This window comes from Sceloporus occidentalis, unplaced genomic scaffold, assembly GCF_023333645.1.
Source record: "Sceloporus occidentalis isolate IW3139 unplaced genomic scaffold, rSceOcc1.0.p SCAF_271, whole genome shotgun sequence".
Taxonomy (NCBI): Eukaryota; Metazoa; Chordata; class Lepidosauria; order Squamata; family Phrynosomatidae; genus Sceloporus; species Sceloporus occidentalis.
This window is the reverse complement of record NW_028317251.1, coordinates 443,088-587,266: the sequence shown is the minus strand read 5'-3', so window position 1 is coordinate 587,266 and position 144,179 is coordinate 443,088. Positions and strand designations below refer to the sequence as shown.

Sequence of the window (144,179 nt, the reverse complement as noted above, 5' to 3'; positions counted from 1 at the left end):
CAACATTATCAAAAAACAAGAAGAGAAATGTCAGTCGCTGCAGCCCGGCGCCCGCTGAACGCCAACGCCCTGTGAGATGCATAGATTAGAAGGCACAATGGGCGGCGGGGGATGGCGGCCGGAGGCTCGGAGACCGGTGACCGGCGTCTGCCCAGCCTTTCAATGTCCTCGATACACCCAGCTCCTAACGAGTGACTTGGGGCACCAGATAGTGGCCCAGGGGGCTCGCTGTATGCTGTCCACCTTCTAGAACACCGGCTACTAAGTATCAACCGCGACGTTATCTCGTTTGCTCCATCGTATTCTATAGCGTTGGATTAGAGGAACGGTCTGCTGTGTATAGGGCTCTGGACTTGGTTCCTCAGGACTTTATTCTTGGTAAAACACTAAATATTATCTATATAAACCAAATAAAAACATGAAATAATAAATACCTCCGAATAAACATTAGGAAGGTTCCGAGATGTCACTCCAACACCCAAGCCTCGTCCATCAAAAAGAAACAAGATGGTGGAATAAGCCGAGCACCGACTCCATGCCAACAAACTCCTTATGCATTTGTAGGCTGATAAAATAATATCATTCAGTGAATTCAGTGATTTATCCGTTATTAGGAATTGGCCTCAAAACGATGGCGGCTCCAGACATCTCTAAACGAATAAACCGAGCGTTCTGGGATTCCGGCCTCGAAAGACTTATTGACGTCTGGTTTGCCGTTTTAAGATGCAGAGGATTCAGTGCAATAAGTTCTGTTAACGAGAACGAGGCGGTAACTTCTCGGTGACCCGGTCTGAAGCCGTCACCTCGCGTCTCCGGGAAGCCAGCGGCGGAGCACAATGTGTCGCCAGGAACGCGTTCAGCCATTGTTGTAATTAATAGAGGCCGCTAATGGTGTTTGTTTGCGTTCCTGCGTTTCCAATCAGAAGCAGCTCTGTCCCGCTGGGGCCGACGAGGGCTTTATTGCTGCCTGCTAATTATTCGAGGGAGCAGGAGAAAGCGTGAGATGTTTCTTTACAGCCACTTCTCACCAGGTGTGAGGGAGCGTGGCGCTGAATAGTGAAACAAGTAATGGGCTCCCGGGCTGGGGCGGAAATAGGTGCGAAGGCATCGAGCCTTTCATTCACAAACACTGAACAAAGTAGCTGCACTTAAGTCTAGTATCGACATTTTACCCGGGATTCTCAGAGCGACCGCGGAGCGAGTCTTCGTGACCTTTCATTTTTAAAAGCAGATTGCCTGGAGGAAATTGAATTCAGTTTGCGCGACTCAGTATACATTTCATTAAAGCTGCCGGCTTCCGAAGAGCAGGAGAACAACAAAAAATAACTTAACCTTTAATGTTTTCAGAGCGCGGCTGGACGTTGACCAAAACGCCGCCATCTGCACCGGAGTCACAAGTTTTTTGCTTAGAGGTACGGTTTGGCTGCCAACTTCCGCGACGAGCCGGCCTGACTGCCCAAAACAGAGCGTTATCTACGTTATAATGCCTCGGACTGAGTCTTATCAGAGACTGAGCAGAGACTTATCCAGGAGGGCCACCAAGAGGGCCAAAGTCAGGGGGATTACTTCTCGTACATCCATAGTGTCCCTGTCCATTCCCTCTTTGGATCCCAAACCTCTGATGCCCCTCTCTCCTCCCCCGATGCCCCTCTCTCTCCTCCCCCGATGCCCCTCTTTTCTAGGAGGTCAGAATGTTTGCTGGGTATGAGGGGATCGCAGGGTTCTACAGCCCTAAAAGCCCCGATAATGTGTATAGAAACAGCAGGGAACGGCTTTATAAATTAAACGGGGTAAATCCCCCATTATTATTATTAACCCTTGTTCTACGTGAACTGCCGTGCTTCTGAGATTGCGTGTGTTAAGCGTGTAGGCCGTGTAGCACCGCTCTCGGCTCGGTGTCTGCGTTGGCGCCGTCGTATATAATATACGTAGATCTTCCCGCGCGAGGCGTGCATCGATCCGTGGCCCGAGGGCGTCTCTCTCCCCCGTCTCTGTGACTGCAGCGGATCCTGAGTACGTTTCCATAATCCGCACGCTGCCGGTGACCTACTTCCCGGCGGATGGCAAGGACCGCACTTAAAATAACTGCTGCTCAAGAGGCTGCGCTAAAACGGTTTTGACATCTTTCACCAGAACAGGGAAGAGAGATGGGCTCTTCAGATACAACGGAAACCATGTGAGAGCGACAGATATTATGTCTTCCCGCAGCAAAACACAAAGCTGCTCAAAATCAGATCTTTTCCCCCATTTTCTCTTTCCAATTAAAAAGACGGCTCTTTTGTGTGTGGGGGGGGGGTTGGCTGGCTGAGGGTCCTGCGAGTAGTAGTCCTTTAACATATTGTGCGTTTAGCCTTCTTGCAGCTCCCTTATAATTTTTGGCTCAGTTGCCCTTTAAGGCTACGTTTAACCCTCGAGTGGCCGCACATTGGGACACACGTCTCTTGCATATAGGATATTTCAGATAATTAGGACGATCATTTTTCCCCCTAATAGCTTCTTTTAATTGCTGGCAATTCGCACTTCATAAATCTCAGCGGGAGAGAAGGGCTTTCATCAAGTAACCTTGTGATATCTGCTAATTTATATGTGATATTTCTGTCTGACGCGGATTCATGATATGCGAATACATTTCATCCAGGGAAATAGGGGTTAACAGAATAGTTAATTCGTGGCCTCTGAAAGTGTGTTACTCGGCTAATTGTCATTTCATTAATATAAATGGAGCTAATCTGTTCTCCCTTTTCCCGACGCCTTGAATGGAGAGAGCGGCGTCTTGATACTCGTTCCAATGATTATTGTATTATTATCTCGCCAATTATTATTATTTTACTGAGAGGGGGGTAGAAGAGGAGAACAGCCTCCCAGCAGAAGTGGTAGAGTAGAATCTAAGACGAGACCGACGACTGATTAAGGTTTGAGTCTTTACAGCAGGAGAAACGGGCGACTAGACGGGGGCCAGATGGGGCCGATCTGCTGGCAGATTCTGGGTTTCTATTGCATGATATATATATAAATATATATGCACAGCATGTACCCCAGACACCAAGTACTTTATCGAAGCGCCTGATGGCTTTATGTTTTATACGGGAAGAACGTCAGGGAAGGCGGCAAACCGTCTGACCAAAAGAGTCCACTGACCTCGCCACAGAAAAGATGAAAGTCTCCTTAAGACTTACTGGAGGATCTACAGCTTCCAAAATAATATGGATTACAAAGCCTGTAACCTGTAATGTATGGATATGGACTAGTACAAAGAGCTTGCAATCCATTATGTATAGAGGCTCCAGCAGCCCTGACTTTAGCATTGAACGTCTTTTTATAAAGATGGGTAATTTAAGAATAGGATGTAAATTTCCTAAAATGGTTAAAAAAAAAAAAAAAGGGGGGGGTAGAAGCGCGACCCCCCGTTTCCTCCGCTGTGGTTTAACGTCTGATCAGCTAGTCCTTCCCGCATGGATTCCGTGTTTATAATCGCTTCCCGCAGCCCCCAGACGCCTTTTACTCCTAGAAATGCTAAATGAACAGCCTCGGCCCTCGTATTTAAATACTAAAAGGACTGAAGCATTTAAACATCCGCGGAGCGCAGACAGTATTTGGTATGTATCACAGCGACACAGCTCCGTCTCCACATTAACGCCACGGCGTGCCGGGCTGGTGATAACGCGCTCCCTCTTTTAATGTCTGTATCGGAAACATCAGCAATTCTGTCGGAACATTTGTCTCCCCGAGTTCAGAGAGGAATGCTAATAGATTGGGGACCGCGCACGTATTATCTTCCCCTCGTCAGCAAAAGAAGTGGCTCATAGACTTCTTACTAAAATACATTTAATCATTTGATTGATTCGCTGAAGGCGTTCTGAACACAAAGCTCTGCCCGGGTATCGTGGAGTCGGCTCCGGGACGTGCGCATGTTCCAGTCTGAGTTTCTGGGGGTTGGATGGTACCCCCGGGAGCTTCACGGATTAGGATCGGCTCCGAGCTCCCGGGACACGCACTCAGCGGCTGCGAGTGAACTACAATGACCATCATCTCACCGAGAGAATGAGTGGAGTGCAGGAAGGTCCCCGGCACAGGAGCCATCTCTGGGGGGATGAGTCTGGCAGTCACTGGAGTGAGGGGTGGCTTCCAAATCTTGTGATAATGTTGGGGGGGAACATGCAGAATTTCTGCCACGCAGCCCATGGGTTAAATGATTCTCTGTATGACCCGCTGCAGATAATAGGAACTGCAGTGCAAGCCAGGCATTGGGGCATTTAGCGAGGGGACATTGTGCCAGCGGATAGACCTCCGCACCGGCCCCTCGATGAGTGGCCCAGCTGCTGAGTGCGCTTGCCAAGGCCCCCTCCTCCCGCGAGGCCGGTCGCTGCCTGGGCTGTTTGTCACATCACACAGCTGTGCTTCGCCAGAACAAACGAGACGGGAACGGCTCGGAGCCCTAAACATGTAATAACTACTCACACAATGACAGGGTTTTAAATATGTCTCCTGCCATAACTGCTGGTACCGACGTGCAGTGCGCGTTCTAGCGGTCCGCGTGCTGGTATCACATGCGTTTAACGTGTGCAGACGGCAGCAGGACCTGAAGATCGGAACCTTAAGTGACCCATCAGCCCAAATCACATGACTACTGCTTAGAATTAATCAGCCCCAGAAAAAATCCAAGGCACCCCCGTCCGTGTATCCCCGAGAGGTGTAATGGTGTGTGGGGGGTGATGTGATCTGCCGGCTGTACCGGGATGGGGGTCACCATGCTGGAAGCCCCCCGTAGAGGCGATGCCTTGGTGCTTTGCTTGCATGTTTTTTCCGGGAGCGGTGATATATTAGTAATGACTAATTATCCTCGGATTTCTGTGTGTGTTGATTATACAATCGGTTGTAAATTCTAGTTCTGTGCCAGCGTTTTGGCAAAAAGCGCGCCATCTGCTTGGCGGAGCGGCCCGTCTATAATTGATTACAGCGCGGCATCTGCGGCACGCCGTACGCCCGGTCACACGCCGAGCTCCTTCACCCGTTCCCCGGGCTGCTGACCTCTCACCCTCAAACCTCGACCCACCTGAGCGCAGGCAACCCAATCTTATTTCATTCACCGGTACTGTAAACCTCATTGTACAGCACCACAGAATATGCCGGCGCTACATGAACACTGATTTAGTTGCATGCCGCGTAAGGATACGCTTCTATCAACAGGGGGTTATGACCTGGCGGGTGGTAAATATTTCGGGGCCAAGGGTGATCCCCAAACGTTTTAACAGATAGACTGCAGACGATCTTCCCCTGAATCGTTAACGTGTCCGGGAACATGTAACAAACACGTAACGAAGTCGGTAATTATCTGCCGGGAGCTTCCTGCTTTTTACGGCTTTGGTTGGCTAATTATATTTTATGATATTTCTGAGGCTCCGTCTGCTTCCCCGTTCACGGCGTCGATACAAGCAATGATTCCGAGGGCCGTCTTCGATCGTATTCCTGCGCTGACATCTGCTGGCTTCCCCGATGATAACGCTTCGTACAGAAACCACGTTTCCTCCTCATCACAGAACACCATTTTTTGGTTTGTCACGCCGTTTCAGCCAAATCTCTTCTTTTTTCCCCCGTTTTCCATGTAAATAAAACGCTTGGAAAATGAATCAGTAAAAATGACTTCATCGGCCACAAACTGCGATGTCTTCGGCTTTGGATCCAGTCAGCCCCTAGGCATGGGAAATTTGGCACGGTCCCGGCCTGAACGTGGCGAAACGGAACAAATGTCAGCGTGTAATATTATCTGTAGAAACGCACGTTTTTAGCTTGGGGAAACTCCGAAAATAAATAAAACGGAACGCATTCTCAGAGAGTGAAGTCTTTCCGTATTTAGAGATGGCTGATGGCAGCCAGATGTGGTGTGACCGTATGGCGCCACTAGGCACTACAGCCTATCCGATGGCCCGAGTGAAAGGTAATATTACCCCATTCCAACAGAAAACACATTGTATATATAAGGCTTGTTGGGGGCTCTCAGGGTTTGCCCTTGGGTCTCACGGTTTTTGCCCCAGCCTCAGAGTGAAGGGGCAGATTCTCGGGGTCACACAGTATGAATCCTTCCTATTCTACCCTGCCGGGATCATACATAACACTCCAAACTGGTGCTTTTATCACCGACTGGTTGACATTCCTGCTTGAATACAGGGGACTCAATCAAGTGTATCTTTAGATAATGACAAGTCAAGGTCTCCATGAGGACAGCTATAAGAGGCGTTTGGGTAACACTACGAGTCACTATGTACAATCGTCAGGGTGGGCTATTAAAAGGTTATTATTTCCACATTCTCCAGGGTCTGCTCGTTAAGAAAGTTCTCAGGTATATATATTTATATAAAAGGTCATGCAGGGATACGGAGTAGGATTGACTTGGTAAAGTATAAGTAGTTCTTGTCTCACACCATTAAGTGGGATGCATGCGCTCAGGTAGGGTTCGTTCCGTAAGTCCCACCACCTACACGGATTCGCTCTTACGGGCCGTGAATTTCTGGGTCTCCAGTATCCTGAACATGAGATTTTATAAAATATATAATCATTTAATGTTTTATTTCTACAGATATTAACGGCTCTCCACTAATATATATATATAGTACTTTTCTGTGTTGGGTACAGCTGGCGTGGAGCTGGGTGGCATCGTGCGCCAGGCTTCATGATGGGAATACTGGTTTTTGCATCGTCGGGGACCCGGGCTGGGGGGGGGGGGCGGGATTCATATCCCGCCTGATGCCGATTAGACGCACGCAGCGCAGCCAAAACATTATAAACACGCGTGTAAAATGCTATAATTTACTGTCATTACGACACGTGAAAGAAGTCGGATATATGATTCTACTTGTAATTGTTTTTATTGTATTAGCCTTTTTAGTTAATGGAGGCGAGGAGTGTTATTGCTAATAGTGCTTTTTAGGCGTTTGAAACCCAAAACACTCTTTCGCACGAAGTAATATTTCAGGCACTTATGAGGCCTGACGATTATCCGGCAATTTGTGCATTACCTCTGAAAATCCAGCTTATAATAAGAGCGGTTTGTGCCGTGAGCAGACAATCGAGGCGGATGGTTTGGGTCGGGCGCTGGCGTGGGCACACAGCGTGGCGCGGATGGCAGGGGTCTGGAGGTTGGTGGTGGGTCCTGGGACCGGGATCGACCTTTCCGGTCATAACATTTAGCAGCTCGGGGTAATGTGATTAATAACGCGCGGAAACTCACAAATCATAAAGTAATTCATAAAGAACGTGCAACGGGCTTCAAATCCACATACAACGTATCTACTGCAGGCATTGCGGGGTCTTGGGTTAGGGCCCTATGTATCCAGGGGCCCCATCTGCAGGAATTATTGTGACTCCTGATTGGCTCTTCACTCTGTATATGTAAATCAGGTCGTTATGATGCGGGATTTGGAAGAGGCAGAGAGCTAAAGTTCAATCCAATGGAATTTCCCGTGATCTGTTTTGTGGGGCACCTGGGGGCCGATGGCTTCGCCGGTGTTGAGATGATAGATGAATTTAAATTTCAGTTCAGGACTCAGCTTTTGAGTCTTAAGTGAAAAGTTAACTTTTTGGGGGAAATTGTTTGAATTAGCCGACGTTTTGAACAACCTGCAAATTAATTTCTTTCTCCGTTAAACATCTGGGAAAACAAGTAAAAAGTAATCTCCAGAGCAAGCTGCCGGCTGTCACCGCGAGCCGCGCCAAATGAATTCTAGCGTCAAACAGTATTCTGTCACCGCACGGAGGCTAATCAAGTGTAAACAGAGGAGATGGATGAGATATTTGGAAAACTGGGTAATGACGGACACTGAAAAGTTCTCCTAAAAATGATTATACTTTAGCAGCGTCGTTCAATTTATTGGATGGAGAGGACTTCTGGAAGGCGAGCGGCATAGAAATCAGATGCCCTGCGCTGCCGCGTGGCAGGCCGGAAAGAAGCTGCTCTTGGCCTTACAACTAAATATTCCATCTGCTGGCCTGCCGCTCTCCATTAGCCGATCATGTGACATTTAGCCCCACCGGGCTTGACGGCTTCTGCCCCTCGTAACGCCTGACCCTATAAACCTTATTAGATGTTTCTACTGGAAGATTAATTTATAGCAAAGTTCCATTAGCTTTGAGGACCTAAGAGGTGTCTTCTTGCCATCTTAAGGAGAGACCTCTGAGGTCCCAAATGATTATGTAATTTTAATTATTGTTTATTCTTAGCTCCGTAAGTGCCTGAGCTGGCTGAGAACCTTCTTAGGGCCCGTGGTGTAACTCAAGGGGGCACAGGGCCAACAATTGCCACAAAAAGCAGATTCTTGGAGGGCAGTGGCTGTCCACCCACAGTGACTGCTGGACCTGGTTGTCTCATGCGGTGGGGGAACTCGAGGAGATCCATTCCACCCGTGGCATAAAGCTGCCTCCTCCCGCTCTGTGCCAAAGATCATCCAAACCTCATTCTGTCATAAATAAAAAGGACACTAAATGTCAAACTTCACAGCGAGCTGGAAAAAAGAACTCAAACCTACCGCGGCTCCACACAAAGCTTCAGCGTAAGAGGCTTTGGAGCAGCCACACGAGGGAGCCGTCATTACCGAAACTTTTATTCTTTGGAAAGATTTGTATACTCAGTAAAAAAACATCTGTTTGCCTCACACATTTCAGCAGGAAACAAATGGCGGCCCGTTTATCGAGTGTTATTATCCACGCATGTTGAAGGTACCCGGAAGGTCAGAGCAGAGGGGTAATAACTCTGATTTATGCGCCGGGATACCTGCCTATCCACATGTTGTGTGCAGCCTTGCGCTTCCAAATATCAATCAAATTCTCTCCTTTAATGACAGCGAATGGTCCCCATTACTCAAAGTGAGAGACGTGACTTCCACTTACAGCAGCGGAGATTCAACGTGTTATTTACAGCCCTGTTCATGGATGTGATATATATATCCCCGCTGCACCTAGTCTGGCGGCCCGGCGGTGAATGGCCGGGGAGCCAGTGCTGTGTATGGCCATCACGTGGCATGAGATCTGATAGACCTTTGAAGTTTCTCGATACGTTGTATGTTTTAACTTCTTGTTTCCTTCCTCCAAAATACAGTTTTCCAAAGAATTGTTCTAGGTATGTATCTAGAACGAGGGTCCTCTAATCACACGCAGGCCTACCAAGACCCCTCTACATTGCATAAAGTTGGTTTTGTGTGATAGAATATTCTATCCGTTGACTTTGTCACCCATAAGAGGCCGTAGCGATCAGATGAGGAGAAAGACCCGATTTGTTTCCCGTCACATGCCAGCTCCCAGCCAATCACGGCTTTCATTATATAAAACTGATTGTGAAAAGGCCCTTCGCTTCTTGACAACTCCTCGACTCCTCCGAGCTCCGGGGATCGGCATCCAGAGACGAGCCTCTGTTCTGAAATAAAGAATTCTTTGCTTGTTGTCTAAACTATCATGTTCTAATAGTGTCTGCGTGTAACAGCGCTATTGATTGGGAGCGGATCAATAAAGCTTTGTTAATTCAACTAATCCCTCATTATGTCCTCTTAGCGTAATTGGGTTTCAGTCGTTTAGCGGGTGTTACGGAGCGCCGCAGAAATCAGATGTCAAACTTTTCATAAAAAGAAGGTTCCCAATAACTGCCAAAGGTTTCCATCTTTTGGAATATTTGGAGGCGGCGTTTCATGAGTGCCCAAAGCATCTGCAGCATACCGTATTTTTCGCTCCATAAGACGCAGTTTTTTTCCTCCCAAAGTAGGATGAAAAATCAGCCGCGTCTTATGGAGCGAAGATGCATGCAGGCAGGCAGGCAGGCAGGGAGGGAGGGAGGGAGGGAGGGAGGGGGGGCAACGATATACCGTATTTATCGGCGTATAACACGCACTTTTTTAACTAAAATCCGGAGCTTAAACCCTACCTGCGTGTTATACGCCGATAAATCCGGGGTCGCAACTGAGGCAGGCGGCGGCGGCCGCCAGCAGAGGAGTCCTGGATTTCTGCCAGTCAGGGGGGCCCAAGGGGTGCCGAGCGGTTGCTGAAGACAACCGCTCGGCAACTCTCGGGCCCCTCTGCCTGACAGATATACAGGAATCCTTTGCTGGCGGCAGCCGCCGCCACCGCCGCCTGCCTCAGCGCTTCAACTCCTGTGTTGGAAGCGTTTGTCTCGGGTGCCGGCGCTTTACGCTGGGCGCCGGCATATGACGTCAGACGCCGGCGCTCAGCAGTGAAGCGCCGGCACCCGAGACAAACGCCTCACGCTTCCAACACAGGAGTTTAAGGTAAGTGACCGGGGCGGGGGGGGGCGGGAGAGATCCTGAGAAGGGGGGGTTAGGGAGTTAGAGGGGAGATCCTGAGAAGGGGGGGTTAGGGAGTTAGAGGGGAGATACTGAGAAGGGGGGTTAGGGAGGGAGGTCTTACTGTGTGTGTCTTACTGTGTTTGTGTGTGTGTGTCTTACTGTGTGTGTGTCTTACTGTGTGTGTGTGTGTCTTACTGTGTGTGTGTGTGTCTTACTGTGTGTGTGTGTGTGTGTGTCTCACTGTGTCTGTGTGTGTCTTACTGTGTGTGTCTTACTGTGTTCATAGCTTATTCAGTTATTGTAATAAATATTTTAGCCCATTTTTTAGCTCAAAATATTTTTTCCTTTTTTTTCTCCTCTAAAATCTAGGCGCGTCTTATCAGCAGGTGCGTCTTATAGAGCGAAAAATACGGTATATCTCAGATAGATGATTCAAACTATTACACGGGATTATACACCTGCAATCAAGCAGGGGTGTCAGTAGACCTTTACACGGGTTACTCGTTAGTCTTCTGAAGTAAAATGTTGGAATTGTCTGGAGCTTATGAGAGTTAAACGTTCCCTGCGACACGTAATCGAGATACCTGCAGGCGATCGGTGTCATTTCTGCTTCCACAATTAATTAAATCTGGAAACAAAAATAACATGTTGTTCCTCCGACTCGTTGATAGCGTTGGCTGAATTAATAAGTGATAACGAAGGTGCTCTGCAGACTCCTAACGTGATAAACGCAGCCGCTCTACGGGGCAATAGCGCCATCTAATGGCTAGACTTGGAATCACAGTCTCAGCCGCCTCCTCACATATCCTGGACCGGGAAGATCTGTCCACTAATCAACAGACCGTAACGCTTGGTGCGCGATAATTGTGTCAAAGCTTCAACGTACGTTCCCCGTCTCTTATAACAGGCACCGGGTACGGGAACATGGCAGCGGATGAGGACATAGATGCAGCATGTCCTTCAGAAGGCAAGCTCCGCAAATACTTCATGGCACCATCAGCCCCCCACTGGTTTAACTGGAACCATACCCCTAAAAATACACTTAAAACGGCTGAGATTGTTTAGAAGATCTGCCTTCGTAACACGTTTTTATGTTCAGCTGCTTGGTGAAACGAGGTTTGCTGACAGGAGGCGCTCTCGGAGTACGCTTCCAGTGTTTTAAAGGATGAGATGTCCTCGCTGTACGTTCTGCTGTAATTAGCACAGAGGCAAACCGTGTTCCTTTTATCATTTAATCAAGTTCTGGAAATGCGAAAAGAAAACTGGCAGACTTTCCATTACTAAAAACAGGGAGAAATGGTTAATTCCTGGGTTTAGCCCAAACTAATTCAGAGTTGGCCAAAAGTGTGCAGAAACTCAGACACAACCAAAGAGGTCCGTGTAGAATTCATGGTCCCCCAGAAACCTCCTGGCTCCCGCCAGCTGTCCTGAGTTCAGCCCTCTCTGATTGGCTGGGTGAAATGTTTCATGTTACGTTCCACGTTGGGAAGTGGGACTTCCGCTCGTCACATGACTTTTACATTGACTGACAGCAAGATTTATTGCACTGACCTCTGTGATTGACAAGTGACCTGTCATTAAAATATCACACCCTACGAAGCTTACACAATGGCGACTTCTTTCTGCTTTTGGCCTAAGGGTGGGTCCTGTTGGAATTTCGTTTTCGCCATAATTGGAATACTTCTGTCTGTAAAACATCACGCTTTATGACCAGTGTTGAAGGGTCACTTGGGTTAGCGCTGAAGCTCTGCCGTGTGCGGTGGCCAGCTCAGCCAGGTCTATTGGCAGTTGTGTTTGGGGAGAATCCCCATTCTTTTTATGATCTAGAACTTGTCTCGAGCCGCTAAATAACCTAATAGATGTTCTTCTGTCTTTCCTTATTATTGTGAGCTGCCTCTGAAACTGTGAATGTCTTCGTAACAATCACTAGAGCCGCACTGGTCCAATTAAGTGACATTTAGGATTTTCATGATTTGCAGAAGCGAACGTGGCAGGGTTTACGCTGTATATCTACAAGCTGAGTTATTTTATTTTAATTCATTTGCTGCACCCTGGGTTTTATAAATGAGTGTATTTGTAAATAAGTCAGATCTGTACTGCAGCCCAAACGTATCATTCATCTGTCTTTACCCCCATGATACTTTCCTTTCTGCATTTGTTTCCAGAGATCCTCCTGTTCCCTGTCCCCTAGAATTCTACTGTATCCAGCATCCTGTAAGGGTCCTTCTATTACCTGTTACCTGTGGTGCTCCTTCTGTTACCTTTTCCCAAGATCCTCCTGTTTCCTGTCCAATGGGATCTTCCTGTTCCCCAGAGGTCCTCCTGTTTCCTGTCCAATGGGATCTTCCTATTGCCCAGAGGTCCTCGTTTCCTGTCCAATGGGATCTTCCTATTCCCCAGTGGTCCTCCTGTTTCCTGTCCAATGGGATCTTCCTGTTCCCCAGAGATTCTCCAGTTTCCTTCCAATGGGGTCTTCCTGTTCCCCAGGGATCCTCCTGTTGTCTGCCCAATGGGATCTTCCTTTTTCCCAGAGATCCTCGGTTTTCCTGTCCAATAGGATCTTCCTGTTCCCTAGAGGTCTCCTGTTTCCACCCTGTCCATAGATGGCCCTCTTATTTTCTGCTCCTTTGATACTTTTGTTTTCTGTCCCTGGCCCAGTCGCATTATCTTTAATGATGAACGACCTATAACTTGCCACAAATGGTTCTTAACAGCATAACTAAAGGCAAAAGATGTAGGTAATCCGAAAGCCTTGCAGGGATCCAGCGAAGGTGAGAAGGGGCCCTTGTGTCTTAGCTCAATAAACTTAAAATGAATGAAGCCTGCGAGAAGTGCAATGTATTAAGATATTGGGGAGCCGGTTAGTCGCAAACGCTTGTCAAACAGGAAAGGATATAGTGAGAGAATTAGATAGGGAATGATGCATGTTGAAGGATGGATCCTCAGAGACTGGGGATCATGTACCCACATACTTTCCACCTCGGAGACGATCACCACACTCTTGTGGGATCGAAGACCCTGCAGCTTATTCTACGCTGATGCAATTAAACAGAGAGATAAATAACATGGCTGGGACCTTATCCTTCATTCACCAACACAGAGAAATAAAATGGCTAAAGGTGATCCTCGTTACTACGATGTATCTCTTTCTGTCTGAAAAGCAACCAAATAAAAGGAATATGTGTTTATCGTAGCCCTGAGCCAGTCAAGGCAAATAACACTTATCTGCAAACTGCTTCTTTCTTCACTGGCCGGCTATATGAATAAGAAGTTTATTAAGGAAATATGGCTGACAGAATTGATGACACGGAGGATGCCTTAAGCATCAGAAGACTCAAAGAGACTTTGTATCCCAGATGAAAGGGCGATTTAATCATTCATTTGCAGAGATAATGCAGCAATTCACAAAACATTTGAAGAGCTGAAATAAACACAACTGAAGACGGTGACATAGAGTTCTTGGCTCTTCACCTGATCTTTACAGTGCAAACCGCACGAAATTCACAAAATTAACTATTTTCTAGAAAAACAGATGCCAAGCGCAAAGTATCGACATATAACATGGGTGAGGGGCGACATATAACCCATGATTCTGATGTTTAGGTGGGAGCTGGCTTGATCAATTCCTCCACAATGGCGTTAGCGTCTGCTTCTGTGCATCAATTATTAGAGGCAGAAAAAAACGAGTCTGATAACTTTTGTTGGAATTTTGAATAAAAAATGTATAAATAATAGTCCAAAAATACAAAACTCTAAAGAGATCTTAACTAGAGTTAAAGAGGTGTTTTGTTTGTTCTTTTAATTACTATTTATGGAAGAAAATGTTAAGAAGCAAAAAAGAGATTTTTGTATAAATATTACATTCTAAAAAATAAAATCGGCCGAACTGGTATAAAAAAAATAATAAATAAGTGAGCAGTATTCACAGATAACTAATATTTTAGGTCTGCCATTTTTCCATTGCTCCTGAAATAAAGCATCAATCGGTATAACAAAGTGATTGATATTTTTTTTCTAGACTGAAAGAAGTCCCCTTGTGTGTTTTCTCCCAAGGAGTCCACATTTAATACGATGAAAGAAACATTGTCGCTCGCGCTGCAGAAGTACGAAGAGACGTGATTGATTTTTATTTCCCGGTGCGATTGTCGCGTTTGCTGCCTCCCATGCTTTATGTTTATTGCTCTAGCGCCGTGGTTAATGACACGGAGCGGGCCGATTCGTGGCCAGACTCCTGTTTGCTTTTGTTGAGTTGAGACTTTAAAGGGAAATGGTCACTCTCTTTGGTGTCTCTGTAAATCCAAACAAATTGCTGCAGGTGCTCGGGATCCTCTTCCTTCTGGAAGAAATATCCGTTTCTCCCGTTCCCTGTGCACTTAGTGTTCTTCGTGGACGACCAATAAAAGGAAAAGGTCCCCAAACACAACATCACAGTTACCCTTTAAATACTTTATTTTAATATTTGGATATTTATCATCTGACTCGTTCCCCTAGATTGTCAGCTCTGTGGGGCAGTGTGAGTGACGCTCAGAGGCTAGTTCTTCTGCTAATCTAGTGTATTTACGGCACCGTAATCTCATCCAGCACATTTCCCCTTGGTGCCGCAGACATAAATGTATTTATTCACGCATTCTACTGGAATTTCATTGTGTGCTTCCCTTTATTACACAATAAAGCACCCCCGATGCCTTGGAATAACATTATTAAGACAGATACTGCCATTAAATCTCAAATTAATAAATATCAATTATTTATTCTGCGTTCCGCGGGTAGGGTGCAGGTTGTGGGCATGTTCCCTGTCAGCGCGGGGGTCACATGCATGGAGACGTGGCGGGATGTAGCGTGCTCGCCGGGACGTCTGGAACTAATTATTCTCAGTGACCAACATTCAACATTTACACAACACTACGGTCTGTGCCATAAAACTGTTCTGTGCTTTTATAGAATAGGCCTGAAGGATATATAGAAGTATAAGTATATATATATATATACGGTATATATATACGTGTGTGTGTGTGTGTATGAAGGGGCATACTGCAGAGCGTGTTGGCACTTGCTGTAGGCTCATAACTTCTAAATAGCGCCGCAAACAAATCTAAAAAGTTTCTCTCCATACGTTGCCATAATCCTAATGTTCACGCTATTACACATCATCATGAAGCGTGCGTTGCGGGCTTGCGCATGTTGTAGGCACCTGATGATTACGGCTAGTCCTAGTTCCCTGCTTTGTAAAGTTTTATCGAGTTCTTGTGTCTGTGGGAAATTTGGGGCCATGTTGGCCAACGGACGCGTGACCCCCCCCCCCCCTCTACGAGATCACAATTGAAATATGAATATGACACCTTGAATTTTCCAATTCATTGTCCAACTCGGCCCCCGCTGAGAGCCTGATCAAAGTTTCAAAGTTCAATAATGAGACCACTTCATGACATCATCAGCCGCTGATTTATCATCACTTTAAGGATAATAATAATATCTCAGATTATACTCTTTGTCCTTAACACTCAAACCAAAACGTGTCAGACTATATATCATATATCATATACGTATTTTATATTTATTATATTTTTTTTACCCTCAGACAGTATTTAATTTAGAAATATTTGGAACTTTCTTGGCCTAGCCTCTCCTCGGCTGCCCCCTCTACCAATGGCCACGCTCCACAGTACGGCGGCGAAAGCCGGGCGTAAACCAACAGCTACAAGAATTCGCTTTTACTACGGAGAAAAAATGATTTAAGTCTCCCCGAGCCTTTTTACTTTGGCGATGAAAGACAACAAGACGTTATTTGTGTTCTATCAGTCCGTCCGTTGGCCCCGGGGCTGTAGAAGAACAGATAAATCGCCCCGTTATTTCCCTCCCCTGGGGAGCATGGTAATCAGTAGACAGACTATCCTTCCATGTTTTCCTTGTTTTTTTTAGCACTTTCCCCCCTTTGGCCTGAAAAACCTAATTTAACGCAGAACACCACAGAGTCCGGGCACACAAAGCATCTTTTTAAGAAGGCGGCTTTGATGGCGTCCACTGACATCTTTCTATCATGTGTCTCGTAAATATCAGTGATTAAGCTGTGACCAGGTCAGCACAATCAGGAGTTTATACAACTCTCGATGAGTCGGTCACATGTTCCAACGACGGGACCCGAATGTTCCAGGCTACAGTCTGCGCGGCCCGGTGCCCCAAACCAAGACAACAGGGCCCGCCGCACAACACACTCTGTTTTATGGCTAATAAGCAGAGAAAATGAATTACACCGAATGCCGCGCCAGACACGGACGCTGTAAAACCTCTACACTAAGAGAAGATGCACAAGCAGGACGTGGGGCTCGGTGTTTTACCGGCGAATGAATTATCAGGGGGTAGGACCCCAAAGACGGAGCAGTTTCGGGATCTCCTGGCGAGTACCCAGGGGATCGATTCATCTTCCTGCACTGACTGCACTGACTTTTCCTGCATTGTGACAGTAAAAGAAGACTGGTACCTGGGATATTTGGACCTGAGCTTCCTAGGGGTCTGTGAACTGACCCTCGCGATGTGTCGCTCAAGCCTAGCAAAGCCAGGACCCTGTTAGTGGATTTTGCGCATGAGCCAAGTTGGTCCTCGTTTGGAAATGCTGTCTGGCCACGCGTGAGACCCCAATGGCAGAAGGGGAAGAAATAACTGTTCTGAGGATATGACTCAAGCTCACGCCAGCTCACCCAGTACTAGATTTGCATTAATATAATGGGAATGGTAGTCCATAGAGGCCGAGTTGCCCCCCAGAGGCCACAGCCAGCCCAGCACCCAGGTGTCAGGCCAAGGCCATCTGAGCCCCCCGTCTGCAGGCTGATGATATAGGATGTTAGGGAGGTATCGGTATTTTAGGAAAGATAAGCAGGCTCACCCATTATTTGCGTCTTGCCCCTCTGTTGCTCAGACGTTTTAATCAAAACGGTAAATTGTCTCTTAAGCGGAAGCAAACCTGCCCGGGGCAAATTCTGAACAAATGGCATCCCCAGGAGAGGAGCCGTAGGGTTTGTTAATTTGATGGCACTCTAGCCGGTCTCTGCGGCGAGTCCTCCCTCCTCTTCCTTTTATGTGTAAATATTTAATACGCAGACTTTGTGAATTTAACAAGACGGATTAAAACTCAGATTGAGGTCGGCTGACATTCCTCGTCTGTGTTTTACATACGATGAGAATCCGGCTCGTTGCTCGGAGCGCAGTCTGCAGAGAGGATTGTAAGAATAAAAATGCTTCAGTGTCTGTCATTGTGTTTAGCTCTTGGCTGAGTCGCTGCGCATGGCCTCACGTGTTTCACTTACTGTCATTCAGGAGCACACAATACCCATCTGTTTCATAGCCAGCATGCTAATTAAAACTTCTGAACAAACCAAAGGCTAACTTGTGGTCATTTTAAACCCAAAAATACGATCACAATCTTCTCATTTGGGCCGGTCCTGACTGGGTCCGACAGAACTCCCCCGGTAATAATCCGGTTCCGCGTCGCTGGGATCGTTTGAAGCGATGGACGTTCCGGTTTCTTTTGTGGATTGACCATTCTTGGGAGACATTATTATTTTTAGTATCACATTCACCCGCGTTATCTGGTTTGGAGACACGCCGAGTACTAATCTCTCCGTACACAAGCGGACACGGGGCTTGTGGTCCGGCTCAGAGAGTAGCCAGTCCTGTTCATTAATGTTCATCATTAATGTGCTCGGAAACTGGCGTGGGAACGGGGATGAGCCGTTCCTCTATATACAAAAGGCACGTTGCCGAAAGGGCTACGGAGGGCTGTTTGAGATGGCTTTAACCCCCCGGGGGTAGGGTCGGTGTGCGTCTCACTCTGCCGTAGTTCCGGTAAAACACGTCCGTTTGCACATTAGGGTTAGGCCGTGCCATCGTACAGCGCCTTGATGCAGGGATGACAGATGGCCTGACAGGTACCGGGATTTTAAAAAGCTTTCCTATTCCAAAATGTCTCTGTTACAGATGGCTTCTGCCACCTCTTCCCTGTTAATCTGCCTCCAAGCAGGGTGCACAAGGTGGGTAAGAGGGTGCCGGCCTGTGGGCCACCAGATCATTGTTTTAATTCACAAGCAATTCCAAAGACAGCCACAAGGGGCAGCACTGTAAGCATCCCTTCTGCGCTCCCGCTCCTCCGCGGGTTCCTCTTTCAGTCGCATTACATGATTGGCTTACTTCAGCGCGCGCATGTGCTTTCCTACCGCTAGATTACCAGCCCTAGCAGCCCTTCATACAATCGTGTGGTCTTTTCTACTATTAGGTGATTCTGTTTTATGGGGCTTTGGGTTTAAGATGCGCTGGAACATAAAGCTTTGCGATGAATTAAAATCCCTCTTTAAACAGAACTCGGGTAACAGGTGAACTCTAAACAAGTTCCTTGCTTGGAAATAAAAATGAAACTTTGAACACTAAAAAAAAAAAGATTTTCTATTAAATATTCAAACTTGATTTCCAGCGACTGAGCGAGATACGAGGTTTATGGGTCTGCTGTAAGTTTTAAAATTGCTTTTCTTAAAAAAAAAAAAAAATATCGGAAAAACACATAATTAACAACAGCCGCAGTTTATTTCACGCCGGTAATTTCTCAAATACTCATCTTTTAAACTGATACTTTAAATTGGAGAAACACATAAATATTAGGAATTGGCCAATAAATTGTCACGTGAACGTGTCCCGACGAGCGGGGTCTTGTTAAGGGGGCCGTGTTTATGCTCCGGGACTTTAGCCAGAGAGCCGATCGAGCAACAAACACATGGTTCCATTTCCACAGTAAATTCCAATTTAAGCAGGTGTGAAAAACGGCAATAAATTGTTAAAACATAACGAGGTGCTAAACTACAATCAAATGAGTTCCTCCGAAATGTAACAGAGAATATTTATTGCGGTTCCTGCGAGAAGAACACGGTTTGGATGGAAAAACCTGACGCTAGAGAAAGAGGGGTGACTGGGACAGGAGGCGGCGATCCAAGTGATAAACGGATTTCACGGGACAGGTAGTCATTTCATGGAATAGCTTCCCAGCAGCGGTAGCGTAATGCAGATCCTTTCAATAAACACAGAGTTCTCATTTCCCAACTTAACTCGAGAGCCGTTGAGTAAGACGACCCAAAAAGAAAGTCATCTGTTCACAGACACTGTGAGTCTCCGGTTAAGCCGAGTTAATTTTCCATTGAGCGGATCGTAGAGGGTCCGTCAGTTGACCCCCTATTGAGCTTTAATGGGCCCACCTTGCTTCCAGATGGCTTTGTTGAGCCGGACCTCTTTTTCCTCAAGATTTTTCTTTGTGAATAGACAAGATCCGTGCTTTCCATTGGGCTTGAACTTGTTTGTTGGGTTTTCCGTTGGGTTCGATTTGGTAAAAAGATAAGACGGTTTAACCCAAAACTAGCGGCCACTTTACACGACTCAAACCATGGTCACCTCAATGAAATAACAGCATCTTCCCGACATCGATTAAAGCATGTCGGGTGCTTTGTGTATATATAGCGGGTGATAACCGGAGACATTTGCCTTTTGGATTTGGCGTATTCGTTATTTTTGTGATAAGTCCATCCATCCCTCTTATCGCCGGATAAGCCAGAGGTGGTAAAAGTCAATAAGAGGGAATAATTCCAACGGTGGCTGCGCCAGAGCTAACGGTTCCACCAGGACGACTCTTCATTAGCTGATATTGCGCAGGTAGGTAACGCGGTGTCCCCGGTTCCTCCCCGATCCCGTCGGAGATCTCACCCCAAGCACGGATCTGATGATGGATAGGGGAGTGTACAGTAACCGGCATCCCCATTTCACGCTCCTAACGCGACACACATGAAAGCTTTGAACGCGGCCCCGGCTGCAGCCCGGCGAGCCAAGCGGTTTAGTGCACCTGAGGGACCATATGGAGTTCGCTGCGTCTTATGATTAGGTATCCTGGGTGGGATTGAATGATGTGCTTTGACATTTCTCCGCTGAACCATGAAGACTGCTCAGGACAATGCTGCGCTCACATTTTTTTTAGTCTGAAGGGGAATTGAATCTTTAATCACAACCAAGACTTTCAGACGACGATACAGACTTTTTCCTTGAGTATGAAGACAATGAGAATACGAGAAATGCGAGATGAGCGGGACGGGGACGCCGCGTGCACCTGCTGAATTAATCAAGAAGAAAAAACAAACAGCCGCCCATGAGATCACGTCCGTGGTCAGCAACCTGGGGATCGTCAAATTCATCTTTTTCCAGTATTATTTGTTATAAAAGTCACAAAATGAATCATATCGGATTGTGCAGCTCCGAGCAGCTATACATGTCAGGCGCAAGCACACGCATGAGGGTCCGCAGGCACTTTTCTGGAGATATTGGCCCTAGGAGCTAGGGGTTGAGTACGCAGAATGGGGCGCCATTGTCAAGGAGGTTGGGGGGGCAAGTGCCCCCTCATGCCTCTTACGATCAACTTTCAGTAAACCCAAGGGGTTAACTATATATATTCACATCTACATGTATCTAGGGAATCATTTGCTAGCGATATGATCTTATGCACTATTGGGGTTGGGGGCTGAAAATGACTACCTAATCACCCCTCATAGCTCTCCTGATTTAGTGAGAAACCCCAAAGCGTTACAGAGAGCTCCCGAAGGCCGTGCTGTACACAGGACACGCTCTGCACGACCCTCCGGCACGGAACATGTTAAAACGTAACACCGTTTAGGTGACTTGGTGAAAACCCAGTGTTACTCTCCCTCTAGATCTTCATCGCAGTACCGGACGCTGAGGGGCCGTGTCATATGAACGGGCGGAACGCCGGCAAAGTCTTGTATATGAAAGCCGAGGAATAACGGGATGCAGGAAATGAGGGGAAATTACAATGAGAAGGACTGACGAGACCAGGCAGAGGTCAAGTGAGAGGGAAGGGCTTAATTAGATTAAAGTCTTGTGACCATTTAGCACTAATTGATCCAGAAAGCACGTTACTGTACAGGACGAGAGGAGACTCTGAACGTACCGCTCAACAAACACCCCCATGAAAGTGTCACGTATGTTATAGGAAACGCGAAGCGTGTTCACGTGTACGAAAAAGCAAATCAGTAAGCGCTATATATTATAATGCTTAGATGAAGACGTGCGACACACACTCATGGATCAGACACGTGGCAGGCGACTACTGGGGGCCCAGAACTGGACCTGGTGGAACACATGGCACACGGCTCAGATATCACAAAGCACACGGAGCGCTGTGCCGATGTCTGTTGAGTTATTCCGTGTCTGTGTTCAGGGGGCGTCCCCAGCTCCTGATAACCCCAGCGCCCCCGGAGGAGCTCCGTAACGCCAACGCGTTTTACCCTGCTGATACAAAGAGGATCTAGTCTTGGGAATGACGAAGTGCATCCATGTGTAATCTCTGTAATCACAGCATTAATGCTTTATTCGTGTTGATCCACACTGTGGCCCAGGGGTTCCATGCTGTAAAGGGCACTCCTTAAGCCGCAGATACAGAGGATGCGCCGAGCTCTGGAGCTAGATCTGTATAGGTAGATCCGAGGCTCGTTTAAAACTGTATTACAAGGAGTTCGACACAGTTTAAGGATTTGTAATATAGCCACATTGCTGTGGAACTCGCTGGGACCCCTGATGCCCCCATAAAGGTTTAAACGCAGGCAGTATACCCTCTGGTTTGGGATACATTGTAGTTTTGTTCTTTTTTTGTTTCCATGCATGCAGTTCATTAAATGTATATCTAGATGTTGGGTCACAAATCACTAAACGGTTCTAAAAAGCCCTGGATGTCGAACAGTTAATGCCAAAAGAGGTTATTCCGGTTAACTCTCTGTCAATGCCGCCGTTATCTTTAATTTGTGTTTCTCTCTCATTCACTCCCTATCTTTTGCCCAAACCAGTTCCCGTCTATACTGCGGCCAGTTGTAACTGGTTTCGGTCATGTCTTTTTTTTAATGAAGTTCCTGTGCTGCTGATAATTTTGGAAAGACAACGATCCCAAATACCGTGTACTGTGACAGGAGGACATATCCCGACTCCAGACACACTGGCACCGTCAGGGTTAAATACTAAAAGACCATATTCTCCCCCAGGCCTGTGTCACCGAACAGCACGTCACAAAGGGGTCTCCAATGCCTGGCTGAAGGTGGGAGACCCCACTCCTTTCCAGCACACAGTAAGTCCCATATCATGTATTAGTCCAACGAGAGTGGAGAGCGGCAGCGTGTTAGCCACGGAGATACCGGCGGTAAGTACAGCCGAGGAGATGTCTTTATTGTCCGAGTAGGATTAGAGGTTTTGGAGCAGCGCAGGTCTCTTCTTTGGGAATGTTAGGAAATAAACGCAGGGAGAAGATGTCTCGAACGCTCTCACTCTACTCCTTCTCAGCCAATACAGGCATCACCTCGATGGGACTTCCCATGTGTAACATAACATGGGTGAGTATGAGTGGGGATCTGCTGGAAGAGAGGATTTATTGGAAATGAGGATCCTTCGACAGCGAGAGGGTCCTGGAAGCGCGTCTGTCTCGGGACTGTAGACCAGCGCCGGGAGAGCGTCTGGTTGGAGATGTACTTGGTGCCATAGAGTCCCCACCAGTCCGAGGAGTTCTCTATTCGGCCTGGAGACTCGGTGCTGTCCCGATATTACTGAATAAGCTTTGGCAAAAACTGTCTGCCGGTCGGCAGGAACCCCGCGCGGATCTCGCCGCCGTGTCCCGGGAGCCCCTTTAAGACGAGGCTCCTGTAAACTTGCTGTCAGATTATACTGCGTTTCGCAGCGGTACTTTTTAACGCATCCCGAGAAGTAACAAAGAAAAATCACACGTTTACTGCCGCCTTTACGAGCCGTTTTATTTCATCCCCCTGAATTTTACTATCATATGAAGCGCATCGACAGGAAAAATATGGAAGCAGGTGTGGGGAGTTTAACTCGCGGGGGGGGCACGACGTGCAGAGTGAGACCGTGCGCTTCAGCTGTTCGATATGTCACCGGCGGCCTGTTACAGATCCCCTCTCCCCGGTCACGCTCGGCGGGATAAAGCCACGATAACACCCTGGGGACAGCGAGCTGTCGGGGAGCTGGACGCCGCTGATGTCACCCACCTATCCAACCTGTTGGCGCGGCCCCCCCAACCACATTAAGCTAGACTGTTTCCCACGCGTTTCACTCACACCTCCCCTTTTATTCCCGCCACCCTCTTGGGCTTTTATAAAACCCGACGTGCTTTCAGAGCGCTGGAATTCACATCGGCTCGATATTTACCATAAATTGTTTGTTTTCCTGGAAAGGCCGGAGGATTTACTTTAATTCTGATTAATTAGGGCTTTTTAGGACTACAATTACTATCAGGTATAGTGGAAGGGGTGTGGGTGGCCGTTAAATACCTGGAAGTTCCCGGAAATAACGGACCTTATATTTCACGTAAGTTCCAGGACAGTGCGGGGAACGCTGGAGTTTATGTCTGGAGGGACACGGTTCTTCTGTTCTCCCATATCGGAGAGGAAGGCTTCCAGTACTCTGATATTCCTCTGGCATCTGGTAGGCACTTCATACTAGCCACTACTCCTGGCACAGAATGCCCCGGTGTTATTTATTTCCCGCAGTTTGTAACCAAGTCTGTAAATTCTGATCCATTGTATGCCCGGTGTTGGCATAACGCTGCTCCCCACTAGGTGGCGGTAGTGATAACGATCCGGCATGTATTGTAACGTTAGTGCGCGGTACCAGCCTGTCCTGTTTATTACAATTAATTATATCTTACTTATATAATAACTCCAGTCCCAACACGCTTCTAGGGGACGAGCGAAGCGCACTATCCTGTCACAGGGAACCCGAGCGTGTTGCTGGAGGCACCTGGAGGCAAGAAATGCCAATCCCAGCTGGAGAGCCCGTCGGCTGAGCCATACCCGGGACTCTGCTGCCACGCGGGGCCGGTCGGTGATGGCTTGATCCCAATCTAAGGCCGGGCTCTGCTCATGTCCCTGACCGCATAGTGATCAAATTATACCCAGAACCAGGGCACAGCTTGGCAGCACCCACCGCCGACCCACCGCAGACCCACCGGGGCCCCTGCTCGAGAGACACGAGGGCTGTACGCACATTACATGTGAATTGCTGCGCATGGTTATTCCAAGATTGCCAGATTAGCAAGTAGCTCCGCATGTTGCACACATCTGCTCCGGCCAGCAGAGAGTTATGTGCGGACCCATAAATCTGACAGACGGTCAATGCACGTTAAACGGGCAGTATTTATTGCCTCTCAGGAGTAGAATCTGCCCCTCATTGGCTTAACTTTTACACTTTCTAGTAACTGATGTCCATTAAAAGATCACAGACAAGACTGATGTGCAGGAAGATAAAAAGCCAGCGCCCCAGCATAGATGGAGGGATGGGGAGAGTAGCCACGGAGGGGGCTAAAGCAACAGGGTCTATTCACTAAACTCCATAACGCCCCAAATCTGCCTGGAAGCTTAACTGTAAAACACATTTAATATGCAACATAGTGATATGGAGAGTAAGAAAGGGCCGCCTACTCGCATGGAAGGCCCCCGGCCCCCAGAGCTTACAATCTAACCCTACCATCGGGCTGTGAGCAGGAACGTGGCCCTGGCACTGTATCTCCGTGGTTATAACGGGAACTTCAACTTCCGACGTACAAAATCACGCAAGCGAAAAATATCTCCATCTCTATGCAAATTTAAAAACATTGATAATAACGTTCATGGGTCCTGAACAACGTTATTAACACACAGACAGTTATTGTCCATTAATCAATGAATGATTTTTCTCAGGTGGTTTTTAAGAGATTGGCAGAAAAAATATTGTGTTAACTGCGTGTCTGCCGAAACGCCGGCGGCTAAGTGAAAAGCGTCACTCCTCACGCGGATATTTAAATCAAAGGGTTAATATGGAAAACGGACGCACTGATCCAAGTGAACATGGTGTCTTTGGTCAAGAGTGATTATCTCCTATTGAGGCAACAGAGAGGAAAAAGAGCAGAGCCTTCCAGACCTCAGCCGTCTCTTCTTCAGATGATTAAGTAACTTCACATCTTTTCCTGCGTTGGCCGAATAAAAGGTGTCACCTCCGACTAAAGACGCCACGCTTCCAGAATGAATGAATTCTAATAAAACCTGGATTTACCTAGAAATGACCTAGTCCATTGTACAGCGCTGCGGAATATGACGGCGCTATATAAATCAGTAACCAGGTTATGTTGGTAAAGGAGTTGCCGCAGGTAGCGCCGCCGCCGTCCACCAGGTGACACTCTTAGTACAGAGCTAAGCCCCAGCTCACATTCATGATTCAGCGCATGGAGCGAGCGGCCCCCCAGCCCCGCCGTCAGCTCCCTGCGTTAACATGCCATGCGCGGGCTGTTGGGTCCGGGGCGGAGAAACGATATACATGCGCAGACGAATGATTACCGACCGGCGTACGGTAAAGCCGGGATGTCAGATGGTGTAAATACACAGCTATGTAATAACTGCCCTGTCACGTGGGGCGTTTGTGGGGGCAGCTGCCACCGGCTCTGTCTGAGACGGCTTTAGGTTCGATGAGTTTTTGGTGCAGAAGATGAATAAACGGTACATATTCGGCGTTATTTATTATTCACTAGAAGGGGTTCGCTTACCTCGCCCTGTGCTTGTCGGCAGGTAGCGCGTGACGTCCTGCGCGGCTCAGTGCGCCTTTTACTCTCGCATTGCCCATCTTGCGGCTTTTGGGGATTTTTGCTCCGCTTCCAGGGAATCTGGAACCCAAATTAAGTAAAATCGCATTTACATTCAAAATCTCCTTTCCGATACATTTTTGGTTCAGCTTTAATAATAAATGATAATGAAGCGGGTCGCGCGTCCATTATCATTATTATCTTTTATTCACATCGTCCGTCCGCCGGCTGCTGCGCTGACATGCGCACGACTCCTAGATACGGTTCTCTTTTTGAATATTGAAATTATTCTATGGGAACTGAAGATTTAATAAGTCCTGCTTATGTGATTCGCAGGTCGTGCTGCTTTAACCACCGGAGAGCGAGGGGGGGGCTGCGTTATAATCAGCACGTTTACCGAGTGCCCACTCACCACTAATCACACGGGCGATATATATTTAAGGTCAGCGCACGCTGCCGGGACGGGCGTTTTAATGAAGATTAAAGTTACAAATGTATTTGAGGTTAAGGGGAGGAATTACTATGGGAAGTGTCATTCTCTGGTCAATAGGTCGCCCTTTAATCCGTTTCAGCGTTAAAGGCGGGCTGTTGCCCCACCTGTTAGTAATTCATTAACCCCCCGGACACCTGTACCCCCGCTTTACCGTTTGTCAATCAGCATAAATGTTTCGGGGATATTTCCTTTAAAAGTTTGAGGTCGGTGGCAGCTTGTGGCAGAGCCAGGATTATCAATTATTACGACAACGAGGGGCAGTATTTGATCAGACTGGGCCCCTGGCCCGGGGGGCCAGAAATACCATTTTTTCTACATCTAGAATATAAAGAAAAAAACCTGCGCTCTGTCAATATGGAGCAGATTGTCCCATTTGATGTAGTTGGCTGAGGCCCCCAGGAGATGATTTGCGTGGCGCGAGATGCGGAGTCTCAGCGGAAGTGCCCCCACAGACCTGCTACTGGAAAGTGCCCCCCGTTAGTCTAAATCCGGGTGATTATATAGGAGATGTGGCAATTCCCGTGATTGAGGCCAGCTGACCCGGACTGCGGGGGGGGGGCAGTTTTAGCGTCTAGCTGCATAGACTTACGACGAGCGGCGCATGACCGGACACACAATGGCCGAAGCTCCCCGGAGCCCTATAAAGACTTTAGGAACAGGAACATCCTTAAACAAGACGCACCCCGGGGCATAAAGTACGAGGGGTAAGTACAGACGCGAGTCTAATAAAACGGACTAGAAAGCCCCTGTTACGCAATAATTACTTACTACGGCCTTAGAGACAGAAAACCGACAAATATCAAACAAAACGCAACAAGGAGACTCGCCCGGGTCTGCAGTGCACAACGTGCGCTTATTCCTCCCCAGCTCTCCTAATCACAAGGTTTATTTATATAAAAATAACACAACGCAAACAGGTAAAGTCATTTCCGTGAGTTCTAGCCCCATGGAGCATGTTCACCTTCTGTCTTTCATGATTATTACCAATAAAGTGATAATAATAACAATAATACCAATAATAGTAACAATTATAATAATAATAGTAACAATAATATATGGCACATTTGGTTTAAACACTAACGGGTATTTTCCTGTTTTGGTTGCGTAGTGAAGGTGTATTCAGTCTTTAAGTCTAAAGTATCAATAAAGAGATTAAGAAACAAACAACTAAATTACCTTTTGTAGAAGAAAACAGTTTTTTTTATCTTAGGTACCTATACACCGCATGTATGCATTTATATATAAATATATTCCATAGATAGTTTGTGGCATGGTTAATTATTTACGAAACACATTTCATTGCATTTTTTAACTAATGAAATGTATTTTTTACCATAAATATTAATATATGAAAGAAGATACTACAGCAAAAAAAAAAACATTACTTAGAATTATTAATAATAAGAAAGATAAATAATGAAACAGATAATAGATTGAGACATTACAATCATGTCACCTTCTTTATAACCAATTCACACAGAGCAAGAATATTCAAGCATTTCAGGAAAGCTAATCACTAATAATCTGCTCTAATAAATGAATAAAGTGAGTCCTGATTATCTATTCTTTTCGGGACTAAACTACCCACTATTAGTAAAGAAAGAAAAATAAGAAGAACAGAAGTTCCCTGGGAAACGCAGGGAATGATTCTCTACAATCCCCATTTAAAGGACACGGAGTGCGGTTATCATTACACAGTTTAGGGACCGGCTCCCCGACAGGGCTGGATGGAACATATTACATTTCAGGATAAATAGAAGGAATACAGCGCGCAGCGTATAGGTGACCCCAATTTATATTCAAAATATTTTCTCAGCGCCGGGAGATTTCATTCATGAAATAACCCCCAAAAGAAAATAATAACAACGGCGTTAACTTGGCAAAATATGCACACTAAGCCATACGGAAGAAGAATCTCACCCGCTTTATAATCATATTAAATATATTGAACATTTAATGTATATAGTATTAAACATATTGAACATGTAATGTATATAGTATTAAATATATTGAACATTTAATGTATATAGTATTAAATATATTTAACATTTAATGTATATAGTATTAAATATATTGAATATTTAATGTATATAGTATTAAATATATTTAACATTTAATGTATATAGTATTAAATATATTTAACATTTAATGTATATAGTATTAAATATATTTAACATTTAATGTATATAGTATTAAATATATTTAACATTTAATGTATATAGTATTAAATATATTGAACATTTAATGTATATAGTATTAAATATATTGAACATTTAATGTATATAGTATTAAATATATTGAATATTTAATGTATATAGTATTAAATATATTGAATATTTAATGTATATAGTATTAAATATATTTAACATTTAATGTATATAGTATTTAATATATTTACAATAATTTTATTTTTATAAGTAACTTATTTTTTGGCTACAAGACACAAACTGGTTATATTTATTATTATTTTGTACGCTTAGCCTAATTTGTGCTTCTTAACAAAAAGCGTGGCTGACTACGGCCCCCGAAACGATATCTGGAAGTATCCTACATTTTTATTTTCTGGAAGGCTATTATTGTGCCCCCCGCTTGATAATGTGATAAGGGACGGGACCTGCGGATATATTTCAGACGCCTTTACCGCTGATTTTTTGAATGGGAATTTGTCCGAAAACCTCCGAAAGGAAAAAAAATCTAAAGAAAAGAAAATGCTGATTTATTATTATTTTGCTCGATTAGAAACAGGTATTTGTGAGTGTTTTGCGTAAAATCTTTCATTGATATTAAAGTATTTAAAGCTCAGATTCCGCCTGCAGACTAAGTTTGGGCGGCCTGGGCTCGAGCCTGTAACCGTATCCGCGTGCACCTGGGTATTATCACAGCCAGACAATACTGATCTCATACCGCCACCTCCTCATTCTCTCTCTCGCCCGGCCCTCCTGCCCGCTGGCGTCCTGAATAGCGCACGCACGACATTTGTTTTAGGATAAACGGCGTTAGACGGATCCGGGAATCATTAATTAGCGGGTCACGGAAAGCAATTAGTGAAATACGTGAACAGTTCGTTTAAGAATAAAATGGAACTGAACCTGGCAGTGGCGAGCCGGAGATAAATGGCGCCTTCTTCGGTTGGGCATCACGCCAAGAGAGCCGCACCACAAGGATCCAGACTTATACGGATGATGGGAATGGACCCCACTAAAGACCCAACGCTGATTAATACATAGTTGGGATGACTTTAAATGCAGGAACAGCGCCCGCTGAGATGCAAAAGCAGAGGAAATTACAATTTGGTAAAAAGTACATTTTTTGGCGTTTTCTTCCTTTATATGTATTATCTTCCAAAACCAGGTGACGACATTTTAAGGTTAATATTCTGCATTTTACAAAAGTTTATTCCTTTGACATTCTGGATGCGGAAGAAGAACTGGGGTTGGCTTAGACTTTATTTATTTTTGTTTAAAAATGTACAGTTGCGTGAAAGTTTTTGCCGTTAGTGAATCATTTCATCAGAACGACCAAAAAACATCCGTTTTCATTCAATTCATTCATGAGACGCCTGCAGTCGCCTTCAGCAGATGAAGCTTCATTCAGCACAATAATTTGGGGAGATGAATCAGATGCAAGAGCCTTCATTTCCAATATTATTACTTATTAATTATATTACTATCAGTCATCTTATCGATATTATATTAATAGTTAAGGAAAGGTTATATTTTACGTGCCCAGAAGAAATGCTTTTGTAATCAGAATTCTATAGAATAAGACAAACCAAAGCATTATTATTTTCTCTTAAATATTTTTGTTGGGAATATATATTTTACCTGCTTTGTAAAATATGGTCAAGTTGATGATTTTCTCCACTTTTAATTGGAAAGAAGTAAAATAAAATGCATGCTGGTGTTTTTGTAAAATATCTAGTATGTATGCCCTGATATCACTGCTCACTACCCTGTGCCAGCGCCTAGCTGAGGATTATGGGAGTTGTAATGCCGAACAGATGCGTGCCCGAGGGGGTCTATGTCTCAGGAGAGGAGGTCAACGAGGGAGAGAGAAAAAAAAAACGTTGTAGCAATGAATTCTGGGAAAGGGCTAATTGGTCCGGAGTCTCCCGGCCCTTCGTGGAAAGAAAAGTAACTTCCGGAGAAGTCATTATTTGGCGGGCCGCACGTGTCTGTCGGGATGAACTCTGACAGCTTTTATTCTTTGCTGGGGATTCAATCTTTCAGGTTCATGGAAATTGTTTTAAAATTTAGATTTAAATGGATATGTCTCCTAAATGGCGTTCAGGCGGAATTCATCAAAGCTGCCTTTTTATTATAAAGATGTTTGGTTTGGAGGTAGATACGGTATCCTAGTTCAGTTTATTTGGGATAACGTATGGAGACATGCTCGGGATGCCTGTGAGGGCCAAACACGCTCCGGATGCATTTTACATCCTAAAATGTTTCTAATTGGTCTCGTTTCCTGCAAAGTTTGTGATAAATATTCGTTTTCCACTCAGGTACGGAATGGTTTAAACATTTTAGAAGCCCACAGCGGCTTCGAGTGGCACCGGAGTATGGGGGGCAATAGAAAAACACTCTGTAAATGTACCCACAGCGGCAAAGGGCATGTGAATCGGGGGGGGGGGGGGGCAATGAACTGAAATGAAGGGAGGAATGGATGAGATAGAAGTGAAAAGAACGAGGAATCCGATAATATTGATGAGCGCAACAGTCGGGGAAAGAAATGAGTGGAAAGGTTCAGATTACTTTGCTTTAAAGGGGGGGGGGTAGATGGTGGGCTTCCTACCCCTTGAATGGACCCTCAAGGCGAAGTTCATTTACAGTCTGGGGAGTTCTCTGGTACAGGGTCACGGATGTAGGTTTTTTCACGCGTGATTCAGGTCAGCCTGCCTCGTATGTTGTGATCCTGCCAAACATGTTTAGCGGAGGTATCCTTCTGCAAAGACGTGGCCGGGATACAAATGATATTTGATTTCTGTTGAATAAGTGAATGGATGCGTTTAGAGGAACGCGGCTCTCTCCAAAGCCATGTTTAATGCGGAGCTCTTTCTGCCGCGTGGAGCGGGAGGCACAAAAAGCAAAAAGAAGATTAGTGCAGAGAATACATATTATATTTCATGTTCAAAATGGCTCAGCGGTTTTTTCATGTATAGCTTAATAACAGATTTAGTCTTATTCCCATCATGCAGCTGGCCATTCCTTCCTAACTACTTGATTTTTTTGTTAGATCTTTATAATTTGAGCTCCGATAAGGGGGTGAGGGGGTAACAGAAACCTTTTCCGAGCCCCAATACAGGGGGCAGTTTTGCTGCAATACTTTATTTAAAATGTTTTAAAAACAAAATTATTTTACCCAAATAATCACCCGGATCATGGCGTGGATGTGCCAGTATCAGCATGTCGGTGTTCTGGATCAGGGCACGGCACAGCCAATGGGAGTTAAGCCGGGCAGAGATTCCTTCTCCCATTGGCTGCATCCATCGTGTTTGGCTGATGTCGGGATGAAGAGATGGAGTCAGTACCGTCCCCAGCTTTGTGTATCATGTATGTGTAAGGCTCTGGAATACTAAATGTTTAATGTATGTATTTCGTCTAAACGCCCCGATCCGGTGTAGTAATCCTAGATCCGCCGGCTCATTACATGGAGTGTGGGGACTCGATGCTGCACCCTGCGAAGGAGACATGTTGGGTCTCCCGACCCTTTGGTAATTGGGCTTGATGGGTATACAGCTCATCTGAGTAGAGAAAATAAGGTCAGATTGTTTTTCCATTTGCACATCTCCCAAACGTGAGGGCCGCGACACCCCTTGTACCATTACTCATTGGTTTCAATTGCGATGGGATATTCAGGGACAATGCACCGTAAAATGACTGCTTCGACTGCATAATCCTCGACAAAGATTGCAAAGTGAGAAGTGGAAACGTAGCCCACGCTGCGCACACTCTCAGGGCTTTATTTACTAAGGTAAAAGTGCTACATATATATACATATATATATATAATGAGCAGTAAAGTAAGGTTCCTCCACGTATCTCGGCATGAGGTTTTCCAATACCCGTCCGTACCGTCTTGCATTGAAATGCTTTGGACAGAATGTGGACGTCACTACTTTTAAATGTACCAACTTTTTGCATACTGCTGTACAGAGCAAGGTATACCGAAATATATCACAAATAATGATGAAAAATATTGCAAAATAAAACAAGACATACCCCCCCAGCTGCATTGTGCGGGGAGGCAGACACAATCACCCAGCGAGGATGCACGGAGGCTGCTGATCCTCTCCCTTGTTTCATGTGAGTGCCCGGTGCCAACATGTCCTGGCATGGATGCCACTCCCTCATCCAAACTTCACTCAAACAAGAAAGGTCCGATGGAAAAGTGGATCAGAGCAGGGAGGTGCCGCGGCTTAGAGCCCAAACCCTGGTCTTTATTCTGGGTTGGATCTCGCCCCTCTGCCCAGACTCTGAAAGGAGAGATTGTTACTACGTTTTTTAATACTTGTCAAGAAACCTTTGCAGGATGATTACCAGTTAATGAGCTGTCAGCGAGAGCGAGAGGCAGGCAGTGCCATTCAGAGCTTAGCCAAGGACGTCTTCTTAGCTCAATTCAAGCCTCTGTTCCATCTTAATTCACGTCTTCTCTACCAAAAAATCCAACATGGAGAAATAAATGGAGGCGGATTTTAATTTGGAGAAGATCTCTGAGTATTTGGGTGAATCCAGTCCCCCCCCCAGACCTGCAACAAACCTTATAGTCTGAAATTCAGTAAACTACATAAACCTGTGTGCCTGTGTTTATAGAGCGAAACCAGCAACATGTATGTATTAAAATCCCAGTCCATGTGTGTTGGGAGCAGCCGTACTAACTTCCTGTAAAATCGATTTTATTATTTCTGCTCTCACATAAGTGACCTCACATTGCATTCCATAATTACCTTATTTTCCCTTTTAACGTGCCTGAAATCGTGTTACTCTTCCCTGGTAGGTTATTGGGGGAAGATGTTTTCGGTTACAATCACCACTTCCTGTCTTCCCTTACAACAAGGAGAATACACAGGAAAAGCTCAGAGGTGCAAATAATATTTCTTCCCCCATGCGGCCAAAAAGCAAAAAAATACTTAAAGTTTTAAGGATTCTGTTAAGGAACATGTTAGTAAATGTTTAGTTAGTGTGAATCAACAGGTATTTTAGCTGTAGTTTATTGAAAAATTCCATCTCACTTCCGGAAACCTCATAAAAAACATAACTTTTCTCTTTGTCTCTGTGCTAAAAATGGACTGTGAGACATATACATATAATAAGTTTGATAATCAGTAAGAAGCTTTAAATAATATTTCAAGTGAAATATATGCACTAGCTGAATTCTATAGATGCCATTAAATAAATGTATAATGTAAGATCTGATGACGGACAAATATCTTTTTCACCACTTCTTAAAATGTCAGAAATGTGAATTTTGAAGTAGTCCTGCTATAAAGGGCATATAATCCACATCTCCTTGGTACTTTATAAGAGCTGCATGGAAATAAATGAACAATCTTGTTCAGTTCTAGTTCTGATCCCTTTTAACAGCTGTTATAAAGAAAGAACTCAGAGGATTTCCTTTTTATGGTGAGGGAATTAATAGAGGTTTGGAAAATTGGGTTCAGAGGGACTCCAAAATCCGCAGAATGGAATTATGTATTGACAGTCATTATATTATGATAAAAGGGAACTATTTTACACCTGTAAAATAAATGGTTTCTGCCAGCCCCTGTGGGAATGACGCATGCAGGAATCCGACAGGGCTCCTGAGGGCTGAGAAACGGCCTCTTGCACCCTGCTGAAGCCCCCTTGCTTTTGGTCCCCATCAGTAATAACCCCCAGGGGCAGAAACACAAAGAAATTCTGTTAAATCTAAAGTTTTACTTTTAGGCGTCCTATGTGTCATACTTATCAGAAAACAGTCCACGTAACACAGTAATTAAGGTTGAAAAGAGACAGGACAAGTCCATCAGGTTCTACCCTGTAGTTGGTCCAGAAGAAGGCAAAAATAGTGAATAAGAACTACAAGGAATGGTCCTGCTAATGGCTTAAAAAAACATTTTGGTCCCAGAATTCCTTAAATATATAACCTAGTATGAATTTTTATTTTTTTTTACTATGTGTTACATTTCTGTCTTTTTTTTACTGTTTCTTTTTCTATTTTGTTTTACTTAATATATAATTAATATGTGTTTACATTAAGATACACTTTTACATGATTGTAGATGGTTTCTATCTAGTATTTCTTATATGATAATAATAATAATAATAATAATAATAATAATAATAATAATAATAATAATAATAAATGTAATAATTTAAATACCCCCCCCCTCCCATTCTAATCTCACTCCCTGGAGAATACTTCATTTTTGCTCTTTTGTTGGTCAGAGGGTCCTGTCTGCACATCCCTGGGGTTTGGGGCTTTGTCAGGGGATATTCTGCTGCTCTCTGGTATGTTTTAAATACTTTTACAATCATTTGTAGCTGAAAATGAACGTTGTCTAATTCCAAATGCCACTGAATATTTAGAATAATTATGGAGCAGAGCTCACAGATCTTTTTATTTCAATCAGATTGAAGCTAATTAGACTGTGCTCCCTCAAACAGCTCGAACAGCCTCTTAGCAAGTGATTAATCTCCTTTACAAACCCCAACAAAGGCTGGAAAGGCTCGGTTGCTTGTGCACACTCAGTGGCCACATGGCTACCTTAATATTTCCGTTTGTTTAATGAAAACACTGTGGCCATTGCATGGATGTCTTGCTTTGCTGTGTGCTGCAGCTTGACATTCCCTGCATGGGGTTCTGGGAGGAGGGCAGGCAGGCAGGCAGACCGGGGCACTTGCTGGGGAGAGCTTTGCCCCTTTGTCCACCGTCTCTGGCAGGAGCACTTTATGATTGTGTTCTGCTTCCTGCCCCTGGAGAGGGTCCCTGTGAACAGAAATTAATTCTCATTACACAGAAATTAGCAGCATCCCTAACCAGAGGCTGGCAGCCGGAGACAGACAGGGGGCAGGCAGTGAGTGGAGTGAGTGTGGGGCAAGCTGAGTGGGCATGTGCAGGATCCCACTCACACCGATAGAATGCAGGAGCCCACCGCCCTCTCTGCACAGTGACAGGCTACAGGTGGAGTTTATTTGTAATTATTATTTTAATAAAATCCAGTTTCACAGCCGTTTCATTGCCCCCCCCCCCGTCCTTAGATAGATAGCAGGCAGGGTATATACAGGGCATGGACATACACAGGGATTGCACCAGGATCACAGGGGAAGCTTCTTTACTATTACACTGTAAGATACTGTTTTAATTGCATATAAATAAACTCTTTACATAAAAGTCTTTACAATAATAATAATAATAATAATAACAAATAATAATGTTCTGTAAATAACTTGGTGCACTATGAGTTTCTGAAATGTGTGTATCAAAGACCGTAAATTCATTATTTTTATTTTTGGATTGAGTGATAAGAAATATTGGGGCTCAATAAATAAATTGAGGGGTAAATTCTGCAGGATGGGAAGCTGTACACACAAGGCACTTCCAGCACTTACCCTCTGCCAGGGGTACCTATGGTTTGGGCTTATTCTTTACATCAGTATTAAAATAGTTTCATGGGGGGGGGGTTAAGAGACATTTGGGTCTGCCAGTAACCCCTCAGACCCCCAGCTAAATTCTCCGTTTCCCTGCACACTCCTTAATTGTTGGAAAAATGATTTGTGAAATTGCCTTTCACCAGGAGAGCCCTGCACGCTTGTTCTCAATGCAAAGAGTTCCCAGGGAGCTGACAAGCCTCTGATCCCACCATACAATCCCAAAATTACAGGGGAAAAATTAAAAGGCTCATTAAAATGCCAGCACATGGCAGGGGCAGGGAGATTAATGGGGAGTTAAACATGGGGCAAGATATCAGGGGCACATTCATTTATGTCAATAGTTTATTGATATTGTGGGATAATAAAAAAAATAATAAATGCTACAATTCGAAAATAATTATTTATTGTGCATTATTTTGGGTGGAAACCAATAATCGTGTTTCTGGAAATTATAAAATAAATATATATAGTTTTGAAAAGTTAGCAAATTAAAAAACAAACAAAACAGTTTTATTTATGGCATGAAGATGAATTGTCCATTTTTGTGTTTAGGTGTCAAATATTTGGACACATTTTTTACATATTCTTTTGGTCATGGTAAAAAAGCTAATCCTGCTTTTGATCCCGGGGTAACCCAATAGCACCTTAACAGAGAGAGCTTTCCCAAAGATCAGATTCTAGGGGCAGGTTGGGGAAGAGAAGCAAATCAAACAGATCCAACAGCAATATCGTGCAAACTACCCCATCAGGGGCTGTTATTCTGTAATTCTGCACACAGAGATACATTGCGCTAAATGAAACATAAATCCATAAATCACTTACATGGAAATGGAAATGAATGTGTGCTGAAGCTTCAGTAAAAACAGGAAATATTCCATCATATAATGTGTTCTCACCTTGTTACTTTGTTACATTTGGTGAACTAAAACATGCAGGGAAAATTGTGGCAATAGTTATAAGATTCTAAATCCTTCGTAAATTATAACACATTAAGTGTTCTGAGAATTTTGCCAAAGCGGGAAATAGAAAATCAATCCTAGCACTCTTAGCCATCAACATGGGGCACTGGTTTGTTGGGTCTGGGTAATTCTTAATGCTGAGTATTCAGATTTTTTTTCCCCTTTCAACCAAAAATAAAATATATGGAAATTGTATGGAAGGGGAAAGAAAAAGTGTCCTTTTTGATGATTTCCCCGAAAAGCCCATTTTACATATGAAAACGGTGCCTAAGCGTTTGGCGTCACCCCCTGCTGAGAACGGGTTCTGTGTGAAGCCCCCAGACACTGCACTGTGCCCTGTCATTGTTTAAACCCCTCCAATGCCAGCTCCAGGGGCAAAATCCGTACAACCACTTACCGATGGGTATTAAGATTTATTTCACCCCTTTCTGTGCCAATGGGGCAGACAATACATCGGACACCTCTCTGGCACTGACAGGGTCAATTCAACCGCACCTTACACCATTAAAAACATGTATAAATGGCCAAAATATAAGGCTCTATTGCCGCATTTGAATACATGCAATTCACGGCCAGGAAGGGGTTAAAACAATTATTAAAAAAATATTCCAAACTTTTAATGAAGCCGCATTCATATTTTTCTGAAGAAAATAAATTCCGTTTGGAGTTACGGACACTGAACATGGAATAAAGCGCATTACTTGTATATTATATTACATATAGTATATGTTATAGGGTATAGTGTGTGATTTTTACCCCCTGGGGGTGTTTATATGACTACGATGTCCCCACCACCTGAAACATCCTTGTGTTTTGGGGCAGTTTTAGGCACATGTGACTTGTCTCTATAAAAGCGTTTAAGGGAAGGGGTAATAGCGCACAGACTGGCTAAATTGCACCATTTTCACTTTACCTTGAGATCTTCTCTCTAGGAACGAGTAAAACAAAAAATAATTAGGAAATATTCGGGCAGACAAAGTGACATCACACCCGGGACATTTCTGCCGCAAAAAGAGGAAAAAACAGAGCATCTGCTGTGTACCCGGAGAGGGGTAAATGTGGCAGAGTGTGCAGAATGTGCCCAGGTACAGCCAGCAGCCCCTCCACGTCTCTTTTCCAGGATTTGGAAGATGAAATATATCTGTATGTTGAGTCCCCCAGTCTGGGCCCTAAGGAGTCTTTTTTTCCATTGGTCCCCCGTCTGTCAGCAAGTCCCTTCCTTCTTCATGAATAAAAGTCCAGCGCAGCCTCCCTGCCTCCACTCACTCCTCCTACCCCGAGCCAAACTTGGCCACTTTAACAAGTTGCAAACCTTCCAGCTGACACTAATTGCCCCAGCTAACACCCCCATCACATCCCAGGTACCCAGGGCAAACGGAGAGCCAGCAGCCTGTGCCCCTCAGTCCTTCCTGGAGCAGATTGTGTGTTGCCTGCGCCCCCAGGACCCGACTGCCAGCTTTCTGGAGGGTCCCTCACCCCAGAACCCGCATTCTCTGCCCAGCTGCGAATGGCAGGACTGCCAGGCAGTGTGCCCAGAATGATGCGCCCAGCTCCCGGACAGAACTACCCCCGCACCGGCTTCCCCCTGGAAGGTAGGTCTCCCCAGATACCAAGGGGACCCCCAGTACCCCTCACGTCGCTCTGCTTTTCTTTTACATTATTTACCAGAAGCGGCAATAGTTTCCGAAACTTATTCTTCTTTTATAATCTCTATACATTTTTTTCAAATATTAAGAAGAGACTATTAGAGAAGAAAACATTTTCTAATATATTAAATAAAACACGAATACAATTAAACAGTATTTTGTTATTTCGCTTGTGTACATATATATATATTATATCTTATATATATATATATCTTATATATATTATATGTGTGTTTTATATATATATATATATTATCTATGTGTGTTATATATAAATATATTATATATGTGTGTTGTATGTATATTATATAGGTGTCTGTGTGTATTTATATGTATGCACAATGTAACATAATACAATCGTAATTTTTATGATCGCTACACTATACATGAATAATAATATACATGAATTCGATTATTTTTAAATTATTATTTCGTATATTTTCTATTATTATTGTTTTTATATATTTTTTATTAATCTAAATCTATTAATAGAAATGTTTGTAGTATTTTTGCAGACACACACACAATTTTATTCTGATTTTTAGTGTGGCAGCTGTCACCCTGCGTGTTCGGATTTCACTTAAACCAATTATTTTACAAGTTTGGGAAAAAGCGTCCTTAGGAATTCTAGGATCTGGAGTGAGCGGAGAGCTGGGCATAGGATCTGCCAGCTGGGGGGCTTTAATGGGTGAGGGGGTATTTACTGGCCTTAATCGTGTTGTGACTTTCTCCACGTCGGTGCCACTTTGCTGAGCTGCTAATTAGGGCCCCTGCAGCTGAGGGCCTCTAGCTGGGTCCTGTCTGCTCTGGCCCATGATTTGGGGGCAGCAAGGAACAGATAATAGCCTGAGACAGCCTAAGAGAGCATGAGACAGCCCGAGACAGCATATGCATTTATTAAAACTCCGATTTATCCAATCCGTGATCAAGTGCGTGGAATAAAACTGCGAAAAGCCACGAAAACTGCAAAACCCACAGGCTGCGGGGATTTAGTCGAGTGCTTCTCTGTAGCAAATGAAAGTAAAACAGACAGCAAAGAGACGGATCAAAGGATTACGAGATATTTGCACAACATGAGCAGGAATATTAAAGAGCCCGGTACGTGCATTCGGGGAGCCTCTTGAGTGTGAGCTCTTAGGTCTAATGATACAGAGCGAATTAGCATGAAATCCCCAAATATCCCCATCCCCTGCCCTCTCCCCCTGCCTCCGCCATTACACATTCACTCTGCCAGCCTGGAAAATCGCTCTAATCTGTAAGATCTATATTACACGATATTAAACAAATTGCAGATTTCTGCCCGGATTAGACAGCCGCCGCCTCCCCACCGGCACGGGCAGAAAATCGGAGAGACGTTACTGAGATAACCGGGCTCCGGGTGATATGGGGGCATCGCTGCCACTCAGTCACTGTGTGGGGCAGGGGACAAGGGGGCCACAAAGTTACCATTTTCAGCCTAAATTGGCCCAGAAGCTCCCAAAAAATATGCAAAGAAAAGTAAAAGTTTTGTTGATACATTTAATATTTGTTATTCTAAATAATAATATAGTAATAATAAATAATGATGAAAATAATAATAATAATAATAATAATAATATAAATTATAATAAGCAATAATTCTATGAATGTGAATGTAAATTGGTTAATGGGTTAGAATATTCCTATAAATGTTCGCATATTTCTCTAAAAAATGTCTGCTTCCACAGTCTATTAATCCCCACCCGGGAATCGGTTTACTTGTAAACTACCCTTTCATTAACTGTGCTTTTTTCATAAAACTGTAATTTCCTGGGTGGGTTTCGTCCACTTTGCGTGTTTATATCAAACAGTCTGATTATTTGTCTGCTCTCGCGTTTATTCACACAGAGTGTCACATTTAAACTGCTTCGCATTTGTGTAAACTTTATTATTTTTGTGTACTTTTAGAAAACGAATATGTCGAAAGAGTTCCCCACTCGTGTATTTGTAGAGTATCTCAGCACGCTTGAATAGAGTGTGTTTTTTTCTTGCAGTATTTAACTGAATTTGATTATCGGTGCAAAAAGTTACCGATAATAATTTCCCCAATACTGAGCCTAAATAGAGTTCACGGGAAATAATATTTAACCCCCTTTTGGGTATCTGCTCTGTACCCGTGTTCAGTTTTAATATTAAACCACTTTCCTGTTATAATATATTTATAAATGTATTTATAATAATATAAATAATATACTTATTGATAAATGCCCCTCGGTGTGTATATATATATATATATATATATATATATATATATATATATATATACACATATATTAGAAGCATTATTAAACACCCATCTATATATATATAGTGTGTAGACTCCCCTTTGATCCCCTGTATTTGGGGTCTGGTGTATTTATGTCTCTGGGAAGACTTAACTGACTCTGTTTTGTGATCGCAGTGTCCACTCCCCTCGGCCAGGGAAGAGTTAACCAGCTCGGTGGGGTCTTCATCAATGGCAGACCCCTACCCAACCACATCCGCCATAAGATAGTAGAGATGGCCCACCACGGAATCCGCCCCTGTGTCATCTCCCGGCAGCTCAGGGTGTCCCACGGGTGCGTGTCCAAAATCCTGTGCAGGTACCAGGAGACCGGCTCCATCCGCCCAGGGGCCATTGGAGGCAGCAAGCCCAGGGTGAGTACCGGTTACACTGGCAGACACTAGCTGTAGGGCATTAGGGCAATAGAACTGGGCATGACAGGGGCAATAGCACACTGTTACCCACAGAGTAACTGGCATTGTGAAACCACACAGGGGCAGCCTAATGGGACAGGCAGCACAGAGACACAATGTGACAAATAACACACTGTGTGTACAGGGATAACACACTGTGTGTACAGGGACATAGTATATATCACATATAACACACTGTGTGTACAGGGACATATTATATATTACATATAACACACTGTGTGTAAAGGGATATATTATATATTACATATAACACACTGTGTGTACAGGGATATATTATATATTACTTATAACACACTGTGTGTACAGGGACATATTATATATTATAAATAACACACTGGGTGTACAGGGACACATTATATATTAAAATAACACACTGTGTGTATAGGGACACATTATTATATATTACAAATAACACACTGTATGTACATGGACACATTATTATATATTACATATAACACACTGCCCACGCCATGAGATGTGTTTGCCCATGACTTGTGCCGGTTTGTCTGTCTACGGCTGTATCTGTGTCTGCCCTTGGCTAAGCTGCCCACCTCTCTTGGCCATTAAAGCAGGTGGCCACTCCTGATGTGGAGAAGAAGATTGAGGAATACAAGAGGGAGAACCCGGGGATGTTCAGCTGGGAGATCCGGGACAGGCTGCTCAAAGATGGACACTGCGACCGCAGCTCTGTGCCCTCAGGTGAGCACAGGACAAGGGGCACAATGGGGCAGAGTGAGGAAGCTGGCCACAGGGTACAAGAGTTGGCAATAGACCCCATTATCCCTGCAGCTGTCTGTGCCATGGGCACCCTGTCCAAAACTGGACTTTACCACCTTAAAAACTTGTTACGAAATGGATGAGTACCCTACACTCACTCACACACTGCCGGTAATAACGGGCCCTCCCGAGGTATGCAGCTCCCGCAGGGTGTTATTCCTGGAAATTAAAAGACAATCAATTTGGGGACACACTCAGGAGCTGTCAATAGACCACTCTGGTGTTAAGGATCCTTAAAGCCATTTAAATTCGCGTCAATCTGCTGTCATTTTGACGCAATTCGCGTATTTGCAAAGGAATTCACCGCGCTGAATTCCTTAGGGTTAAAAGCCCAAGATACATCTGATAATATCACGATCTGGGACATTTTAGCTGCTGCATGAAGTCCCAAGGAGGGGGTCCACCTGCCCTTGTCAGTCCAATTTATACCCCCTCCTGTTCCTTTCATGTCCGAGGTTTAGTGAGTTCGATTAGCCGAGTCCTGCGAATCAAGTTCGGGAAGAAAGAGGATGATGAGGATTGTGACAAGAAGGAGGATGAAGGAGACAAGAAGACAAAACACAGCATTGATGGCATCCTCGGCGACAAAGGTAGGACGAAACGTGGGCAACACAACTGCGTCATTGCATTGGGGACAATAATGGAGGGAAGGGGGTTATGGGGACAATGTACTCCTCCTGCAAGGATGGGCGTCAATGAATTTGGCATTTAAATGTCTGCAGAGGCTTCACCCTGAATGGGAGCTGCAGTCAAACGTTGGTTGATTGTGAGGAGGAGCTGTGCTTGGGCTACTTGTTCTGGACGTGTACTGCCGGACTGGGCAGATATTGCCCTTGATGCACATTAAGGGGCAGTTAATTGCAGTTTTGTTAATATTAATGAAGTGTTTTTGATATATGGAAAGGGGCGTAGATTTTATGGTGGCAGGGGCTGGAAAAAATGGGAAGGGGTGACAGATCATGGAGGAGCTGCTTCTTTCCCGCAGGGTGTGAAATGTCTGCTGTCAGGGGCACTGGGGCCCCGCTGGCTAATTTAGCCCTTGATCAATTATTTATAGGAGGCTGGGGGCCCGAGATCTGCTGCTAAATTAATTTGTTAAACACATTCACTTGCCTTCTAAACGGTCCCTAGGAAGCACAGCTGACAGCAGCCCGAACTCAGCTATCAATACCAATTAGAGACTGTGATCTGCTGGGCCCTGTGACAGTCCCTGACAATGGCTGGGCCCCGGGTGACATTCCCTGACACTGGGAGGGCCCCGGGTGACAGTCCCTGACACTGGCAGGGCACCGGGTGACAGTCCCCGACACTGACAGGGCCCCGGGTGACAGTCCCTGACACTGGTAGGGCTCCGGGTGATAGTCCCTGACACTGGCAGGGCTCCGGGTGATAGTCGCTGACACTGGCAGGGCTCCGGGTGACAGTCCCGTACAATGGCAGGGTTCCTGGTGACAGTCGCGTACACTGGCAGGGTTCCTGGTGACAGTCGCGTACACTGGCAGGGCTCTTGGTGACAGTCCCGTACACTGACAGGGCTCCGAGTGACAGTCCCGTACATTGGCAGGGTTCCTGGGGACTGTCCCGTACACTGGGAGGGCACCGGGTCACAGACTCCTATAATCATGAGGAACTGGATAAGGGACTTACATTGAATGTATTTAAGCAGGCAGTGGGGAGCGACAGTCCCCCAGATTCCGTACAGGTGACGGTCCCTGAGACACATGATGCAGGTGACTGGCTCGTTATACAATGAATTGCCCCAAGCTGTGCTGCTCATTTAACTGCCCCAAAGGAAAATTATTAGATAAAAGTTAGGCGAACTTATCTCCGGTGCCGATCCCAATGTAAACGCGTTAAAGGGCATTTAATCAGAAAAATAATCAGATATTTGCAGAAGAAAAAAAATCTAAAAATTAAAATGTTAAGGATTTAATGGATATTTTACATCCTAATAGCCTTTATCTCAAAAAATATTTCTTAGAATTGTTGTTTCCTTGTATTTTTGCTAATTATTGGGATAATTAGGTTGCAAAAAATATACTATATAAAATACAAAATTGAGTATTTTCAGGTGCACAGGGACGAGCCTTTATTGGGCTTTTATTAGAGGGATAACAGGTTCAAACATTTTACCCCGGGGCACCGAACCTCTAATTTAAACCTCTGGACCAGAAAGGTGTTTCGTAAAATCCCTCGATGCCACTTCTAGGGGCAGATAAAAAGACCCCAATGACCTAATCAAACATTTCTCTGGGGACTGGGGGATTCTTTCCAAACCCCACTCCCCTCTTTTATCCCAAACTTGAAGATGAACTTGGCTCAACAAAAGCCTCCTGTCTATTGAGGGGCACAAAGCAAACTATTAAAGAGAAAGTCACCCCCCTAAAAAACACAGCACCAAAGGAGGGGGTATCTTTCCCATTCAAACCCCTGCCCCTGCACAAAGGCTTGAGAAGCAGGAAGAAAAGGGGTCGGCTGTGGGGAACCCCCCGCTGCTAGCCGGCCAGAATGTTTCACTATATACTGGGAATATTGGGAATTCGGATTGTTCATCCTCAAACCAGGTCTATTGTGTGACTATCTTCTTTTTTATATTTTATCCTCTTTTTAAGCGAACGAACACTTTTATTCCTTAAATACACCCACAATGTTTGGCATAAGCCCCCTCTCCGCCTAATCGCCCCCACTCCTGCATTTTGTTGAACGTTTAAAAACATTATGTCGGAGGGGAAATTTCAGTTTGAATAAAAAAGAGAAAATCTCTCTCTTTTGAGAAATGAATCTGAGCCCAATCCGAGCTTTTAATCAAAGCGGAGCCACCAAATGACTGCTGCCCCCCGCCGCGTGTCATTTATCCGTCAAGTGGAAAGTTCACGAGGGTTAATATTGGCGAGGGATAAATCACATAAAAAAAAGAATTATTATTCGTTTTATTTTATTGTCCTTTATTTACACTGTCTGCCTTTTAACAAACGGTAAAATAAAAATAAGGAGGCTGAAACTATGGAATGTGATCAAAAATAAAAATTGCTAATATATTCCCCATATTTTTAAATTCTATCCGAGTCTAAAATCTGTAAAATAAACACGAATTTTCTTTATCGTTTTGAATTTTTTGAGAAAAAGATTTATTTTTTTCTACCGAAGTGAGTTCCGAGCATGAGGGGTAAATAAGGGAAAAAAACTGTGTAATTATGTTAAAATTGTGTATTTTATAAAACTGCGCGTGTGTATGCGAAACCCGTAACATTATACGAGAGCATGTATATATATATATATATATATATATATATATATATATATATATATATATATATATCGCAAATAAAACGTGTAAGATATAGATTTGAAATGTTATTTTCCTGTGAAAAATTAAAGTGCGGTAAACTTCGCCGTTTATTTCGTACGATATCCCTCCAACGTCAACGAAAAAAGAGCCAAAGTTTGTTTTTAAGATAAATAAACTTTTTGGTGTTTTTGTGTGTGAAGCCCCAACCAAATCCCCCTTTATTGCAGCCGCGCAGAGCTCCCGTCTCCTCTCACTCCGTTATTAGCGCCGGTAATGAAAACGCCGAGCGCTGAATAGGCAGCGATGCCGCGGAGAGTGTTATAGCTTGTGGGCCCAGTAGGAGATGCATTTGCCGCAATCACGGGCATTTCTCCGGGGCCCCGAAGGGTTTTCCGACAGATTAAAGTCATCCTTTATTTCTCTCCTTTCATCTTTAAACGGCTATCTCCAGCTCGCCCGGGGACGGTTACTCCGTTAGAGAGCCGGGGCTGCTAAATATTAACCGATCTGTCGCTGTTAATTCGAGTTATTTAAACCGGTTTCCTTAGTGCTGGACTGGGGCGCAAAGTGTATTTGCGGCGCTAAATTTCACCAGCAAGTTACATATTTATCGGGAGTTGTATCGCTAAAATGGTTGTACATTTCGTTCCCCGTTATATAAATGTATATTGAGAAATTTCGTTATCCGTGTATACGGTGTTACATGTTTCTATTGGTCAAAGGTTATTGTAAAACAAAATGTTATTAATTATTATTACTAATATTATTACCATTATTATTACTATTGTTAATAATTATAGTATATTAATACTGATATTATTATAAATGATAACATTCTTTTATTATTCTAATAAATATTATTTATTTAATAAGGGGGGGCTATCTTTTAATATCCCCCAGGATCTGACGGACAGGGGCTTTTACACTACAAGCATTAACTCTTTGACGGCTTGGAAGCTATTGTTCTGACAGAGAAACAACCCCCCCCCCCCCCCTTCAAAACAAAATAAAAAAACAAAAAAACTGCTATGTTGGCTGGCCAGCTGATGCCTATGGTTTGGTTACCCCGACAGACGGGAAGGGGCCAGGGGTATTTACATGGGTGGCCTGGAGGCTGTTGGGAATGCTCATCGGCCGGTGACTACTAACTTTGGCCCCAAAAGCCACTTATGGGGTCTGCTGAGCTGGGGTAAGCTGTGAGTGTGTGGACAATGAGATGCCACATTTAATTGGACTCTGAGGGGTGATTGAAGGAGAAAGTTATGTCACTCTTACCCCCCCCATCCACCTGTAAGGGGTGAGGATCTGGCATACCTGCCCTGTGTCTGGATTAAACACACAAGTCCCTCTCCCTGAGAGAGACTGAGATGTTTACATAGCAGGCACCAGGCACTTCATTAAACCCACGGATTACCCACGACTCCCAGTATAATCAAACAGAAAGCTGCTGGGATTTAGTGGGATGGTTTTAAATATTTTGGGGGTGTCAGGCAATTCACTGGCTCTGGGGGTAAATACTGAGGGACAGGCCTCTCCCCAGCACTCTGTGGGCTTACACGCCACTAAAAATGAAGAGACAAATGAACACAACAATGAGCACAGATAACAATTACAAAGGCAGACACTGGCCTCTGGGAACCAGCACATGGCAGCAGATAAACCCTGCTGGAGAGGGAGGACACGGCACAGGGAGGGCAGCCAGGCACACAAGAGCAGAAAGCTGCACTGGCACAGCTCCCTGGCACACACTGGGTTAATGCATCTCACTCACCCCATTCTATATCTGTTTCTAAGGAAGTAATCCCATATACCTGCACACCCCCCCCCCTAAAAACTGGCTATTGAACCCTTGCAGCCCTCAAAGGGTTAAAGCAGTAGCTGCAAAGATTGTGCCAAATGCTAAAAACTAGGCACGTTGGCTGTTAAGGGGTTAATTTAATGATGGTAATGACAGAAAGATATTTGTAAAGGTTTGTAACGAAGTGATGCTGGATCTCTTCACAGCCTTTCGACCAGTCCTGTTATACCATTCCTCTGGGTAAATTATTTCCAGACGGGGAGTCCGTTATAAGAGGTTTTTCAAATGTTACTGTTTTTTTGTTTGTTGTTTTCTTTTACCGACAATAAATACGTTTAGACGGTGAATAAAGAGTGAGCGCTATACTCTTGAGAGTGCTTACAGTGAGGGTATCCAGGCATGAGACAGAGCCCGGGACCACCTAGGTTGGCTAACCTAGGCACACAGGCTAGATATAATTTATATAACTGGCAGAAGGGCATCTCAATGCATTGAACATATAATCAGTGCAGCCCAATGCCAAGAAAATAATTTGGGAAAGTTGCATTCCGAAATCAGCAGAGACCCTCCTTGTGTGTTTTAAATTGGGTACCATTGTAGATGAAAATGGGTCACCATATACATAATATGACTTTCCTAAGATGGTGGTAGATAAGTGGAACAGCCTCCCAGCAGAAGTGGTAGAGGGTAATACAGTGAGCGTATTAAACATGCATGGGGTAGACATACGGCTCCTGAATCTAAGACGAGACCAACGACTGATTAAGGTTTAAAAGACAGGTGACCAGACGGGCCGAAAGACTCTGTCGGATGATCAGGTCCGATGTTTCTGCACCTCCTCCCTTATTGCTCATCAATTCCCAACATGGATTTATTGAAACTTGGTCTGGGGATAATATCAGTAAAACACGCAGGATGCTATTAGCGTTATAACTGCAGGCGGCCCCCGTCTGGGTTTGGCGTGGCGTGTCTTCCGCGTCTTGGCCTGGTGTTTGGCTATTGGGTATAGCGAAATAAAGCGCTCTATAAATAAATAATAAAGCTATATATTTCACGTGCAATAAATGTTTCAATGTCCCCGGCACAGCCTTAGGACTAATGATCACACGAAGCCCTCTAGGTTTTACAGACCATGAATTCGATGGCCCTTTTGGGATTTGTTAACAAGCTACTTCGAGCTGATTTATCCCAAAGCATCCAACTCACTCCAAGTCACTCACATGTAACATGTTAATAGGTAATAATATTAGAACGGCACGCCATACGACCGCCACGGGAATAAATACATCTGCTAAAACTTTTTACTAAAGACATTTATCCGGACGGGACAGGAATCTGACCCAAGTACCATTCATTCATTAATTCCCGATTAATTATTCCATCCCAGCCCCAAAACGTCCCTATTTTATCTGTTATGATGCAATAAGGTGATGCGCATGGGATTTTCTTTGTAAACGTGTAATTTTAAGCGTTTAGTAATTAAAGATAAAGTCTAATCGGTCGCAGATCCTTCCGCTGCTCCTTCATAGAATAAATATTTGCAGCCCAGAAACTCATCCGTTCTTGAACCGGCCTCTCTGTTCAAAATTACTAGAAGGGTTTTGTGAATCAGGCTTGTGTGTGAGTGGGCTTTGGTTACAGAAATAAGATATTTACCAGTTCGAATTAAGCCCGGTTAAAAAAAAAAAAAAAGAAGAAGAAGAAAAAAAAAGGGAGAGACATTGAAGAGATGAGGCAGGGGAAAACTTCAAACGAATTCATCTGGAATGGTGAAGGGGAGATTTAGAGACAGTATTGGAAGTTATTTAGATATTAATAACACATTTTCCTGAGGCTCTCGGATTGCCTCAATCTGCACTTCTGTTCAGCACATTTGGCTGGGTGAAATATGGGAGACTCAAATGTTGGGGAGAGATAACAGAATCATCTAGCCCGGTCCTGTGACTGCAACATTGCATTAAACTGGGATTAACCTCAGTTGTCTCCTCACAGCGATCCAAATTTTCATAGGAATTTAAATGGTGTGGGTTTTAAATCGCACGCCAGCTGCCTTGAAGCCACCGATACCTGGTCAATGCAAAGATCCTTTAAAGTTAACTTTGTCATTCAAGAAATGCGCGTTAAATGGCAGCGGCTGCCTGGCGTTCTGTAGGCTGCGCTCGGCTCGTGTCTTCTTGCTGTGATGGGATTTTGCTCGTCGTCCCCACTGATCCTTATTATGAGTTGGACTCTTTATTGAATGTCTTCTAGAAGCAGGTCTGATAAGCGCTCTGCCTCCTCCGTGCCGGGGTTGGGGATGGCTGTGTAAGTGGGAACTGCTCCCGATCCATTAGCAGATTGCGGGGAGATGTACGTAAATCCACCCCATGTGAGTGGAGACGAGGGGCTTGCGTTAGGGTTCCTGGTCATTAAATGACTCCGTGGTGATGGGTCCTTGGATAGAAGTCAGTAGTGGTCTGGGTGCCGGTACATAGCATCTACTACAAGCCCTATAACGCACATCCAGCCATTACTGGGAACTGGGGCCATACTCCGAGCATGCACTCTACTTGGAGTGATCAAGGTGTGAATTGGTTGTAAAATGGGGAAAAGACCCAGGTACACAACACCTTTTGTTAAAGCGGTATTGTGTGCATCAGCCAATGTTAGTCTGAAATACACAAGCGAAGGGTCTTTGGGTGGAATTATTCTAGCAGTGGACACCGCGAGGAGCTCTGGAGATGAACCCTGACCCCAAATCACAGGCAGAGGGCTGTCTGGGTGAAAGGTTACTATCCAATTCTGACTTCCTTTTTTCTATCATGAAAAGATGAGAGGGAGCCGGACATTCCGTGGCCCGGACTCTGCGCTCGGGTCCGTGGCCCGGACTCTGCGCTCGGGTCCGTGGCCCGGACTCTGCGCTCGGGTCCGTGGCCCGGACTCTGCGCTCGGGTCCGTGGCCCGGACTCTGCGCTCGGGTCCGTGGCCCGGACTCTGCGCTCGGGTCCGTGGCCCGGACTCTGCGCTCGGGTCCGTGGCCCGGACTCTGCGCTCGGGTCCGTGGCCCGGACTCTGCGCTCGGGTCCGTGGCTCGGGGAAGCTTTATGGGTGCTCTGTAGGTCATACAGGGAGCTGCCTGGAGTTGAGCTGCGCATGCGGTGCGGCGTGCTCTGTTACGGGTGCCCTATTCGAACATAATACATACGAAATTTGCCCGGCAATTAGATGATGTCGCTTATATGACAAGTAGCCTGCGGAGACTGATAGATAACTCCTGAGTATACGTTTGTTGCCCTGCCTCCCTCGCCAATTCCCATTGGCTGATTAATCCCAGTGTCAAGCAGCGGTTAAAACAATCATTTATAGCCATATTTAAAAAAGGGCTGCCCTATCAGCAAAACATTGCACAGGTTTCCATGGTGACTGCTCCACTTTTAGAACATTTTCCCCAAAATGCATCCTAGTCTTATAAGTAGTAAAGTAATGGCATCTGTACCAATAAACCAGCCATGGTTGCCCTTGCAGAGCGCGGTGTCTGCTGTGGTCATGAGATGTGTCCTGTTACGTTCTTGTGATATAAATGGGCTAAATCCAGCGGGTTTTGTAGCAGAATAGGTCTGTATTGTAAACACAATTTACAAAAAAGCCCTGCATTGTTTTTGAATCTTTGTAAGTAAAGGGATCTCTCTATTTATCTATCTCTCTTTCTCTCTCCATCCATCTATCTGGCCTGAGACTAGTTGACCGCCTCTTCTCCACTTTAATAAACTCCTCTGGTCCCTGCCTTTTCTTTGAAGTGATGCCTTTACAGCTTGCTCCATATTCGAAAGCCTCAATAGGCACTTTAGGAATACAAACATCTTAAAGAGAGAGTAAGCAGACCAGAATGGGACTCTGAATGGGGACATAGCTGTCTTGCTTTTGCCATGGAGTGTGCAGCGGTCTCTGGCTAATCCGGCTTTCATTTCACCCGACAAATGCCAAGAATCTGTATCTGTCTCCAAGCCCATCAGGGGCCTGATTACACAACAAAAGACCCCCATTATTCCCAGAAGCCAAATGGGAGGGGAGCAGCGCATTGGGGTCTGTGTGCACGGAGCGTCTTCTAACCAGCGACTTGTGGTGTCAGAGCAAACATTAGTAACAGCCCCAAGTCATGTGGCAAAAAGAGCAACTTCCACCCGAAATGCCACAAACTCCGTGCACCTGTCAGGCCTGCGCAATTTCACATATATATATATATAGAGAGAGAGAGAGAGGGGAGAGAGGAGAGAGGGGAGAGAGGGGAGAGAGGAGAGAGGGGAGAGAGGGGAGAGAGAGTATTGGGAATTATGTGTCAGCTCTTTGTATCCATAACTGGTTGCAGTTTCGTATCTCATTGTAACATTGAAGTTGGGGCCAGTGAGTGTCGTATGAATAATACAGCTTCCTTACATCACAATAAACTCCCCATTATTCATGACACAATCACACGGGTTACCCCGAGCACAGACGGTAACGTTAGTAAAAGTCACCACAGCCCCCAATGCAAAGCTTCATTTGCACTTTATAAATTCATGCCATTTATGCTTCAATAATGCAGAGAACTCGGCTTAAAAATCACAAATGACCTTTATTTACTAGTCGTTTGATAACCGGCCGCATTGCGGTTAATTCAGTTTATTCACTTAGAAACAGACCTTTTTACTGCATTGATCTAAATTAAAGCACAGGGTGACGTGTTTGCCTTCCAAGGTGTGTACTCCAAATCCCATCACGCACAGCCTGCGGCATGGTGGGCCTTGTGGTGGACGTCTGCGAGTTGGTACGGGAAGCCGGGCCGGCAGCTTGGTGTACGATGCCCCTTGTTAGCGCTGCTAGCGGATCTGAGCTGCCTTCCTCTAACCAGGGAATTAATTCAATTAAGTGAAGCTTCCCAAACGTGTAAGGCTGGAATAATGCGGTCTCCCTGCACACACGGCCCGGCTGGTAAGATCATCGCGGTAAAGGAGCCGTCCTGCCCTCTCCCGCTGGGTCTCATCCAGTGAGAAGAATGCCTTTTACAATATGGCTGAATTGTCCCTTTGAAACTTAATGCGTCCCGAGCATTATAACCTGTATCAGATTTTTTCTCCCTTTTCTGCTTCCGTGAAGACCCCTCCTTTTTGGGGGACGACTGTTTAAACCAGATTAGTGTGTATCAGCCACAACATTCCTCCCCGAGATTAAACCCACAGAGAAAAACTCATTAGGGGATGAGACGTCCCGTACGCGGAGGGGTCTTCTTTACAGAGCTGAAAAGCTTTTTATCGAGGGTCAGCGAAGACTTCAAACTCCGCTCTCAATAACTATCATAGGAAGACGTGTCGTAAACAAACAACGGGGCGCGCTGTATCCGTCTCGGGGTCCGGGGCACAATGTGACCGTAAATGACAAATAAATCCGTACGGTGCTGGCACGGTATGAAACAAATACTAGCAAATGTATGGAGCAAACGAGATTGAGCTCCAAATGTATTAAACTCTGACAGGGAGAATTTGGGGGACTTTCTTTTATTTTACATTTTCTTCGTGTGCCCAGCGATCAAGATTTAGAATCTATTCTAAATGTGCAGTTAAATGGCACGGGGTGCCGGGGGATATTGTGATTAACCTCTATTTATGGAATTATATTTATTATATACATTACAATATAATAATGCTTCTTCCCATTTCGAGTCCCCAGCAGAAATATTTGCCCCGGATGCTTTTCAAATTTTAAGGGAATTCAGCAATTTTGAGATGTCTGATGCAGAAAGAGTTGACGCAGAGTCATAACGACTGCATTTTCTAGGAACTTCAGTATTGGTTATTTCACTATTAAGTTCGAATATCTCACATTTTAATGGGATTTATCCAGGTAATAAAAGCAGACGGCAATGTGTGGCCGGTTTAGCTAACGGAGGTTGATTCATTTGGCGAGTCAATAATCTGTAGCCGATCGGATCAGGTTTTCTTGTGACTCTCCGGCTACTCTTCACCGGACTATTTGTTCTGAGATTCATTAGTTTCCATTCCGTGCTTTACGGGCTGAAATATGCTTCTGTGCAGGTAAAACCTGCGCGGGTCCTACGAGAAGTCACAGAACCTATTATCTCAGAAACATCCACGAGAAAACGATGCAGGGAAATCTCCTTCATACTTTAACGTCCCTTCTATCTATTCTACTCTGGTCTCTGGTGGTCCGGCAGGTGGGATAAAGTCTATTTCTGCTTCCCATGGCAACCTGCGTCCGGGGCGGCCCCCGGGGGACATCCTGCTTCTTTTGCCTGTTGGTTACAGTTTCAATGTATTCTTTCATACGGAGTATTTCTTATCATTGTTTGGAGAAGTTATTTACTGTGTGGTCCAAGAAACACACGCATTTTTCTCAGGCTGATAAAACCCAGTCCAGAACTGGCAAATCCTGTACAACGAGCTCATGATAAGAGGGTTTGATGCCCTACTCCGCGGGCTGCCGTCTCGTAAAATACTACTGAACAGTATGGAAGCTCTCAATATCCGTTTGTTTTAAACACGCAATATTCAGTATACCAAAACCTTCCCTTTATAACCATTTCCGGTCCACGTGTCTCGGTGACAGTCTGATGCCAGGGGTGAAGTTGGGAAACATGAGCCGGCTCCCTGGTTGTTACACCTGACTCACCAAACAGCGGCCACCTGGACACAGCAGAGATTACAGGACACGACTCTGAAACACTTTAATTATCTTTGGCATGAGAGGGAGGACAGAGAAAGCTTCACAAGGCGAGGGATTTAACCTGTCTGCGGCTGCGGGGAATGAAATGAATGAAGTGAATGAGGGGAAGTGACATTTCAAAGTTCTAATTAGGTGTAAATAAGAGAAGGGAAGAGGCCCCAGCGCTCAGATAACTCGATTGTTAAAGGATTAACACCTAAGCAAAGACATAAAGGCCTCTGCGCGTCTGATAAGCACTTGTTGTTGGCTGGGGCTGGACTCACATAGCAGAGCTGGGAGCCGCTAATGTCCAGGAATCTCATGCTAAATATTTAGCATTTCCTGCTCCGGCCAAGCCACGGCACACAGGACAGGACTGATAGCTGCCACGGAGCTCCTATGGACAGACTGACTCATTTCTACTAATATCAAATATCAGCTCAATTTTACGAAAATTAAGACACTGAATTTATTTAGAAAATTTGAAAGGATATTACATACAAAATGATAATGGAAACCCCACTTGTTGTCATTATGATGCTAGATTTTCTCTGCTGGGTGGCTGATCCTTGCTTGATCTGCTTGGAGGCTATTACCTAGGTCCGTGCGGTTTTCCCTACACCCAGTTTAATGAGAGACTGCTTTGAGCCATTCAATTCAAGGAAAACACTAAAAAAAATTTCATTTTTTCCCAATTTCATTAAAATTCTAAGTTCTATTATTATCATTACTAGAAGTAATAGAGGTGGTTCAGCGCACTACGGGCTTCTCGAGCAGAGTTTGCTTTATAGTTTGAGAATTATAATTGGGATTCTGTGTTGTGTCAGGGGTCCTTCCGCAGGTTAAATGGACCCGAGCTATAAATCTGCCCCTTTGGATTATCGCTGCTATTAAACGCAGGGGTTGGGGTCAAATAGCAGTTTAACCTTTAGCCGAGGTGAGAGGCAGCGTGACCCGGCGGCGGGTACCTGTCACCTTGTTTTCTTTTTGATTTTCATAACTTAATGCATGTTAGGATTTGTGACTTGGATCTACCTGAGCGCACAGAGTCCAACTGAGTTCAATGAAGCGCTTTCCCAGTGTTTGTCGCCTGATCTCAGTGGTCACCTTACCCCACTGGCACTGCTAATATCCAGCACTCTGGGGTGTACATATTCCTTCATTCTGATTGAAAACAGCCAAAAGATTAGCACCGGCAGCTGCCTGGAAGGGGAACAATAGCCAGACCTAGGAAGTATAGAAATTGAAAATGGAGAACCCCTGATCACAGGCGTTCAAAGTTCATCCACAGAATCCCTGTCTCAGCCTGACCCCCGACTCTGCCCGCAAAGCTTCTTTACAAAGAGGGACATTTCGCAAAACTCTTTCGAGCCATAAAGGCTGTGAATTAACAACTGCCCTCCAAAAACTGACCCCGGCTAAATAAAGGCCAAAGCCGCACTATATACTTTTAATAAGAGATTAAACTGTATTACGGTCCTGTAGAAAAAGGTTGGAATGTGCCGGGTGAATCGCGTTCTTTCTATGCTAAGGGACGAAGCATATTTGGTAAAAATGATCCCTTTATAATGGATTGCAAGCTTTCAAGACTATCCAGGTCTCCTCTTGGGGTAGCGTCTTTACCAAATTCGCTTTCTCTCTTTCTATGGCTAGCTCCGTAGAGCTCTATACCTTTAAGGGACATAAAGCAGGGTACACAGCGGCCCGTGAGCGATCGTAACGTGGCACGGTGTACGGACGCCTAATATACACGAAGACGAAATCTCTGTGTCCCCAGCATGAAACGTTTCAGGGACACCACATACCACATTACCTCAGTCTATATATCACGGCGCAGTGCATTTTAGACCCTTATTCTTTCTACGCTCTTTTCTGGGGATCCTTCCTGTACCGTCTCGGTAATTATTTACTTATAAAATACTAAATTTAGGTAAAACCGAAAAGACCTCCCTGTTTGTTATGATGATTTTATTTGGTTTTAAGATAGCAGCGATTGTAACTCTTCATGTATCTTCACAGGAAACAAATACAATGTTTCAAAGGACAAATAAAAAATAAAGATAAAAACATACAAACGGTTGGAAGCATCTTTTTGGATAAACAGGCCATAAATTCCTATAAATAATTGAGGTCAGGCGAAGGTACAGGACTCTAAAGGGACTTGTTCCTTATCAGACCCTTCAGGTGAAGAGAACTTTCTCCTCTCACAAACATGTCAGCAGTGATTACAAGTTTAACCCTGACACGAGACCACTCGGGAGACGCATCAAGGCTTAGTGATCCCGCCAACTCCCGTCCGTCCGCTCGCGGGGGCCACAGATTCCCAGGGCCCACGGCAAATTATTATGAGGCCGTTACAAAAAACTCTCAGCCTCTTGCTAAAGATCAAGGAACCAACTATATTTTCACTATTTTTTTATTGCTTAATTTATTGATTGGAAAAATATCAGTGAATTTTTCTATGCTTTATTTTATTTAAAATGTAAGTAAAAAAAAAAAACAAAAAAAAAAACAGATGCTTAAAATTGGACCTCTGTACATTATAAAAACTATATTTATATATACACACACACACACACACACACACACACATATATTATATTTAAACACCCAGATTGAAACGTTTTGATATATTTAGATTTTAGAGTATTTTTCAGTTATTTTATTTTTCTTTTAAAACTTTGTAAACGTAAAATGCGTTTAATGGCGGAACGCGGCTCTCCCTCCCCCTGTCAGATTTTGTTTCCAGTCCTTACAAATGAGTCCATCAGCTATTCAAGCGAATTGATGAACTCGCCTAAAAAGTTTATTAAGAGGGAGAGAAAACAAAGGCTGTGAAAGGCTCGGGCAACTGGCCGGCCAGTATATAAAGTTGGATCTATTGTCCCCCCGAGGCAGATGCATGAATACCCCTCAATGGGCTCTTTCTGCCGACACGATCAAGCCAGACACCAGCACGTTAAAAGGAGAAGCGTTTTCTCCGTTGCCTGCATTAATGTACATCTGCAGTGGGAGGAATAAATATTTGGGGTCGGTGTGTTTACCCCCCCCCCCCAACACTTTGATTTTAACACCATATGCTGCAAACAAGAAAGTGTCTGTACAGAGAGACGAGTAATCTCTCTAAATGAAGCCTAAAGCTCGTGTTTGGTCAATAGGAGTGAGTAGCGCTCACCTTAATTCAAGCAGTTATTAACCCATTCAGCACTGGCCGCCCTAGAAGCGTGCGATGTACAGCCCACAGTACATGATAATTTTAGGACTGAGCCGGACTGATGCTGAGTATATAAGATATCATATACCGTATATAAGAGTTACCAGCCACGTGACTTAGAGGGAACCACGCGTTAACAAGTGCCATTTAATGACATTATCCTGTCTACATGTATTCATGATCTATTTTTATATAAAAGGAGAAAAATCCAAAAGAATAAGGAGGAATGATCTGTGCTCATCACATTATATATCTACTAAAGACACCGCAATCATTTTCAGACGGGGTGGATTACAGTTTATGTAGGACTCCCAGGCAAGCGGAATATCAGAGAATATCTGCCATAAAGGAAATATATATTTAAAAAAAAAACCTGAAAAAAAGAAAATCAACAGGTAGTTTATTTGCATTATTTCCCAACATGTTTTTTCTTTTTAAAGTGTTACACAATTTATTGTATTACGCGAATATGTATTGATTATCCGGTAACCAAGTCCCTGCCGTGTTAACTATATGGAACGGTGAAAGGGTTAATGCGATGCTTCTATGTCCATGATGTAAAGGCCAGATGCCCCGGTAGGAGTCAATATAAAGGGGTGGGGTGGGAGGTCAAGTGGTAATCAAAAAAGCAAAAACAACACAAAAAAGGAGCCCCTCTCCCCTCCCCCGCCCCATTTCACGAATGAGTAAAGTCAAACTTCCCTCAAGGGGTTTCTCTGACTTGTGACCCCTGTAGCCAGTACTTAGCACTTTTAAAAGATTCTGGAGCCCCAGAGAGATGACCTGGACAGGAACAGATCCGCAAACCCCACCATGTCCAGAAGAAAGGGGTGGGCAGAGTGAAAAAACAGGACAGGGAGCTTCTTCTATTATATAAAACGTTCTTGGTATACGTGAAAAAATGACACAAATATTTACACGGAGCTTTACGTTCCAGCTAATGGGAAGCTGGGATGAAAGTGGTGGATTCCCGAGTTATACAGCCCTGCAGTCTGGGGGTCGGAAAACGGTTTATTTCTGTTAATAGATTCAGAGAGAGGGTCCGTGAGAATAGAGGCAAATACCCAGCCCTGCCCTGCGGGGGAAATGCTGTACGTTACACGTTTATGTTACAAACGATTTTTTGTAGGGTGCAATTTGTTTCAGTCTCCCTGAACGATGTAGGCTCCCCTTACATAAAATTATACATTCAGCTACCCTCTGGAATTTTAATAGTTAAACCAAAAAGTGCTTGTTTCAGAAGACACATTTGTTTGCCCTGAATGAGAAGACGAGCGCTTGCATTTGAAATTTGTTCCTCGTGTTATTAGCACAGTTTCCTTGGGTCTCCAATCACAAAAACTTATTTATAGATACTAAAAATACAGATATTTATATATTTGGGCCATTGGGAATGCTGTACCCTCCCCCCCCCGTACCAGCGCTGCTGAATACGTCGACGCGTTATAAATAAAATGTAATAATAAGAAAAAAACGACACGGATGTGTCCGCCAGAAAGAACGGTTGCAGCTGAGGATGCCAGTTCAGTTTTTATTGTATAAAAAAAGTGTCTTTTTTTGGAGTATCTATTTTTAATGGCTATTTTGGAATGTGTCGCTTGTACAAGGAATGAATTATTCCCGGGGCAGGGACCCTGCTACCAGTTACCCTGACCTTAACTCTCTCAATGCCTCAGGGTCAGCAAGATATCTTCGCTCCCCTGCCCTTTAACATTCAAATCAAATCTCTTGTGAGATCTCAGGACCACGTGCTTCACAACATGTGCAGCCAACTAACGGCATTAGAGAATGAGAGCCTTCCCGGCTGCGGATGCTGGGAGTTATAAGTTCCCGAACTATAAGTGCGCCACTATATACGTTTTACTACGACGTTGCATGCGTATTTCTGCCGCTTCTCAATAACGCAAGGGGTAGTCGGACCGTTTGCTATGTTAGAAGACGGCTGTCTGCTATCGCTGCACAGTCTACATGGATGTTTCTAATCGTCGTACATCTGATGAAATCATTTCATGATGTGACCTTAGTAAATACACCAGATATTATGACACATTATGGCCATAGGACACAGGAAGCAGTCCTACGGATCACAGCGTCAGCAGGCGTCTGTACACAGGCGTCTGTACGGAAGGAACAGTGGAGAGGTAGAATACTGGCCATTTGTTTGCAATTTATACACTGAGCCTTAAACCATCCACTTTCCTCCCACAGAGAGACTGGAGCTGGTCCAGTTCTCTGAGGCATCGTATTTCTCACTCTTGGTCATGGTTCCAACGTCTGAGGATGGTTTTGGGGAGCAGCACCCTTCCCTCCACACACCTCCACTGGAACGCATGTTACTAGCTGCGGAATAAGTCTATTAAAACCAGGGATTTTCCACTGCACACCTAGATTTTGCCTTTAGTTTATATTCTGTCCAAATTCCCTTTTTCCTCCAACTGCAAATGTGTAATTCTCCAGCAAATAGTAACCCTAAACCAGGAATAACTGGTGGATTCCTTCATTCTTCTGGTGCTTGAGCTGTCTGATAGGTCTTATAGTTCTATCTTGGGCATGTAGTTCTGTGTTGGCCATGAGCTGGATGATGGGAGCTGTAGTTCTGTGTTGGCCATGAGCTGGATGATGGGAGCTGTAGTTCTGTGTTGGCCATGAGCTGGATGATGGGAGCTGTAGTTCTGTGTTGGCCATGAGCTGGATGATGGGAGCTGTAGTTCTGTGTTGGCCATGAGCTGGATGATGGGAGCTGTAGTTCTGTGTTGGCCATGAGCTGGCTGATGGGAGCTGTAGTTCTGTGTTGGCCATGAGCTGGATGATGGGAGCTGTAGTTCTGTGTTGGCCATGAGCTGGATGATGGGAGCTGTAGTTCTGTGTTGGCCATGAGCTGGCTGATGGGAGCTGTAGTTCTGTGTTGGCCATGAGCTGGATGATGGGAGCTGTAGTTCTGTGTTGGCCATGAGCTGGATGATGGGAGCTGTAGTTCTGTGTTGGCCATGAGCTGGATGATGGGAGCTGTAGTTCTGTGTTGGCCATGAGCTGGCTGATGGGAGCTGTAGTTCTGTGTTGGCCATGAGCTGGCTGATGGGAGCTGTAGTTCTGTGTTGGCCATGAGCTGGATGATGGGAGCTGTAGTTCTGTGTTGGCCATGAGCTGGATGATGGGATTGGCTGTAATCTGGACTCTGTGGCTGTGTTGTGACAATAGAAGAGAGCAAGTGGATTCTTGAAATGCTGCCGGGCCACTCATGGCACATCAGCCAGGTCCCTTTTATTTCTTGGCGAAGTCAGTAGCTGGGAGAGAGCCTGGGAGCATTAGGCTGACATAATGTGTAACAGTAATTAAGAAATAAGGCTCTTGCCCAGTTTCACAGTAATCACTGTGCTAAGTAACGTCCATGGTCCAATGCCTCAAAAATCACCATTAGCCTACGCCACTTACGGCCAGAAAATTTCTTATTTTCTGCTTTCCATCAGCCCCTGCCTGGAATCTTCACTTTGCCGTATTTATACATTTGCACTTAAACAATGACAATAAACATGTTCTCGGGGTGTTACGAATCAGAAATTTGTCCCATTCTCTCCACCACCTTCCAGTACTGTGCCGGCTGCCTGGCCTCGGGGCCGGGCCAAGCTCCGTGTGTATGAGACGGTGACGTACGAACTCCGGTGTGGGTCACATTGTGTCATTGATTGTGAATGAGTATCACTTTACTTTTTTACATTGGCTCAAGAAATGAAACTGAGCACTAAGAGAAAGTCACTCTTTGTATCTTATCTGCTGTATACAGTGTAACCGGTCATGCATCTTCATCATTATACCGACACGGGTATGAGCCTTCAATGTAAACCCGTTAGGAACAGCCATGGTCCTGGGGAAAGTTAGTAAAGGAAAAGTGGTTTTGGGACCCCTGTCCCTAAGTTGTGGTCGTGCGGTTGTAGCTCTGCTTAGGTCCAGCAGGTATATTGTGACTGCGATGTGTTAAACAAGAAGCCGGCTGGGCAGGCATGACATAGGACAGGGAGCAAGGGGAAATTTGCGGGAGCGTTCGGTTTGTACAATGCTTCAAAGCGCATGTTTCGATTCAAACCCGCAGATCATTCTCAGGCAGCTCTAGACGTCTTCCGTGTTTATAAACATATAGAACACGAGAAGCATGGGAAGGAATCACAGGCCCTGCTGATATGTTCCTCCTGGGGCAAGTTATCCCTCCCTGCAGGAGGCCGAGAAGTCTTGTAAAAATGACTAAAGAGTCCTGTGGAGTTTTACCTTCATTTAAGAATTCCTCCTGAAAATGCGAGAAAGAGGAGGTGATGCACGTGCAGGGGGTGAGCCAAGCATTGTTTTTACCATGCAGGGGTACTATTCTGAAATAACCAACACAGCGGCCCCCTGCGGTGTCAAGTCACCTCGGGACATCTCCTCCCCAAAACCTGCATGTCTGACCCATCTGTCCTCCATGGCAAGTCGGAAATCCTGTGAGGGGTCCATAAACTGAAAAGCCTTTCCCAGCTCAGGGTATAATTCCTAAAATCAAACGCTTCTCAAACTGCTCTTAAGTCCAAGACGCCAGCCCCTCTTCAGCACATCCATATACCGTGTCATTGTATGACTTGGCTGGAGGACAGCTTCTCAAAAGGAAAAGCGGATCGGTGGTGTAAAGGAGAATAAAGACAATGAAACAAACAGTAACTATTTAAAAACTTCTGTAAGAAGAAATTCAAACTGTAACAGCTGTTACGGATTTCAGTTTCTTTTGCGATTGTTCTTTACGGCATATTCTGATGACGTAAAAATTTAAAGTAAATGGAAAATGTAGCACCCCATTTTAAATATTTCATATAAAAAGCACAAAAAAAACATTTATTGCAAGCTTGACAACTGTCTCTCCGCACACGGCCTGACATACCCCCTGTGTTATTTGTGCTCCATGGTGGCTCATTTGGTCATTTCTATGCTATCCCTAGTGGCAAAAAATTTTAAATAAATAAAAATCCTAGCGTTTTCTCATAAGTCTCTGAAAATCGTGGTACAACGGCCCACCCTGCCAAAATGAGTCCTCTTGTCTGGTTCCCCCATTGATTGCCCGGGTTTTAATATTCAGGAGGCACCTTCTTTGCGAGCAGCGAGGCCGGGTTCACATGTCGGGGTTCATTGATATCATGGAGCTGTTCAGGGCTGTCACAGCGACATTGAGCGCGTAACGGCCCCCTAAGGTGCAGCCTTTGGCAGCTCCAAAAGATCTGCTACAAAAACCCCTCCGCGTTTTCTGCAAGGTGAGACAATGAAGAGTATCTCACAGCATCTGACATGCTTCAGAAAAGCCTAAACACACTTGCCGAGACTTTTTTTCCCCGTCCTTTCTCATTCTTCTTCCAAGTTCTTGTCATTCAGTTTTTCCCGTCTTTATTCCATCGCTCATTCATTATCCTCATGTGAAAAAGTAAACGACAATCGCTAGCAGGTACAGACCGGGCAGACTGCGCCAACGTCTGACCGGCGTTTTTTTTCGGGGCATTTTAATCTTCTTTACACTCTCTGCCATCCTTTGCAAAAGATAAAGCAAGTGGCTCAAAAAGAGCAAGCAAATTCTACTTAGTTTGTTTGCTGGATAAGCCCTTTAGCCCTGCGATCCCCCACCTTTCCAGTTTTATTATTTCGTGCGCGCCTCAAATATTTTCCAAAAGGTGACGGAATAATAATCCCGTCCGCAGAGAGCCGTTAAAATGAAGATCAAACTCATGGATTGAACATTTTGTTGATGTATTCAGGGTTGGGTTAAATGTCAACGTACCGGCTCCATTGGTTCTCAATCGCAGAACTTTCATGGCTGCAGGGACGGGGTAACAATAATCACGAATGATTTGGGTTTATTCACTGATGTTTCTTTTATTTCTACTGGATATAAAGTTGCACCTGCTGCTGTACAAATCAGAAACATCAGATGCTTTATGTCAGGTTTCCTGAATAGTTTCCTTGGCCTGACAGTTTTAACGGGAACCTCAGGGGTGCCTTTCCCTTTCCATATGTATGAATTAGCCGCTGATTTTGAAGTCTTGTCCGCATTGTATAGAGCAGCGAGATGCGCGTAATGATAGGAATGGATGGCTGCACCTCTTATGATCATTTACAAAAAGACTCTATGAAGGAAATGCTTTGAGTTTCGTTATCAAAAATGTTACAATTAATCATAATTACGGCCAGACAAATATAGGTAGAAATAACATTTTTAGCGTTGGTTTGATTTTTTTTGATGGAATCAGAAAGGGAAAGCGTTCCCAGATCCCGTGTAACAAGAAGCCATGGCTACATGTTTTTTCTTTTTATTTGCGAGCCTTATAGAAAAAAATAATTTGTTTCTAGACTGTGAAGTGAACAAACTACACAAAATTATGGGGGGGGGGGGTAAATACACTCAAATGCTTGTGTTTTTCCTCCTTCACAGTGGGTTGAAAATAAGTGAATGATTCAAAGAGAATGTGACTCAACTGGAAAAAAACTAGTAGACAAATGATTAATTGGGGGTCAGGGGTCAGCGTGTTTTTGGGAGATAATACAGTATGCAGAGCCCAAGGGAGAAATAGTCCAAAGATGAGAAGTTTATTCAGTGAAATGAACCATTTCAGAACCCTGCCCAAAACACGGGTTCTTGGAGCTACCTTGTAAAGGAAGGTAAAGGGATGGACGTGCTCTCCATCAGATCCATCGTTACATGGAGAAGATCCTGGGTACAGACTGGGAAAGCGATGTGGTCGAGTGATGATTGATTTAGGGTCACAATCTCCAGCAGCTGTGGAAACAGAGCCGGGCAGATAGAGAGAGCATTACTACCCAGAGACCAAAGAAGCCAAGAACTCGAGCAAAAAGACCAACAAAAAACATTACCGTTAATAAAACCTCAAAGGTTGGACATCCATCCTTAAACTAAAATACATACGTCCCAGACTATTTTACTAATGTGAAGTCACGTCACGGCGGGATATCCCCGGTGTATCAAACCGTGGAAATTCTCAGCATAAACAGCGTGCGTTTCTAAAGGCTAAAAGGGGCCGCAAAGCAGCTGCTGCCCACGTCTTGGTACTAAATTCTCAATAACCCGTATATTACGGTCAATTCGTAGATACGTTTGTGCCGCAAATGTTTATTTTAAAGAAATTACCAGCATTTCAACAATATAATGAGACGTCTAAACCCATCATATAGCGCACTGATCATGCTATATTCTTCTAGGTCGTGCTGTTTGTCTCCAGATATCGATCCAGTTTGTTTAGGTGATAGCTCTCAGACTGACAGACGTGTCCAAGTTCTTGAACAGAGATTGAGAGTAACCAGTAGGGTCTGCACTGAATCATACAGCAGCCTCTCACAGCGACTCAATACTGCCCCTTGGTGTCAGGCCACGGAAATGCTTCTGCAGAGTGGTAGCATCACATCGAAGCAGGCACACACACCATTCTAACATTATCTGCCCCTCATTTTTATAAAAAAGACATATTTAGCAGGAAATAAAACGGCCTGTGAATGAATCATTGGATCAGCGATACATGGAACATCTCACAGCTGTATCTCAATCTTGGGAATTACGAAGTCCCCGTCAGGCCTGGATGATTTGGGGATAATGCAGTTGTGTTGACGTGCGTGTCAGTGGCTCCCAACGAGCGGTGTCTCTGATGGTCCTGTTATTCTGACAAAAGAATCTCCCTCCCTCGGTTTCGACAGTCAACATATAGTTAAACACATTTTATCACACAAATTGTATTTTGCCTTTTTGAGCCCTAAACCAAATCAATCACCGTGGGCGATGCAATGTAACAAACACACGCCAAGTCTCCCCAAAGGGATCCAGTAAACCCAGTAAAAGTACTGGGGGAAGGAAAAAAACACTTAGAATACTTTCAATCAGACCGAGCCGCACACGAAGGGGAATTGCAGTCCAGCAAATAGCTTGGAACACCACTGTTGCAGACACCTGCTTTATATAGTTTGAGAAAGGCCATTTTGGTGGATGGGAGTCCGACTGAATTCAATATATACTCATATTTCACCCCTCGCTAGGGGCTGATCGGCTTCTTTATGGAGCTGCGGCCGCCCTGAGCGCTGGATGAGATTCGAGGCGGCTCAGAATAGCAAAGCTTATACCCAAAGCTTGAAATGTGTGTCTTCCATGTTTCTTGTGTCACACTTGGCTAGTTCAGCGTCGGTTAAAGAGAAAAGCCAGCCTCATACAGCCCCCTCCGATTGCAGCCCCACAGCCTGCCGGCCTCCAGCTGAGCAGCGAATGACTTTCTCATTTTTCGAACTCAGCTGCCCAGCCTGTTTGGTATTCAAGGGCACCTCGCCGACCCAGAGTATCATTCTGCTTTGGCCGAATTACTTGATTAAAACGCATATAAACTATTACTGGAATCATTTTCCTTCTATTGCTGCACGCTATGGATTCTAAGCTACGTTAAATTGTAATAAAACTGGGGGAGAGGAGCAGGAGAACTCCGATTACTTCATCCTCTGGATTTTCTTTAAGGGGGATGGCGGAGGAGTTTTTTTTTTTTTATTGAACTTCTGTTTTTATCAAGCTGCACGCTTAGGACTCCACAGAAATCCTATTTATTACCTACAAAGCTCGAGTGTCTTGGCCTCCACCTCATGCAATCTGTTCCCAGCTGTTTGTGAATTTGGGGTGTCCGTGATCTGGATCCTAATTCCTTGTGGCCGTGCACCAGCCCCCTCTCCATCAGATCTGTCATAACTCTTCAAGGAAAGAGCAGCTGAGAATCCCAATATTTAGACTTTTTTTTTTGTGCAATGTGAAGGAAAGGTCATTGGCAGCGGCGACCGCAAACCCTTACTGCGCTTTTTACTCAAATAAAGCATTGTTCCACGGCTGAGTACATAGCCACTTACTTAGGGTTCGCGGTACACAAGCTGGCCCCAGTTTTAGGCTTGGTATCATCATACGGCAGCCTGGCGCCGCTCGTTGTTGCCAGTGCCAAGCAAACCCGGTGTCCTAAAGTCCTCCGCATAATGCTGTGAGCTAGCTCTTCAGCTAAGAGTTATTTATACCAAAGCAGTGAAAAGCCTTAATAATTAAAATAAAAATATAAGATTTTCCTATGAAATTAATGTCACATGGCTTTTGTCATTTGTCTCCTAAATATACTGTCCGTCCTCCAGTCAAACGCTGAGATTTCCTTGGCAACCATAAGAAACGTTCCATTTTTATATAAAAGGTGAAGGTTAAGTATTTTCCACAGACAGATCAAAACTGGTTACCACTGTTTGTAACAATTCTCCCAAGACTGCGTTGTCAATTTCGATCTGCACCAATAAAACGGGTATTTTAATATTTGGGTGTCACCTGAGCGTGCTGCCCGGGGGCACCGGTTGTCCGATCGATGGGTACTCAGAAAAGGGAAACGGGGAATGAGACCATCCACTTGCAGTGACTGGGAGCCCTTGAGTCCGCTCTACAGGCTCGCTGGCAGACTCGAGCGCTCGCGGAGAATGGATGGATTCTCGCTTAATCCTATTGATTCATTTAATGAAAAAAATAAGAGGCTTCAGGCTGCTGCAGGGAGCAGATAGATTTAACTCTTTATCGGTCAATCATGCCCTATACAGAGCAGGCCTGTCCTAGTAAAGGGAATTTATAGTGAAATAGCCAACAGTAGTTAAGAAATACAATTTCTGGGTGTACTGCAGAAGCGCAGGTTTTTAGAACTTATAGTGCTTTGAGGTACCAAGGTTCCCTGGCATGTGAAGCTGGAAATTTGAGTATAAATAGGAAGGACAGAATCATAGCTCACTTGGCACCCCACTGTGATAGACTGTAGCCCACCGGGCAGTCAATCTTGTACATTCCTGCGGAAATCTTACCTGCTGTCCCCTTTGCCAGGGAATCGTCTGGACGATGGATCAGATGTTGAGTCGGAGCCGGATCTCCCTCTGAAGCGCAAGCAGCGTCGCAGCCGGACAACCTTTACTGCGGAGCAGCTGGAGGAACTCGAAAAGGCGTTTGAGAGGACTCATTATCCAGATATATACACCCGCGAGGAGCTGGCACAGAGAACGAAGCTTACCGAGGCCCGCGTCCAGGTAAGAGCTGTCTTTATAACACAATACTTCCCTTAGCTTTAGGTGGGCCGGTCACCTAAACATAATGTACGAGTGACCTTTGGGTCACAATAAGCAGCCTTGGGTCATTGGGAACTGGTTTTAACATGAAGTCCACTTCTTTTACCTATTGCCCTCATATACACACCTTCAGGCGGCTTGGGTAAGTGAAATGTATTCGGTACAAGTCTCCTCAGACTTTTGTTTATATGAAGGACATTTCATTCTTGTGAGGCATTGGATGGAGCTCAATTACAGGCACTCGGCTTAGATTCTGTTGGTGTCCATCTGAACAGCACTGGGATTAGGTTACAGGCCCAGGAGGGAGAATACGTGCCATTATCCTACTTTAGCCCAGCAAGATTCTGCCCTGTCTCCCCATTACTGGGGCGGTACAGTACAGTGAGCTTTATTCCAATCCCCAAGCTCTACAGTCCCCATTTAGTGTTATGGGCACAAACAGCTGGGGTGTTTGTTTCCCAAGAGCATCCACTGAATGTAGAAGCGATAGCCTGGGATCCAGGGATTGCATGACGTGCTAGCCATGTATTTCATGAAACACATGTTGCAGGATGATAATGAGATGCGTTAACCATGGAAATATTCTGATCTGCAGTCAGACTACCCCATGTAGCATGAGCTCACCACGAAACCTACACCTGGCTGGCACACAGGGGCAGACCACCAGTGAAATGATACAACAGCAGCTACATGGGCAGCCCCAGTGAGCTGGAATGTTCTCTGGAAACCAGTGGGTTGATGGGATACTGGACCTTTAACTTCAGTAGCTTCATGAGCAGATTAGTGAGGACTCTGGAATCTCGTGCAATGATCTCGCCAGTGTTCCTGCAGCAGCTGTTTGACACATTCCTGACCCGTTCCTCACACCAGCATCTTGGCAGCTGAAAGTTGTTCCCACCAGGTCTGAGCCGACCACCCCACTGACAATGAGTCACAGGCCGGCACTGGGCAGAGAGCGGGCACCTTACCAACAGCCCCCGGCTGCACAAAATATACTCCAGCGTCGCCACTATGTAACCAGCTACCCAGATAGGGAGGTTTAGGAAGGTGTCACATCGTTATTATTTACTGATTTATGCCTCGCCATCATATTCCACGATGCTGTACAATCCATTCAGATCACAGATGATGGTTCCATGTTTTTCATGTACCATGATACTTATTAATCTTCTTAAAAGTTACTAAATTATGATCGTATTTTCTTCCTGTCCAGGTCTGGTTTAGTAACCGCCGAGCCAGGTGGCGCAAACAGGCAGGAGCCAATCAGCTGGCGGCATTTAACCACCTTTTGCCAGGAGGATTCCCTCCCACTGGAATGCCAGCTTTGCCACCCTACCAGATCCCGGATACGTCCTACCAGGCAGCCAGCCTTGCACAAGGTGAGACCACGTGTTCCGTTTGCCTTGAACCTTCAACGGGGCAGCTCAGATTATTCTTACTTTAACATTAGTAATATTTCTAACCGAGATCCGGAAATTGTGCTCTTCTTGAGCGTCATGTGGCTAGATGCCCACAGAAGCTGGGTTCCATGCTGCAATCTTCTCCAGCTGGGTGCACCATAGTCACCCATTGAGCTGGAAATAGAGGATTGTTGTGTTTCGTAGGGCGGGATGTGACCTCTGTGCTGTTACTTTGCATCTTTGCAGATGGCGGGAGCACCGTTCACAGGCCCCAGCCTCTCCCTCCGTCCTCCATGCACCAGGGAGGTCTGTCGGCTGCCACAGCAGATACAGGGGCCGCCTATGGGGCCAGACACAGCTTCTCCAGCTACTCAGACAGCTTTATAAACCCAGGAGGGCCATCCAACCACATGAACACTGTCAGCAATGGCCTCTCCCCGCAGGTAAGCAGCCATTGTGTCCTGTGTACTCTAAATACTGAACATTCTCCAGTGATTGTGTTGTATGCCTATGGGAGGATATTAATGTAGAGTAGACCATACTCTGAAGGTGCAGTGTTTCAGATAATTATAGGAAAGATAAACCGCTCGCTTCAGTTGATGCTCTATGGTTTGTTCCAAGCCGGTAGATGTCTTAAATCAGGTGGTACTCTCAAGGTCATTCCTCTGTTTTAGGCTCTAGTACGTAATGAACAGTCTGAGACAATTTATAATTTGCCGTGCGTTGGATGAGATACTCTGTGCAGCATGATGGTCTGTAACGGAGGCAGTGGGGGATCTTTCATGGTTGGCATGGGGTGATGCTACATCGTGGAATCAGTGGGTCATGTGCCATGGTAAACACAATTGTTATGTCTGGGATTTAATGCTCCAGACCCTAGAGATAGGAATCTCCCTATTTCTGGATACGGACAGAGCCCATATGACATCTCGGATCAGGTTCATTTGCACGCCTGAAGAAACTGCAAATTATACTAGCTATTTGGGGAAAAAAACATGCCTTTACATTACATTTCTGAAATTGTGACTGTTAATCCTCTCATGGATTTGCAAAAGCGTGGGTCTGTGACCTGATCTGCAGACCTTGCCTAGGAAATGCATCTTGCATCTGCTTTATCTGAAATTGGATTTCCATACTACGCAGGTTGTATTAAACATGTATATATATTTCATTACGCACCTGCATTAAACCATAGAAACTGTGGAGGGCAATGCTGGAGATTGGCTGGGAATGTCTGACATATTATTTATAACACGGACGGTAATTTGTTTGTTCTGAGCCATGTTCTCGGTAGCAGCGATTACTTTCAATCACATGGATTCCCTGCCATGGCCTCCCTTGGCTTTCTGTTGCTCCTTCGTTCTTCCAATGCTCTGTGCTTCTAATAAGCATTTAAAATGAGACTTGCTGTGTGCGGGAGGAGAACTGCAAGGGATGTTAAATACTACAAAATTAGAAAAAAAAAAACTGATGCAAATCATCGGTAAAGAGAAAATTATGTGCAATTACCCAGCGATATTGGGCAGCTCGGCCCACCCTCGACCAACAAGATCTCATTAACAAGCAGAAAATAAGATTGAAATGGTGTGTAAAAGAGCTGAAAAATGAATTTCAATGCTGCATTTGTCCACAATTACCCCCTCGTTCACACATATTTTATTGCAATTTTTTTATTCTTCTTAATCTTTCCATCCCTCAAAGCAGATTGGCGACATCCTAGATTTACAGAGGCTGAGGGAGTGAGCATTAAGGATTTTCCCTCTCTGAATGTGAGCCTTGCTCTCTGCTTCTCACAGGCTGCCGCGCATGGATAACGCCGCGCGTCTCAGAGAGAGATCACAGGCCAGCTGGGTACTTGTGGGAATGAATGTTTGCCACTGTGAAGGGTTCTGATTGGTCAAAAGGATAATAACACAGTAATGAGTAACTGAAAATAACGAATACATAGAAACCATCATTCTGTAAAACGCGAGCCAAATAGTAGAAATAATACTTTGCAGGTCTTACCCCACTGGGGTATAATATTGCTTCTATCACTTAGAGAGTACTGGGATGAGGATGCATGAAGGTCTACATGTATCAAGTCTAGAATCAAGAGAATGTATCAAGATGGATGCAAGAATATAACACCAACATCACAAACTGTGAAACTGTGGTTTGTAATTAGAATTCTTCTTTAGACGACCCCCCCCCCCGTAAACCCCCCCCCCCACAAAAACTGAAAAGCTTGAAGTAAAAAAAAAAGAAAAAAACATAAAAATAATAATCCACAGGCAGATAGTATTCATTTAGAGAATGGGTTAACAATGCGAGAGGTCTGTACAAACACATATATATATATATATATATATATATATATATATATATACACACACAGAGACGCATAGAAACCAGGATAAAAATATAGCACATGTGAGATACAAAAATGTAACATTTTCAGCAAAGGAGAAAACGTTCAATATACAATGTCTGTGGATATACATTTCACAGATGTGTATTATATGCTGAAAGACATAACGGACATAGAAGCTGCTGAACTTTTCATATCTGATAGTACAGTTATAAATAATATATATATATGTGTGTAGATGTATGTATATATGTATATATATATGTGTGTATATATATATATATATATATATATTTATATAGCTGAGTGTGGATATGCACAATATACATGGCTGTGGCTGCATATTCCTATCTCAGGATTTGTTGGATTTGTGGCTACAGCCCCCCGCCTTTCTCAAAGTATTTTATAGACTATTTCCATCGCTGTAAATATTTGAACCAACGCACTTACATCACAGTGAGGAATACTGCATGCCGGCAGTGAGAAGCCACCTGCTGCCGTCACTCAGGGCTGTGGGAGAGTCGGGTATTAGGAACTTTGCATTCCATCACACGTGAGAAAAACAGAAATCCTCTCGCTGCTGAGGTCGGTGCTGAGATTTCCTCCTGTCCCCAGAGATGGCAGAAAACCAATGATTTGTAGCTTGCTGCTCGATCATTATAATCTGCATAGAGGAAAATATTAAATATTAGTTCAGATGAATAAAGTTTGCTTAACTGTTTACAGTTAGCGTTGCAGAAAATGCCCCGAAAAATAACATATTACAAACCTCACTAGAGGAACAGACAGAAAAAATACATTCAAACAAAAACAAATATCAAAACAAATATAGCAAAATCCGCTATGTTTTTGTAAGCATCACACGCATTTACAAACTAGTTAGTGAATAACAAACACAGAGAGCATATCGCATCTCAGCCGGGCATTTCTTGCATAAACTGTTCGTCATAATTTCATCGACAAAGCAGTAACTTTTTACAAACAAAATATAGAAATGATGCAAAGAATCTCTGTAAATACACAGGGAAGGACACAGGATCGCGTTATCACATTAGGAACCTTTATTCCTGTTTTTGTTTCTGAGTGTGGAGCGATGAATAACAATGCGGGAAAGTATGTAGAGTTTCATTAGGAAAAGCATTTAAATGAGGAGCCCTTTTTGCCATACGGTGGCCACGATGTCACGGTTACAAACACATCAAGGTTAGAACTATTTCCCAGTCCCAAGTCTCCCACGAGTCATGCCTGCTGCTTATATCGCTTCTCTGTATTATTGTCATTATATCAGGGGTTATAATATCTAGACAGACAGAAAAGTAAAAGCAGCATTTCTGATGACTGTGGAAATTATAAAATGGTAATAATTTTATACATTTTCTGTTAAATGAAGTAAACTTGGAATGGTAGGATGGAGATGGAATCGTGATTGGGGATTATGGATTATGGGTGCGTGAGATTTCCTAGCTTTATTTAATAGATACAGAACGTGCCAGGTGACTTAAAGCAGGGGAGAGCGGTCGTCTTAGATGTGCGCCGATACTGTAACTGTCGGTACCGACGTACGCACCCAGGAACGACGATGGCTCTAATGGATCTCCGGATCACATTATTCAATTATACATCACAGGCTGGGTATTTCTGGTAAACCAATTTGAATATAGTGTACCGGAGTAAAATATATTATTTTTTATTCTCTTCAAAGAATTTAGAGGGTTGAATGGTTCGTAAAATAGTTAATTAAAAGCTTTACAAATGCCTAGTTTTTTATAATTTAACAAAACCAGAAGCAAGTAGTATTTCCACTTGTCTAATGGCATAGAACAGGTTAAACACCCATGTAACGCTTCTGGATCCAGCTTTACTCACTCAATGAAGAGGGTGAGTGTCTCTTCATACTCAGTACTCATGAGTACTCGGTACTTCCTCCATCATTGTCTCCCGTGTAAATCCCCCGTTCCCTCCCTCCGTCCCTATCACTCTCCTCGCCTATCCTCCTGTTCCTATTTGAAGTGGAGAGGAGCCGTTCCATCGCTGGGTTTTTCTGAACCAAGGGGATGAGTAGCGTCAGCAGAGCTCGGCTCTCCTTTGATCCATGTCCTGAGGCCGGCTTGACAGCAAAGCAGCATGGAGACAAAACGACTGAGCCAAAGTGATTCCTGACAACTGTCTCCTAGAGATAAGGGAGCCTCTTTCTTCCTGGGATTTTTTTTTACTTAATACCTCCTCTCGGTTTCCATATGAAGGAGAGTCACTTTAAACAAGCAGCAGCCGCCAGGGCTTGTTGTGTGAGGATGATACACTAGAGCGGAGCTCAGTAAGCTCCATCTCGGCTCATCCTTGCAGGACACAGGCAGCATCGTAAATCGACAGAAGCCGTAGACAGGATCCCTGAGCGGGTCCTGCGCGGTCACTCACTCCAAGACATGATCGTGAGAACATGCTTCGCACGGGGATCTCTGGGTGCAGGGATAGACTCTCAAAGCTAACCTGCCGGTTGCATCTTCTTATCTTGGTTCTGTTTAGAAGAAGCTTGAGTGGGAACCCTGCTTAAACACAGGTGAAACCCTGACCAACCTTTAGGTGGCTTAAGCTTTAAACCTAGTACCTTAAAAACCTTGCGCAGACACATATGTATATTAACGCCCGCTGCTTGCCACAAACTGGGCTTCTCTCAGTTTCCCTTTTTGGTCACACGTACATCATGTCGCCACAGCTTCTGCTGGAAATGATGTCCACAACTCACAAGTCCATTGCAATATTAACATAGCATAATAACATGAGTCCGTCACGTTCAGCTACAGCTGTCTTAAATCTATTTGAAAGACAAAGGACTGGAAGACGGGTTTGCACATAAGCTGCGATCCGCTTTAAGGAGCTCATCAGCAATCAGTATGTATTGGTATATGAAATGCGTGTTTAAGTGTGGGTTCAGGAAGCCTGATCGTTCCCAGAGGTGAAAGGTTGCCTGGGATATGTTCCAGATGCCTCTTTGGACAGGTGCAAGCGGGTGACATAACCAGCTTCCCGGCGCTCTCGAATGAGACTATCCTCAGACAGGGACCAGCGCCTTACAGACTCTGCTCCCTAATGACCTATTAGGCGAACCTGCTACATTCTCATGGATTTCTTCAGATTCTCACTTGTCATCTCAGTAAAAAGTATGTGTCTCAGGCATGTGGTAACGTTCACCCCTCCTTGGTCACTCACGGCTTGGACCATAGTTACTTAGTTTGATTAACTCTTTTAAGCCAAACATTAGTAAAATTAGTATTTATATCATAACCGCTGGTTCAGGTTGAAATTAAGATTTTTTTTTTAAATTTATGAATGATTTGCTACATACGATAATCTTTAGAAATGGAGGTTTGACATTTTTCGTGATGTCGGTAGTGGGCAACAAGAAGACCACCATTAAATGTATCCGTGAGTCTGGGAGGCATCGGGATACTATAGAGAGGATGAAACGTGAAATTACAGAACATTTTCCACAAACTACTAAAAACTCCACCATTCTAATATATCTCAGCAGACAACCGAGTGTCCACAGAATCTGCATCCTAACTGCCCCTTCTATACGGTTTTATTACAGCAGGATAGGAAACAAGGTGCCGAGCTGGATTCAATTACCTGCGATACAATTTACCACTTGTGTATCTCAAGATTTCTCTCGCAGACTGTTAGAGAATTTGTATTCAATTACCAGATATAAATGTACCCCAGAAACGCTTATATCTGACACCTAAATGAGACATCTGTGTTCCATACTCAGAAATACTACAAGTGATCCCATTGTGGCCATTGCTCCCGATTGAAGCTTGACTGGGGAAGAAAGGGGACGCGGGGAGCTCTTTCTTGGTCTTTGTTCTGTGCATCAGCAGCGAACGAGTTTATCCTGAGCCTATCTCTATCAAACTCATCTGAAACCCTGGGTTTATTAACAGCTCCTTATCAACTCCCAGTATCTCCCGTCTTCTGTTGTTGGGTTAAAAAAATGAAATAGGAAGTCAATGAAAGAGTTTTTTCCCCGTTATCTGGTGCAGAGATCGGCGCTGAGCTCGGAGGAAGGCAAGCCTGTGCGCCAGCTGATGTGTTTACCCCGCGTGTTTGTTATGTGGCAGACGCCAGGGGCTGAATTCTGCTAATTTTGTATCTGCCTTTATCCAGCTATTTCTCACCGGCGGGTCTGTGCGCAGATAAGGGGATTAGTTACCGAGCTGAACAAGAAGGTGTTTGACAAGGAGGGAGCTGGAAGGAAGATATTTGTTTCCCAAATAAAGGAGCCATGTTTGTATGTGAATATACACCCAGGATCCTCTTGTTCAGAAGAAGAGGGTGCCTGCAGGTCTCATCCCTTTTGGAGAGGTATCCAAGCCAATAGGTCATTTCTTTCGAAACGTGCAGCGAGTGATACACAGAAGCCCACGTTCCTTTCTACAGACGAGGGTTTTTAAAACATAATGCCCCTCTTTTTCTTTTCCTTCTTAAACGATGCGCCACTGTGCTCTGCATATGGAAGGTTTTGAAGCAGCACTTTGAGGCACAATTGTAGACCCTGAACGTACAATTGTGCCTCAAAGAGTCTTTCCAGGAACCAGACCAATAGTTCACATGATGTTTGTCTCTGATAGACATGATATAATAATAATAATAATAATAAAAAAGATTCTGCCCAGAACGGATTTTAAAAATCACCACATACTCCCCCAAAATATATTCAGCTTCCCCCTATCTTCCCTTTTAGCTTCCAGATGGCTGCACAGAAGCCGGAAGATAACCTAACCTTCCGAGTCTTCCATACTTCCACAAATTCACTGCTGGACCTCGCCCTCGAAAGATAAATAGCTCCGGGGGGTCTAAGACTACATATACTGGAGTTTGGGTAAATAGATTGTTCGTGTTTGTCACAAAAATAAATAAAACAAATTCACGTAGCTTTTATGAGACACTTTGTTGCAGAGATTAGGGACAATCTGTGCTTATCTTTAGTTACATAAACCGAGACATTCAAAACAAAAACACAAAGTCTCTATTTTGTTAACGCAGCATCTGATGTAAGGCAGCATATTAGGGATGCTCAGATTTGTTTTTTTTTACTTTGCATTTTACGAGCAGGAGCAAACCATCTTATTTGCTGACACTGGCAGAGGTTTTTTTCCTGCTACATTCTGTTGTTTAGCAGTACATAAAATGTGTGGGTATTACCGCACCAACCTGTCCGTTACAGAGCGGAAGAGGTTAATGTGCTGCGCGTATCCCCGGCCATGGCAGGCACATCGCTCTCAGGGGGTGCAGGAAGGACTGTTAGCCCCATCTGGTTGCGGCAGTCAGGAGCTCAGCTCCAGCTGAGAGTCATCTCAGTGTTTATTTACAAGTAATTAGAGCGAGGAGGTGCAGATATTAACACTGTCAAGAGTAATTTGCCCTGACATTTCTCCGCTGCCCCCCTCCCTCTGACTATTTAACTGAGCTGCTCACATAAAAAGCCATTATGTCGGAATCAGAGGAGGCCCAACGTGCTGTGAATGGTTTGGTCGGCAGACACAGGGCACAATATTGGTTAACTTTGGGGACTTCAGTAAAACCAATCTTTAAAGCAGAAGTGTCTGCTTGGACAAAGACAAGCGGGTGAAAATCACCCATGCTGAGTGGGCTTCTCCAAATCCTGGGCTACTACATAGTAATTTGGAGGTCATGGCACACAGCGACTGATCATACAGAATCCCTTATTATTATATTATAGTAATAATAATAATATAATAGTTCTTTCAAGTTCAACTCCTGGATCATGAATCTATTTATATGTAGTTACGAGCAGTACCCCCCATGATGGGAGGCATCTCCTTGCTCCATCTACTTCTGCCTACATCTCACCTCATCTGTTCTGCTGAAGCCTTTGACATTGTTTCAAATATAGAAGCAATTTCCCTTTGGCCTTCTGGGAATCCCTAATGCCTAAGTGCATCGTGTACAGGTCACTGTGGGCCACGTTTGGGAGTAGAGGGGTCACCTCCTTTTGTGTCCTGCTCTTGCGTTTCTGAATGTTGTTACTATGTGGGGATTAACCAGTTGTGAAAGATGCGCTTTACGCCCTTTGAGAAGCCGAGTAGTGGTGGGAAATAAGCACCCAATTTGAGTGCTTATTTCCCACCACTACTCGGCTTCTCAAAGGGCAGCAGTTTTGCTCCACATCTTATAAAAGATGTACCGATATTTTGTCATCTTATACCAACTGAAAATTATCATGAATCAGCACCCTCTGCTCTTTTGTATATGAGGGTGAACTAAAGAGAATTCCCAAGCTATCTGTGTTCACCATCGCTGGCTAGAATTGAGGGATCTATTACTAGGAAGGGGTCTGGATCATAGAGAGGAGCTATCTGTGACAGACAGGCCCTGTTTACACCTCCTCCCAGCTCCCAGTCGGCCACAGAGAGGATACAGAATAGAATAAACGAACAAACCATATAAATTAAATTAGGATAAATCGAGATAGACGGACAGACCTGGCTAGGGGGGAGAGGTTAATGGAGCTGACGCATTTCAGGGCTGTGTGGATTTAACGTGTTGTGAGATGTGACAGCTTGTTTTCCCGGGTGTTAATCGGTCATTACTGTCCCTTCCTTGTCACTGCCCAGTTTCTGTCACTGCCAATCTGTATCCTAATCTGCCTCAATTAACCCACCACAGTTTGCTTCCCACCAATCCACCTTATCCTTCAGACACCAATACGGCAGAGAGCGTGAGGCACGGAGCGTAATGCTTCTAACTACCGAACAAGAACGTACAGAGAAGCGGGAAGTGCACAAAACCACATGCTGATACTAAACCCTTCCTAGAGCGTTTCTCAGGGACGGGCCGACCCAGTGGAACATGAGATTTTATCTGCAACATTCTAGAACATCAATGTGACCTTTGCGATCAGGTCAATGTCACACAACTTCATCTCCCTGTTCTGTAAACAAACAGCATGGGCGATTGTATACCACAAAATGTGGCTTCCATGCTGCCCTTTACGACTTAGTATGGCCTGTTTTTTGTCTTTTTGAAGCCATTTTATAAGTATAGTGAGAGGAGGCAAGAAATCTCGTGATCCTCATACAATTACCCAACATTCCCGAATCTGGACCCATTTTTGCCCCACTCTTTCCCCTCGCCCCCTGATTTCATCGCTCACAGAAACACCTGACACAAAGAGCCCGCTGAATGCCCCCATCATCTGCTGCCTGTCCTTCATTACAAAAAAGCAGCATCTTCCCTGCTAAGTGAGACTGGGAACATAATTACAATCAGCCATTTGCAGCGTGAAAACGCCGTAATTAAATTTATGCAGTCATTCTCTCTAAATAGTCATATCTTTCAGACAATCAGTAGGTCTCCTCTTGCTTGCTCCCTCCCACTCGCCTTTCCTCTTCGCAGATTACCTTCTTTTAGTCTTCTGATTGTTTCTGCCCTTAAACACATTCTTTTTCCAGTTGAAGTTGTATTAGTGAACAGTTGAAAGGGCAAAATAATAAGTGCTCTATGCAACTTTGTGGATAAACCGACGTGCGATTATGGGGTCCCATGTTTTAGAGTTGAATGTATTCTGTGATACATGGCAGGGCCCTACACCGCCAGCTGCCCCAGGACCGTGACTCAAGTCGCTCCTAATCTCCCTGGACAAAAAACCCATTGGGCAAATTGCTCAAACGACCCCTATGCTGACCGCCTGGATCAATCGCTGTGATGTACCTCTCTTTCAATTAAAATAACTTTACTGAAAATGACACATACAAAAAAAAAATGGACCACTATAAGATGGAAACAACGCATTTCGCTTATGGGTGGCTGGGTTCTATTGATGCCCTGGCTAATTGGGTGTCTGGTGGATTAGATCAACTGAAATCCTAATAGAAAATATGGACTTCTTATATGAAAAACGACCCGTTATCTCCAGATTCTTGCAATGCACGCTTGCCCGGCATTTTTGCTTTCCTATGACCTTCACCTTGTATAGATCCCAGAGAAGAGCTGCGCGGCCTGAGTATGGCTCCAAGCCTTGCTAACCACTAAGGGGTTTGAGATTGATTACAGAGGCGTTGAATTGCTGATATCGAGTCACAGAACAGCACACCCCAGGCCGGGACGTGTCATCTGAGGAAGTAGTCCGCCTCTCACGTTTATCGAACCGTCCACCAGAGAGGACGAGGGGGAGGCATTGCTGGGGCAGGCTCTAAAGATCTCAGGAAATCTTGTTTTGATGCACTAAGTCAGTGTGAACTCTCCATTACTAAAACCCCGGGGGGACAAGAGAAGGGGAGGAGAGCTAGCAGCTTAGCTAGGAGAGGGTGAGCGAAAGGTGAGTAGACGGCGTAGAAGGGGCGGCCCTTCCTAGTCCAAGCAATTACACCACTGTTTTCTCTGGCACACAAATACTTCAAATTAAAACTTGCTTGTTTGCAGTAAATGTCAAATATTTACGAGAATTTTATCATGCTTTTTATTTTCCGCCCCTGTAACAATAGACGTGTATCCTAAAACCTAGTGACATTTCATCCAAGTTTGGCTGTCTTTACCCCCTTGTTATGGAATCATTTATTATATATTGTAACCTTGTTGGATAGGAGATGGACAGTCATTAACACAACAAGGTGTTTTACAGGGCATTTTGCATGTCCAAGGTTGCTTTATGTCCTTATGGACAACGTCCACGCCGGCAGGTAAAATAAAACCAGAAAAACGAACAGAGGGGAGCCCTGGAGAGTTGAAAAAAGGAAGGTTGACAGAAAGACGACGAAGCTGATTCCAATTATACGTAGAAAAACATAAGGCTTTTTTATGCAAACAGGCTCAGTATGAAGCAACACGTCTTTCTCCAGCTAAAAACAAAGACTGCATTATCCAAACGCCAGTTAAACAGCACCAGACGTCCAGCACTAGATAGTAACAAGCACTGCTAGGGACTGGGGAAAGGACGGCCGATACCAAACCATCTTCTCACTGTCCATCTAGTGTGTCTATTGCTATGGCCTGCTAGCCCCTGTCCAGATGGCCAAAAGCAACGTTATCTGTTAACATACCTGATGAGAGCTACATATCGAGTACCAGTGTGAACACGGGTGCCCTAACCACCTTTAAAATATTAAGCCTTTAACAGCCAATCACAACGATTGCTCTGCAAATTCACAAAGAAGCTGAAACCTAAGTCTCTTCCTAAAAAGAAAAAAATATAGTATTAGGTTTGGCTCATACCTACAGGCATTTGTGCATAAAGCACACTTAATTAAAGCTAATTTTAATCTAATTTTTGTCCTGAAGCTACTCTTCTGCGTTCCCATTTAAATTCTCCTTTACAAAGCCACATGCACTTTTTTAGTAGAACATGAAAGCTCCTAATACACAGATAAGAATACAGAGACCTTCCTCTGAAAATAGCCCTTCTACCACCGCTCGATTTCTGATAGCAATGCCTTCTCATGGTAACAGATAAGCATGGTGGCATAAATCTGCATAAATTATCAATCACTGTGGATTGTAAGCTCATGTTAGCAGTCATCCTCGCCTCTTCTTTCAAGAAACCTATTTTTTTTTTGTTGGCAAACAATATTTTTGCTTTATGTCCTAGGACGCATTTTGTTTGAAAAGTTTGCGTGTCACAATGAGGCTGTCGCTGAGCCTGGCCTTTAATCTCCTTACGCCCCGGTATACAACAGATCCTATAACCCAAAGAGATAATACGGGATCCCCTTGCGCATTATGTAAGGGACACACTTTCATCCTATCTTTCACTTTCATGTAGTTCTCGTCTGCAGCTCAATTTCCTCCTGCGGCCCAAGAAGTTGGAAGAACTGATGGTCTCGAGATGGGGGATCCTAATTGCACTCGAACGTCTAAAGCCAGCGCGGTTTATCATAAAGGGTGCAGATTTCCCTGGCTGGAGCCTCTGCGGACATAGCCCCTCAGGCCCAGCTCAGAAATGTAGGGAATTAATTACATTTTTTTTTTTTAAACGTCCCCTTCTTTTAAAGTATGGTAGCGTGATGAAACCTCCTGAGGGGAGAAAGTGTGTCTGCGGAGAAAAGGAACGAGTGAGTGTGAAAAGAGATACAGAGGAAAGGGGCAGTAAAAGGACAAGTTTCAGTGCTGGGGGGAGGGAGAGCCCTCCATAGTAGATACTACTAGCAGAGTGACCTAGTGACCAAGCCTCTCATCAGGACCAGACTAGGGGTCAGAGGATCCGAGTGTATATCCTGTCAGCTGAATGGAAGTGAAACTTGTATCCGTATCACACAAATAAACATTTATATGTTTCAATGTATCATGCTGCACAGACACTTTAAAATCACACTACGTAAGCACACAAATATTACATGGACAAAAGCAAACATGGCAGCAAACTTGCTTCTTATCCAAAGCCTCGCTACTTATTAAAATGTCAACATACGCTGTGAATAGCTCAGCATTTATTTGATTTGTGCCAATTTTATTTTTTCTAACCAAACTCTTCAGTTTGTACGGAGTCACAAAACAGGTGGCAACAAGCAAAGAGACTTTCCCTGTAAAGAAATTGTGGAACCCGATAGTCTACAACAGCATTGCAATGGTGGTGGTGGTTGGGTGATTATGGCATTGAGAGGGTTACTGTGGATTAGCCATGACTGATTTGGGGAAGCAGTAGGAGGGGTGACTGTGGGGGGAGGGAATAGCAAGCTGCCACTCCTGGTGATCGACAGGCCTCAGATATCCCTGCAGATAAAGCATTGCAGATGTCGCCTTGAGATTGATTTTTAGTTAGTGATGGTAATATACCAAGAAGCGATGCATTATAGAGGATTATACTGCCCTTCCCTAAAACCCCAGCTTCAAATACTTGTAGAGGAACTGGCCCCCTTGCCCCGGTCTGCAGTGGAACTGCAAAGAAAAGTGGCAAACACAGGGAGAAGGTTCGAAAAGGTTAAAGGGCCAACAGGGTACAAGAGAGGTCAGACTCGGGACAAGCTTAGTTCCAATTTTAACAGATTTTTTTTGTTATATATTAATAAAAAACTTTTGTTTTCTATGATTTGCAGTTATGGTACAATCTAATTTTTGCTTAGCAATGCCACGTTTCTTTTGTTTTTAAAGAATGTAATGGTTATTTTGGACGACTGCAACTTCGATGATTCTCAGGATCCTGGGCACTGCAGTTTCTGCTTGCCTCCCATGATATAAAGTTGCTGATATAACATGTCACGCTGATCTCTGAATGCATCTCCCCCACAAGCACTTGCAGGAATTGCGCAGGATGCATCCGGCTCTGACAGACCCTCTTTCCTTACGTTGTGTTTTCCAGGTAATGAGTATCCTTAGCAGCCCCAACGGAGTTGGACCTCAGTCCCAATCAGACTTTTCCATCTCTCCTCTGCACGGTGGTTTGGAGACGAGCAACTCTCTCTCTGCAAGCTGCAGCCAGCGCAGTGACTCCATCAAGTCCGTGGACAGCCTCTCCACCTCCCAGTCCTACTGCGCACCTACGTACACCAGCACTGGCTACAGCATGGATCCTGTGGCCAGCTACCAGTATGGACAGTACGGACAAAGTAAGTTCCACTGTGTATGAATGATTATGCTGCTATGAGTCACTGACCTCACCAACTTCAACCTTTATCATGAACGGTTGCCATTAGCGAGCGCGGGTGATTTAAGAAATTAACCATTCATTATACATGGCCGGTTAAGTGCTTCATAGCACACGGTGAAGTGACCCAGAGCATCCTCCTGTCTGCTCAGCACATTATGGCAGAACTCTTTCCTGTCTATATAGCCTAGAGCTCCAGAGCGAGCCTGGGTCACTATCAGCACCGTGCACGGGTTTTCACCTCCGTCACACCCACTAATCTCTTTAACCTAAATTGAAAGCGTGTGTTTCAGCAGACGTTGTAAGGGTTCTGCTCCTGAGCCGACACCGACCTCTCTCCCACCTCGTGCATGTCACGGGCACACCTGCAATTCATAATCAGTCACAGCCTAACCCTCCAACTCAGCCCTCGGGCACCGCTGCCTATTTCCTCGCTCAATTGGGAGAGGCTCAGGGAAAAAAATTACTGAAAGGACTGTAAAGAAAATAGAAAGGAATTTAAAGAAATCAAAACCTTTCACTGAACACCATATGGTGAATAAAGTGTTAAAAGCCCCCATAGGTACAACTGAACAAGTCTGACATCTAGAAACAAAATCAAGTTCTGTGTCCAAAGTCACCCATATAATCTCCAAGCAATGCTTTCACGTGAGCTGCCTGATGGGAGCTGTGCCCCGGCTTCATGTAGCGTAGTTTAGGGTTAAAGAAGACTGAGAGACCTCCACGGACTTATGATTTACCCTTGTGGGGATTGGGTTTACTCTTCCTTCTTGAAACTGTCAGAAAGTGCCATTCCCTACTTGCTGCTGGCCCTTGGCACAGACGGGTCCATCTCTCGTGCCCACACTGATAGGACACAGAAGCGTGAAAAACATTCTAATGGATATGACAAGTCTAATAAGAGTCCTGTCTGGATGAGCCCTCCCCCCGGGGCACAGCTGACAGGGGGCTGACATTTCTTATTTGTTTACTTATTGGCACCAACTGTTGGATGTGTAATAATTTAATTTGGGGCATTAATCTGAGAGAAGAGGGAGTGCTGGTGTTTCTCTAAGTGTGACTAATAACAGGTGACCAGCAGCCAGTCCGGAGACATGCAGAGACCCCTGACAGGAGGGATGTAACCCAGGAATGGGACACACTATGTTAAGCTTTATGATAGACCGATGTGTCTTGATGAGTTAGAATGACGAGTCAGTACACGGTGAGAATGAAAGTGTTCTTTGGCACTGATGTCACAGTAGATTTGCTGATGGTGCTAACAGTTTGCTTTTGTTTCAGCTGCTGTTGACTACCTGGCAAAAAACGTCAGTCTGTCCACACAGCGTCGGATGAAACTCGGGGAGCACTCGGCTGTCTTGGGCCTCTTGCCCGTGGAGACTGGACAGGCTTACTAAGAGATTCCAAACTTGAGAATGTCAACGCTAACCAGCACTAGACTTCACCATGAAGTGGGACTAACATATGCATCTTCCAACATTCATCTGCCCCCCACTCCATCCACTTCTTTCATCCGCCGAGACAATGAAATAAGGATGATGTGCTGCCCTAATCCCTTATTCATTTAAGTAGCTGCGCCCGTGAGCTGCTCATGCACAGAACTGAAGAGGTGACAGCATGTACGAGGATCCTTTTCTTCCCAAATAATTAATATTAACAAAAGCCAGAGTACCACCATACTCAGCTCAGTGTGCTTTTGAGGGCCACATGAATTTTAAAAACTGACACATGGAGACACGATGGACTCCAAGCTGCCTCAGGTTGAGGAAATGCTAGATTCTAGGAAACAATGTTTGTGAAGTCTCCGTGGTTGATAAATAATTTGAGTTTTCTGTTTAATTTTTACTTTGTTTTGTAGCCAAGAAGCTGTTCACAACAATCAATGAATATCTCGAGCACAAAGCTAGGGAAATACTAGTGAGTGAACACTTACACTAGCAAATACATCTGTTCCTCCATCCCCACTCACCAGTCAAGCTTCTCAGACTGGTACAAGATATGACAACCTCTATAAACAGTTACAGACTGCAGCTAAAAGTGCATCGGTAAAATGGACAAAGAAGGTTTATCCAAAACTTTGCAAATTTTTTTAAATACTCACAATGAGGTGCGTGGCCCTGGACAGTTTTTAAAAAAAAAACCATAATCTGCTAAAGGTAAAGCCAAAATGACTGACAGTGGGGATTGCCAGCCGACGTCACGCAGCGACCACGGCTGATGCTGGGATCAGGATTGATTTTTGTGTGCGCCAGTACTGGACAATCTGGGATGTGAAAAATAATTTCTGGTGTTGGTGAGCTGTACTGAGAACGCTCATACTTCATACACCAACACAAAAGACTTCCCCCAACCATAACGGATGTGCCCATCCACCATGAAGTTGCTAACCTAGGGAATGACAAAAGGTTTCTGGCTGGTTGTTGAACAATGATCGGGACCAACAATTCTTTTTCACATGGCCAATAGCTTTTCCAGTTGTATGCATTCCAGATAAACGCTAGTTTTATTATGATTCCTTATATTTGGCAACTATAAAATAACTAATGGCCCTTGTGTATGGACTCTATGCAAATACGTTATAACAAATACTAGAGGGCGATAAACCCGGTCTTGATTATGCATGGAAATTCACATAGACAAAAGAATCAAATACACTGCAACATATCCAATGCCACAAGGGTGCATTCGAATGTTTGTCTGAAAACCAGAATTTATGCCCAGCACAGTTTGAAGCAAGCACGTTACAATCCAATACCCCTGCAAAGGGAATCCCTAAAATCTCACAACAGAGCACATCCTACTGTATAAATATGTAAATATAATTAGCCCATTCCATGTACAATTGGACCTTAAACTATTCCAATGAGAAGATTTTACTTTGTGTTTTCTGTGAGTAGTTAAACACAGACAGACGTATAGGAAGGTTGGTGTATATGAGTCGTGGTGTCTTAAGAAAAGTTATATATTATGTTCCAGATGAAATGATATTGTTTTGGTGGAATGGAAGGATTATAGGGGGGTTTCAGCGTGTACAGTATGTGTCAGTTTAAAATCACATAGGCTACAGGGACCATAACAGGACACATGGGCTCAGAGAATTTCAGGGTCCACGTCTCGTACGGGAGCTCTGAAAAACGGCTGAAAACAACGCACATATGGACACTTGATGTTTTATATATATATATATATATATATATATATATATATATATATTTCTACAAAAATATGAACTTTAGCGGGAGGCTAATTCCAGGTCACAGGTGGCAGAACCCCAATACGTATGTATATTAACTGCTAAAGCTATGACACTTCTTACCCAGTACTCAAGAACATTCCATTAATACCCCCTGTGTCTGATTCCTTGCCATGCCTTTTAAAGTGTGTGCTTGTGTAATGTATATATATATATGTATCCTACTATAATTTATTTAGCTATTTTAAGTCTTAGATTAGAAAGAAAGCTGGTACTTGCTTTATCACAGCTCTGCTGGCTGGTGTCTGCAGCACATAGAGGGTCTTCAGCATGGAACATGTTAGCTACCGCTGCCTCTGTGTGTTCTCGGTGTACGACAAGCATTGTTACACATTAAAGATGATATTGGAAACTTGGAGTCATGTCTTCTGTCAACGGTTCCCCCTACAGAAAAAAATACAATTTACATATTAGCACAAAAAATAATGAATGAGCTTCTAGAATTATTTGCAAAAATTAATATAATTTAATTGCCTTCAGTAAATTGCACCCATTCCTTTCTGATATATAGATATATATATTAATTATATACACATACATACACACACACACACACAGGGGTATACACTTCCAAAACTCAACCTGCCTATGACCAGTAGAAAGAAAAATGATTCCAATGTAACTTTATAAAGCACTAGGGGTATTTTCATGGGTGTCAATAAGGCAAGGAAGACTAAAAAGAAGTGATATGGGTGATATAAGAGGAACATTTAAATGTAAAGGGGGTGATGAAAACAACAGTACCTGGAGTACATGTATAGGTACATGGGATAAAGATGGAACTAGGAGGGTCGACTGGTGATATCTGAACATGCTCTTTTATAGGAAGAGTAGGTAATGGGTTATCTTAAAGCCAATAGAATACAAAGAAAGGAAACCCTGGGATATGCATGAGGAAATCCTAAAACAGTATACTATATAGTGTTTTTGGTTCTTAAAGTAGGTTACATGGACCAAAAACATGCTTTTCTGCTGTTTCAATTAATTTTTGAATATCAGGTGGTGACTTGTAACTGTTACAGATAAAACCGGTGCATTTGGGAGCATAGAACCCCTATACACAGACCGAGAGGGACAACTGGAAGCAGGGAGAGGGAAACCCAATCTTGGCGATATTTAAAGTTTCTTGTCAGTAATGCAGAGAACTTGCAATTGTGTCCACTTTTGCTCAGCTATATTGCATGTTAGGATTTGGATATCACAGAAACGCCCAAGGTAAAAAGTGAGGCTGAGATCCATTATTTAAACGTCCTCGCCGATTAGCCAAATTTAGTAGAATGAGAAAGGAAGCTGCCAAAGGCCAACATGTCTACTCTACACGCACAGGTCTAATTTAATAAAGTTTATTTGGAAAACGGTATTTGTATGCCTGGCAGCAGCTCTCCCTGTCTCATACATATAGGACTGTCTGACCGCCCCGAACACTATTCTATGGCCAGCCATCCCGCCATGGTCCCTCCTGGGTGTCCGGTCCACTCTCTCTGGTCTCCCCTCCACGTTGGATTCCCTCAGTCGAGCCCCCAATGACTATGTTGGTGCACCAAATGTTATTGTTCATCACAGTAACAATGTTTAAAAGTGTATAAGACTCGTGTTTTTGTTCAATAAATGTTATTCTGGTTTACCCTCTATGACTGCAGCTGTGATTGTATTATTTTGGGATAATATGTTGCTAGGGGTTGGCTCCATGGGCTGGGGAAGCTGTCATTGGGACTTCCGCCTGGCGGCTTCTGGGCAGCCGTCAGATCACAAGTTCCATCATAACTGGTTATTAAGACATATAGTATTACATAATGTAATTACATTTCACATGCATGCTGGTTCATTAAAGCACTAAAGTGTACATCCATATCGATCACCATGAGCTAATCTCCCAGCGCCTAAACCGTTACTCCTAACCGTTACATTTAATAACAAGACTCCTTAAACAGACACATTACACTAAAATGTATCACTTTTATAAACATCCATGTGCAGACCCTTACACAGTGCGTTATGTTTCACTTTAATGCCCCCTGGGAGTGCTTGCTGTTTTTTGGGATTGTGGATACATTTAATTACTTTTAATATTTACACCCATGACATTCCTGCCCTGACATGCTCCAGGCTGCCCCTGTAAATCAGTCCTTCCCTGCCCCAGAACATAACGGTATTCAAACCTCTATACCGGACTGCCACATATCCCTGGGGGTCCTAAACCCCGTACCGTGACAGCCCAACACCCAGACCGCCCTCATATCCCAAAATACTTCAGCTTCCACTCAGCAAACTGCCCCAAACCCTATGTGCCCCTGTACCCCAACTACCCCACACCATAAACCCCACTGTACCCAAGGATACCCCACACCATAAACCCCACTGTACCCAAGGATACCCCACACCATAGCCCCAATGCCCCCGCATTCCCAGGCCTTGCACCCCTCAGGTTACGCTTTATTCCCTGCACAATGCCTCACACATAACATTACAACGGAGACTTTGTCCAAAGCACATTCGGAGGCTCTGTGTTGTTACAGTCTCGGGGGTAGGTGGGTAATTAACCCCGTCCCGGGTGGGTAATTAGCCCCATACCTGGACAGTTCACCCTGCGCATACCTTTTCCACAAACTCTGTCACGGCGGGAACGTTCACCTCAGACTCCAGCCGGAACCGCCAGGGCGGACAGGGCTGCGCTGATTGGCTAACGCACCGCACGTGACTGAAGCCCTGCAATCCATCCTGGGACTGCAGTTCAAGAAACTGACTGACTACATGTCCCGGCATCCTCTGGGAGAAGCAGAGGTCCCGTCTGAGGTAACGTGCGGGCATTACAACGGAATTACCTCCGGGTGCGGGGTCACCGGCGGCTTTCATCGGCACAGAGCATCCCTCTTCACAAGGCGACGTCACCCAGTAATCCGGTGTCACAGAGGCCTGTGGAGAAGCCTCCATGACCCCGAAATGGGCAGCTGTCAGTTATCAGGTGGGGCATTAGATTTTACCTATACATTGTGCTGGGCAGGGTACCTGCCGCAAATGCCCTTTCGACGTGTGCGACCCCATTTGCTACAAAAACCTTTTGGTGTTCCGAGCTCTGTAACTATTTTAGAGATATTTCTGTTAAGGTTTTACCTCAGGAAGATGATATCTGCGTAATCTTTAGATGTGGCCCTGGTATTTTCTTTGTATCCCCCTATTTACAAAGGCTGCCTGAAATAATCAGCAACCTGCATGATGTATGTATTTGTGATGACCATGCCACTCGAATCACTTCCTGGTTTACACGGTCACGCGTGTCGTGTGATCAGACTCATTGCGTGTGGTGTGTCGCTGTGTATGGGCACACACTGGCAACAAGGCCTTTACACCTGTCACATAGCTTATATGTTATTAGCGTATGGGGGCGCTCTGTGACACTTAAAGGGACAGAGTCATAATTTCTCCAAAACTTGGCAGTATTTGCATTGCCCATTGTACAACGCTCTGGAATATGGTGTCACTATACCAAACAATAATAATTATGATGTTACATGTGAGTAGCGTATTTATTTTATATGGATGTATATATGTAATACAAATCTGTAACATTGACATTAAGGGTATCTGCTTATTGTTGTTGTTGTTGTTGTTGTTGTTTGTTGTTGTATTTTTTTTTTATATAGCGCCTTCATATTCCGCAGTTGCTAGGACTGTGCGTTTTTGGCTAGTTAGGAATATCTATCCAGTTACAGCCTTTTGAGGCTAAACCAACGTTTCTTCGTGTCTACTTTCTCTTTAAGTTTCAGAATTTTTTTTATTTATTTTTTTAAATTATTCTTTATTTGCGTTTCATAATACAAACATTTAAATTACATAAAAACATTATAACACATCAAAGGATAAATAGGTAAAACAACGAAAGTGGATTGTACAGTACAAAGAATACTCTGTTGCTTATATTACTTATTATCCTCATAGACAAACAAAGGAAAGGAAGAAAAACAAAAACAAAACAAAAAAAAAAAACATACTACAAAGAACATCAAACATCCGAGATGAAGCTGGGGAGAGGGGTATTATGAGGCAAGACCTGTTGAGTATTGCATGTTGAGTAGACTTATACTATTGACTTTTTGAAGACAAATATCCCATATTTGAGTTTTTTTAAAAGACATATGGTTTGTACACGACCTTTCCCTCTCCATTGTAAACTGAAACTTAATTTGGTTTATCACTTGGGACAGATTAAAATATTTCTTTTGTTTCCACTCTTTAGCTATTAATCTGTTAACAGCTATACAAGTATGTATAGTTATATTCAACTGAGTTTCAGATAAGGGGGGCCATCCTAAATGCAGTATTAAAGATGCCGGAGTATCTGGAATTGTGATATTATCGATTTTCTTTAAAAAAGAAAGAATTTCCTTCCAAAGAATATTTACTTTGGGGCAAGACCACCAAATATGGATATAGGTTCCAATAAATTGTTCACATCGCCAGCATATATTAGAATTCGATGGAAACATCCTAGAAATACGAGTTGGAACTAAATACCATTTATTTATGACCTTATACTGTGTCTCCAGGAGGGAGAGATCGTGTACCCTAGATAGACAGTTCTTAATCTCTTTTAGCCAATCTCCAATGGGTATCGAGATATTACGTTCTTTCTCCCAATCTGAGATTATTCTCATAATAGGGGTATTTCCTTCTTTTAGCCTTATTACTTCTGCACATTTGGAGAAAAGTTTCGTTTGTTTTATTGGACTGAAGATTTAAGAAAGTTTCTTAATGTGTATATCTTGTGAAATTAAAACATGTTTGTTAATACAATTCTTTACACGTAGATAGCTAAAGATAGTTGGTTTTATTAATTTAAATTTATTTAAGATAGAGGGAAAGGGAATTATCTCTCCATATGCCATTATGTCTGATATCATATTAACTCCTACTTGTTGCCAATGTTCTAATGAGATATTGTCAATAAATTCTTCCAGAATGGAAGGCTATCGAGGCTGTCCTCCCGCGTTTCACTGATTCTCCGACCCCTTTTCATCCTGCCAGTTATTTGCTCCATCATACCACCACGCCTGTTGCGGTGTATAAGAAGTCAGTGCTCCGTCACTTGCTGGGCGAGGCTAAAGCCTTGATTCCCTTCCATTGGGCTTCTGTCACCCCACCCTCATTTAGGGAATGGATTCTACGGGTGGAAAGGGTGCGCGCTTTGGAGGAGCTGGTGGCCCGTTCTGATGGACAGGGTGAGCGCCATAGTCGGACCTGGTTCTACTGGTCCCAGTTCTTTCTGGACCCCTCCACCAGACTTTTGCTGCCGTGATTAGGCTGGGGTCCTGGGATTCCTTTGTTGGAGTCTCTGTTTCCTGTCATGTTTCTACTGCTTGGGATGTGTCACTGTGTTTAGCCCTGCTGCGTCAGGGTGTCGTGATGTGCTCCTGCGGTCATGCGCTGTCCATATTTAATTTTGATTTTGTTTTGGTCTTCCTTCCCTTCCCCATTCCTTTTTTTTTTTTGTTGTTGTTTCCCCTTCTCACTTTGTGTATAAAATGTTTTCAAAACCAATAAACTTTTGATTTACAAAAAAAAAATTCTTCCAGAATATTAAACTTTAATGTATCAATTAGCTTATCTTTGATACCCAATTTTTTTTTAATTTTTAACCATTCCGGTATGATATTCTCTAATATCATATTTTTACTTTTAACCTTATTAACTAAATCTTTATCTTTCAAAGCCCAAATAAGTCTATTTAGACTATTTATCTCACACGTCTTACATTCTATCTTGTACCATACTTCTTGTCTGGAGGTTTCTTGGTAAGTTTTAACAATGTGATACAATGTACTGATTTCGTAATATTTTTTTATCTGTGGAAAACTCATACCTCCATCCCTGGCCCGTGCACTCACCCGGTTTGCATTAATCCTGGGGATCTTCCCCTTCCAAACAAAATTTAAAAAAGACGTATGTATTATGGCGAGCCAACATTGTGGAAATTTTAATGGTAGCATACGAAATAGGTAGCTCCATCTTGGCATTAAATAAGAATTCAAAGCGTTAACTCGGCCCCACCAAGACAATTCAATTTGTCTCCATTCTTTTATAAAAGTATTTGATATTCTTAAGAGACGGAGAAAGTTTGTTTCCACTATATTGTCAATCTTCTCGGGGATAACAATCCCTAGATGCTCAAAGTCCTTTATTTTTAAATTTAGAGAAAATTGTTTAGATAAAATATCTTTATCTTGAGCACTAATGTTCTTAGCTTGTACTATGGTTTTATCGAGATTGAGTTTGTAATTCGACACGGAACTATAGTTTTCCACTTCTCTTAAAAAGTATTGCATTGAAATTAATGGATTAGTTATCGTGATAATCACATCATCCGCATAAAGCGATATTTTAAATTCTTCATTGTCTATTTTGATGCCTGTTATATCTTGATTAGTGCGGATTTTATTAGCGAAAGATTCCAAAGTAAAAATATAAAGAATTGGTGAAAGAGGGCATCCCTGTCTGGTGCCATTTTTAAAATCAAACCAGGAAGAGCATAATCCCTGTCCAACTACTCGTGCGCTGGGGTTAGAATAAAGAGATATAATAGCATTATAGAACCAGCCCGAAATTCCAAATGCTCTAAGAGTGGCCCCAAGAAACCCCCAACTGACCCTATCAAAAGCCTTCTCGGCATCTAATGAGAGGGTCAGGAGGGGGTACCCATGTTTTTCTACGTAATCTAGTTCGTCAATCAGCCGTCTGATATTATTGGTGGAATCTCTGCTTGGGACAAACCCCACCTGGTCTGAGTGTATCAAATTATCCAATGTAGATTTTAATCTTTCTGCCAATAATGCAGAGAATAGCTTAACATCTACATTAATTAAGGAGATGGGACGATAGCTTTTTAATTCCTCTGGATTCTTATTCTTTTTTAGTATTGGGAGAATGTTGGCTTGCAAGATCTCTTTTGGAAGTATACCCGTATTTGCAATTTCTTCAAAAGTCAGAATAAGATGATCTAATAATTCTGATTTCATAGATTTATAGAATAGATTAGTGAAACCATCCGGACCTGGGGTTTTATATTTCTGAAGTTTGTCAATAATATCATTTAACTCCTTTTTCTCCATTGGCCTATACAAAATTTCCTTTTGTTCTTCAGACAGTGTTGGTAGTTTTATTGTTGCCAAATATTTTTCTATGTCAATATCATTCACTTCATTTGAACTACTATAAATGTTTTCGTAATATAACCTAAATCCCTCAGCTATATCCTCTGGAGACAATCTTGTACGGCCATCTGAAACTATTTTTGTTATTTTTTCATTTGCTCTTTTCTTTTTAAGTTGGTTACTCAAAATTTTGTCTGGTCTATTGCTTTTGTGATAGTATGTTGCTCTTAGTTTTTCCATGTAATATCTTGTTTTTTCTAATTCCCTTTGATTTATTTTATCTCTAATGATTTGTACTTGAAGTATAGAATCTTGTGTTGGATTAATCTTAGCTTTAATAGCTAAATTATAATATGTTATGTAAAGTTCATTTAATGGCTGCTCCCTATTTATTCTCATCCTTTTCTTTATTTTAATAAAGTGGCCTCTTATTACTGCCTTATAGGCACACCATCTAATGGCTTGTGTTGTTTGCCCTATTTTGTTCTCTAAAAAAAAGGCTTTAGTCATCTCTATAATATGCTTTCTATTTTCTTCAGAGTATAGAGTTTTATACAGAATTTTATTTTAATCTTTCTTTCTAACACATTTTTTGTATACGGGAATATATTTATATTTATATATTTATATTTTAATATAATATATACTGGAATATATTTATATTATTATATACGATATATACTGGAATATATTTATATTTATATATTTATATTTTAATATAATATATACTGGAATATATTTATATTTTAATTTATATATATATTATAAATATATTTATATATATATATATATATCATATATTTTATATATTATTGATATGTATAATATATATATATATGTATATATTATTGATATATATATTGCTTAACCATTTGAGTTCCATTGGGTTTTATAATTATCCACAACCATTCCAATCATTCATTATTCATAGCGGTTCTGTGTTATTCTTTTTCTTTTTCTATGTTTTGGAATAAATTGGTCCTCAGCAGAGCAAAACTAACATAGTCTTATACAGCGATAATAAATAATATTTACACATTCTGCTTTTTGATAAATCTACCCCCAAGTCTTCGGTTTCTGCAGGCGGCGTTGGAACGGACTCCCGCTGTTTAGTCGAAGCTACATATCTACTCGGCTGATGCAAAAATATGTTTTCTCTGCAAATATTTGTTTTGTTGGTTTTTTTTTTTACTCTCATTTTGGCTCCCGTACCTTGCTGTGCGACTCTCGAGTAAATTTCTCATTTTAATAAATGTTTCTGAAAACCTTGCAGTGGGCACAAAACACTGTATGACATCTCTGCATTGTATTTAACATAGTGTGACCATTGCGGTGCTAATACATGGGATAAATATATACATTAAGGACGCTTTGAAGTTTAAAAGCTCTTATCGCCGTGGAATGAAGTCCAATGGAAAGTGTGCAGATGCTATAATGTAAACCTCATCCGTACGACGAACGCAAGTTCAGATATTCTTATTGTAGCCCTTTAAACACTGTTGGGTTTATTTGTTTGTTTGATGAACTCTGTGATTGTGAGGAGTGAGGAACATAGTTTTGGATCCGTCCGCATCACGAGATGCCTGTGAGGGAAAGAGGCTTAATGTGGGCTCCTTTATTAGCAAGTCACGTGCATAAAGGTGTAGCTGTTAAGAACCTTGTCGCTCTCCGGGATACACGGATTGAGTGGTCGGTTTACCTGCGCCAACGTTACTTTATTTAATATTCTGCTCCTCTCACTGCGGTGATTTCAGGAGCATGGATTGGAGTGTCGGAAGTAAGGTGTGTTAATCGCCCGGCGGGTGTAGAGACGGAATTTCACCTTTACCTGCAGCCACGGGTTCGGGGACACTAGGCACTATAGGTGTTAGGGGAAAACACAGCATTGGCAAGCGGACGTTGAGCAGAAATTTGGGGTCTGATAAGGCGATTTGAGTCCTCGAAGCACCCTGGGTTTGCTTTGAAAAATCGGAGGGAGCTGTAGACTGTATCTGTTTTTAGCACGAAGTGTTATATATAAAAAATTATATAAAAATAAAGTCGCGACTAATAAATGCCAATACCCTATAGGTGAATATACACTAATTATTTCGGAAACAACGTATCCTTTTTTTCTTCTAAATCCGTAGTAATAGTTTGTTCGGCTCTGACTGTCGTTAATGAGACTCCGAGACCCTCGGATCACACCTTGGACAGTCACTTTGAGACAGTGTGGCACACTTGGGGTGCGTTACTGTTAAATACTGCTATACAAGGCTCCCTGCACCTCTAGCCTGGAAGGGTTAATTCATCTTGTGTTACTAGTGGGCTGTGGCCATCGGCTGTTTCCAGTAGCCACTTCCAAGTAATGAAACTTATTGAAGGCGTTGGGGGGGGGGGGCGCATCAGAAGCAAATGTGATTTTTGCAGATAAGGGCAATAATTGTGATAAATCTCCCAGCTTTGGAGACAAACACTTCTCGCTCTGAGGCCTTGTTTTCTTTATGTTCTCATTCATTCTCTCGCTTTGCTGTTCTTCCTTTTTTTTTTTTATTATAGCCCATTTTATCTCACTAGGCGGATAGAAGGAGGGAAAGTTTAATCTCTGGACAGTTTTTTTCTTTTCTTTTTTAATGTGTTTTTCTGTGGGAGGTGGGGGCCAACACAACACGTATCGCCTTCGCCTTGTGTATTTTAAGAGCAGCGGACAAAAATCAAAATATTTGAAACTGTATTTCACGGTAATTATGATAGATTTTATGGCTGGGTGGCAGTACTCAAAGGCAGACTGAATGCCTTAATTTGTATAGAAATTGTAATCATTTGTTCATTTCAAGGTGAAAATTGCATTTTTTAATTTAAATTGTATCCTGCCTGATAGTCTATTATGCAGTGAAATTGTCTGCATGTTTCAGTGGCTTCTATGTGGCTTCATGCTTGTTACAGACCCACTTATCCCCGATTCACTTTATACACAGTCCCTGCCTTTTTACAGGAACGGGGCTGGCTCTTTGGCCGTCCGCTTATATTTATTTGCCGTCTTCTAGTAAAATGGCCGGTGTAGTCTATAATATGTGGCAAAAGGGTATATTTCGTGGAAGTAATCAGTGCTGGTTTCCCTTAACCCTTCCTGGTAGGTTGTTGACCTGCGCGTTACTGGGTCACAATAGGCTAATGTGCCCACGTTTGGGTGACTCAAGGGGTGAAATGTGGAAATTTGTCTTGTTAAAACATACCGTACTTATTTACACTTCAATATTTGTGTTCTTGTTGAAAAACTAAGTGTACTATGTATGTACGGTATTAATAATAGAAATTCCATGTAAAGATTACAAACCCCGACGACTTGTATTCTTTTTACCTTGTACACTAGGAATAAGTCTGTCGAACTCCTTGCCAGCCGCTGAGGGCTTTACTTCCTTTTCTTCTCTAAGGACGTGACTTTTTAGTTGGTTTTCATCCAGCTAGTTTAGGAAACCACCATCTTATGGACACTATTATGCGTGTGTAATTAAGCATGCGAGTGGGTGTGTTAATGTGCGTGTGTGTGTATGTATGTTATAGTGTGTAAGCATGATAATGTTTTAGTGTGTGTGTTAGTATGTGTATGTTAGTATGTGTTAGAATATTAGTATGTGTGGGTGTGTGTATGCATGTGTTAGCATAATAATGTGTTAGTATGTGTATGGTGTGGGTGTGTGTATGTTAGTGTGTAAGCATGATGTGTTAGTGTGTGTGTTAGTATGCATGTGTAAGTATATTAGTATGTGTGGGTGTGTGTGTGTTCGTGTGTAAGCATGATGTGTTAGTGCATGTATGGTGTGTGTGTGTGTGTGTTAGTATGCATGTGTAAGTATATTAGTATGTGTGTATATGTTATAGTGTGTAAGCATGATACTGTGTTAGTGTGTGTTAGTATGCATGTGTAAGTATATTAGTATGTGTGGGTGTGTGTATGTTATAGTGTGTAAGCATGATAATGTGTATGTTGTGTGTTAGTATGCATGTGTAAGTATTAGTGTGTGTGTGTGTGTATGTTATAGTGTGTAAGCATGATATTGTGTTAGTGTGTGTATGTTGTGTGTTAGTATGCATGTGTAAGTATATTAGTATGTGTGGGTGTGTGGATGTTATAGTGTGTAAGCATGATAATGTGTATGTTGTGTGTTAGTATGCATGTGTAAGTATGATACTGTGTTAGTATGTGTGTGTGTGTGTGTGTGTTAGTATGCATGTGTAAGTATATTAGTATGTGTGTGTGTATGTTATAGTGTGTAAGCATGATACTGTGTTAGTGTGTGTTAGTATGCATGTGTAAGTATATTAGTATGTGTGTGTGTGTTATAGTGTGTAAGCATGATACTGTGTTAGTGTGTGTTAGTATGCATGTGTAAGTATATTAGTGTGTGTGTGTGTATGTTATAGTGTGTAAGCATGATACTGTGTTAGTGTGTGTTAGTATGCATGTGTAAGTATATTAGTGTGTGTGTGTGTATGTTATAGTGTGTAAGCATGATACTGTGTTAGTGTGTGTTAGTATGCATGTGTAAGTATATTAGTATGTGTGTGTGTTATAGTGTGTAAGCATGATACTGTGTTAGTGTGTGTTAGTATGCATGTGTAAGTATATTAGTATGTGTGTGTGTTATAGTGTGTAAGCATGATACTGTGTTAGTGTGTGTTAGTATGCATGTGTAAGTATATTAGTGTATGTGTGTGTGTGTTATAGTGTGTAAGCATGATACTGTGTTAGTGTGTGTTAGTATGCATGTGTAAGTATATTAGTGTGTGTGTGTGTATGTTATAGTGTGTAAGCATGATACTGTGTTAGTGTGTGTTAGTATGCATGTGTAAGTATATTAGTGTGTGTGTGTGTATGTTATAGTGTGTAAGCATGATACTGTGTTAGTGTGTGTTAGTATGCATGTGTAAGTATATTAGTATGTGTGTGTGTTATAGTGTGTAAGCATGATACTGTGTTAGTGTGTGTTAGTACGCATGTGTAAGTATATTAGTATGTGTGGGTGTGTGTATGTTATAGTGTGTAAGCATGACACTGTGTTAGTATGCATGTGTAATTATATTAGCATGTGTGCCGGCCAAGTTTGTTGACCCCCATATATAATAATCTGTAAACACATTAGATTTTCTAGCACATCACCCGATTCCACAGAGGGATTACGATAGTGGGAACAGTCAGAGGAACCCGCGTTAAAACGTACTGTACAGAAGGAGGAGACGGCCCTGCTCTGGAGAACCCCCTATAAATATATAAAAATCCTATTCGTCCCAAAGCAGCTAAAAGAATTCCATTGGCGATGGCGGATAACGTATATTTTTAAATCTAAACACTAGCGCTTGTGTGATGTGAGGGTCTCGGCGAGAATATTTTCCGTTGGGGTCTCTCTGGCCGGTGCTGGCCCCAGCTGTGCTCCGCGCGCAGGCTTTCCGAGAGCCTTTAAAATGAAGTTATGTGCGTCTCAGCAGCCGAAGCCAGATGCGCCAAGAGACCGTCTTGTTATGTATTCATGAGCTCGAAAGCAGATAAATAAAACTATTCATTACCGGGCAAAGTGTTACTAATGACAGATTCCTGGTGTGCTGCACCTCCGAAAATCTAATGCGACACACTCACAAAATAAATATATTCTCTTTATCCTGATTCCCGAGCTCGATGGGAAGTTTCCCCTCCCAGACCCGGTCTAATTCTGTATTCACTAACGGAGGCATTTACAATCCCGGCGCTATTATGTCCAACCAGGACCTCTGCCCCTTTTGCCGTGACCTTGCCGGTAGCTGGAATTGGGTCGTCGTTACAGAATGGAAATATCTGAACATCCCAACGTACGGCGGTTTCCGATCTCACGGCGTCGGGGGCTTCCACACCCAATGCCTTTTATTCCACTTATCATAAATGTTTAAAAGGATAGCGGCCCCTTTGTTACAAGTTCTATTAATTAAACGGGGCAGGGTGAGAGATTTACCATGTTGTGTTTCTGGGGTGGAAGCAAAGTGAATTTGCTTACTGTCAAAATAACCGACGACGAGAGATCGTCGGTCGCCTCCATACAACCTCCCTGTGGTCTTTGGCGTGAAGGAGCTGGGCCGCAAGGTGTATGGAATCGGATTTTTATCATGAAGTTGAGACCCTGTTTTGGGGGGGGGTTCCATTTGGGGGTCTATTGTTTAAAAATATTTTTTCATTTTTTTTAAATAATTTAATTTCTATTCCAGCTTTTGTATGAAGCCCATTGATTTTTCCGTGTAAAGGTTTCTGATACCTGTGCCAATGTCTGTTGGAATTTTCGATAGATCAAGGTTTCCACCAAATTGGCATTTTTTTTTAATCCCTCTTGCTCTATCCCCACCTTCTCCGGGAGCCGCTTCCATGCCTCCCCTTCGCAGATATTCTTCTCTCGATTTCGTCGCTCTTTAGAGTATTTCTGCAACTAGCCTCTGCACGCCACGGGGACAACCCCTTTTCTCCTTTCCTCCAATCGCATAGAGGAAAGAAATAAAATTAACGATATGAAGGGAGGGGATTGGAGCAATAATGTTTAATATTTTCTGTGCGTATGTGTGCGTGTATGTATATAATATGTGTATACATATAACGGGTTGCGCCATGTCCTGAAATTGTCAATTGATTATTGAACCCCCTTGCGGTCCATAGAGAACGTACGGAGCACTGGTGTGTGTATATAATATAATATATATAATATGTGTGTATTATATGATCCATTTCCCCGCTTGCAGTACTGCACCCTCGGAATTCATCAGCCACCGTCTCCAGGCTTTACCTCTTCATCTGCGCTTCCACCACTATCCGAGATGAATGAATGTGCTTCTCAGCCCTCTGTAATTGAATAATCTGCGGACACGGAGCGATATCCGGCGTCCCCACCGCGCGGCCCTCGATTGATTAATTCACACGATGTCAGACACACTGTCCGGGTTTATTTAGTACTTTAATATATAAGATAAATGCCTCATCTCCCATAGACAGAACATCGCGCGCAACTGCACTAATCACGCAGAGTGTCTGAATACTTTGGGGTGAAAACCCCAAAATAACACAACCAGGATAAAAAAAAAAAACCCAAGATATTTGAATGTACGCTGCGGTGGATGTAACCCCGAGCTTCTGCTAATATTAACGCGTTCATCAAAGTAATGTGCGGCTTCTGTTACCGTTCGGATATGGTTTCCAGCCGCTGTCGGGTTTCTGCGCAGGGGCTAATTGAGGGTGACTATACTCTGGTCATTACGGTAACGGAGAACGTAGCGTGTTTGTTTAATTGTAATGGATTAGGAAAGGTGTGTAATACGGTGGTTAGAAGCTGCTGGGGGAATATAATGAGTTCAGACTGTCATAAGTAGCTGGCCAGCTAGTCCCTGCGCTTCCATCTTTAATTTATAAGCAGATTTTCCTTTACAGACAGTTGCAGTTCTGTTAACCCCTTACAAACCGGGGCTTGCTGCCCCCCCGCCAGCTCTTGGTACTTGTGCATTCGGAATGGTTATAGAACCGGGGTGTTTGATTAACTCCCCAAAAACCTTACGAATGCATCGCGCCAGTCCGCCGCTCGGCTGCCCCAGAGGGACACAGTTGTCACGGCAAGGAGATATAGGGACTAGTAACGATATTTTATGTTACTCTACTAGAACAAATATGGATTCTGGCTGTTATTGGGCTGGAAGTCCGGGTCTGGGTGATGGGAATCATAGTCCGGGAAGCGCTGCTGGTTTGGGAGAAACCTGTGTAACGTCACATAGAACAATAGCCCAGTCTTAATTTATTAGATGGAGGTGCGAAGCATGTTTGTCAAAGCAAATTCTATAATAACATTTTGTATCAAACTTTTGTCATTGAATAGCTTTTATTTTTCTTTACTGTACAAATTATTTGTATAAATAAACTTCAAAATCCAAACGACAAGCACTCCACTATGAAGCAAATACGCTTATTGAGTGTCAACGGTGATCGTATATCATGATGTGAAATGTATAGGACAAAAGCGATTCACCGAATTAGTGAGCGGTCTCTCCCGTGGGGGTGCCGGGGCATTTCATTGTATGAATCCCACTTTTATAGCTCGGTATAAAATTGATGTCCTCCAAGCCTGTTTGATAAAGCACTCTGGAGTTTTACCATGAAAAGCGCTTTCTTGCCACAGTGGGAAGTGATACGACTCCTAGGTGTTAATTCCTGATTCGGTGGCCATGGGATATCACAATGTTTTTGGTTTATAAAATGCACACGTTTTACCGGAAAGGTAGGAAATGAGTAAAAATACAGTCTGTGTATGAAATAATAAGTGAATTGGGAACGCTCTCAAGGAGCCAAACATGATGACCCCGCAATGTCTGCAAGCCGCTGGTATTTTAATACCGTGTTTTATTAAGCTGTAATGTGTCAGAAATTAACCCTCGCGCTCTATTGAGTTAGTGGTGTCAGGTTATCGCCCGGGTGCCCTGAAAGCAGAGGTATCGGCTCTAATGGGATAAAGTGAGTCCAGATTCCAAACCTCACACGCTAAACAATTCTTCCCTTCATTAGACGGAAAGATGTAAGCAGCGCTTCGGAAATAGGCATTTAAGCATCGCTAACTGGTAAGCCTAGCCCTAAAGTAGCTTCCCAAGTCAGAATGTCTGCCCCCGGAGCCCTGTTTCCTAATAAGTAGCAGAACCCTCCAGCGGCCGCACATCAAAGCTTCCCACCGAAGACCCTATTATTTTTCTTGGTAATTTAGACATTTTTGGTGCTATTATTTCCCTTTCAGGCTATTTTTAAAGGAATCGAATTCTGACCCGTTTAGATGTCACTGTCAGGATTGGTTTGGGGCCACAAACACATTCTTTATCCTTCTTCTAAATAGATTTACTTGGTGTATTTATTCCAATGTCTTATATTTCGTGCGGTTTGCTTACCGGGGGTAACAAGAAAGGGAGGTCACGCCACAGATAAATTGTGTTTTTCTTCTACTATAAAGCAGCAGTTCTTAACCGTTTTGGCGTCATACCTCCCTTATGACATCACACCTCCCTTATGACCGGTGCCTCCCATGTTTTAACGGCCAAAACTTTATGCTTTAGGCAAGATGAGTTTGCATAAGACAATTTATATTTTAGAGGCTACTCACGCCTCCTCTGGGGTCAGTCCAAGCCACCCCTGGAGAGGCGACCCCCTCGGGTTAAGAACCCTGACTATTAAATGCCCCCTCGGTGTTATGGGTGGATTTATGACGATGTTACTGTTTCTTTTCTTGGCTGTGTCGGGCGGGATATCCTTAATTTGTGCTAAAAACTATTCATTATAGACCCGGCTTCCCTTCCTCTGGAATGATACAAAACCGCATAACACGCAGACTCGTTAGTCTCTGGTTGATGATTATCTATCGGTGTTGCGAGCCCAGTTTTTGCCGTAATGAAGGGGTTAACAGACAGGTGTCCGATGCCCTCTCCCCGCGCAGGGAAACCCGAGCTGTTTTGGTTGTAATCGCAGGTACACCTCGGCGGCAGGGCTGCAGGTAATTTACTAAATCCAATCAGTCCGGCCAGTAAATGGAACACATCCCCTCCCCGCCGGCTCAGCTTCCTGCTACCTTTGTTACCAGTAACTCCACCGATAACAGTCTGTCCTAATGAGCGGAACCAGGAGATGAAAACAGGTGGATGGGGAGGAAAAAACTGCTCATCATCACCTCCTAATCCACGTATCGAGGCTGTGCAAACGGCCCGTCTTCAGAGCGCTCCCAGAGTGAACCCGGGCTTCAGAGTCAAGCTGCTCACTGACCATTCTGGATCTGACTGTTTCAGAAGTGACCGCTTTGAGGACTATCGTGCCCTTGGACGCGGAGTCACGACCGGAGCCTGCCTCGTCAACTCCACGTGAATCTTTCTTTCCATTAAACACCCCGGACTTCCTACCAAGTCCCCTTTCCTTGTACTAAAACCACATCCCATTCTCCCCAGAATCTCATTTGGAACCAGAACCTTTGGGCTTTTTAACCCAAAAATCAATATCAATGCCTCTTCTGCCATTAAACGCAGCGCTTTGTAAACAACATATATTAACATTTCTTCTTCCAGTTGGAAAAAGTTGAATGTCGAACACATACGTAGCGGCGGTGCAATTCCACCTAGTAGAACACCAAGGAAACTTTTGCATTTGGTGCCGTTACCAAGCTTGTTTTATTATAGTAAATAAAGGCACATTGGTTATAGTTGTTGCTCCACCGTTCTGTCAACAGGGGCATTCTTGGCCTGGGAGCCTCGGTGGAATATCTCCATAGCCATTGACGTATGGAGCTGTAAAGCGTTGAGCTCCCTGCCCTGCTGGTCTCTGAACTCCTCGGCTGAATTTCATAGAAACCGCAGAGAAAACGTGAAAGCACGAGAGGATCGGGGAAGGACGGGGAAGATGCCTGCTCAGGTTTCATGAGTCCCAGGGTAAAGTTTACACATCAGAGTGTGCTGCAAAGAGGGGAGACATATTTTCCCAGGCTGTGGGAAGGCGTGCAGCTGGTCCGACTCCCACCACGGAAAGGCGAGAAAGTCTGAAGTCTTGCCAAAGTCTTAACGTGTGTAATGAAAGCCAGGGGTTGAAAGGTCACAGCGGGCCCTGCCAGACTTCACCACAGCTGTTGGACGCCCAATTCAAACCAACCTCGGAAAAGAAAAAGTTTGCACGCGAATAAAAAGATTTGTAAATAGAACACCAGACCTATCGACTGCAGCTCAGGAGGCCTCCATGGGCCAACTAACTGGAAATGCACTGGTCGCAGTTACTGGTTTCGACAAATAGCGTCATCACATAAACAAAATGATTGGGAAAGATGGCTTCCGTGCGTTTGCCCGGTGGGCCGGGCCGGAATGACTTGGGGGTTGATGGAGCTGCAGCTCCAGTCCCCTACCTTAAAATAGGCCCAGTCAGGACCGAACTGACTGGGCCTATGCGGCCTCTACGGCCAGGTTTAAATTAAAACATCGGGCGTTTTTTTTTTTACTTTATTTAACATCCTCCATGTTAAATAAAGTTTTTGTTAACTTTATTTAACATGGAGGATGTTAAATAAAGTAAAAAAAAAAAACCCCCGATATTTTAATGCAAGCCCTGTGCGGCCGCAGACCCCTAAGGCCAGCCCTGGTGGGGGCTTCCCGGCTCCTTAGAGTGGCGGACCCGGTCGCAGTTGCGGAGAGGGGATAGATAGTGAAAAGGGGGGACATAGTGAGAAGGGGCAGATAAGATGGGGAGAGGGGGGTAGTGTGAATGCGTATGAGAATGAATGAATAAATGTGTGGATGAATTGTGTGAATGCGTATGACAATTAATGAATTCATGTGTGGATGAATTGCTTGAATGATTTGTGAGACTGCATTAATGAATGTGGGCTTTAACAATAAATAAATAAATAAATAAATATGGGCTGCACGGGCTTAAATGCCCGGGCCTATTTTTTGTCCTAGTCCGGGCCTGCTTCCGTGTGCGATTTTGCGCAATGACTCGTTTCTACGTCTCGTTCGATGATAAAGTCCGAGTAATAAACATGAGAGCCGGATCGTGGCGACATCTTGGGTGTTGTTCACAACGGGTTTGGTCAAGAAGAGTCGAGAGTCAAAGAGCATGTGGCATTGTTAGTAACCGAATACCCCCGTACTAAATGATTTTGTTGGACAGGAAATGACACATTCTGACGTCAATTCCAGCTCATTCCGGTTATTGTGGTAATGGGCTAGATTCTTCATAAATCTGGCCAAATATTCAGTTTCTTAACTTCCTGCACCTGGGAATCTAGAAGAATCCCACTTTATTTACTAATCATTGACTAATCGGCTACACTACGCATATACTAATGGCTGTTCTCGGTATATACGGCATGTGCGCCTCCAAATTGCACAGTTCGTTATTTGCAAAGAAAAGCGTATTAGTGAATAGTATTTATCCCGCCATTATTACAGTTCATGGGATAGTTTGGGATGGGGTAGAGGCCATAATTCGGGACCTCGGTGCCATGTGTTCCAGCAACCTGCCTGTGTAAGGTGGGCACCGGGGGTATTGGAGGGGATCACCTTCTGTATGTATGCGGAGGATTCTTCATGTAATATACGGGGACGTTTTTTGTTTTTTTTGCATAAATTTGATGGAAAGTCTGATTTGCATTTACAGACACGGAATGAATGATTCATTTCAATTCATTCCCTTAATCTGCGTGACTAGGAGATAATATTCTGTGGCTGCGAGTGAGCGTTTGGCAGAATGAGATCTGTAATGCCGGGTGTATACTGACAAGTCCCGATCAATACCCCCCATCGATATCAGCTACTGTCCGGAAATCGAGACCCTAATGCTCGGGGGCACGGGGGCGCAGCTTTAAATTAACCTCCTTACTATAACTTTCTTACACTTGGGTTTCTATAGGAGGATAATATTAGCTCCCTGATTCCAGATCACAAAGTCCTGGTGTAGAGTAGAGTAACCGGTGACCCTTAATTGGGTGTCTCAAAATAAACGGACTTAACTGTGAAATTTATGACTGTTTTCCTATTAGATAAATAGGCATGAAATCTACACAAGGGCCTCCCTGGTCTGTGACATCGATGCCACGTCTATTAAAACCCTCCATTTCTGAGCGTTCGCATGTTAACCCCCCGTCCCCTTCCAAGCCAGAGCTAGGGGTAAGCGGCGGGCTTTAGCGTCTCTGTAATTCCCCCTCACTCGATGCTGGTTAATATACAGGTTAAGGGCACTGTCCTGGAGAAATGCCATTTTTATAACACAATTCCATAAATAACAAATCCACCTAAAGGATACCAGAAAACCAAATTTATCCGTATGATACATTGTTAGATGGGTTCATTTACCAAGAGAAATATATATCATTTTAGGTTGCCTCTCCGTATATCCGTGGCATTGCCTGCGGTTCAGCACTTCTGGTGTTTTGTCGAGTGTATATAAAATATCCCTTTTGAGAATAAAAAGTTTTGCTTTCTTTTGGTGTTGAATCCGGACAGCTGCGTACGTCGCTGCGGACACGAACTCCCATGATGGTGGGGCGCGTACATTCACAATACCTAGTTTTATTGTTATTATTATTATTTAACAATTAATGAAAAATATCCGATATTTCTGTTTTAGCAAACAACGCAAATTGTCATTAAACTGGTGGGTTTTAACCCCGGCCCCCTGTAAACACAGTACAATTACAGGAAAAGTTCACGGCAGGTGAGTGAAGTCTTGGGGGAGTAGATCGGAAAGAGCCCAGCTGTCTCTGTCCATCGGAGCAGCCTCTGGATTATTTACTGGGGGGCGGGGGTGACGGGGGGGGGGGGAGAACAGAGGTTTGGGGCCACATTCCTTTGGAACATACGTCAGTTTAGGTCTCTATATCATTCTTTTTTCCCTTTTAATGAGGATCTGGTCTTTGGGGTCGCCGCATGTGGTCCTGGAATATGTCGAGTTCTGATAGGGCGCGTTGGCCTGTGTTGTGTTGGTATCTGTGGGGCGTCTGGGTGTTAAGTGAGTGTGGCTCATTGAGTATCTGTGTGCGTGACTTGATAAAGGCCAGCTTGGCCCACACATTGCATGCAATTCTTGGAAGCTGATACAAGTTTCTTCCCTCTCTGTCTTTCATTATCTGGAGAAGAGCTCCCCAAAGTCTCGCTTGGACCCGGTAATAAAGGGCCAGCCTCATGGCCGGCGAGTCGCTCGTGATAGAGAGGCATGTTAATTCTGGGTGCAGGAGAACGAGATGTTCTGTCCATCCATACCTATAGACGAGGCTTACCGGGTCATCGTTGGGCACTGAGCTCTATATAGAATATTTTCTGATTCCATAATCCCAACGGCAAGAAGCTACAATGTGAGCGCTCTCTCTGCAGGGAGGAGAGGGCCGCGGCGCGACCCATCAAATCTCTCCAGCAATCTGCACAGCAGATGCCCTGGGGCCGTGTTTGTTCTGTTTTGCATATTTCCATTCTAGATAAACACTCGATAAGTATTTATTTATTTCAAGCCAGAAACGAAGTGGGTCTTTGCAAAGCCTTTAAGTGCAGTAATCCGTGCAGCCGGGTGAGATACGCGGTCCTTGCATTTGGAAGGGACGTCCTTGGCCCCACTGGGCTAATTTCCCCTACGCGGGCACTCGGATAACTCAGATTCTTACCAAGCAGACTATCTCGTCTATATGATTCGAAGAGGGAGCTCGCTATAAATAGACAATAACGTTCTAAAATAATTCTAGAGTCAGGCCATCTATCAGAGGTAAATGACAGCAACTCTCACCGACTCCATAGAGCTTCTGGCTCTTCTAAGAAGTTATCCGCAACACCCGGGCTGTGGTGGATCCCATAAACCAAATGGAAAGATTCAAATATATATTCACCAAATCTGTGCAAAAATTGTGTGTTCATTTCTAATTTTACAAACCCATGTAATGAACCGTAATATCCCAGAGTTGTTGGCTTTTTCAACTAGTGGTTGTTGCCGTTCCTCGTTTTTAAAGAAGTGTTTTCATATGTAATTGCATGAAATAAACATAAATAAAAAAGCATAGCATAGTCATGTTAAATATCAAAAGATTTAGAAAAATATCTGGAAAGCGCGTGTGGGGTGATGAGAGCCTGTTATGTCATTATTTAGACGGCTTATAGGGTTCTAGGCTGCGTTTGGACGTACGCGGAACTCGCTTCTGTTTCCATTCATCGGGTTCTATGGCATGGAGTATGTCCCCAAGCCTCGCTCATGAAGTATCTCCGGTTTAATGAAGGTTCACTCCTGTAACCTGATCCTCTGGAACGGACTGCAATTTTCCCTTTTTTTTTCTCTTTTTGTGGCGTAAAGGGCTGATCTTGCCTTGATTAAATGTTTTGGAAGTCAGAGATGGATTGGGCAAGGAGAATTGATTCTTCAAGCTCTGCCGCCCGGCTGGCATTGAGGAAATGTCAGGTTTCAGACGTGGAATCTGCGGCTACCACGTTGAGGGGATTGGCATGAAAGTGTGCGGGTGCAGAACTGGGAACGAGAGTCTCCCGCTCGGCATCCGTCAAAGGAGCGAACAGGAAAGAAGTCGTTTCAGAGCCTTATGGGAAAGCGCTGGGTTATTGAATGGAGAGCCAGTGAGATGAGCGTCCGCGTCTGAATAGTTTACGCAACCAACGCATGGCAAAGTAGTTTATGACCCTTCAAGAACAGATTTTTATTTGCCCCTTTGTATATAGGTGTGTGTATAGGTGCGTGCATGTGTATCGTGATATGTCTAAATGTACAACTTTAATGGAAAATTTGACTTCTACGAAGAGACAATGGCATGGATCTCGATTGTGCTCTTAAAGTGGTCATGGGATCGATCAAAGTACAGATCTACAAACTTTTGGGTCTTTCCATAAAAGTTGGTGGCCCTGGGTTCCTCGCTTTAGATTCCACAAATTAAATAAGAAAAGTACCAGTATTGTTGCATTCTATGCCCAAAAGTTTAGTGACAAAACTAGAAGCACAAAACAAACATGTATTTCAGACCAGAAATTCAGAGTGACCCTCTGCTGGAAGGCAGGAGCAGATCGCAGAATATGCACCCAAATAACTCATTATTTTCCACAGTGTATCGCCAGCCTCCGCCGCGGAGCAGCCGCTGGCATGCGGAATTGCTGCAAACCTTGTTTTGTGTAAATTTAGCCGGATTTTAGCAGAATTTGCCCGTTGCCTCCGTGATAAAGTGTCCTCGCGGATGTAAGACACACACATACAGGGACATACACATAAAACGTGCATCTGGCTCATAAACGGGTAACCTGAGACGTGTGACTGCAGAAATATTAATGGTGGGCAGATGCTTCGGCGTCCAGGGTAAAAATGACCTAATCAGACACTTTTTTGGCAAACTCTCAGTGCAGCTTCCCGTGAAGGGGGGGAAGAAGACCTCATACATGCAATCAATAATATAGTTTGGGAGACTCCGGGCAGGAATCCGGGGGACGTGTCTCATTCACCTGTTCTTCTGCTCTCCTCCAGACAGCTCGTCTTCATCAAGGCTTAAGAGATCCGTGACATGAAGGACCGTGTCCTCTGCCGAGCGCTCGCCCCGCAGTCAGCCACCTTCCTGCCTTAACGATTAATCTAAACTTCCTCCTCCTCCTTATTGCCTGTCTCCTCTATTTAATGGGAAGCTAAAAATGATATATTTCACATAAATGAAATCCAAGTAAAGTCCAGACTCTATAGACATGTTGGAGGGGTAGGGGGTGGTTTAAAAGTAGGCATTAATTAGTCCAGTGGCACTTTGGCTATTTGCCCAGGGTACCTTCACAATGTGCCCCATCTTTGCACCATGTCAGGCTATGGTTGACTGAGGACATTTAAATTAAGTCATTTGTTTTAGTTTGAATAACTGATTCCCTGTACCCCGTTATTGTAACGATTCACAATGTAGGGAAAAGTGGAATCTGTAGGGCGCTCGGCTCCCCGGACTGCCTCTGGAAGTATGTGACAGATGGCAGATATGCCTGTATAATGGCCACAGTAATGCTCAGCTGCCCAGCCCTCCTATGAAATGTAAGACATTGTAAGAGCGACCCAGGCTGGTGGCGCCACCTGGTGTGTGATCAGTGCAGACAACAGCAACGTTTTACCAAATACTATGTTTTTAGGAAATCAGAAACCTCTTAGGTTTGCGTTTTGGGGGAGTATTCACTAATCCAGAAGCCTTTCTTCTTCGATCTCCGGTATTGGAGAGCAGCGCACCGTTGGAGGCCTCGTGCGGCCCCGCCGATCCCAGTCCGTGTTCTCCTGGCGAAGTTCACTGTGGGGTCTCTGCCAAGTTGAAAGCGTCTGACACTTGTTACTTTGTATCCAGCTTGAGCCCAATCTGGTTCCTGTTAGCACCCTGACTTCGCTGCGGTCTGAGAGTGGAGACTTTGGGATCCATCCAAATGGTGTCGTACTTAATCGGTGCTCTCGTAGCTTCTTATCTAACGGGATACATCAAATGGCTTGATCTGCCAATTAGCTGTAGCCAGAGCCGCTAAACCAAAGCAGATGGGCTTCTGTATTATCATATGGAAAATCTGCCACTTCCCATTTCCCCGGAAAAGACCCAATTATCCTCGTATATTATTCCCGAATCCACATTCGCTGCTACCAGGCCACAGTCTCACTCCTAAAATCCCACATACCGAAGTGATGTGCAGGGCAACATGTGGGATCTAAAAGACCCCCAGGGTATAAGATTTAATGATATGTCTGTTATCAGTCAGCATGCAGATGTGTGTGTGATACCGGCTGGGTATCTGATCATACCGGAAATCGTTTGACTATAATATCCCTTTAAATATTCCGTTAAAGAACGTTAAACTCTTGTAACCATCTGCGGATCGGTGTTAATATGACCGACTTATGAACCACTTTGTGAAAACTCTGATAAAGCCAAGTCATACAGTATGTTCTGAGCTATAGCTTTTAGCAGCGAGGTCACCTGATTATCAACTTCTCCGAATGGCTGTGACTTAAACAAAATGAAAAATATGCATTTTCAGGTCACGCCACATAAAACCAGTTGATTTGGGATGGACTGTTACAAAATAAATGATCTTTATTATGTTAGAATATCGAGGAAAAATAAACAGTAAACATTGTTTTCCTCAAAAGAAACTTGCGGTACCGCCGATGACTTTCTGCCACCTGCTTTACTCTCACGGGCAGCGCCCGTTACCTGCCATATCGAGGATGTGGAGGGGTGTTATGAACGCTATCGGAGACAAAACGTGCTCAATTGTTTTCTTAAGCGTGAAAAATAAAATAAACTATGATGTCAGGCGGCCCGTGGACGCTCCGTGTCAATGACTGCCGAGCAGGCTGGGATTCTACAGAATTCCTCCCACAGGGAAAAAAGCTTCTTAGCCGTGAATTAGTTCAGATTTAGCCAATAATCTTCTTTTACGGAATATGTTGGATGGGGCAAGTTAAAGCCTGTTTAAATATCCATGTTCCAAGTTGTATTGTCTTTCTAGGGGCCGGAAGAGCTCTCCTTCCATTTCAACTTAAATGCTTCTAAGGAAAATGATTGTAATAATAATTTATGATACATTTCAGCGTTATTGTTTGATTATTGTAGCTCTTTAACCAATCTATACGTTCCTGTAGGAAATATATTGAAATGTTTCTTCGGAAAGTTTAATGAAAAGTTGTTGTGACTTTGTATGACATGGGACCATGACTCTGACTGAGGCCGTAATCGGCTCTACAGAGGTTGTTTGACTACAACTCCCACAATCCTTTAGTATCTCCTGGGTGGGCACAGCTTTCTGTGTCTGAACAATGAGTTCTGAAATCTGTTGGGGGGTCTTCTTCTAGTAATGAGTCTGTTATGCTTTCTTGCAGGTTCTTGAATAGCACGACCATGAGTCCTCCAGAAACCTGTTTGAGACCAAGATGTTCTAAACTTGGACCAGAGTATGGAAAAGATCCATGCTTGATCTGGATGCTTCTAATCTTAAGGAGTTCTTGTGACGTGACTAAGTCTTTGTTCGCAAGTTGAAAGGAAACTACGCAATGAAGCATACAGAAGGTGAGTGGACGCCAGCGTGACTCTTACTGCACGAATTTGATGTTTTTTTAGGGTGAGAGCTCGCGTCATCTCCTCTGCTCTGCCAGCCAAACCTTCTGGTGGATGTCCCATGCCTTAACGTCTTCTCTCTCACCGCATGAACACGTGGCAGGGTTACGGAGCATGGTCTTTAGCCGGTGAAATCCTCATCCTTTTCCCCTCCAGCTTCTCGTTGTGGTTTCTTTGCTCTGTGTATCAATTCATGGAAAGCTTTGTACCGTATTTTAGAAACGGTTACCAATTCTTTGTGTACCGACCAATCGTTACTAACCTGTTACTGTTGCGAAGCTTTAAAGCCTGAGCTAAAGAGTTTATCTTCTGTGAAGTTGCTTTTGGCTCCTATAGTGTTTCAAAAGAGCTGAATACGTTTGAGTCTAAGTGAGTGTCTCATTTATAATAACTTATATCGCACAGATGATGTAACCAGATTGTGCTGCTGTTATTCCAGTGACATTTATTGTGTGGTTTGGCCGGGATATGTTCAGAGGGGACGCAGCAGTAACGGGGAGCTCGGGGAGCAGGTTCTCCTTCGCACGACGTAAGGGAGCTACCAGCTACTCCAAGCCCAAAGAGTTTGTTTCAAGAAGCTTCCGTATATTATTTGGAATATGCTTCTTTGTACAAAAATAACATTTACATTTTCACTGGGCACCCTCATTAATCAGGGAAAACATATTCCTGGTGGCAAAGCGGCCCGCAAGGACAGCATCAGATACTCCGGATTCAAACCGCGCATCGCTGCAACATATGTCTGTTAGAGTAAGTGTAATAACATGGCTTTATATGTAAGTGTGTAGCCAAGATGATGCGGTGCTGTGAGGTAAGGCAGGTATTTATCTATTAAGGTTGAATTTTATGCTATCTGGTAACATAAAAAAAAGGCAGAAATTGGACAAGTTGAGAATTGACCAGATTTATTAGCAGCAAGTGATACATTTCCAGTGTTAACATTCAATACATTCTTTCTTCAACCCGTAATAAAGAAATCATAGAAATTGTCATAGTCGCAGGTAGGTTTACGCGCTAACGAGCGGACATGACATCATAACGCATCCGTCAGCCCCGAACCACCGAGACTTAACAAAAGAGCAGAGATGCTGCAAAGGTTACGGATGTAACCGAAACGCCCCCCAAATATCATGTATTGCTAATGTAACAGTGAAACCCCATGAATTCCGTTTAGCAGGAGTCCTTTGGATTCCCGTACTTTAGGTTTAGGCGTTAAGTGAATAGCGGCGCGCAGGACGGTGCCGGGGTGACTTTGCCGTGGCAGCATGCAGGTGGCACCCTCCTGAACGATGCATTCACCGCATTATCTGAAAGCCACGGCTTAAATCTGTTTCTAGAAGACGAGACATAACACGGTGTAACGCCGTTATAATTAAACCAGTGAAATGGGAACGGCTTCTAGTTAACTCTATAAAGTCTGCGGATCACCGCAGCGTAATACAGATGCTTTACACGGTGTCGTAACCTCGGGGGGGGGGGGGATTGCTACTCTGTGTCTAAACCCAGAATTCCCGATTCCACCGGCCGCGTTCAATTTCCAATCACATTATCGGAGAGACGCGTTTAATCCTCTAAACCAAACGGCGATCACAAAGGAACACAACACCCCGGCTAAAGACTGCTAATTGCCCCACAGCAGACGGCTTCCGGGGCTTTTTACACCGCGCAGGTTGAAGGCAGGTGTCGGCTTAATTCGATCTTTCTGGTAACTTTCCTCTCGGGTTACAAAGTGCACGCCGGACGTAAAAACTCAATTCCCTCCCTTCTAGAAGTAATTGCTTTTCCTTTAAAATAGAAACATTTCGTAAAATATCTTTGTATTAAAACAGCCCTCTAGTTTTTTACATGTAGACGTTCCCGAGGTGTAGCAGACGTGTGACGTGGGGACCGATATCCCACCCCCGATGGATACAGGGGTCCTCACTGCATGTAGGGGTACGTCCATTCAGTCAGAGGGACGTGCGTTTCTTTGACGGCTTGAGGTGACGTCCATCTCAGAACGTAATGGCGGCCTCCGGGTTTGTCGTTTGTGCCTGTTTTAAAGAGGAAACATTAATAAACCAGCGCTGGATTGTACGCCTGTAACCAGTCCACGCCCGGCCCTTACTGGGTTTGGCTCTCTCTGCTTATCTGTAAGATGAATACAGTACACCGCAATTGGGGGCCTCTCGCTGCCCCCATCCCAGTCTGCCCAGACGGGTTATATGTGGTCAGTGATAAAGATTTTTATAAATAAAGGCAGCGCTGCACGAGCTGCCCCCTCCAAGTGCAGTATTCCATCTAAAGAAGGGACCTCTGAGATCCTGAAAGCTCATATATCTTACACTGGTCATGGACCGACCCACAATATCCATTATTCCGAGGGACGGGATGTAGGGGAGATCCAGTTTATTAATCTGAGAATAAAAATGTCGTCCTGAACGCCCATCCAGTGACCGCACTCGGATATCTCGGTGTTGCTAGTTGTGCCAGGGCTCCCAAAACACGGGTCCTAACCTCTACCTGTAACATGGATCCAAGGCGATACCTCTCGCTTATTCAGTCTACACGCGTGTATTACTGATCACCTACCAGACGCTCGCGAGCCTCCAAACGGCTGTTGGGCGACTACCGCTCCTGTAGATTTGTCATTAATATAGAAATTCCCTGCCGCGTTTCGCAGAACCTGAGATGCCTCCTCGATGACGCTTCTAAATGCAAGCACAAAGAGTTAATAACCCAACCGCTTTCAAAGCAGGGAGACGCAACTGGAACGACCCAACGGGCCATGGACCTGGGAACAAAATTGTAGGTGCGCAAGAACAAAGTCAAAAGTGTGCAGACCACACGTAGTTTTTGGAAAGGTTGTTTTCTAAGAAAAAGGCTTTCTGTTTTTGTTATATTGATATATTCAGATTTAGGGTGAGTGATATTAAGGCCCGCTACGGTCTGCTAACATTCTTTTCTTTTAGCATATTTGATATAGTTCCATGTATCCCTGCTCTCCTCACCAGTGACCCCCGACGACAGCGTTCTCCCAAACCCACCCGGCTGGGGGGATACTCACTTGTCTTGTGCAAACACTGCCCCCGTGAGGCCGTACGGAGAAGTGGAGTCTATTAGATGCAGAACGTCTCTGTACTTGTTTTCTGGGTAGACATAAACGGTTAAGATCGGCCCGAATATTTCCTGCAATACAGATTGAGGGGCTGTGAGCCGGAGGTAAGAATACAGAGATCTCCCCCGATCCCTTCTTCTTCCAGAGCCACGAGACGCACCACGTTTTGTTATAAAGCCGTGTGTTTACCTCGCTAATAATCTTCTCCTTGGGGTCTTTGGTCTCGATGATCGTGGGTTCCACGTAATATCCGACGTCGCCGTTACACTTTCCACCGGCCAGGATGCTGAGGCTGGGGGAAGTTTCTGCGTGCTTGATCCAACCCGCTATCCGCCGGAAAGCCTATTGGGGCAGAAAACACAAAAATTGTTGTGTAAAAGTCATCATGAAACGGTGAAAGCCTATTTTTTTATTTCTTCAATAATGTCTCGATAGAAAGAGATCACAGGATCCCAGCCCGTCCCGCCCGCCAGCCCGCTTCCCCCGCCAGCCCGCTTCCCCCAGCCAGCCCGCTTCCCAAAAGGCAAAAAGGCTGGCACTCACTCTGTCGTCGATAACGGCGGAGAAGAAAGTGCTGAAATCCTCCGCGGGCTGAGAATGAAAGCAGAGAATGCAGATCAGAAGGTAATCGGGATCCTACACGACATTAACGTGTTACTCAAAGCTCCCGACTGCACGTCAAAGATCAAAAGGCGGCCAGGAACGTTTCTTAAATCCCCGCACAACCTGAAGCTTCTAGAGTTACATTCCCCACCTGACAACCAACGGACGCTTCTTTTCAATTAACGGATCAAGTTAGCGGCTGCTTACAATAAATTCCTCCCGCGTTTCCTAGCCGTTTCTTAGATTTTTTTAAATAAATCTCTGACAGGAGGAGACGAGGGGATGGGGGATACGTTTGCTCCGGCGGGAATTAGCGGTGGGCTAATACAGTTTCTAATCCCATCAGACTCCCGCTGAGCTAAAAAAAATCAAAAAAATGTGGAAATCTCCACTCACGTCTCCCACTTTGATCTTGCGGTGTTCCTCCAGCAGCCTGGCTTTGATCCGGGGCCACAGAGAGTCCGGAACGTAAAGCCGGGAGCAGGCGGAACACTTCTGTCCGCCGTATTCGAAGGCCGAGCGGATGATGCCGTTCACGGCACTCTCAACGTCCGCCGACTTGTGCACAAAGTGGAAGTTTTTACCGCCGCATTCTAGAGAGAAGAAAATGCAGAAATACGAGGATTTTATCGTAAGAGTGGGTCATGTTAACGTTTGCCCGGATCCATCCACCCTTCGCATGCCCAGTGGGCACCTACTCAAACTTAGAAAGGAGGTGGACATCCAAGGACCTGAGTTATGCGTCTCATCTGGATCCTCCTCACTATTTTATATTAGGAAGGGAGAGACGCTCACCTCCAGACAGGCGCGGGAAGGTCCGATACCGCTCCAGGTTATCTGCTACTTGTTTCCAGAGCCGCTTGAAGGTTCTAGAACACACAGTGTTATCATTTTAGGATGTGAATAAGTCTCGCTTGCCTTTTCTGCAATCGACACCGATCGTCATCTACGAGCCCTTCGTGTAAAAGAGTCCAAGAGCTTGCAGCAAAACACTGCAGAAATGGCTGAAATGTCATTAAATAGAAATTCTGTAGAATATTGGAGATACCTGTCTGTTGCCAATGGTTTGCAGTGTTTGTCACCCGAGACATAGAGCACCGAGCGCCATCAAGGGTTCAGCCGGTCAGGAACCGCGCTCTTACTGGGACGTTTTTATTGTGTGTGATTGCAAACAATATGAGTTCGGTCGGTGACGGGGGCGACCAGTAACGTGACCGCCGTTTGGCAGCTATACATTCTGGGTACTTACGGCACGCTGCCGGTGAAGTTAATCCCGCACAGATGCTCCGAGCCGGTGACGGTGTCTCCAAATACCGGACCGTCAGCCGGGACGAACTGGATAACGTTGGGCGGCAGGCCGGCCTCCAGGAGAGTTTTATAGACGGCGTAGCTGGACAGCATGGCCGTGTCGCTGGGCTTCCAAAGAACCACATTCCCCTGGGAGTGCGAAACGCGTGGTCAGAGAGGCTGTGAACATCGAGGGGGCATCTGGAACAGCGTCTGGCATGCGTCACATTGTCACGGCCGCAGGCCATGCGTCACATTGTCACGGCCGCAGGCTTGTAGCCGCAGGCTTGCGTGCGGCGCGTTAATCTGTTTTGGGATCGGTACGAGCTGAATCTGGTTATTATTGTACGAGGCTGTTTGTGAATGAGCTGCCGGTGACACGTCGGGCTGAGAGACCGCACCTGCGAGCGCTTTCTCCAGAAAGCTCCTCACCTGACGGCTTCATTCACAGCCCACTTCAAAGACGGCACCTGAGTGTAATTACTAGGCGAGTGACGGCAGCCTGTACTTATCTGAGCGGCGTGGAGTTACGCGTCCCGCCTTTAGAAAGAATTACAAGTCGTGGCGGAGATGAAAAGATGATCAATTGGAACAAATAGCAGGACACTGTTTTGGGATTACAGGCCCGCGGGGATTAGCCGAGGCTTCTTTGTTTACTCACACGATTCTTGCTCGGTTTTGAGTTTTTTTGGGGGGGGTTTCTTGCCCTGGGGCTACCTGAAAACACCTTATTGGGCACTTAAAGGCTTTCTGGTGGCCCGGGAATCCCACTTTTGGGTTTACAGTAACACAGGATTTATAGCAGGTATTATATACACGCTTACCATCAAAGCAGGCGCTCCGGCCAGGTTACCCCCGATGGCCGTGAAGTTAAATGGTGAGACCGCCGCGATAAAGCCCTGCGGGAAACAAAGATAGATTTTATGCTCTGGTGTTGGGCACAAACGGCGTGATTCTCAGTAAATCACTACTGCGGGGTCCTGATATACGGGGCAGGGACTTGTTTGTGGCAAGGGAGACTCAGGTTGTATTTGAAGACTACCCGTCGGGTCTGTGTCCCCAGATATGAAGGGTTTTTGGAGCCTCTTGTTCCTGTATCCACATCCGTTTCAGTTTATTGTATAATTCTACCCCCAAACATCTGCAACGTTAAAGACCCGGCAGGTACTTTGCGCATCGCTAACTGGCAGGAAGGGTTTCTGGGTAGGATTACGATGGAAGCGTCCGGTACCTCCAGTCCGCGGTAGACCAAGGTGTTGGTGCTGACGGGTACGCTGATCAGCTGCTCGTGTTGCAGTTCCAGGGCATACTTGGCATTGAATCTGAAGAAGTCGATTAACTCGGCGGCCGCATCGATCTCAGCCTGGATCACTGTCTTCCCCTGAAATACAACCCAGGTGAGGGTTAACTCTGTAGCTCCTGGACGAACAGTGTCATGCGCGCGACGCGGCAGCTTGTTGGCGGCTTAATGGCTCCTTTTCCTGAACGTTTAGTGGCTCACATCGTAGGTGTGATTGTGGCCAGTAGATGGCGCACTAGTCCCTGTGCACCTGGCTCTCACCTGTCCGATCATGGTTTTGGCCAAAATCTCTGCCCTCCTGGGACCACTCAGGATATCTGCCGCTTTAAAGAAGATCTGTGCCCGGTCCTGGACAGGTTTCAGGTCCCACTCCCTGCGCGCCGACAGAGCGGCATTGATTGCTTTGTTCAGCAAGTCCTGCAGAAAGGACCAAACACCGTCACGTTATGGCTATTCCTGCGCAGACGCCGCCAAATGATTGACAGTCACTCACCTTATCTGCGTAACAGTATTTGGCAACTTTGTGCGCATGTTTGAAGGGCTGTGGAAACAAGAAAGAGAAGAAACACACAGATCATCAATTACGGCCCGTAATAACGTTTTAACTGTAACTGGGTACTCGGCCTCCCAGCAGAAGTGGTAGAGGGTAATACAGTGAGGGTATTAAACATGCATGGGATAGACATACGGCTCCTGAATCTAAGACGAGACCAACGACTGATTAAGGTCTGAGTCTTTACAGCAGGAGAAACGGGCGACTAGACGGGAGCCGGATGGGGCCGATCTGCCGGCGGGTTCTGTGTTTATGGGTCAGGATCTTACCGAAAGCTGGTATCTCACGTCCTCGGTCCACACAGCTTCTCCTCCCACAACGCATGGGATTTCTTCCGTCTTGCCTTTAAGCTCCTGCAGCGCCTGAAAACACACAAACACTAAGCGTTCTGCGCAGACCCAATCCCCCCCCCAATTCAATGAAACGGACCATTCATCTCTAATCGAAATCTGGGGAAATGCGGTCGGCCCCGCGGCGGCCGGATTACAGTTTAGTAACGGAGCAAATGATTTACTTTTCTGCTTTGTGCATGAAGCGGACTCTCTAAACCCCGAGCTGGTGATTTGGAGATAAATGCCATTTCTCGGCTTCGTGCAGAACTTGGAGCGACGGTGGCAACTTTTGAGCTCATCAAAGCTGGACCTCACGCCAACACGGGCGGCTAAAAACGCCTTCGGAGTCCTGCCTCCGCTCCCTGTGCTGTACGGGGCCCGGTTTTCCGATGTGGTTCATCGCAGGACCCGGGGAACGCTCTCTTTTTGGAGAGACGTCTATGCTGGTGCATCTGGTTCCTAGAAAGACAGCGGCCACTGGACAAGCCACATAGACTGAAGTGGCAGGGGTATAGCAGAAAAGCATGGTGGGAACCCGTCTACCTAAATCCACACCGCCTAATACCAGAGAGAGCGCCTTCTGACCTGGGGACAGGAGCGGCCCAGCTCCGATAAAATGTATGTCGCAATGTCCTACAAAATGCACCGGAATGAATGAGTAAAGTGTTTATTGGCTCTTTAATCTCCTATGTCGGCGTGTCCCGCGCTGCTGTTGTATGGGCGCTCTGGTTCAGACGGGTGTTGGAGGATGATGGGTGTGTTGGCGTGGGTGGCTGCCGGTGGCGGCGTGCACCACCTTCGCCAGCACCGGAATAAGGGTTTGGCTAAATGACTGGTAACTCCCAAACATTCAGCAGGCAGAGCTCTGGTCTTTAATGGTGGGGGGCTGGCACTCTTTGCGGGGTCCCTAGTGGAATGGAACGCAGCAGGGACACTGGAACGTGTAAGTCATGTCCTACGGAAATTGAAGCAAAGCATTGCTGAGAACGTACTTTGTGCAGAGCTTCCCTCTCAGCACTGCCGTGTCTGTACTCCAGGATCGGCTCATTCTTCACTTCTGCCACGGAGCAATGATGCCAGCGCAGCCTGCAGATACAAGATAGAGTAAAGAGGGTGTCCCACTGCCACGGACAGACAGCAGCAGTACGAGGGGTAACAGGGAGGGGAATACACATGAGTAACCCCCAAATGATCACAACCCAAAATAAGACCCCTTCACCCAAACACTGGGGTATTGGCATCTTCTGTATAAAGAATGTATCTCTGGCCCCGGAGAGCGGGTTCATATAGCGTATAACGCGCATGCTTATTGTACAAGGACGTTCTACACGCCTGTCGTGTAATTCTGTGTAATGCGCATCCTAAAAACGGGGGGAAAGGTATAATACGTGAGATTTCCCGTCAAGCCCTGGGGTGGTATTTAATAACGCATGGGGTGGGGAAGCCACGGACGCCTTGTGGCCTGGGGGTGATTTTAAGGGTATATTGGTTTTGTGTTGAGGCACCGGTTGTACCCACAGGGTGGGCAGCGAGGTAGGAAAGCGGGTGTGAGGGACATGTCGGTTGTCACGCGGTTAGCGGCTGCGTTTCTACACATTGCAGGCTTTTGTATATATTTGTATATAGATATATAGATAGGACTCTGATCCCGCTTATGATGGACGACTCGGTCTCAGTGAAAATAAGCCTTTTGTGCCGCGGTACCCCTGGGAGAGGTCACCCGGTAGGAGGCGGTCCAGGAGACCCCTTCTCCGTGCTTGCTGGGTATTGGCAGTGCGTATGGGATTTGGTGTTTGGACTATGGCCGAGGATGTCTGCGTACCCCCTGTTAATGAGTTACTCTTTATTCTTCGTATGCTTTGTAGGCACGGAGGAGAGGCAGGAGGTCTGGGGCTCGGATGGCCAAGGGTCAGAAAGACTCCTGCCTCTGGAAAATAAAACGTAGGCTACAGAAAATTGTGTGTGTGGTTGCCTTAGCATAATGGGAGTAGCAGCCCACAGCAGCGGGCTAGCCAGGTGTGGCCCTGTGTGGGATTGGTCTGGTGCTGCCGCGTGCCCGGCCAGCAGCCGACTTTCAAGAAGCTGGTAGAGCCGGGGCCAGCACAAGATTTGCTCTGATAAACTAAGTACGGCGAGCGCGCCGTATCCGCACTGTAACACAATCACCATTACTAGAGCCATGTCTGCCCCGTACGCAGCGGCAACTTATCACACGCTGCCGAGATGGCGGGTGACCCCGGGCACCCTGCCCCGCGTACAGAACCCTGCCAATGGGTGGAATGATTTCTGTGTCACTGTGTGGGCAAGTAATGGATTCTGTAGAGGGGCACAAGCAGCTGGCACTGGGGCAAGTAATGGATTCTGTAGAGGAGCACAAGCAGCTGGCACTGGGGCAAGTAATGGATTCTGTAGAGGGGCACAAGCAGCTGGCACTGGGGCAAGTAATGGATTCTGTAGAGGAGCACAAGCAGCTGGCACTGGGGCAAGTAATGGTTTCTGTAGAGGGGCACAAGCAGCTGGCACTGGGGCAAGTAATGGTTTCTGTAGAGGGGCACAAGCAGCTGGCACTGGGGCAAGTAATGGATTCTGTAGAGGGGCACAAGCAGCTGGCACTGGGGCAAGTAATGGATTCTGTAGAGGGGCACAAGCAGCTGGCACTGGGGCAAGTAATGGATTCTGTAGAGGAGCACAAGCAGCTGGCACTGGGGCAAGTAATGGTTTCTGTAGAGGAGCACAAGCAGCTGGCACTGGGGCAAGTAATGGATTCTGTAGAGGGGCACAAGCAGCTGGCACTGGGGCAAGTAATGGATTCTGTAGAGGAGCACAAGCAGCTGGCACTGGGGCAAGTAATGGTTTCTGTAGAGGGGCACAAGCAGCTGGCACTGGGGCAAGTAATGGTTTCTGTAGAGGGGCACAAGCAGCTGGCACTGGGGCAAGTAATGGATTCTGTAGAGGGGCACAAGCAGCTGGCACTGGGGCAAGTAATGGATTCTGTAGAGGGGCACAAGCAGCTGGCACTGGGGCAAGTAATGGATTCTGTAGAGGAGCACAAGCAGCTGGCACTGGGGCAAGTAATGGTTTCTGTAGAGGAGCACAAGCAGCTGGCACTGGGGCAGGTAATGGATTCTGTAGAGGGGCACAAGCAGCTGGCACTGGGGCAAGTAATGGATTCTGTAGAGGAGCACAAGCAGCTGGCACTGGGGCAAGTAATGGTTTCTGTAGAGGAGCACAAGCAGCTGGCACTGGGGCAGGTCATGGATTCTGTAGAGGGGCACAAGCAGCCGGCACTGGGGCAGGGGGTGGACACTGTATGGCAGGCAGTATAGAAGGGCAGAACAGCGGGCATGCCCGGGCAGTTGTTAGAACACTTACCCCGCACAGGAGCGGCTGAGGACCCGTGTGATCTGCAGCATGTCCGGGTACAGTGTGTTCGGGACCGAGCAGCGATCACGGGGAGGGGCCGAGCTGCTGTTGTAACGCGCCTTTCTATTGGCTAGAGCACAGCGGGGGGGGGCGGGTTGTATAGTGGATGCCCTACTGTATACTGAACATACTGGTAACCCTTTGTGTGCCAAAACCAGTACTGCTTTCCTTTCTCGCTGTGTAAGGGTTAATAACGCGCTGTCTCTTTACTGTATGCTTTGATACTGCAGTCTGGGTTAGGAATGGCAGCAGCCAATCAAGAGCCGCCTTACATCCCGACACCGGCTGCTCGCACTCGGGTGGATGGGGGGGGTCACCCCAGTGTATATCAGCTCTCAGTCCCTATTGGGTTTATGTGTATAATATATATATAAAATAAAGCACGTGACATCATTATTATATGAGCATTAAGCGGACACTGAAGTGCCCACCTAATAGTTTATTAATGGTCTGTCTGAGGGCGTTAGTGGGGCAGGTATCTAGCTATCCAATCGGAGAGCAGTATGGACAGATTCTGGCCAATGAGATTGAGCATGAAGGAAGACGCCTCTTATGCTTCAAGCAGCCCATTTTAGTAACTCCTAGCCGTGCGTCACGTGACTTTACCTGTGATTGACATGTCTAGCCTGCTGTTTAGCAAGTTACTGGATTCTGGCCTGTTTGGGGGTATTTAACAGTTTAAATGCCCCTCCTGTAAGGCAGATACAGACCCCCTGACTGCACCTGTGGGTATACATCACCTTTTGTCATGCTGATCTATTCGCTGTATCGTCTTCTGACCCCCAGACTGCTTTGTTTATAGCAGGACTGCATTTACTGAATACCCATGAAGAACCACTAAATTAATCCCCACTGCCACGAAGGTTTACCCCGGCAACAGTCCGGTTACTGCCCCCTATTACTCACTTACCCCATAACAGACCCAGGAGCGGCCGCAACACCCACAAAATAAACACAGAGACAAGGTTCCACAATTTTGGCATTTATTGAACTTTTTTTGTTCTTAGGTTTATTTTTTTTTGTAAACAGATAAAATACCACAACCCATTAACCCCTTCACCAACAGACAGAGCAGCAATTGAGTTGTTCCACAACATTTTATTGCCCCCACCGAAGAAATAAATGGGTTATTTTAACATACAAAAAAACCCAGCTTGTTCTGTGAGTATTAAGGTTTGACAGGATAGTATTTGGACGTTAAAAGATAACACAGGACAAAAACATGGAGTAACAAATATTTTCCCAACAAAACATGTCAATTATGATATAAAAAGTCCATTCGATAAGTGCTTTGCCCTCCGGACAGCCGAGGTTTAGTGGATACGTCTGACATTCATTAACGTTTTATTTGTCCAGAGGAACGCGTTACAAGGCAGAGTGTCCGTGTCTTAATAACCTCTATAAGGGGCACACGTGAGTTCTTCCACCTGCCTGCCAAGGGTTAAACATTATTGCTTGGGGCAGTTCTCACTATTCTTGTACCGATTTTATATATATATAATCTGCCGTTTCCTTAGGGTACGGCTGAGGGTCCCGATCGCGCAGGCGCATGACACAGTGTGCCGGTGAATGGTTGTGTATAGACAGTGGGCCAAAGGAACACTCTGCCTGTGTGCGTTCCTGGAATCTAAGGCTGTATTATATAGGAGCACAAAAATAACCCCCATAATCACATTTACAGTTTCCAAACCCCTGGAATAATTAAGAATAAAATATTAAGAGCGTTTAGTAGCTTCCAAGGGCGGCTGTGAATACAGAGAGTGACATTGCCGATAACACAGCGTCCTCGGGTACGTTGACGACATTCTCGCTCTGCGCGCCGGAGATAAGGCCCCACGTTCACATTTTCAGTTTGCTAGAATAAGGACCCCGCGACCTTGCGCAGGCCCGTACGTTACGAGCTTAAATGATACAGTAAAATGTTTTTACCCGATTGCACTTCATTTTAAGCAACAACCTGTAAGTAACCGTGATAAAAACAAACAAAAAACACATTTCATGAAGTCCAACGTTTCTGTTACTTTGTCTCGGCGCAGGTCTGAGCCTTCGCAGTAAATGGTTATTTCTGGAAACATTTGAGTGTCCGAGTAACAAACATTCATAAAGATACCCCTGAAAAGTATACCGGTACCCGTTAAAAATGACTTCCGCCTCCGTGTGATCCGCGGTGAGAAGACCCCCAGGCCAAGTTACTGCAACAGAACCCACCGGCTATCCAGACCCGGATCCGGCCGCATATAAAAACCCAGACGGGCAACAAAGCCCCGGAACGTGTATTTCATGGGCAGAATACTGGAGGAGGAGCCATACTTTATGAATTTATTTTTTTTCATTTTTTTTCCCCCAAATTTTTTTTTCATAAAAATAAACCCTTTTTTTTCTTATAAATAGATTACAATAGTTTAGGATTTCCCGGTTTCGGAGGGATTGGAGATTACATTTCACTACAGGATACAGCGTCCGGTTTTTTATTCTTTCTTATCTTTTTTTTCTGCTAATAGCAACATCTTTGGGCGTTTTGGAAACATGCATGAAGCAACAGACCCTCGCTTTTCTTTATGTACAAACCCCACATTTTTAATTCTCCCCACACAGAGGCTTTGGAATATTTCATATTTTTCAAACGTTTAAGGTGAAACCTCCTTAAAGAAGGGTCCCTTAGCGAGCCCAGACTAACCCCGCCACGAGCGTCGTCGGAGCCATAACCCCGTAATAAAAAAACCGACGACAGATCAAAGGATAGCCTTAAAAATGTCAATGTGACATTCCTATTAAAATACAAAATTCAAAGAATTTATTTACACTAAAGAGGAAAAGGCTGCGGCTTCCACAACCGACCAGCAAATCCAGCGGGTTTTGGTAAATTGCGCTACGCACGGGGATAACACTTTCTACAGCTGAATAAAAAACACCCCGCTGTGGATATGAGGAGGGTCAGGAGCGCCCCAAAGAGTTATTACATCATACGTTCCCTCTTTACACAGGCTTTGGCTATGCTATATAACCCGAAAACGAGAGAGAGCGCTTATAAGAAAACTAGAAAAAAAGTCAGAGCGTTATAAATCAGATCTAATAATATTAAAAGGCCACCAAAGGTGTGATAAATAAAAAAGCCCAATCGTACGTCTTTATATACAGAAATGGCTTTAGGAGTCAAATCAAAGAGCAAATATATATATTTAATATTAACAGCCAGCGCCCCGTTACACCTGGATTCAGGTTGGGGGGTCTTCGTTAAGACAGGATTCGGGGCTTCACTCGAGCCGTCGGGCAGTTTTTGCCGCATGCGCGTCTGGACGGGGGGCCTCAGTAATACCCTCTACGCGACAGATACCACGAGCGGGGTGAAAATACACCGGCCGAGACATCGTATCCGCTGAGCCCCCCCCCCGCCTGTGCGCAGCGGTAAAGTTACCCATCAGCACGACCCCTTTAACCCTTCCAGAGGGGCAAAGATTCTATCTGAAATAAGGCAATTCGTTTGCATAGCACTACGTGGTGCTCCTTCCGGCTTTGCCCGACAGCTGCCGCTCCGCCTCGCTCGGACGACACGGCTCCAATCGAGTGGAAGCTTCTAGAAGGACCGGGCCGTCCTTTTGTGCCAATAAACCATATAATCGGTTCACTTAGAGCTTTCATTGACAGCAAAGCTCTCCGTATTCCTCCTAGTCGCACTTCAAACCGCAGGCTGTCGTATTGCCTTCGTGTTTCGGGGGGACACCAAGCGCTTTAGTCAAGCCCCGGACCCGCAGTTTGGGAAGCGAATAGCAGCAATACGCTTTGCAGCACTGTAATCACAGAACATTTTTAACCGTTTCTGGCCCGTTAAAGCGGTTTTAGGAACAGAACTAGTGAAGTGGCTCAGCAGCGGGAAAGGCACAACTGAAAACAGCACTTTTTTTTTTCTTTTTCATTCTTTTTTTCAAGAATTCTATTTACATTTTCTTGATATTTCCCGTAGAAGAATAGACATTTACAGCACCAGTTAGAGGGTGGGAAGTCTGGGGTCCGGTCACAGCCTGGTGATGGAGACGGGGTTTCCGGTGTATCAGCTGACGGCGCCGTCGCCCTCCCCGTCCTTCTCAAACTCGTCCGCAATTTCATCCGAGTTTCCTGAGTCGCTGCTGGCCATGGAGCTGACGGACGGAGAGTCCCTGCATCGCACAAAGAGAGGGCGCGGGTCGGTACAACGCACACAAAGCTATTATATGTTCTATACAGGGCGCGAGCCGTCTGGTGTGTATATGTTCTATACAGGGCGCGAGCCGTCTGGTGTGTATATGTTCTATACAGGGCGCGAGCCGTCTGGTGTGTATATGTTCTATACAGGGCGCGAGCCGTCTGGTGTGTATATGTTCTATACAGGGCGCGAGCCGTCTGGTGTGTATATGTTCTATACAGGGCGCGCGCGCTGTGTATACCATCAGTACTCACCTCCCCGCAGATCCCTTTATGAGTCTCCGGCAGGTTTCCATCTGCACGTCGAGGCCCCTCTTCATGCTGCACATTTCCATGTACTCGTGGAGATGGCGGTTCATATCACTTTTTGCGGTGGCCAGTTCCATCTTCAGGGGGGCGAGAAGAAGGAAAGCTGGGGTGAGTTGACCAATAATACACTCTTTGTACCAAAAAGCAGTATCCTCAGCCAGTCTACCCAGCGTTACGCTCCCCGATACCCATTTATCATCCCAGATGACCCCCCCAGCCCTGCTAATTAACGCAGAGTTCCTCCATTAGTGGCTTTTTTCCCCCCCAAATGTTACATTTTTACATGAGATGTTCCATTGTATTCCAGGGGGTGGCCGGCCCGTTTCTCACCTCAATCTGATCGATTGTTTGCTGATATTCTTTGTCTCGCGTTTTCAGGAAGCTCTCGGTCTCTTGGATTAAACTCCCCAGCGTCTCCTCGTTCTAGAAATTGGATGGAAGGGGAATGAGTTTAGGTCGGTGTTCTGCGCGCCGCTGGGAATCCCCCCTGACGCCGCGTTGGGGGCTCACCTCTCCTCCCTGCGCCTCGGGGGCACTCCCTGGCAGGTTGTTGCAGTTGGTAAAATCTTCCCACAGCAGCAGGGTTTCCTCGTTTTCCTCCCACGTTAGACTGTCGCAGTCGTCGTCGAAGTCATAAGTCTCCCGGCTGACAAAGAAAAGACAAAGTGATCATTTTCTGCCTGAAGCTAACAATGTCCTCGCCGCCCCATTATTTGGGCTTCCCCCCCAGTTGTTGCAGTGAATCGGCTCCGGAGCTGGATTCTGGATTCTGGATTCGATTCCCGCGCCCGTTTATTGGTTGCTAATCACCAGAGCGCGCTTACAGTTGCTTTCCTGTCCTCAAGGTGTCGCCATAACACGGCTGCAACTGCAGCTTCAACGGCGCTAACGTCGCATTTATTTCAACGTCCGACGGAGATGCATCTGGACAATAACGCCAAGTACACAGAGGAGGAGTACCGGCGGCCGTTAATTATTTTAACCTTGAGACAGAACATCTGGTTCTTCCCCATTATTCTGTCGGAGTGCATTCGCACAGCAGCTGTTACTGTGATGCGGGGATTTGGGGGCCGGATATGGCCCTCAAGAGCTCCACCAGCCTTACAGTCCCAGTGATGATTCAGTAAGCACGATGACAGAGCATTCACTGCATGGATAAAAACCTAGCGCCAAAGACATTTTAATAGGGAGATCGGAACAAGACCGTGAAAAATATTTACTAACTCCACTAAATGAATCTTTAAAAGTAGAAAATCCTTTCCTGCCCGAAATGAAATGCATATATATATATATATACATAAACGTACGGCCGTGCGTCCTCTGCCGGGGGCTGACTAATGTTTGGCAGTCAGAAGAATATTATGCTAAGTCCCGGTAGGGTTTTAAGGATTCTGTCATCGTGTAAGAACGCGTTATCGGTAACGGCTGCGCTCTGCCCGTCCCTCCACAAATAAACCAGAGCCGGCCAAGTTAGAAGAAGCAAACTCGGCATCTTTTAAAATACTCTCCTCCTCCTCCACGCCGGACCCCTCTCCTCCTCCTCCACCATCCACGCCAGACCCCTCTCCTCCTCCCCATCTACGCCGGACCCCTCTCCTTCTCTGTACCAGCCCCCTCTCCTCCTCCCCATCTACGCCGGACCCCTCTCCTCCTCCCCCACTCCCGTGACTGCCGACAGGGCTCAGACTTGGCCCGGAGTCCTTGCATTTCCTGAGATCATTTCCTGCCCCTGAATAAAGTCTGGCGTTTAGCTAATCGCTGCTTCCCCGAGACAATGCGATAACGCGTCTGCCGGAAACAAGCCGGGTGATACGGGGGTGAAACCTGCGTCAAAAACATCCCCTTTACTACCTTTTCATAAATTATTAAAATTTTAAAAAAAACTTTTTATTCTTCAGCTAAAATGTATTTGTATAAAATAAGAAAAAATTTCTTTAAAGGAGGATAACCCTTATAGCAGCCAGTGAGGGCTCTTTACCCTATATAACTAAAGCAAGGTGCCGCTCATTCCTTCTAAAGAGGAGACCTCTGAGGTCCTGGCCGCAATAAAAACGTATCGACTTAATGCTCCATTGTTTCTTGGGGCGAATGCAGCAACTTCCGCCTTTCATGCTGAGATGACATATGGGAGTTTTGCGTTGCTGTAACATTTGTAATATAATAATAACCTCCTTCTCCCAACGCACTTCACAGACTGAATCTCTCACTTACAGCTGGTTGAAGACCCTCTTCATCTCATCCGTGATGTTGAGCGAGGGGATCATTTCGTCGTCGGAGAACCTGCCGGCATCCCCATCTGCCTCCGACATTTCCTCCTCCGACGTCGGCTTCCGCTCCCTCTTTTTGGAGACTGGTCCCACCTTAAAGGAAGAGAGGGGGGAAATCTAGCCATAAACGGAGGTATAGAAGGCATCGGCAGACTACAGTATAAAAGGGTTAACAGACAGAGAGCGGGGGGACGCGAGGCTGAACAGGCAGAGATTCTTAGCGCATGCGTTCAACAGCCCGTGGCAAGCATGCGAAATGCGTCAAACGCGCAGCGCTCCGCAAACCACAGTCCAGCGACCTGATGCAGGATCCGCTAATAAAACCAAACCAGAACGAGAGGACCAGAGAGCAGCTGCCACCAGAGAGAAGCACAACGGGGACAGAACACGGACCCCAAAACACGGACCCCAAAACCCGCCATTGTGGGGCTTCAGACACGTGACTGACTAAACCCACTCGTGTTTCACGTCACCTCTTTTTTTTCCCCGCTAGTTGGTGTCACATTAATATTGTTTAAAATAAATCAAAAAACGTAAAAAGCAGGGATCTGGGAGCAGGGACACTGACATTAAAAATGATAGAAATCTGCTTATGCGTAACTCTTTCAGTGCCTGAATGGTGATGAAAGGGTTAAGCCATAAGATAATGGTTTATAAGAGAATAAACTGTAACTTGTGTGTCGGGGGAGGGGGGGCTGTGCTTTACGCGGCCCTCTGGAACCCCAGGAGCGTTTCCCAGAACCCTCTCTGCTGCGCCGGTCACCTGGAACATCTTGGATACATCCTCAGAGTTGCGCTGCTGCGCGACATCACACAGCTTGGCGGTGATATCAATCCGCCGGCAGATGTCCATGTCCACTTTCATTGCTTTTTCCTGGATCTTAGAGTCGAGATCGGTGAGTGGCTGCGGGAGGGGATGGGGGACATTGTACGTTATCCTCTTTTAGAAACACCGGTTTCAGATATATTACTAAACACAAAAGTAACGCTTTATGACTGCTTAGAGGGCGTCACGGGGCAGATAAGTGACGGCGTGTAAGAGAATGAGAAGTTTTTCAGTGCTTTATGTTTACTTTTTTTTTAAATGCTGGAGCAAAGTTCTGCATATGAAGCAGTAACCATGGAAACGGGAAAAATGTCAATAAATCTGAATTTGTATCCTGCACTAAACACTTATTTTGTATCCAGATGATCGCATGTTTTCCCTGCATCTGAAATCTATAACCCAGAATATTAGCCCAGAAATAAGAATTTAACGAAGCCACGTTCTAGCAGTGAGTTACTTTGATTCTTCTACATTCTCAGTCAGCATACCCATTGTGCTAAAAAGGCAATAAGTTCCCAGCCGGCTGGCAGCTATTTTGGGCAACTCCCTGCAGTCCTTAAGACGACACGAGGAACGGGCACAATTATGTAAATAAAGGAGCTTTATGGGGATCAGGAACCTCCTTGTGACCTACGCCTGCTTCACAAAGCACATGGGTCCCACATGTGATCGGGAACCCCCGTGGAGAACCTGTGAATGTAACGGACTCTCGTTCCGACTCGGTGGAGATACCGGCTACTCATCGGCAGATATTTTGTGTCGGTTTCCCGAAGCGCTTGTGATTCTGCGTGATGGAGCGGGGACGTAACTTGTGCACAAACCACAAGCGAGCCAGACGTGCATCGAAGACACCATGCATGCGCAGACCAACGCATCCTTTCCACACTGGGTTCGGAGCCTCAGCCCCGCGGTCGGCCGTGGGGGGAAACACAAGCTGCTCGGGAATCAGCCTTATTTTGGGGTAAAACCGCCCATTAACAAGCCAGATCTACCATTGACAAAACGGGGGCGAGTGGTTATGTGTTCCTGGAGCATTGACCTATCCAGGGAGGTTTCCAATGCAGCAACATGACACATGAGGGCCGAGTATCTCGAACGAAGCGGTGTCAGTGAAGTCATTCAGCGGTGACGGGGGGCCGGGGCACGCTGGAGGCACATGGGGGGGTACTTACATCACTCATCAGACCCTTGAAGACGACCAGTTCGGATTTCAGTCTCTCAATCTTGTCGTTGAGTTCGTCGTGGACGTTATAAGCCTCCTGAGCTTCCTGATCAAGATAAAGAGATGTGGGCTTCATTTATTAAAGCAGAGACCTGGACATCCAGCCCGGCCTGTATCCTCATTTGCATATGGGGCAGCATTCAGTCATTCCGAGGTGGCAGGACCACCACATGCAGATGTTAGAGCACATGAGGTTTCTCCTGGGAGACTGTCAGAGGATCAAGCAATGGGCAACCCTGCATATAGGTAGCAGGGAGGTCTAACTCCCATGATACTCGGTACTGTACACAAACATCGATAAGAGTAACAATCCCGGGTTCCCGCATGGGGTGGTTCTATGAGCGGCCTACCAGCAGAAGCAGTACCTACCTCTTGTAACGTCTCCACCAACGACTCGAGATTCCTCCTTTTGGCCAGCTCTTCCTCCCATCTGTAAGAGACGCATCAATGATCCTGAATTAGTACCAAGACCGTGGGCACAACATGCGCAAACACACCTTACTATTATACCCCTCCGGCTACTCTTACTAGGGGCCGGGACGGACACAAAATGACCTTAGTCGCCGACTGGATTTAGAGGGACATTGCCTGCACCTCTGGAAAGGAGGAGTCGGCCAGATTTTTATGAATTGACCAAGAAAAGGCGGCTGCTGCTTCGGATGGTTGGGAAACGCGGTTAATTCGATTTCGGAGCAGGAGCTGCCAGTAAAAGCCGTGATTTATAGAGATTTCCTTTCGGAGCAGAGACGGCTCGGGTTTTATTTCTGAGACGAGGATAAATTTAGCCAAGTCTTTCGTTTTTTTTGCCTGCTAACAGCGATGAAGATATCGTCTGCCTCAGCTAACGGAAAGCCTCCAAAAACCGTCTCCAGCAAACGTCTGCGCCCCTCTACGGCATCCCAAGTACCCCAAAACCAACGCTTTCAGCAGAATCCGGATTCCCACGGAATACAGCCGGAAAAACTACCACGGCTCGATCCGCTACCCTACCGACACTCATCGTACCGAGATCGCAAGAGACAACGGCGGCCGACAATCCAGAGCCCACAGAGGTGTAAAGGAGACACAGGTTGGGACACCTGGGGGCCGAATCTCAGGAAACATCCAACCTAAAGTGTGCTTCCCACCCAACATCTAAGAAACACAATGAGAGAAGAATATAAAGGTGCTGGAAGTTCCGACAATGTTTCAATGCGGACGGGGAAGCAACTTCTCCGGTCCCCCCAAACAACATCGCAACAAACGGCGAGACCGCAACTACAAAGCAAAACCTATTTCTAGACAAAACACTGACCCTTTGAATGCCACAGGGGTGGGAACAGGCCCGACCGGTCCCGGAATGCACACCGACGGGGCGCGACCAAAACAGCGGGCCCCGGGGACCCCGCAGGCGAGGGATCTCCCTAAATAGACGGGTGGGTGCCTACAGACACTCTAATCCCGCTAATAAAGCACCCGACCCCGGATACACATAGTCTAAGCAATGATAGCACATTTATTATTGTTCATATAGCGCCATCGTATTCCGCAGCGCAGGCATACGGCTCAATATATCGCTAACTGCCTCTAGGAGGGGTAAGAAGTGTATGGAGTATGCGGGCAGCGAATGAGACCATAACCCAGAATATTCAGCGGCTAAAATAAGATGCTAACGCTGCCAAAACACCTGTCTCCAAGCAGCGCTGCAAAAACACCTGTCTGCATGCAGCGCCGCCTTCATTGCTCTGCATATCCGACTCCTCTGAGCCAAACCCCCGAGGGAGGAAAAAGTAAAACAGTATTATCTGAAAAATTATTTCATCGGAGCGGATGCAGCGACAAACACACCTTAAATACATGCGTGTGCTCCTGTGATTAACTGCTTACATATGTCACGCATGCCTGGAATGTACTGCGCCAGACGGCCGCCTGGAATTAACTCTTCGCTGCCCATGGGAACCTTTACGCCTCGGCGTTTGGGGCAGAACAGTATCTGAGAAGGAATTTCACATGAAATATTTGCTTCTGATAACGTAAAGCGCAGGACAGCCGGCGTGCGATGCGCGGATATACCAACGCAGAGCGCCACCGGACCCCCGGCACTGAAACCGTCCACTGAAAAGCCAATACCATCGCAGCATTAACCGTTTCATTGCCAGGGAGAACTGCAGCATCCAGAACCACCTATAATCGGCCAAAGAGACAGCGGCATCGCCCGGGGACCCTCTCGCTGCCGAGGATCACAGAGAGTAATGTCCGCTCTGCCGGTGCTGGCCGGTATCCAGAGAAAGCATTACTCCGGCGTTAAATCACCAACCAGCAGGAGAGTCAGATCCAAGGACGCCACACGGCGAGGGCAAGCCGGACATGCGCAACACAACCCCCCTGTCCTGGAGCCGCGCGGATAACAAGATGTCTCAGCAGCTACATGAACGGGCCGATGGGGGCCGGCTCTCACCTACCATCCGATTCTTTGGGGTTCGGTATAAACATTTGGAAAGTCTCCCGCGGCCCGCTTATTCTTGGCCAAGTTACCGGGAAGCAGCGACAGTAAACGGAAGTCATTATTATTTATTTTTATAACATGATGAGAAATGAAGTGATTATCCGGCAGAGAAATCCGGCTTCCCACACCCATACAGTCTGCAATATTAATACCGACAGGTGAGGAAATATTTTACTCAGGTAAGATTAGGAAATTACAGCGGATGCATAGCACTGCCTTCCAACAGAGGTGGTGAACATTAATACATTTAACGCCTAAAATAGACACAGTCTGTCCTGAACATAACATTAAGACTGGCAGAGACGAGCGGATTAACCGGACTCTCCCTCTTTTTGGCAGGTCTGTTTGAGATCCTAACAGCAGGCGATGATTTATGAAGCAGACGATCTGCTACGAGTGACGAGACGAGAACTTCCCATCCGAAAACACCCATCACATTCCAGCCTGGGGAGCCCCGATTACCGGACCCCAAAATATCTCACAGCCGCTCGGAACCTGCCCACCAACTCGGGGCAAAACCCCTTAAAGAAACAGCCTAGTGCTAAAAGTGTATGCATTTTACTGTACATTACAGTTAGGGAATGAGGCTTCTGGCTTTAATTCCTGCCCCCGCACGGGGCATTAGTACGTACACGTCTCGCACATGCTCAGTAGCATTTCTTGCCGAGGTCGCTGAGGCAGCAGCCAGTCGCATGTATCCCAGCAAAACGAGTGTCCAGACAGCAGGAAAGGTTCTTGTCCGCTGCTTCCGCCATTATTTTCCATGGACGCTCGGCTAGCATTGACTAGAACTACTGAGCATGTGCAGAAAGCATACTGGGGTACGCTCACTGCTCTGAGGACAGGCAGCTGGGGGAGGAGCTAAATGAGACAAGCCTATCATATTCAATCAACAATAACTAGAGAACGCAAATAGACTCCTAAACCTTAAAACAGGGCTGGAGAGGAGCTTTAAACAACCCCAGTCCCGTTACCCACAATGCCCTGCGGGTACAGAACCCGATCTTAATCCATTTCTTTTAATAATCGCTACATTGAAGGCAGACCTAAAGGAGCCTTTTTTTTAACTAGAACCCAAAGGGGCGGCGGAGAAAGTCTGAGGAACGCATCTGAGTACTCCTTCAAATAAATCAACTTCTCCCCTCCTGGGCTGAGCGTCAACTACAAAACGTCTAATCGCGTAAACAAAGGTTTATCGCATCCCTTAAACGTCAAGAAGAGGGGAATTATTACAACAATAAAGCGGAACTCTGCATTCACCCCACGCCTTCTCCCCTCCAACAAACATCAAGAATAATCAAGCGCGTCGCCTCGTCCGCAATAAACTGTCAGTGCGGAACAGACCGGGGGGACGGGACGGGGCAGACCGGGGAACGGACAGCCCTCCGAGGGCCACCAAGGAACCATCAGAGAGCCGCCTTCACGCTACATCAAAAACCGCCATCCATATACAAGTCTCTGAAGAGTGTAAGCTCTTGGGGAGAGGGCTTATCTTGTGTATCGGTGATTTACGTGCTGCATCTGCCGAATACGATGGTGCTCTCCTTCTGCAATGCAGTTTGTTACACTCCCGCGGCACACGAAGGGTTAATTATCCCACAGCTCTGCCCTTGGTAATACAATCTACTCATTCTTAGGAATATTGCTAGCGTTAACCCCGCTGCGTCATCCTGAACACTTTTTAGCATCGGTTGCCGTGGTTTTACGAAAAAACATTGCAAGTTTGTGCAAAGACCCGAAATTAACCACAACCCCCGGGGCCCGTCATCCGGGGACGGTCACATCGAGCCGAAGCCTCCCGGCAGCCGAGTCATTTCCTATTCAGCTCGCGGTATCCGCCGTAAATCTCAATGAATCCTCCTGACTTTCGCTAACCCCCCCCCGCGTGCCATGAAGCTGACCAGACGCGTTTCACTTTCCGTAACCCGAGCTCAGCTCTATTTAAGGCGCTCCGAGTGTTCGTCGGTATCCAAGAGACCCAACAAGCGTCTCCCGTCATCCAGCTCGACCACGATCCGCTCAAACGAGAGGGTAACACTCAAACACCTTCACAGAGCAGACCGCCCGGCCTCCAAACCCCGGACCCAGGAATAATAATAATAAGATTGGCTCATTGAGGGCCATCGGGGCGTCATCAGACAGAGCCAGGACTCCGTGAATCATTAAATCTTTGCCGGATACGGAAAAAGCCATGTGAAAAATCGGGATTTATTACTGGATTCCACGATGAATTTATGAAGATTCCAGCGGGGCGGCGTCTTAGAATGTTAGGGAACTGCTGAGAATTATGGGGAATAAAGTATCTCTGGGAGCGGAGCGCACCCTCTGATACATGAATTTGCCCCCTTTCATTCTCAGGGGGTGCATTACATGCCCGGGGGGGGGGTCACAGGAGACAAAGCCAAGTCTGTTTGAGGCAAACGGAATGGGACGCATGCGGAGACGAGGGGGGGGGGGGGTGACAGTAAATTGGGTAACTCTTTAAAGTAATAGTCGTTTGGTTTTATTTCCCCCGGACAAAGCTGACCACCTGATTGTGAACCGCAGGCGCGCGGGGGACGAGAACGCGGCCCATACAGCTCGGGAAATTATCCCCGAATCTTCCCCGTTTCCTTGGTTCAGACTAAAGTTGCTTCAGTTGCCATAGAAACAGTTTTGGAATTCTGCCAACCTGAACACTGCTGTTACATTTAATAAAAGTTGCTACTTTTCGATATTAAATTATTCCGGGCAAAAGACAGATCGTCGGCCCATCGATGTCTAGCGAAGACCATCTCGTCAGATTAAAGCAACTCGTCGGGGTAAGAAGTCACTCTGGCGATTAAAACACTTTCCCAACCTTCACCAGAATCACTTTTATCCCGAATACCCGGCGCCGATCACTTAAAGTAGTTATTAAGGAAGTGGGATTTACAGATCTGTAACCGTCGGTTACCGTCATCTGACCTAAACCCAGGATTGGCAGTCGAGACGCATCGCAGGCATTTTATAAGCGCAGGGCGTGTGAATTACCGCATTCGCCAACCCTGCCTCACCCCGAGGGGTCTGCGAGGCTCTTCAGAGACGCCGTGTAATTATCGGAACGCCGAAACAATAAAAACACTTGGTTTATAGTTCTGTATAAACGCGCAGCATGTGTGGCCTTCTATGATGTAAGATGTGAGGAAGGAAGAAATGATGTCATACATGCAAAGCGGGCCGACGCTGGTGGTTCGCAGGGGTTCTGGGGAAGCTTCGCCTTCCAAAACTGTGCAGAATGCGCTTCTGTCGTGGCAGTGAATGGCACCTGTGTGTGCGGCCGCCCTGGGAACCGATGTAACCTGCGCAACTTACAGGAAACTTTCTCCCACATTTACAGGAAGCAGAGCCAGAATAAACATCTCTCCTGCCGTCCATACATAGAAGACACCAGAAGATAACCACAGAACAGAATTATTCCTTCCCAGTCACAGGGCAGGCCGGTCTCCTCTTCACAAACAAAAGAACTTAACGCCCGTAAACTAATAAAACACGGCAGAGAATAGAACGGTTTGCATCATTTCCAGCTCATCCTCAACAGCCCGATATCCTTTGTGAATACGTGATAAGTGACCTCATCGTCCCCGGGAGGTGCGGCTGGGAGTGATGAGGTGACACCCTTGCAATCAGGTGGAGCAGAGATACAGGGATTTGCAAACAGCTCAGCAACATTTTTTGGATTCACAGACAAGCCGGGTGGGCTCGGCCCGCGGGGTGCGTTTACGGCTCAGTGTGATGAGAGCCGCGTCCGAGTGACGCGATCGCCAAGAACAGAAGCGGCAGACTCTGGATAAACAGATTGCAAAACGCGTGGCTCTGGAGTGAGATCACCGCCGAGGGTCGGGGGCCGGGGTTGTTTCATTTACAGATTTCAGTCTGGGAACCGCTCGCTGCCTTCATCAAGAGGGATCACAGCCGCTCTGCATGATTCCAGCCCTATGGACTACAACTCCCACAAATCTCAGCCAAACCTGAGGTCTGCTGGATGTTTGCAATCCAACAGCATATGTAATGTGTTATAGTCCCCCCCCCATTACCCCCAGTAAGTGTACAAACTGCTGATATAACTGACCAATCTAAACACCCAAAACTACCCCCACACACACACACTGCCCCCCCCACCCCGCTGGAAACGCTTCTATGCCCCAAATCCTCAAACATTTAGCGGGGATTATCCGGCAATCGTTTGTTAAATCCTGCAGATAAAAAAAACCCAGAATACCGGCCACTAAATCCACGCTTTGTACATCCAGACCGCGAAGGGCAGCCGGCATCCCACGAAACCCCAGGACTGCGGGGCAGAATAACCCACCCGGGGTAACCCCCACCCCAGCGTAACCCCCACCTGGGGGTAACCCCCAGCATAATAATAATAATGCGGCCCTTTAGCGCGGGGGGGGGGAATAATGCACATTCCATGCATACGAAGCACTTAGTGTGGCATCTGTATGACTTATTACCCCTCGCAGGGAGACTTAACCCCTTCAGTGCCAAGGTCTCTCCTCTCCGACCCTCATAATCCTTTCCTCGTTCAATAAAGCGATAACTCACAAATCTCTCGAAATATTCAGTTTTCTCCCACGACCTGTCCCCCCCCGATGTATTTCTCTTGCATTAAATTGGCCGATTCTATAAAATGCGAGCTACGCGGAGAATTACCGTTTAGAACATTTCCGCGCAGCGTGAACACGGTCCGAACACGCACCGCACCCCATAAACTGCTATAACACGGACAGAAGACGCGCCTCGATACGCATGCCGGGCTCTGCAAATATTTGGCAACCCGACGTGTAACATAAAAGCTTTCACATGTAACAGTCTGTCTGTCTGTATACATGATCCGTGCCCACTGTGTGTATACATATATATATTATATCACACGCACACATATATATATATATATTACACATATTACATGCGCACATATACACACATATCACACGCACACACAGAGGAGAGGTTATTGTGTCGGCCGCAGTCTCTTTGGTTACAGAAGACATTTTTGAAACCGGATCTGTCTGGGAATTTCTGGAAAATAAAAGAACTGAAATGTTAGGAATTCCACGGGGGGGGGGGGGGGGTTTGGGGGGGGGAGATCACGGGACGGAAACAGTAACTCTCTTCCCGAAAAAAACAGGAAGATGCCAAAAAAAGACATTAGCAGAAAATAACACACCGGCAGGGCCACAGATTATAAACGGCGCGCTCCTGCTCAATTAGAATACATAATAACAGGCCGGATCCTAGCAGGAGAGCCGCACACGTCACACGGGTCCCCATCCCCCACCTCCGGGGTCTGCGGTCTCAGGACTCCCTGACCTGATTGCTAATATCCGAGTCACGGCAAGAAATCGCTGACCGAGGGAAAGCAGTCTCTGCCGGCGGCCGCCGAGGACTCCGCTACAGCCTGCAGTGCTGCAGACGCACAGAGTGGCCCGTCGTGGACGGAACCAGTATAATTACATGCAGAATATATATATATACGCATGCGTATACACACACACATTCACTATATGTATATATACACGCACACGCACGCACCAGTACAGGTGAACACGATCGCAGCCTAGTGTAAGAAGCCTCGCGCTGATTGGCCGCAGAGACGCAGCAGGCAGGATCCTGAAGCTCAGACTCCACTAACGTTTCTAGAAAGCAGCCGCACGTCACACTCACTCCGGGTAATAATAAGCCCTCTCCAGACCCCCCGGGGCAGACTCTGAGCCCACTTACCCCACCAGGAACGCGCACCGCGAGGGGGCAGCAACGGGACTCCCGGCAGCCAACGCGGCCGTAACGCCATCAGAATTCAGGGGCGCGGAGACTTCCGGGTAACGGCGGCTGCCATTCTCTTTCAGGGGGGCTGGGATTTTTGTTGCCCTTTAGAGCGGCTCCCAGGCTGGAGAGACGTTAACCCTGCGCCACCCGCAAGAGATCAGGGTTCAACTACTCTCTAAAAAGAGGTTAAAACATCAAATACGACTAACGGACCTTAGAACGAGCGCGAGGACGGTAAACGATTTGATGACAAAAAGTCCAACGAGAAAAACCTTTTCAGCTAAACCGGGCGGGCGCAGACCGTCTCAGAGCGCGGCGGGCGCCACTCATGTGAAACGCGCTGGGCGTGAGGGGTAAAAAATGGAAGAACCAATCCAGAGTGTAATTTGTTATCTCTGTGAAATAGTGTGCTTAACATAAAGGGTTAAAGTGAGACGTGTGATCTAAACACCGCGTGCACACGCAACCTGTCTGCGCGTTTGTTTTTAGGGCGGCCGAGCGGGTGAAGAACACGCATTACCGATAATGAGCAGCCGTGTAGTCGGGGAGCGCCCGGGTCACAGAACGCCCCAAACGGCAAACACGGGCGACAAAAACACCGGGCGAGAACCCGTGGGACCGGAGCCTCCCGTGAAACGCGGCGGTCAATCGCACGGCAACAGACGTCACCTAATATTTTCATTGGCTGCGGGTCACTCCGGAACGCGTTGTTATTAACCGCTAATAAAATAAGCGCAGCATCCCTGTAGGTCATGAACTAAAACTCCCATCATCCATTGTGTATCGGGACGCCCCGCGTAGTCGCACACGAGGTAAAGCGCGTCGGGGAGACGGATTCTCCGAGACACGGAGCCCAAGAGACGGAACCCGAGGAATGGAAGAACCGAGAGACGGAACCCGAGAGACGGAAGAACCGAGAGACGGAACCCGACAGACGGAACCCGACAGACGGAAGAACCGAGAGACGGAACCCGACAGACGGAAGAACCGAGAGACGGAACCCGACAGACGGAAGAACCGAGAGACGGAACCCGACAGACGGAAGAACCGAGAGACGGAAGAACCAAGAGACGGAACCCGACAGACGGAACCCGAGAGACGGAAGAACCAAGAGACGGAACCCGACAGACGGAAGAACCGAGAGACGGAACCCGACAGACGGAAGAACCGAGAGACGGAACCCGAGAGACGGAAGAACCGAGAGACGGAACCCGACAGACGGAAGAACCGAGAGACGGAAGAACCAAGAGACGGAACCCGACAGACGGAACCCGAGAGACGGAAGAACCAAGAGACGGAACCCGACAGACGGAAGAACCGAGAGACGGAACCCGACAGACGGAACCCGAGAGACGGAAGAACCAAGAGACGGAACCCGACAGACGGAAGAACCGAGAGACGGAACCCGAGAGACGGAAGAACCGAGAGACGGAACCCGAGAGACGGAAGAACCGAGAGACGGAACCCGAGAGACGGAAGAACCGAGAGACAGGTGATCCGGGTTTCTCATTCTCTGCCAGCAGCGATGACTCAAATAATAAAACGCGGTTCAAAGAGCTGGCAATCTAATAAAGGGACGAGGAGGAAGCACAATGTGCTGTTGGTGCAGGGCGCGGAGACAATGATTCAGACGATGAAAGCGCTCGCTGTGAAGAGGAGAGCGGCTTTTGTTTTATGGGGACGGTCGGCTGAGGGTGTTGGGAGCGGCGCAGCAGGGAAGTTTCCCAACTAATAAATCAGCTCATTGCTTTTGGTATAAAAAACCAAAATCAGTCACTTAAGACACATAAAATAGGAGAGTTTTTGGTGCATTTCCTGCAGAATGTGTTTTTAAACAGATTCAGGAGCCGTACGTCTATCCCATGCATGTTTAATACCCTCACTGTATTACCCTCTACCCCTTCTACTGGGAGGCTGTTCCACTTATCTACCACCTCTAGTCTCTGATCCTCTAGTGTTTGATTCCAGCCTCTCGTAACTTTTGTTAAACCCTTTCATGTATTTAAATGCCTCTCTCTCTGTAGATGCCCCCGCCCAGCCCCCGCTCTGTCGGAATAATTGCCCCGCTGTGTACGTTGGCCACGTTTCTGAGGACTTTACGGATCGCGTCTCATTAAAGCGAAACCTTCAAAGAGCGGCTGCAGGTCACGGCGCGCCCCGTTAATTGTCGCATTGTGTGCGGGGTGCGCCGTGACCTGCAGCCGCTCTTTGAAGGGCCCCAAACCGCGGCCAAACGAAATGTTACCAGAGCGCGTTATGGGGCTGGCTGGGGGTTGCGGGAGTTAGAAGTACCTGAGCTCGGCTCAGACAATAGCCCCAAGCCCATCACTCTCAGAAATAGTTGTGTTTACTGTAAATATTTTTAACACATTCCTGGGAGTCACAACAAGCGTCACCCGGCCAGCCCCAAGAGAGTCCTCATCTGGGGAGGAATAAACGGAAAGCCGGGCTCCGGGTTAATGCCCCGCGTGCCGGTGAACTTTACACAGCGGGGGGGGGGGGAGGGGGGCAGAACACCGCGACCTCCAGAGAGAAAAATCAACTCCGCCAGCTACAGACCGGCAGAGAACCCCGGCAGGCAGAGAGAGACCCCCCACACCGGCACGCAGACAGAGACCCCTGCGCAGAGATACCTCCCCCGGCACATAGAGAGACCCCCCCCCATTCCTATGGCATGAAACACGTTAGTGAATGCGGTTTACTCCTAACACGCAAGAAAACACGTTACTCCCCACGTTACCTTCACAGCTAAAACAGACACGCCTGAGACACGCGTGTCAACAAAACGCTAAAGTATTTCATATCATTTTTAGAGTCTGAATCACCTTCCCAGTTGCCGTGGAAACCGCACCAATCCCAAATACTTAGTGACGGAGCGCAGAGCGATGAATAAAAGTTTTGGCACCAGAAACCGGCTTCATCACGCGCTCAGCGCCAGACGGGGCCGGGGGCATCTCTGCCGGGGGGCAGCGCCAGACGGGGCCGGGGGCATCTCTGCCGGGGGGCAGCGCCAGACGGGGCCGGGGGCATCTCTGCCGGGGGCAGCGCCAGACGGGGCCGGAGGGCAGCACTTCTCGGGGGGCCCCTAATCCACCTGCCTGCTGGGTTCTGTGCTGGTGGGGTAACTCCGCGAGATGAGAAGGGGTTGACCCTTGGGGGGGTTTAAAAGCTGGGGGTAACCCCCCCCCGCAACACCATCCAGGAGCCAACCTCCACACGGGGAAGGGGGCATCTACATTAACCCTTCTGTAACCAAGGGAAGCAAAATCCACAAACCTGATCTCAAGCGTGAATTCACCTGAAAGAAAGCGGCTGTGGCCACCATGGCGGGGGGGGGGGGGGGGGGGGCCTTGTTACGGCAGTTGCCCCGGGGGCTCTACAAACACTCAGGGGCCATGAAACTACCCCCAGGGCCACACAGCATTTTCTGCCCCGGAAACCGGCTGAGATTTTAAGACAACGTAAGCGTTTTATTGTGCGATTATCCGAACCCTCAGCACGGGGGCATCGCTCGGCACGGAGGGCACAGGACATACACTGATGCCCCGCACATACCCCCTCACAGACACACGGCCCAGGGCAAATCCTTCATTAAAGCGCATTGAGCCCCACGTGTGCGGACACTGCGCAAAGCATCCGTGTCGCCCTCCCCGCTCCCCCCTCTCCATGCAGCCTGCTGTGCATTAATCCGCCACAGGGCAGATCTGGTTACGCCACTTAACCCTCTAAGAGCCACAGAGACCCCCTTCTGGCACCCTGTGGGTTAATGATGTACTGTGTGTTATATCAAAATGTCACGACTGGGGGGGGTAATGGTGACAGTTTTGGAGGGGATTTTACAGACAATGGAAGAGTGACGCAATAACAAAGGCCAGGGGGGGGGCACAGGAGTAAGTGGGCATTTTGAGGGCTTCGATTAAAGGGCACAGCCAGGAGGGGCAGAGAGAAGGCTGGGGGCGTGCCAGGGGTTAATTGAAGATACGAGTTATTTGCCCCGGTGCCCCCTGTACTTTCTGGGGGTTACCGCACCCCCCCCCCACCCCCGGTGCCCCGAGTGTCTCACCGGCTCCGGTATTCGTCTCGCTCCCTCTTCACCTTGGCCAGCACGTTGTAAAGGGCCCGGATCTCCGGGGTGATGGTGTCGATTTGCACTCCGACCCCGTCCGGGTGGCTCCAGCTGACCCCAGGGCCGTGTAAGGTCTCCAGGCCACCGCCGCCGGTTCTCCGCACGTGGGTAAAGTTCCAGATGGTTCCGGGCAGGCGGCTGTGCGGTGGCCCCGGGGCCGGTTCGGTCTGCACCCCCTGGTCCCGGTGGTAGGTGCGGAAGGGCCGCTCGGGCCGTTGCCGTTGGCTCTGCAGCTGTTTCTCCAGCAGCCGGTTCCGCCGCTCGAGCTCGTGCACCCGGGCCAAGAAGCAGCGGAACCGGACGTTCAGGGTCTTTAGCGCATGGATATTGGAGCCCAAGTCATTGCGGAGGGTGACAGCAGCAGCGCCGGGAGGGGCCCCGGGGCCCGGCTCCATCAGGCCGTCCGCGAACAGCAGCGAGTTCATCATCATTATTATTACTATTATTAACGTCACCGGGTACCGGATCAACTCCGCGGGGCTCTGCCGGCCATGGTTCTGAGCTGAGCCGCAACAGCCGCCTGGATAAGTAACGGAGCAAGAGGCCAGCCCTCGGCTTCCTAATCCCCGCCCACTCTATACAGCGCGCAGACTCCACCCCCTGCATCCTTCCTAGACACCGCCCCCTGCCTATACACCCTGTCCATACAGCGAGCACACTCCACTCCCTGCATCCAGCCTAGACACCGCCCCCCGCATTCTGTATTTTTCCCCGCCCACCCCTGCGTATCGCACACCGTACCTTGGACAGCGACAGCAAACTGCCCCGGGGAGGGGCACAGACTGGGGTATAACCTAC

General features: G+C 45.5%; 3 protein-coding genes across 4 annotated transcripts; 1 reads left to right on the top strand and 2 right to left on the bottom strand.

The window, feature by feature from the left end:
* Positions 1 to 38,519: 38,519 nt before the first annotated feature.
* On the top strand, positions 38,520 to 83,991 carry LOC149275687 (paired box protein Pax-7-like). 2 transcript variants are annotated; one of them, XM_089504434.1, is made up of 9 exons: positions 38,520 to 38,604; positions 41,078 to 41,313; positions 41,943 to 42,072; positions 42,612 to 42,740; positions 67,010 to 67,209; positions 68,462 to 68,627; positions 68,895 to 69,091; positions 82,310 to 82,556; positions 83,876 to 83,991. In XM_089504434.1, the coding sequence occupies exons 1-9, from the start codon at positions 38,520 to 38,522 to the stop codon at positions 83,989 to 83,991; spliced, it is 1,506 nt and encodes a 501-aa protein (XP_089360560.1). The 2 variants fall into 2 exon arrangements, with proteins under 2 accessions (XP_089360560.1, XP_089360558.1); XM_089504432.1 differs by having other exon boundaries at positions 42,606 to 42,740.
* A 29,508-nt stretch (positions 83,992 to 113,499) lies between these two features.
* On the bottom strand, positions 113,500 to 122,164 carry LOC149275686 (delta-1-pyrroline-5-carboxylate dehydrogenase, mitochondrial-like). Its single transcript, XM_089504467.1, has 15 exons — positions 122,124 to 122,164; positions 119,744 to 119,837; positions 118,689 to 118,781; positions 118,360 to 118,407; positions 118,128 to 118,283; positions 117,798 to 117,947; positions 117,391 to 117,465; positions 116,529 to 116,716; positions 116,075 to 116,148; positions 115,676 to 115,872; positions 115,220 to 115,267; positions 114,866 to 115,018; positions 114,626 to 114,747; positions 114,151 to 114,269; positions 113,500 to 113,612 (listed from the first exon to the last, which is right to left on the bottom strand). The coding sequence occupies exons 1-15, from the start codon at positions 122,162 to 122,164 to the stop codon at positions 113,500 to 113,502; spliced, it is 1,671 nt and encodes a 556-aa protein (XP_089360593.1).
* A 4,058-nt stretch (positions 122,165 to 126,222) lies between these two features.
* On the bottom strand, positions 126,223 to 143,806 carry LOC149275685 (intermediate filament family orphan 2-like). The gene is made up of 9 exons (XM_089504459.1): positions 143,319 to 143,806; positions 131,347 to 131,407; positions 130,928 to 131,023; positions 129,693 to 129,833; positions 128,874 to 129,022; positions 127,173 to 127,308; positions 126,993 to 127,085; positions 126,609 to 126,739; positions 126,223 to 126,328 (listed from the first exon to the last, which is right to left on the bottom strand). The coding sequence occupies exons 1-9, from the start codon at positions 143,804 to 143,806 to the stop codon at positions 126,223 to 126,225; spliced, it is 1,401 nt and encodes a 466-aa protein (XP_089360585.1).
* Between the last annotated feature and the right edge of the window lie 373 nt (positions 143,807 to 144,179).

Excerpts from the sequence above, each read along its gene's own strand:
- LOC149275686 (XM_089504467.1), bottom strand. The coding sequence starts at position 122,164 with ATGCTGCAGATCACACGGGTCCTCAGCCGCTCCTGTGCGGG. Across the intron at positions 118,782-119,743 it reads AGAGGGAAGCTCTGCACAAA|GCGCTGCAGGAGCTTAAAGG; the intron begins GTACGTTCTCAG and ends GTGTGTTTTCAG. Across the intron at positions 113,613-114,150 it reads TGGAGGCTCGCGAGCGTCTG|GCACAAACGACAAACCCGGA; the intron begins GTAGGTGATCAG and ends TCTTTAAAACAG.
- LOC149275687 (XM_089504432.1), top strand. The coding sequence starts at position 38,520 with ATGGCAGGACTGCCAGGCAGTGTGCCCAGAATGATGCGCCCAGCTCCC. Across the intron at positions 42,741-67,009 it reads TGGCATCCTCGGCGACAAAG|GGAATCGTCTGGACGATGGA; the intron begins GTAGGACGAAAC and ends CCCCTTTGCCAG. Across the intron at positions 69,092-82,309 it reads GCAATGGCCTCTCCCCGCAG|GTAATGAGTATCCTTAGCAG; the intron begins GTAAGCAGCCAT and ends TGTGTTTTCCAG.
- LOC149275685 (XM_089504459.1), bottom strand. The coding sequence starts at position 143,806 with ATGAACTCGCTGCTGTTCGCGGACGGCCTGATGGAGCCGGGCCCCGGG. Across the intron at positions 127,086-127,172 it reads CCGAGGCGCAGGGAGGAGAG|AACGAGGAGACGCTGGGGAG; the intron begins GTGAGCCCCCAA and ends TCCAATTTCTAG. Across the intron at positions 126,329-126,608 it reads ATAAAGGGATCTGCGGGGAG|GGACTCTCCGTCCGTCAGCT; the intron begins GTGAGTACTGAT and ends TGTGCGATGCAG.